Below are 144179 nucleotides of genomic sequence, written 5' to 3'. Positions count from 1 at the left end.
CTATACACGATACATAAAGCTTGGCCCCCTGCAGACGCACTTACCTGAATGCCCTCCTACCGTCTTTGTACGTTCTCCCCACCAATTAGATTGTAAGCTCTGCGGAGCAGGGACTCCTCTTCTACAATGTTACTTTTATGTCTGAAGTACTTATTCCCATGATCTGTTATTTGTACTATTTGTTATTTATATGATTGACACATGTATTACTGCTGTGAAGCGCTATGTACATTAATGGCGCTATATAAATAAATACATACATCTTACCATTATCTACTGCCTTCTTGGTGATTTTAGGGTATTTTTGAAATTTTATATAATAATAGCTTTCATATTCCATTAAAATGGTCTCGAGATCAATGTTGTCACAAACTTCGAAACGTCGCAGACCTAATTTGGTTTCTTGTTCCAGGGCGTTCGAAGAATCCACATACCTGGAATTGTTAGAGGGGAAACAAATCCAATAAAGAATCCATTGTCCGGGTAATCTCACACAAGCCTTCTAATATACTTCAACAGTTTAGGTAAATGCTGTTTCGGGGGTCACCACACATGCAAAAACTAACACAATTCCAACACATACAGCATTAAATCTTACACTTCAATTGTAACACTAACGGTTTCTAAATCTAAACCCTTGATACAGCACAATTTTTTTTAAATACTATTTTTTTTCTCGTTTTAATGTTTACATATTAGCCATATGCTTTGATGGGTTATCTTTATCTCTTTTGTGACAAGACTGTTTGTTGGTCATAAAATCTACAAGCAAATGATAATTTCTTTGACTGTAAACTCATTGGAGCAGTGACCTCCTGATCTATTGTGTTATCATGGTTATGTAGCGATTAATCTACTTCTTGTGGTCTTTCACCCCAGTTATACTGCGCTGCGAAACATTACACATAAATAGTACTTTCAAATTGTTTCACGGTTTGCAAAAAATGTTATTGCCATGATTAACCAGAACAGAAAAACGTTAGTATCTGTTTAAAAAAAAAAAATAAGGTATTCAATATTAAAAGAATACAAAGAACAGAACTTCAATGGTGATTTAATATTTCAAAGGAAGACAATAACATTTATAACTAGGGTTGGGCGATATACCAATATTCAATAATATCGCGATAATCTCCCAGTGTGCCGATATGGGAGATTACCTGTTATCGCGATACTACCGGATGCTGCTGGTCAGAGGTGCTGCTTTGAAGCTGCCACTGTCTTGTCTCTCTCATCTCCCCCCCCCCCCGAGTCCCCCCTCCTTTCCTGCTCCTGAATGCCGACAGAGGGAGGGGGGGGGGGTGAAAACGTGCTATGTAGAAATCCCTTTCTCGGCTTCCTACCCTCTTGTCAAATCTGGAGTCCAGTTTTATCATCAGTGACTAGTAACAATTAGGAATACAGCAGCCGAATAAAGAAAATTAGGGCTGTCAGATTGGCTGCATGGAAGACAAGGAAACTAGAGGGGGCTGTCCTTTTATAAGTGAACCACGTGTGATTTTAGTGAATTATTGTTCTTTATTTTTTCCCATACAAACCAGTCAATTCCAAGTGAATAAAACAGATGGTAAGGAAAGAGTTCACCGGAAGAGTTAAGTTGACCTCCATTAAGTTAAACATTTGAATAACATTAAAACGTCCCGCACACATTCAATCTATCCCATGCATGAGAGCCTTACGGACGTCACGTACCCTTCCTGCATTAAATAATGCATGATGAGAATGAGGAGATTTTTGCGACGTGCTTCTGTCCGCAACTCATCCTGCGAAGGAAAGAGGGTTTTTAGAATATCTGCAATACAATACTAATTACTAAAAGAAACAGCGGCAGTCTGTCCACGTTCTATTATAACCACCGTTTCGGAGGTTACAAAATGAAACCAGTGATATGTTTAGAAAAGTTTCATGAAACTTTTTATGCGCTACAAAAACATAAAATGGTATGAACTTGGTTTAACTCTTGAGTGCCAGTGTGGCCAGCAGTGCTTCTGCTGGATCTCTAGAGAACTCAATGAGTTAAATTGCATTTTGGAAGGAATTGCTTCTTTAAAAGACCATAGCTTATCCCAGCACAAAATGACTCATCGGTAGGTGACGGCCCAGTGACCTTCATTGAAATGCCTTACGTATTTTAAAGAACGTGTGGGCAGTTATCAAATACTTGTTTTTTTAAGCTGTATTTAATTGGCTATACATGGGACAAGACGGCAGCTACAGCCCAGTAGCCTGACATGAGATAGGCCCCTAAATTTGGGAATTAGAGGCGTTCCAGTAACAATTAACCTGTAGTGAGAATCCTCTATAATAGGACGCTGGGATTGTGCTGTTCTGAAGGATACACGGAGCCTATCCATTTTGAAACTCAATGAGGAGGCAGGTTCAGAGGTAGGGTTGCCAGGTGTCTTCTCCAGAAATACTGGACACAATAGGGAAAGGGACACACACACACGCACCTCTCTTCGCTCCATGCCGTTTTATCCTCTCCTTGGCCACCCCCACCTGACACCTCCTGATTGGCTGCTGCTGGGTAATGCAGCCAATCAGGATGGAGGAAACTGCCCAGCTCCAACAGCCCTGCACTCTCACTGCTCAGGGAAATCCCGTCCCCCAAATCACTATGTGCAGAGAGGTAATCCCGATACACACACACACACATCCAGTATTACCTCTCATTTTTTACTGGACAGTGTCCAAATACAGGACAGTCTGGTTCAATACTGGACACCTGGCAACCCTAGCCGAGGGCACATGAAAACCGCCAACTTGTGAATGTTCCTGTGAAACATGTATTAGCAAAATACTAACATTTGTGAGCATTTCAAAGAAGAGCATTTTGGTAAGTAATGGCTTCCTAGCAGTGTGTGTCACTCTGAGAAACCTTAACTCTTGGATTCAAAAGGAAGGGACTCTGGCTCCATTTTGTATTCAGAACGTTCACCGACTTCACGTTGATCATTGTGACTTCTACTAAAGCTTATCACCTGTGATACCAAAAGCAATGATTTCGCAGATTGATGATATATGTAGAAAGCAGAAGAGAGGAAAAAGCAGCCTGTGTTTTTACATCATTTGATATGCTGTGCTGGTTTTAGAGAGTTGCAATACAGTGAATGTACTTCACTATATGATACTTTCTCTACAGTGTTTATTATTACCGTATTTGTTTCATAACTCAACATGACCTGTAACCTCTATTTGAGGGACAACAGCTTTCACCCCACACACTAAGTATGCAACCATCTACAGTCAAGCCATACGATACAACCGGATATGTTCCGACACAGCAGACAGAGGACAGGATTTACAGCCTTGAGATCGGATTTCATAAACCGTGGATACAACCACAGAATAGTAGACCAGCAAATCCACCAGAATACCAAGAAGTGATTTCCTTGAATACAGAAAGAGACAAGCAACAGGGTATCTTTGGTGGTCACATATAACCCACACCTAGAAGCCCTACGCAAGATCGCCAGGGAACTGCAACCCATTCTCAAGGAAGATACAAGACTGACACAGGTCTTCCGTGAAACACCCTTATTATCATACAGACAACCTCATAATCTCAAGGAAATGATGGTGAGAAGTATTCAACAATACAACTGAATCAGGGACAAGACCATGCCAGGACGCCAAAATGTAAAACCTGCGCAATGCTCCATACAGCGGGCACAATACAAATTCCACACAGGAATCTGGAGTACAAAATCAAAGAAAGGTTTCACCTGTTCCTCCAGCAATTTTGTGTATCTTATCATGTGCATGAAATGCCCACGGGGCTGCTACTACATAGGTGAGATGGGACAGGGGCTAAACAAAAGTATGAATTTGCATCGCCACAGAATCACAAGCGGAACCAGAGATAGTCCTGTCGGCAAACATTTTTCTGACTCTTGCCATAAGATGAACGATCTGAAGGTGGCCATACTCAAAGGCAACCTCAGAACACCGAAAGAGAGACAGTTGCATAAATACAAATGTATGAAACTGTTGAGGACACTCACCGGTGGCCTAAACCAAGACCGCAGCTTCATGAGCCACTACCCTGACACAAGAGAACTCTTCCCACGAGTGCTTAGGCCCATGTCTATAAACACTGCACTATATGACCACACACACACCATGTAATTCTATCCCTATATACCAATTGGGACTACATAGTAGCCACACACAAACAGAAATGCAACACCCTCTTACATTTCAACACCTACCCACGCCATTGTTATACACTCCCCCTCAACACACACACACACCTTTTGTAAAGCGCTGTACACAATGTGTGGTCTTTATAAATTAAGATTTACACACATACACTACATCAGAAGCATTCAGGGACCATCTAACACTTTAAGTCATAAATCGCATACTGCACAGGGGGGAGGGATAGGCTTCACCCACAGATAACATTCCAAGCTGCCCTGTTTCAAAGTAAAATTTTTTGGGGGGGCTTAATCCATTGTAACATCGCCCGAAGAAAAGATCATTGTATCTTGAAAGCTTGTACAAATAAAAGCCTTTTGTTAGCCACAGAACGGTATCAACTATTTGTTTTTGATTATTAAGCTTGGCTAACACAGTACAGATACCCATACATGTACAGTATACACACACACACACGTTAGTTAGGGTGGATTACTCCATTAGGCCCAAAGGACTGACTCCAACCAGCACAATAAGAAAATGTTACAGAATATGTACTGCTTTGTTTATGGGGCAAGTAATATACAGTACTTATTATTCTTTGGCCCTGGAGAAATGTAGATTTGTTGAATGTTGTGATACGTTTTAATGGGTCCAAAATTAGAGTGCTTTATATATAACAGTATATCTCACAGTGCTTAGAAACTTCCCAGTACAGTTGAAGAAGAGACGCGAGGTTTTGCACACTCTGTTGTTCAACCTGATGAAGGACCCCGAGAGGTTCGAGAGCTTGTAACATATCAACGGCTTTTTGGTCCAATAAAAGCTATCATACCACCTACTCCCTCCCCCTCCTTTGTTACTACATGGTCTACTCAGGTGACATATGTTAAATATATTCTGCATTTACACTGACACTACCCTTTGGAAACTCAGCCATATTCTGTGTTATAATGGGGCGCGTGTTTTCTGGGGGATCGATGCCACAAGTTACATCTATAATTTCATCTATGAAAAACTCTTGTGTTGTTTCCATAAGAGGTATCCCTACCTACAGTACAACAAATCTATATGTTAATGAAATAATGCCGTAATCATGGATGAGTTAAATTAGAGAACAAATACAATCAGGAGATTAAATCATTAAAAAAACAAAAAACGGCCAAATACAAGAGATTGCAGCTTTAACATGGAGTATTTCTGGCACAAACCCATTGGAAGCCATTGACTGCTTATTACTAATAGGACTATTTTATTTTATAGAAAGTAACTTAACCGTGGTTCCAGACTCGGTTCTAGATCCGGTAACCTTGTTTTGGTGAGAATATATGGAAATGGTAAATATTTATTTAATTAACTTGGCTACAATGTGATGACAAATGTTTAATCATGTTAAGGTGCATGCTGGCAATGATTATTTTATTACTATGCAAATAGATGTTAAAAACTTTGAATGTTAAATAACATTAAAAAATAAATAAAAAGCCAATAACTGAAAACAAGCTGATTAAACTCTGCTACTCTGCGCCTTCTGCAAATAATTAGTTCAACCTAAAAAGAAACAAAAAGGATATCTAATTTAAAAAGCAATTAACACTGATGAGTGATGGAGTAATTGAGTAATATTTATTAATTAGATTTGTTTTTTTTTTGTTACAGGCATCAGCTTCTCTGCATAAATCCTGCTTACATTATTACAGCAGCCGTCCACGTTAAGGAAACAGTTTCTTCCCCAAACATAGAACATCGGGCAGTATGTGTGAAAAGTACAGCTCTGCATTTCCACCCCCAAGTATTAAAGAGAAATTGTAGAAGGAAACCAGGAGCTTTTGCCCAGTTGGTCAGCACATTTGTACCTTCCTCTCTACGGTGATTTGAAGCTACCACATGCTATGAGCTCCTTCAAGCAGTGGGAGTAATCCATCCTAGTGGTGCCAGAACAGAGGAACTTCTGGTACAGAGCAAATTCTATACACTGCAAAGTGGCCGTTCGGGCCGTATTCAGACGAAAATACGCAATGACTTTAGTGAAGATTTTCATCTGAAAAAGGCCACGTCGGAGTATATACAGAATTTCACATTTTAAAGGCCCCGTGTGTGGAAAGTCCCAACTTTTTACCTGACGAAGGGTTTTCCTGAAATGTTGTGCTTCGGTCACCGTAACCATCACATCAAATAAATCTATGTATGATCGAGTCAAGCGGTGTATAGTGGAATTCAGCAAAGTGCCACAGGGTTTGCTGCTTTTCTTCCAAGTATCTTGGTGTGGCCACGAATCCTCATCTAACCTGTACCCGCACCGGATCGTCATCTCACCTGTACCAGATCGTCATCTCACCTGTACCCGCAGATAGCCCTGCAATTGTAAACGTAACAAATAATTATCTGATCAGAAGTGTGCATGGATTTCTGCAGCTCTGGCATTTTGAGGTTGCATGACCATGTTCTCGGGTATTGTATACTTAAAGATTTACAGAAGTTTTTCACCAGCTTCATGTGAGGGCTTGGGAAAGCTAGTTGTTATTCACCGTGATTTTGCACCCATGGCAACAAGAACCTCTTACATAGTATCTCCTAAGTGACTGTGTACTAGTTTAAAGCCGCTGCTAATCATGGTAACTTACAGGTGTTGTCGCCATATGCAGACTCCTTCCATGATCCAAGGTGTGTTCACCAGCAGTCCGCCTGTTCTGCACAAAGACTATGGGGAATTTTGCACTAGCGGTATGTTTAAAAAAAATCTTATTGATAGTCATCAAAAAGATGAGCATAGACTGTGTCGGCATATGGTGTGTGCCTAAGTGACTAGATCCTAGACTTTCCCTAAAGTGTACCAGATTCGACACTGTCCTTGTAAGGAAATAGGACACCAGCAGTACAACTTCCTGACCCTTTTGGGGTTAATCCATACGGCAGATAATTTCTAGCAATGAAGTCTGGGTATGAACCTATTTATGTTACCAGGAACACATTCATCTCTATGACTGATGCAATCTTCTTTTGTAGGCCAGGATCATCACTAAATAGGTCACAGACACCATTACCTATAGAAGTATTAGGTCTTCCACATATGAGTGGGTGGGACAAAGTTACCCCAATACCTACAAGAAAATAGTAGCCCTGCAGGAGCAGCTCATTGAGGCCAAGTACTATTAAATGACAATCAGATAGGACTAGAGCTGCAGTCTCTGAACACAAGAAAAACTTTGGTAAGGTACAAAAGACTGGAAATGTAATAATAGCACAACGGTTAGCACCAAATCTACTTCTAGTCGACTAAACTACAAACAGTGTCCGTGAATGTAAATAAACCTTTATATAGTCCAGAGTCCTGCATCCTGGAAGACCTTTGGAATATCCACGAATCCTTTAAAGATGCTTGGAAGAAAGAAAGTCCTCCGTGGCGCTGGTTCTCCGGATACGTGCACACAATTATGTTAGCATGTGAAGAAAATGACAACTCAAATTGTTTCAGTGTGATGCATATGTAGCCAGGTCCCCCAGGTTTACCCTCACCTCCGCTGAAGTGGGAGAGTCAGGGAAGGTTGCAGAGCGTGCAGGGATCGCTCCGGTGCACGGGAGGCTCCGCGGCGGCCCGAGCGCTCAGGGCGTCGCCATTTTGGTACTCGCGCATGCACAGAGAGTCGCATAGGTGACGGCGCTGGAAGAGAGTTTGCGCACGCACAGGTAGTGGCTGCGGTAGAGCGCGAAGCCCAGACCAATAGAAGGGCTAGAGAAGGGAACTACATGTCCCATGAGCACCCACAAGATCAGGTGAGAGAGCCAAAGGACGACAGGGACTCTGCAGGAAGGAATTAGGAGGTTGCACAGGGGAGCACGTTGCTCAGAGAAGACCAGGAAGGGGAAGAGGTAGGAGCTCTATGTGTAGAGAGGCAAGTAGCCTCTACACTAGGCCAGCATACCCCTAGGCCCCAGATAGACCCCTGATTCCCAGTCAGCTTGTGGTCAATGCAGGGACAGGCCCTAGAAAAGGGAACCTGCCACATTAGTGCTATAAGTGAGGGATACAGAGGTCGCTGCAATTTGTCATCAGAGGTTTGGGACCAAACCTCTCCAGAGACATTAATACCTACCCGGGTGGTATCGCCCCGGAGGATCATCGTGGGAAGCATCGCGTCTGCGGATCCTTAGCGAAGAGTATTCTGCTTGTCCAAGTGCAGGAGCGCTCGGCAGGTAACTCTACACCAAAGTGCACCAACTGTAACACTCTCACTTTAAGGGCACCATACACTTGGGGTTGAGTTTGTGGGACATTGGACACAGGTGGGAGTATACGGTGGAGGGACGCGTCCTGCAAGACGCTTTGGTTAGTTGTGTCTCTAAGGGAAAGGAGTATTATGACAGTTATGCATATATATTGTTGACCCCTATAAGTAAAGGTATCAGTTCTTTTATACACTGTGTGAATATTATTGTGTTGAAGTCCTGCGAGGAACAACTCCCGCTCTGCTGGGAGCCGTCGCAGGTGGAGGCGCTGCATCTGGAAAGAGACAATATGTATATATATTGCCCCAGGCTCTCCGTGGCAGAGGCTCAGGCCCTGCGAGCCAACAGGTTACACAGCATTGGTAGTCATACTGTATCCTAGGGGAAACAGGGCTACACATACATTTACGTATTATTATAAATCACCTTATTGTGAAAACAGGACATCAATAAATAAATGTGACCAACTTATTCCCACACAGTTTAGTGATGCTAAGATAGTGGACAGTGTATTCTGGACTGTGCTGTTAGCCCGTGGGACAACTAATATGGAGTGTTCCCTTGGTGACACCAGTATTCATGCAAGTGAATATAATACTGGAATCCTTAACTCTCCTTTTCAGGAGTATGCTTGATGGTAATTCAATCAACCACACATGTAGAGAGAAAGATAACATACATAGTGCAATAACATAATAACTGCACAACAACACAGTCCAGAATACACTGTTCACTATCTTAGCATCACTAAACTGTGTGGGAATAAGTTGGTCACATTTATTGATGTCATGTTTTCACTATAAGGTGATTTATAATAACACGTAAATGTATGCATCACATCGAGACAATTTGTGTTGTCATTTTCCTCACATGCTCACATAATTGTGTGCATGTATCCGGAGAACCAGCGCCACGGGGGACTTTCTCTCTTTCAAACATCTTTAAAGGATTTGTGGATATTCCAAAGGTCTTCCTTGCTGCAGGACTCTGGACTATATAAAGGTTTATTTACATTCACGGACACTGTTTGTAGTTTAGTCGACTAGAAGTAGATTTGGCGCTAACCGTTGTGTTATAATTACATTTCCAGTCTTTTGTACCTTACCAAAGTTTTTCTTGTGTTCAGAGACTGCAGCTCTAGTCCTATCTGATTGGCATTTAATAGTACTTGGCCTCAATGAGCTGCTCCTGCCGGGGTACTATTTTGTTGTAGGTATTGGGGTAACTTTGTCCCACCCACTCATATGTGGAAGACCTAATACTTCTATAGGTAACGGTGTCTGTGACCTATTTAGTGATGATCCTGGCCTACAAAAGAAGATTGCATCAGTCATAGAGATGAATGTGTTCCTGGTAACATAAAATAGGTTCATACCCAGACTTCATTGCTAGAAATTATCTGCCATATGGATTAACCCCAAAAGGGTCAGGAAGTTGTACTGCTGGTGTCCTATTTCCTTACAAGGACAGTGTCGAATCTGGTACACTTTAGGGAAAGTCTAGGATCTAGTCACTTAGGCACACACCATATGCCGACACAGTCTATGCTCATCTTTTTGATGACTATCAATAAGATTTTTTTGTTAAACATACCGCTAGTGCAAAATTCCCCATAGTCTTTGTGCAGAACAGGCGGACTGCTGGTGAACACACCTTGGATCATGGAAGGAGTCTGCATATGGCGACAACACCTGTAAGTTACCATGATTAGCAGCGGCTTTAAACTAGTACACAGTCGCTTAGGAGACACTATGTAAGAGGTTCTTGTTGCCATGGGTGCAAAATCACGGTGAATAACAACTAGCTTTCCCAAGCCCTCACATGAAGCTGGTGAAAATCTTCTGTAAATCTTTAAGTATACAATACCCGAGAACATGGTCATGCAACCTCAAAATGCCAGAGCTGCAGAAATCCATGCGCACTTCTGATCAGATAATTATTTATTACGTTTACAATTGCAGTGCTATCTGAATAACATCTGTAGCGCACTTCCCCCCATCCTATGGAAGATATGGCGACTACGGTGTGTGGTGTGTTACCTGTGGCTCATAGGAGGCCTGAACCTCCGCCGCTGGGAGCCTGGGGTGTACCTGATTCTTATGGTGACAGCGCCTCCACCTGCAAGGGATCCCGACTTGGAGAGATGTACCCTTACAGGAACAATGATAATGATAAATGTATATGCTAACAACCTTTTACTGAACACAAATAATATTGGTACCCTGTACCCCACAGTAATAAAGCCCTCAACAGTGAGTGTCCCCCGAGTACATTGGGTGCCAGGCACCAATTCCCTGATGTCCCTTTTCCCAAAGTCAAGGCCCAACCAAAGTACTGGAGATAGCGCCATCCCGTGGAGTGTTAGTGCACTTGGTTAGGTACCTGCCCGGGGCTCCAGCACCCGGGTATTGCAGAATGACAAAGAGGATCCGTCTGATCCAACATTGGCGTCCGCGATGGTGTCCGCCTGCACGTGGGGGTGAATTCCGGCGTGGATAATATCACCCTACCGTGTTTACCGCGTATCTGGTCTGGTCCCAGACCACAGGCCGCAGTCACCACGTGGCGTCTCACCGGTGCTGTACCTGACTATAGGCAGCTACTGGGAAAGGTCCCTGACTATGGGCTTTCCCTATGGCAACCACAAGCCACAGTGAGTCGGGGCCGAACTGGGGCCTAAGGGGGAAGAGCTGGCCTAGTCCAAGGGAGCACTTCTCCCAGGACACTACCTACTCCTCAGAGGTCCCTCTTCCGACTGACTAGCGTGTGCCCAGTGCGCTAAATGTATCTATAGTTGAGCAGGGGATTCTCACAGCCCTATCGGCTGGTTCGCACCATGTGACTACTTGCTCCTTTGCCCTATGGGACTTGTAGTCGCCGCGGAGCCCTATCTCTCCAATGGCCAACTCGCGCTACTGCACTGCGCATGCACCACTTGGTAATGGCCGCCGGCCTCCCTCTGCGTGAATCTCCGCGACTGCCCTGTCCCTCACAAGATGGCGGCGCCCTACAGCGAGCAGAGAGCCGGGGGTAAGCAGGGGAACCAGAGGACCATCAGGGACAGGGCTTCACAACAATAATAGTTTTTTCTTATATAATGCTGACGGTGTACAATTATATTTTCAGGTACGAGTCCTTACTATTTAATTTGGGAGATAATGTGACTTACCCAAGGTCACCAGGGGAGCTAACGGGGATGCAAAGCAAGATCTTCCCTTCAAGAACGGTGACATTGCTACTAAATTAAATGGCCTTTCCTATTTTCCAGCATTTAATACTGAATGGAAAATCTCAACAATTTTATAGAAGCTCATTCTGGACGAAAAGGGGTCAAGAAACTGATCTAAGCCTTCCTTGGCAACCAGGAGCAAGTATTCAAACTCATCTACAGCACACGCATACCATATGGTCAGGGAGATGTCTATAACACCATAATAATTACAGTCAGGATAAAGGTTTTAGATCTTACAGCACGCCGTTGTGATAATTACAGCGGGTGTCGTTTTTCTTTGTAAGGTGCAGGCAGTAAAGAGTGCCTGGGATCCCACTGTTGCCACGTAGTTAAACTTAGAGCTGGATGTCTTCTTGCCGCACTGTTCTAATAAAAAGTCTTACACCAGACATTATAAATCGTTTTATTCGCAGGTTGAAACGCACTTTGCGTTTGCAACCTGCAATATAAAACAGTTTATTATGTTATAATGTTTGGTGCGGCAAGAAGATATCCAGCTCCAAGTTTAACCATCATAATTACGAGAGAAAAAAAGTTCCTATATTTACTTAAAATCCCTATGTTCAGCGAAACCACTCACATTTTGATTATTATTGATCATTTTCTGGTGCATTTGTGGCATCAGCATTAACAGTCCTAACATTTCTATCCAAGATCAGCTCCTACAATGTCTAAATGCCCCTATGTATAACGGCAGGTAGCTACCACACTGGCTCCTCAAATATCGGCCCGCAGGCCAAATACAGCCTGTAAAGGGCATTGATGTTGCCTTGAACTCTCAGTATGAAATTAGCAGGAATAAAGTGCAGTTTTTCACACTAAAACTCACTTGTACGTTAAAGTTATGTGAATATATATGGTACAGATGTTACATATGGTAGCAAATTATTGAAATATTAAAAATGTTCAAGTTCATAATGTATATAAAATGAAATTATAAACTCGTGGCCCTTCTGCCTCTAAATGTTTTCTGATTTGGCCCCTTTTGGAGAACCCTGACCTACACCTTCCCCATTTCTTTATTTTACTACAACGGTGCAATTTAAAAAAAAAAAGGGGCAGAAACAAAAATGAAGCATTTTTAATTAATAAAAAAACAACACTGTCTTCATAAAGGCTGCATTGAACGTGTATGAGACAGTCACAAAATAAGACTGAAACCCATGGGAGTCAGACACTGAACGCATGTTCCAACAAGGACATCTCCTGACAAGTGACCAACCTCATCCCAGTGAGGCAGCAGCAGCCCCACGCGCATGCGCCCTCCACACACCGGGTTGGAACGATCAGCCGGCATGGCCAGTCCCCATGGCAACCAAGGGAAACTTTCCACTTCTTTAACCCTTTGCGCTGGCACAGCCCAGCGGGCACACACCACGCTGCAGGAGGCTCTGGCAGCGAAGGGGTTACAGAAAAAAAGGACGTGGGGAATGGGATGTGGGAGGGAAGTGGTTATATCATTGAATTACAGCAAGGGGAATCGGGGGGGCAACTATATACATATACACACTTATTTGTAAAGAAGAGAGCAGCTCCCTGCAATAGTTAGGACTGGGTAAGTGCAATTAAAAAAAACATGATTGTAGCAAAGCAAATGAAGAATGGTCCTGCAAAAGCACATCCCCCCCCACTCCCTCTATCTTATCTTACCGCCTCTCTGATCTGATAAGCCGTCTTCATTGTCTGGTAGGAGAGCTCCATGGTGAGGTGCGCGCTCCCGGTGAGGTGATCTCAGAGAGATAGTGTGTATACAGTATAGTATAGTATACATATATACAGTACACAGCGAGATACAGTGAGGAGCTCGAAGGTGAGTGGCAAGCAAAGCCAGCCAATAGAAGCACAGCTGGGCGGGGCGTCACTCATGCGCCATCCAATGAGAGGACTCTGAGATTCTGTGAGGAGCAACATCAACTTTCAATGACAGATCACACAGATATTTCATAGAATCAGACATTCAGTAAGGAGCATATACATTCAATAAGGAGCATATACAGTCAGTAAGGAGCATATACAGTCAGTAAGGGAGCATATACATTCAATAAGGAGCATATACAGTCAATAAGGAGCATATACAGTCAGTAAGGAGCATATACAGTCAGTAAGGGAGCATATACAGTCAGTAAGGGAGCATATACAGTCAGTAAGGAGCATATACAGTCAGTAAGAGAGCATATACATTCAATAAGGAGCATATACAGTCAGTGAGGAGCATATACAGTTAGTAAAGAGAATATACAGTTAGTAAGGAGCATATACAGTCAGTAAGGGAGCATATACAGTCAGTAAGGGAGCATATACAGTCCGTAAGGGAGCATATACAGTCCGTAAGGGAGCATATACATTCAATAAGGGAGCATACTGTATACATAAAGTAAGGAGCATATACATTCAGTAAGGGAGCATATACATTCAGTAAGGGAGCATATACATCCAATAAGGGAGCATATACATTCAGTAAGGGAGCATATACATCCAATAAGGGAGCATATACATTCAGTAAGGGAACATATACATTCAATAAGGGGGCATATACCTTGAATAAGGGAGCATATACATTCAGTAAGGGAGCGTATACATTCAGTAAGGTAGTATATACATTTAATAAGGGAGCATATACATTCAGAAAAGGAGCATATACATTCAGTAAGGGAGCATATACATCCAGTAAGGGAGCATATACATTCAGTAAGGGAACATATACATCCAATAAGGGAACATATACATTGAATAAAGGAGCATATACATTGAATAAGGGAGCATACACATTGAATAAGGGAGCATAAACATTCAGTAAGGGAGCATATACATTCAGTAAGGGAGCATATACATTCAGTAAGGGAACATATACATCCAATAAGGGAACATATACATCCAATAAGGGAACATATACATTGAATAAGGGAGCATATACATTGAATAAAGGAGCATATACATTGAATAAGGGAGCATATACATTGAATAAGGGAGCATATACATTCAGTAAGGGAACATATACATTCAGTAAGGGAGCATATACATCCAATAAGGAACAGGCACGTCATAAAAAAAAACAGAGATATAAAAACATGCAATATGACTATGTACATTCAATACAATAGCATTCACCGAGCACAGACATTCAATAACAGAACAGGGATTTTTCAATAAAAGCATATATATATACTGTATATATGTATATATATATATACAGTGTTCGACAAACCTATACATTTGCTCGCCCCGGGCGAGTGGATTTAACCCCTGGGCGAGTAAATATTGGCCCAAGCAGCACACGTTTGGTACTAGGTTCGCGAGTAGATTTTTTTGTGATTTGTCAACCACTGTATATATATATATATATATATATATACACACACACACACACACACACACACACACACACACACACACACACACACACACACACACACACACACACACACACACAAAAGAAGAGGGGTGTAAGTATCCAGTAAAAGAAGATATTAATTCAATGGGAGGAGGTGAACAATATGAGAACAGTAATCATGAATACAATACCATGTATGCAATAAAAGTTCAGTATGGGAGGTGTATCAAGGCAATTTTGGAAACGTTTTCATTTTTCATGTCTGCATCAATATATTAAGAGACTGCACCAATTTTACCTTTGAGTCCGTGCGCATCAGTTTGCAATTTGGGGAGTCACAGCAGGAGGCAGCCGGGCGCCCACATTGTAATGGGTTTTATTAGGTTCTCACCTATCCTGCCTCATATTTATTTGCGTCAATCAAATCCACTCTCTCTTAGGCCTCGGCCAAGCTCCCCGGGTGCTTTCCCTGGCCTTGCGGGTGCTTTCCCTGCGCGCCGTCAGGGGGCGGGCCAGTTACGTCACGGAGCTGTTTCGCCCTCATTGGGCGAAGCGCTCACGTGACCGGCCCTGCGCTCCGGCAAGCGCTTGATTTTTAAAATTACCTAAGACCTACGCTGCCGCGCGCTTGCGGAAGCATAGGCGAGCCCCTACTAAAGTCGCTCTAATTGCGGCTGTAGGGGCTCAGTGGCAAGCATGAGCGAGCATCAGCACGCTTCAGTGAGTAAGCGCTTACCATGGCCGAGGCCTTAGGTGGCATAGATTTGTTATCCTAAAGCAGCAACCACCCTCAGAAGCCTGTAGGAGTCTAACTCATATAATGTTAGTATATTGCCCCGTGAGCAAACTTTGCAAGCCAATTTCAATGAGAGAAAAACAGGGAGCAATTGTGCCAATTCATTTCTCATTGATACACCCATAGACTTTCAAAATAAGAACATTTAACAACAGAATATAGACTTTCGATGACATATCATAGGCTGGCATTCAATAAGAGACATCGACACTTAACAGACCTATTCAGTACTCAGATTTTGGAACCCAACGGAGTAATAGCTAAAGAGTTTAAACATTTATTTACAAAACTCATGACTATTAATCTATTAAATCCGGGCTCATTAAATAAGAGCAATCAATTAGTTGATTAGACTTCAATCAGAATTATAAATATAAATGTATCCATTTAAATGCATTTTTTTGGTGGTCCACGTCCCCCAAATCTCACGTATTTGTGACTTTAGATTGTGATACCAATCTTTGTATTAAATGACCCCAACATAACTCATTTGACCGACTGGTCTAGAGGGTGTAAATTGGGGTAAATCTACTAGCTATGCTATTGACATTCACCCCATGTACTGCTCTGCAGAACATTTTGTCTCATGATAAATAAATAAAGCAATAATAACATTTTATTTATTTATAAAATATTTTACCAGGAAGTAATACATTGAGAGTTACCTCTCGTTTTCAAGTAGGTCCCTGCATACAAAAATGACAGTCTAAGTACACGCTTATCCACATACATGTGTGCGAAAGGGTTGAACAACCACTGGCCACCCAGTTGTCCTACACACCTCCCATAAGACACTTCTATAAGACACCGTCCAGGCCAGGAGACATTATACAGCCCACTCACTCGCTGAGCCATGCTATAAGGTGTCTTATGGAGTACACCGACTTACTAAATATGGTCCATTGTGCTTTAGGGGCTATTAACGATTTCCACCAATAAAAATGTTTTTAAACATGAGTCATAAAGTATGATTTAGATTAAGAATGATGCATCTCAACATTGTACGTAATTAAGATCCTCAAGAACCTCCCAAATAGGTCAATTTTTAAGGATATCCCTGCTTCAGCACTGGTAGTTCAATCAAAATGATTGAGCCAACTGTGCTGAAGCGGGGATATCCTGAAAAACTGACCTGTTGGGGGTTCTTGAGGACTGGAGTTGAGAACCACTGACACAGGGCTCCTGTATGTCAGGGCTTTTCCATTAGCCGATTGTGGTCCACATTATATACATATGTGTGCACTCCTGTGTATTTATATAACAGGGTATACCGATATGATATATATATATATATATATAGATATATATATATATATATCTATATATATATATATATATATATTACCACCTGCACATACATACAGTATGTGTGCACTCCTGTGTCTTTATATAAGGGGGTGTACCTATATACTTGTCACAGGAGACCAGGCAGTTTACACCTTTTAACCAGGATCATTCATTGAGCAAAACAAGATAATGAGATAAATTGTAGTTTATTCACTTAAAATAGGCATACACATAGGGGAACACAAACTACAGGCAAAAAGGCACACTTACTTAGGGACTGGGGTAAAACAAACTAGACTCTCCTAGGTGCAGGGAATTCTAAATAAGTATTTTCCTCTGACAGGAACTTAGCCTGCAATGTCATCTCTCTTGCTGGAGACTGGAGTCTTGAAACTGGAGACTCAAATCTGATGGGTGCATGGATTCTTATAGTATTTCTGACTCTATTCGCAAAATACAACAGCCCCATCAGAAGCGTGAGAACTTTCTCAGCAGCCAATCAGAGACAAGCCGGTAGAAAAAACAGGGTAAGCTGGAAATCTGAATGAACCAAGGTGCATGTGTAACTTGGCACCTCTGCCCCTGGTTCCTTCAATGCCACCCGTGGTGACAGGCTCCTCCAAGTTTGACAGAACAACTGGCCGACAGGACTTGGGTGCTCAGCCTGTTCCTGCTGCCCATCTGCTTTTCACAACTCTGGCTGCTTTGAAGTCTGATATCTCCCAGTCTTATTGGCACCTAACTTGGTAGTCCTTGCAGTCTCTGGGACATCAATTCTGAAAGCCCACTAACTTACAGTGCATAACACTACACTTCATTACATTACATGTATTAATAAAATAAAACCTTTAATACATCGCTAAGCCTGGGTATAGGGAATAGAATAAAAAACTGCACTTTATTTTCTATTGGCCTATATTCCCCACACACTGTTTCCTGGACTTGGACTGAACTCTAAGAATCCCCTCACAACCTTATCTATGGTTGGAGCACCCATGAACCCCTATATAGGTTCTGGGTTACCTCGCACTAACTGGGGTACCCCTATGTTACCTAGGGACCCCCGCAGCTACAGGAACACTTTTCATCCCTGTGCCTCATTTTACCTTTCTGGCTGTGCTGAAGCAGGGAACCCTAGTGGTGAGACATGAAAGCGTTTTCAAAGGGAGATATTGCCGGGACAATGTGCCTACATATATCCAGGAATCAGACATGATTCCTGGGTTCATTTTTAGGGGAACCGACTTCAGACCCCAACTACCTAGGCACATTCTGACAACACTTTCTCCGCAAAACCCCCTTGAAACTCATACCCTAGCAATCCCTGCTTGCCGGCATTCCTGGAAAGGTAAAAACACATACATTCTTTATTAGCGCACATTACAGTTGATGCATTAAACAGCGAATACCCAGGATGTGGAAGACCGGTGCACCGCCGAGAAGCAAGAGCTGGACAATTGACCGTTTGAAAAATGTATTGGTAAAACAGCATCACAGTAGAGTCCTGGCGGATCCTCTAACGCGTTTCACGTCGAAGCGCTTTGTCACTCTAACTTTTTCTGAGCACCGGAATAGGTAACAGGTTTACCATACAAATATGCATTAAACAGTACTGGGCTCAAAAGCTGACACTTCTTGAACCCTTATTACGGATCAGGGGTAACCAAATGGGCTTAAACCTTTATTTGAGGGCCTGGTTACCCCCCTACCATCACGATACTATATACTGTATATATTGCATCTGCACATACAGCAGCTCCCGCTCTGTTGACGTTAGTGATGTACCGAGTACCCGGAATTACCCGGCGCATTTTCAGCTACCCGGAAATTACCCGGACCCGGCAACTGAGAAGTGGGCCCGGCGCCGGGTAATACCAGGTGCCGGGTAATGTCAAGGTAGCTGAAAAATACATCATTACTTACCTGCCGTCAGCGACGGAAGGCGAGGAAGACCCGTGAGGAAGCCCGCAGCGACAGTGTGTGTTAAGCCCACGCGGGAGCTGCAGGACTCCATAGCAGTGTGAGCTGGGGAACCATGTGACCGGAGCAGGAGCAGAAGCGTTCCTATTGGACAGCCGGCTGTCCAATAGGAACGCTTCTGCTCCTGCTCCGGTCACATGGTTCCCCAGCTCACACTGCTATGGAGTCCTGCAGCTCCTGCGCCGGTTGAACACAGACAGCTGATGCTGCCACAACCACAGGACCTCTGCTGACCTGCCTAGATGTCGCCGCCGTCTTCCTCCACCCCCAGGTAAGTGCCAACCGGGTACCCCGGCCGGGTAGATCACGTGATTTTGGCCGGGTACCCGTTACCCGTTTTTTTTTTTAAAAGTAGGACCCGGTCCAACACTAGTTGACGTGAGTGTCTGGAGGGGAGACAGGTCGGTCTGCAACTCGGGATGCCAAGGGACACTAGAACAAGGTCTTATTTTACTGAGTGTATTGTGCTATATGCAAGAACATTTTTCCATTTGTCCACATTGCGGCTGGTTTCTTAACATCCAGGTCCACAGAAATACCTGCTTGTCTAATTTGGACCGGATACATTATACAGTCTGGTCACCTACTTTGAAGTCCTTCCAGATATCTGATAAAGTCTGGTTTGCTGATGTCTTGTATATTCTATATCTACACCATCTTATTGGAATATTGGCATTTATATCTATGGTGTGTACACGAGACTGTCCTGGTCCGCACACCACCACAGTGTTATTTGTTTTTTATGTCCTGTTTTTTTATTGTTCACCTCCCTATTTTTGTGAGTGAATATTTGTCTTTGTTGTTCAATAAATTTCCCCCAGTTTTATGGACTTTCTATTTTTGGAGCGTGCGCATCTCTGTTTTGCTTTTTTGGATATATATATAAAAAAAAAATTGTGGCACCGGCACAAACATATGTGTGCACTCCTGTGTCTTTATATAAGGAGGTGTACCTATAACTACATATATGTATTGTACCTGCACATAGATATGTGCACGCTCCTGTGTCTTTATATAAGGGGTTATACCTATATACTTTATACTACATATATTTATTGCACCTGCGCATACATATCTCGCACTCCTGTCTCTTTATATAAAGGGGTGTACCTATTTACTATATACATTGCACACAGGATATGTTACTAAATCAGCACTTAGATCAAATGTACAAAATAACACTCTGTGATAAGTGCCGGTGAAATAGTATAAATAGTGATATAATAATCAAGATAATACTTCGCTGCTCAAACCCTTGGAGGATTGGATTCCCTCAATCCCACACGTACAGCAGTCCAGGAAAAATGGGGAGCGCAGCTGTATGTAAAATAAAAAGCATACAAAATATAGTGTGATATGTTAACACAGTGAACATGGGGTGAGTCTTGAATTCTGTGCAGTGCGAACTCACAAATTTCCAACCAATAATAGGCGTGTCCCAATAAAATTGGTAGTGTGCTGTCTTTCGGTCTCGGTCTCAACCTATGATGCACTTCTGGAGTCGGGTCACCGTCCTTAGGTAAGTAGACAAATACAACATAGTGTATACTGATAAAAAATGTTTATCCCTCACGCAAAAGTGAAAATACACTCACATGGTTAAAATGGTTTTCATGCCTTAGGAACAATCAAATGAGCTGTGGCTGATCACTGGGCGTTCTCTCTGCCCTCTGCACCGTCCTCACCGCTCCTCCCCGTCCCGCACTATCGCAGAGTGTTCCGGTCTGGTCTCGGGCAGGGTTGCGGATTACGTCACGTCTGACGCGCCTCTCGTCTCTCTACGCATTTCACCGGGCTTGCCGGTTTCATCAGGAGTGGTGCTTGTCTCCCTCAGCTGTGTATAAATACCGAGTCTCCCACACTCATTGGCTGAGCTCAACTAGATACATCTGTATTTAGTCTACCATAGATTACTATGTAGCCCATGATAAATGGCTACTTCTGCACTAACAGAGTTTATTTCGCCGTTATGTTGGATAAAATATCCTGCAACTATTAACCCTCTTAGCACAACATGCTTAAGAGGTCCAAATTTTTTTTTTAATAACAATTTATGATACCTATAAGACATATAAAAATACTAATATGTTTAAAATCTAAGAGACACTAACTATATATTCAATAAGGGACCAGCTGAAAAACAAAAATAAAGACAAATTTTAAATGGGATAGATTATCACAGAAAGACACTTTGTTCAAAATCACCATTTAAACGACGGGGAGTTAAGCATCCTAGTTCATGAATCCAAAAGGTTTCTCTTTTCAAAAGATCATGACCTCTATTTCCCCTTCTCCAATGTTGAGCTACCAATTCTATACCTTTACATTTTAGACCACTAGGGTCTGCATTATGAACTAGAGAGAAATGTTTGGAGGCACTATGTGTAATAAGTTGTTTCCTAATGTTCCCTAAGTGTTCTAAAACACGGACACGCAGGGGGCGGATGGTCTTGCTAATATATTGAAGCCCGCACGGGCATTCCAGAAGATAAACAATTTATTTAGTCCTACAGTTTATATGTTGATTGCTTCGATAAGTTCTCCCTGTCTTATTTGACTTAAAACTATCCGATATCTTGCAACTATGATGGCATGCAGTACAATTTTTTGCAACTAAAATGGCCTTTAGGTAGTTCTAGCCAACTAGAGATGGGTTTTTTCTTTTCTCTAAGAGCACTAGGAACAAGTTTATTTTTAATATTAGGAGCTCTTCTAAATATTACTTGTCAATTCTTTGACAAAGTCCCCTGTGGGATGAAACGCGTTAGAGGTTTCTAGCTTTGTGATATTTGTCCCCTTTTTCAATAAATAGTTGTTTTTGTTAGAGCTGCGTTTGGTTTACCTACTTACCTCAGTGAAAAAACGAGTGACGCCGCGGTCACGACTCCTCTAAACAGCCAAACGCATGTAGAAAAATAAAAAAACTTTATTGATCAAACAAGTGAACAGCCATAGTCATCCTCTGACGCGTTTCGTCCGGGTCACGGACTTTTTCAAAGAGTAACTCCCTATGCCTGTGATGATCTTTATATAGGGTGTACTGCACTATGATTGGTCATAATGACGTGGAGAGTAAAACCTCCCACCTGCAGAATAATGTGTATTAGCTAATTTTGTACACACCCATACCGAGACCATCACATATTAGACACAAAACAAAATGTGAAAATGCATAAATAATCCCCAAGAAAACGTTTTAAAAAATAATTAAAAACAAGAGTTAAAAACAAAGACTGCTGATTCATCACGGTAGAAATTACATAAGAAAAAATACATGTTAGGAAAGCGCATACAATATATATATATGAATTTCTGATATAGGCATATGATTATAAATATACTCCAACTCACTACATTGAATAATAGGTACCTCTTGAGAAGTAATAAGATAACATGATAATCGTTAAACTGTAACAACATATGAGGACTTAAATGTAGTCCAACTTTCCACATTAAATGGTAAGTAATTTTCATTTAGAATATTGAATGACATGATAATCAATAGACCATAATAACGAAATGTAAATATTATCACATGAATACCCTTACTAATAAAAAAGTATACAGAGGTATACAACATCAAAAGTTCGCTTAAGCCATCCCGCAGGATAAGACAGAGAGATATAAATATACCCTGGAGGATATTCACAGGGATATATATGGGATTGATGACTATGTCAGGAAATGTTTTAACTCCCATTCCTGATTTATACCTGATGGAAAAAGGGTACCCAAGGAGTAAATCCAGAACATTTCACGTTTGTTCAATATATTCTCTCTGTCTCCCCCTCTGATGTGGCTAGGGATATGTTCTAAAGCTGCATATGTAAAATTTGTGATTCCCCCTCTTGAACACGAGGAAAAATGTCTAGGTACAGGATGTACCAAATCCTTCTTTTTTATTAGTCTGACATGTTCTGCAATACGTACTTTCAAGGGTCTAATCGTACATTTTGTTCTGTGGATGTGACCAGCGGTATATCGGGCGTACGATTAGACCCTTGAAAGTACGTATTGCAGAACATGTCAGACTAATAAAAAAGAAGGATTTGGTACATCCTGTACCTAGACATTTTTCCTCGTGTTCAAGAGGGGGAATCACAAATTTTACATATGCAGCTTTAGAACATATCCCTAGCCACATCAGAGGGGGAGACAGAGAGAATATATTGAACAAACGTGAAATGTTCTGGATTTACTCCTTGGGTACCCTTTTTCCATCAGGTATAAATCAGGAATGGGAGTTAAAACATTTCCTGACATAGTCATCAATCCCATATATATCCCTGTGAATATCCTCCAGGGTATATTTATATCTCTCTGTCTTATCCTGCGGGATGGCTTAAGCGAACTTTTGATGTTGTATACCTCTGTATACTTTTTTATTAGTAAGGGTATTCATGTGATAATATTTACATTTCGTTATTATGGTCTATTGATTATCATGTCATTCAATATTCTAAATGAAAATTACTTACCATTTAATGTGGAAAGTTGGACTACATTTAAGTCCTCATATGTTGTTACAGTTTAACGATTATCATGTTATCTTATTACTTCTCAAGAGGTACCTATTATTCAATGTAGTGAGTTGGAGTATATTTATAATCATATGCCTATATCAGAAATTCATATATATATATTGTATGCGCTTTCCTAACATGTATTTTTTCTTATGTAATTTCTACCGTGATGAATCAGCAGTCTTTGTTTTTAACTCTTGTTTTTAATTATTTTTTAAAACGTTTTCTTGGGGATTATTTATGCATTTTCACATTTTGTTTTGTGTCTAATATGTGATGGTCTCGGTATGGGTGTGTACAAAATTAGCTAATACACATTATTCTGCAGGTGGGAGGTTTTACTCTCCACGTCATTATGACCAATCATAGTGCAGTACACCCTATATAAAGATCATCACAGGCATAGGGAGTTACTCTTTGAAAAAGTCCGTGACCCGGACGAAACGCGTCAGAGGATGACTATGGCTGTTCACTTGTTTGATCAATAAAGTTTTTTTATTTTTCTACATGCGTTTGGCTGTTTAGAGGAGTCGTGACCGCGGCGTCACTCGTTTTTTCACTTATTCCTTCTACTTCCGGCTGGAGCACACAAGGACACCACTACACAGCGGACCGCTGGGCAACCTCGTAACCAGCACTTCGGCAGATCACACAAGGAGTCGTGAGTACTGACCGCTGGGTCTATACCGGGACACAGGGCGTGGGTGAGGCGTCCTGCTACCGGTTAAAGGGATTTATTTACGGGCATTTCCCTGGACGTGCCCGCGGGTATTTCCCCCGGTCCAAAGCCCCCCGCCCTGTCTTAGTCTGCACGGCTATATCTTGGTTGCCTATTGTCTTTATTACTTAAAGGATGTCCACCTCTTGCTGCCATGGACTTGCATAATTAAAACCACCACGGTTTTGGTAGCCACGGTATCCCGAGGGGTCCGTTCCCCTATCTCTTGTCTACTTACCTCAGTGCACCGCTCCTTCCTCTCGTTGTACCTATATACTGTATATATTGCACCGGAACATACATATACATGCACACTCCTGTGTCTTTATATAACGGGGTGTACCTATATACTATATTCTACATATATTTATTGCACCTGCACATACAAATGTGCACACTCCTGTGTCTTTATTTAGGGGATGTACCTATATACATGGCACCTGCACATACATGTGTGCACACTCCTGTGTCTTTATTTAGGGGATGTACCTATATACATGGCACCTGCACATACATGTGTGCACTCCTGTGTTTATATAAGGGGGTGTACCTATATATTACATACTGTATATATTGCACCTGCACATACATACAGTATATGTGTCCACTCCTGTGTCTATATAAGGGGGTGTACCTATATACTGTACATATTGCACCTGCATATACATGCACACTCCTGTGTCTATATATAAGGGTGTGTGCCCATAAACTGTATATATTACACTTGCACATACATATGTGTGCACTCCTGTGTCTAAATAAGGGGGTGTACCTATATACTGTATATATTGCACCTGCACATACGTGCACACGCCTGTGTTTATACAGCTGAGGGTTCGCGTGCACGCGCGCTGCTCCCGGTCCCGTCACGTGACCCGCCGCCGGATCATGCTGCCTGGAGAAGATGGCGGACTGCGAGGAGCTGCGGGTGAGATAGGGGGTTGGGAGGTGTGAGACATGGAGGTCAGGAGGAAGGGGGTTGGGAAGTGTGAGGCATGGAGGTCAGGAGGAAGGGGGTTGGGAAGTGTGAGACATGGAGGTCAGGAGGAAGGGGGTTGGGAGGTGTGAGACATGGAGGTCAGGGGGAGGAGGGGGCGGGTGTGAGACATGGAGGTCGGGGGGAGGAGGGGGCGGGTGTGAGACATGGAGGTCGGGGGGAGGAGGGGGCGGGTGTGAGACATGGAGGTCGGGGGGAGGAGGGGGCGGGTGTGAGACATGGAGGTCGGGGGGAGGAGGGGGCGGGTGTGAGACATGGAGGTCGGGGGGAGGAGGGGGCGGGTGTGAGACATGGAGGTCGGGGGGAGGAGGGGGCGGGTGTGAGACATGGAGGTCGGGGGGAGGAGGGGGCGGGTGTGAGACATGGAGGTCGGGGGGAGGAGGGGGCGGGTGTGAGACATGGAGGTCGGGGGGAGGAGGGGGCGGGTGTGAGACATGGAGGTCGGGGGGAGGAGGGGGCGGGTGTGAGACATGGAGGTCGGGGGGAGGAGGGGGCGGGTGTGAGACATGGAGGTCGGGGGGAGGAGGGGGCGGGTGTGAGACATGGAGGTCGGGGGGAGGAGGGGGCGGGTGTGAGACATGGAGGTCGGGGGGAGGAGGGGGCGGGTGTGAGACATGGAGGTCGGGGGGAGGAGGGGGCGGGTGTGAGACATGGAGGTCGGGGGGAGGAGGGGGCGGGTGTGAGACATGGAGGTCGGGGGGAGGAGGGGGCGGGTGTGAGACATGGAGGTCGGGGGGAGGAGGGGGCGGGTGTGAGACATGGAGGTCGGGGGGAGGAGGGGGCGGGTGTGAGACATGGAGGTCGGGGGGAGGAGGGGGCGGGTGTGAGACATGGAGGTCGGGGGGAGGAGGGGGCGGGTGTGAGACATGGAGGTCGGGGGGAGGAGGGGGCGGGTGTGAGACATGGAGGTCGGGGGGAGGAGGGGGCGGGTGTGAGACATGGAGGTCGGGGGGAGGAGGGGGCGGGTGTGAGACATGGAGGTCGGGGGGAGGAGGGGGCGGGTGTGAGACATGGAGGTCGGGGGGGGGAGGAGGGGGCGGGTGTGAGACATGGAGGTCGGGGGGGGGAGGAGGGGGCGGGTGTGAGACATGGAGGTCGGGGGGAGGAGGGGGCGGGTGTGAGACATGGAGGTCGGGGGGAGGAGGGGGCGGGTGTGAGACATGGAGGTCGGGGGGAGGAGGGGGCGGGTGTGAGACATGGAGGTCCGGGGGAGGAGGGGGCGGGTGTGAGACATGGAGGTCCGTGGGAGGAGGGGGCGGGTGTGAGACATGGAGGTCGGGGGGAGGAGGGGGCGGGTGTGAGACATGGAGGTCGGGGGGAGGAGGGGGCGGGTGTGAGACATGGAGGTCGGGGGGAGGAGGGGGCGGGTGTGAGACATGGAGGTCCGGGGGAGGAGGGGGGGGGGTGTGAGACATGGAGGTCGGGGGGAGGAAGGGGGGGGTGTGAGACATGGAGGTCGGGGGGAGGAGGGGGCGGGTGTGAGACATGGAGGTCGGGGGGAGGAGGGGGCGGGAGTGAGACATGGAGGTCGGGGGGAGGAGGGGGCGGGTGTGAGACATGGAGGTCGGGGGGAGGAGGGGGCGGGTGTGAGACATGGAGGTCGGGGGGAGGAGGGGGCGGGTGTGAGACATGGAGGTCGGGGGGAGGAGGGGGCGGGTGTGAGACATGGAGGTCGGGGGGAGGAGGGGGCGGGTGTGAGACATGGAGGTCGGGGGGAGGAGGGGGCGGGTGTGAGACATGGAGGTCGGGGGGAGGAGGGGGCGGGTGTGAGACATGGAGGTCGGGGGGAGGAGGGGACGGGTGTGAGACATGGAGGTCGGGGGGAGGAGGGGACGGGTGTGAGACATGGAGGTCGGGGGGAGGAGGGGGCGGGTGTGAGACATGGAGGTCGGGGGGAGGAGGGGGCGGGTGTGAGACATGGAGGTCGGGGGGAGGAGGGGGCGGGTGTGAGACATGGAGGTCAGGGGGAGGAGGGGGCGGGTGTGAGACATGGAGGTCAGGGGGAGGAGGGGGGCGGGTGTGAGACATGGAGATCAGGGGCAGGAGGGGGCGGGTGTGAGACATGGAGGTCAAGGGGAGGAGGGGGCGGGTGTGAGACATGGAGGTCAAGGGGAGGAGGGGGCGGGTGTGAGACATGGAGGTCAAGGGGAGGAGGGGGCGGGTGTGAGACATGGAGGTCAAGGGGAGGAGGGGGCGGGTGTGAGACATGGAGGTCAAGGGGAGGAGGGGGCGGGTGTGAGACATGGAGGTCAAGGGGAGGAGGGGGCGGGTGTGAGACATGGAGGGGAGGGGGGGGGTGTGAGACATGGAGGTCAGGGGGAGGGGGGATGTGAGACATGGAGGTCAGGGGGAGGGGGGGATGTGAGACATGGAGGTCAGGGGGAGGGGGGGATGTGAGACATGGAGGTCAGGGGGAGGGGGGATGTGAGACATGGAGGTCAGGGGGAGGGGGGGATGTGAGACATGGAGGTCAGGGGGAGGGGGGGATGTGAGACATGGAGGTCAGGGGGAGGGGGGATGTGAGACATGGAGGTCAGGGGGAGGGGGAGGATGTGAGACATGGAGGTCAGGGGGGAGGGGGGATGTGAGACATGGAGGTCAGGGGGAGGGGGGGATGTGAGACATGGAGGTCAGGGGGAGGGGGGGATGTGAGACATGGAGGTCAGGGGGAGGGGGGGATGTGAGACATGGAGGTCAGGGGGAGGGGGGGAGTGTGAGACATGGAGGTTGGGGGGGGATGTGAGACATGGAGATCACGGGGAGGGGGGATGTGGGACATGGAGGTCAGGGGTGGGGGGGTGAGACATGGAGGTCAGGGGGAGGGGGTTGAGACATGGAGGTCAGGGGGAGGGGGCGATGTGAGACATGGAGGTCAGGGGGAGGGGGCGGGGTGAGACATGGAGGTCAGGAGGAGGGGGCGGGTGTGAGACATGGAGTTCAGGGGGAGGGGGTGTGTGAGACATGGAGGTCAGGGGGAGGGGGGGGTGAGACATGGAGGTCAGGGGGAGGGGGGTGAGACGTGGAGGTAACGGGAGTGAGACATGGAGGGGGTGTGACATGGAGGTCAGGGGAGGGGGTGTGACATGGAGGTCAGGGGAGGGGGGTGTGAGATATGGAGGTTAGGGAAGGGGGGGTTGAGACATGGACGACAGGGGGGGGCAGTAAGGTTGGGGACGTGATGGAGCGGCAGGTGGCAATAATACGTGTGTTGTGTAGGGCAATCTAGCAGCTCCTGTGTCAGAAGGACCTTCATCGCCATTAACATGTATCACCGGATGCTGACATCATGCATTATTTAGAGGGGTCTAAAATAACTGGCAATGCAAAATTACATGATGGACATGTACAGGTGAAAGGAGCTTACACTTCCAACAGATGGCTGTGATATAGGGCAGATGTGGAGTAGTGATCTATAGGAGTGCTGTATGACATCCATGTAGGCAAGGATGGGCAACTCAAGGGCCACCAAACAGGTCAGGTTTTCTGGATATCCCTGCACAGGTGGTGCAGTTGAAGACTGAGCCTGCTGATTGAGCCACCTGTGCTGAAGCAGGGAATCTCCTGGAAACCTGACAAGTTGGTGGCCCTTGAAGACTGTAGTTGCCCACCCCTGATGTTGGGCTGGGAGAGGGACCCCCATGTCCTTCAAATGTTGAACAAGAGCAAAAAGACATTGGACACTGTGCCATAGATGTGCCGAGGCTTAATAAATCATATCCATTTTATATTGGCTTCAGTAGGGGTAATTTGTCAAGGTCTGATGGTGCCGATCGGGGCCTTGTTGCATAGAAACTGCTGTTGACTTCAATGGCAGTTTATGTGCAAAAGTGCCATAATCTGCACAATTATAATATCATAACCCCCCCCTCCAGTGAGTTTACACCTGCTAGTAGGACTGATGAGTGATATTCTTGCTATGTAAATAAGCTGTTCGGCTTTATTTGTGTTTACCTGTCGCCTTCCTCCTGTTCCCCTCATAGCATCACTTCCTCCTCACCTACTGTATCGGAGTGAATGGCTGCATTCTTCGCCTGATATCCAAGGGCTAGGGAGCATTATACATGAGAGAGGCTGCCTGTGTTAATTCACATGTGGATTTGTTATTGTAATTATCTTCGGGGACCAACATTGAAGTTCTTCATGTGTGAAATATAGTGCACAGAGCTTTCTGAAACCAATGAGGGTCTTCTAAGGGAATGGCCACAGAAGGAAAAAAAAAACCCCATGAGGTTTTGAAAATGCTTGGTTAAGGGACCCGGTAATTATATAATAAATAACCCGCTCTAATAGCGCGTCTGAGGTCGTATGCAGTGTAAGGAACCCCAACCCTCTCTAATAGCGCGTCTGAGATCAGATCATTGTAAGGAACCCCAACCCTCTCTAATAGCACGCCTGAGATCAGATGCATTGTAAGGTACCCAAACCCTCTCTAATAGCACGCCTGAGATCAGATGCATTGTAAGGTACCCAAACCCTCTCTAATAGCGTGTCTGAGATCAGATGCATTGTAAATTCTTCTGTGTTTGGTACAATTTTCAAATGACCTGAAAGTTGCAGAGAACCCTTTAGGGATGTCTGGGGAACCCAAAGGGATCCTAGTTACCCCTGTTGAAAAATACTGTGCTAGACACTACAATTTCATCTATGAAGAATCCAAATGTTGGTCTTGTTTAGGAATTGTAACCTAAAACAAATTTGCATTCAAATTAGCGCATAAACAAGCCTTTACATGTACTGTGATGTCTGGCAGTTTAATACCAGGTGAAAGGTTGCAGGCAATCTACATTTCTCCAGGACCAATGTGGTTAATAGAAATGTTAATTTTCTGCAATTAAATAATCGGGATAGAGGTTCATTAGATGGCGGATTAAGAAAACGAAGCCAGATTTGAAGAACTAATGCTTGTCTTTACACATAAGGGGAGTCCATTTTTTATTTTAAAGAAAGTATTAAATATTTTTTCTAGAATTTATGTCCCTTTTCAGTAAAACAGTGCTATGATTGTAATGTTGTTCTTGGAACAATAACGACTCATTTTGATGTCTGGTCCCAGGTACATGAGGTAGAGTCTGTTCTTTTCATATATATACATCCACATCTATGTGTTATTTTATGATATAGAGGACGTATGAGCAATATGAGACAAGAGCACCAACAGAAAATCAAACACAGCAAACATTTCCTCCATGAAAGGTTGACCTTGAACAGAAATATCACCAGATGTTCTGCTATGAAAGGGTTGATATTAACATTTACTTGGCTGGTTCTGTTGCTCTAAACCTCTAATTGGTCAAAATAGCAATGTTGTGTAAAGTTTAACTGACAAAACATGACAAATCCTATGTTTGGTTTGAAAAATAAATCAGTTCTGTAGTATTAGAGATCATACTGTGCATTTTTAACCTAGTGTCATTTTTATTTTATTTTTTATGTACTGATCATCCATTGGTTGCTACAGCAGCCATTAGAAAGTCATATTCACTTCCTCATTCTGACACACACCCATTTGAGCACTTCCCTTTGGCAACAAAGTATCACACACTGATCTGTTGCTGTGTTCCAAACAGTAGACTGTCTATTACTCTGAAAGCTGTAACAATAATGTGTTACACTTCGTGATATAATGTTACATTAGCTGCAGCATAGTCAGAAGGCGGCCATTGTGTTAGGCACACAATCAGGATTTGTACAGATTTTATAACAGGAGCACCAAACGATTCCCATCTTAATAATGTAGCATTATACATTGTTGCAATATATATATATATATATCATTGCTTCTTTAAATGCATAGCGTGACTGTTATTTGCTGTGGTTCAAATGATATTTGAAAGGCTGAAAATGTTCCATAGTTGCTTTTGTCCCAGTGTAAGTACTGCACGGCAGCGGATATGGCTTGTGAAGGTATTGTATTGGTTTGCACGCAGTCAGCGCGGTACCTGCTTTACATGACTGGCAGCATTGTGCTGACTAAATCCTGTCAGCAGTTTGACGGCTGCATGTTGTACTAGAAGCCACCATGGGACAAAGTTTATGGACGGCCTTAGAAGTAGCATAGTGGAGTGGTGCCCTGTAAATGTAATATAAAAAGTAATCCTTGCCGCAAACTGCAATACTGTTTTTTCTTTGTCAGTGGTGGGTAACCTGTGTTCCCAGTATATTAGATCAGGTTGCCCAACACTGCTTCATACTCAAGACCCACAGGTCTTCCCGTTCTGGTAACAGTGTAACCCCTTCCCTGCCAGAGACCTGCACAGCGTCACCGCAGGAATTGGGGACTCGATTTCATACGTCTTCTTTATGAATCACTTCCAACGTTGTTCTCTGAAGGTGAAGTGTGTCGTGTGGGTGACGGTCAGTTTAGTAAGCATGGACTATGCGAGTTACTGGTTGCCATAAAGCAGTGATGCTGTGCTGAATCAATCTGTTTTTAAAATAACCTGGGAATAGCATAAAACATGGCAACTTCTAATTAGTCTCTGTTTGCACGTTGTGAATGATAAAACAAGAAAGCTGTATTTGATCAACTAAAGTAAAATGAGCTCTAGACAGCTGTACTGGGATGATGATAATTTGATGTGCAACCTGTCCGTTCTAGTGCTGACAGAAAAAGGGACATTTAGTGCAGGGCTGCTCAACTCCAGTCCCTCAAGCACCCGCAGCCAGGGTTGCTACCACTCCGGGTTTGACCTTGCCATGACAATGGGAATGCTATGTGATGTCGCAGTGCCACGTGACACCCGTTGTCATGACAATGGGACGCTTTGTGACCATGCGGCGCCACGTTGCCATGACAACGGGACTCCTCAGCGCCGTACTGTGTCCTGTTGTCATGGCAACGCAACACCATTTAACGCCGCACAGCCATATTGACAGGAGTTGTGGGGGGAGATGTCGGAAGGATGAAGGGAGACGCCGCCGAAGGTAGGTGCCAAATTGTAAAATGTTATCTCCGGGCTAGCCTTTAGTAGAAGGTGGCAACCCTGCCCGCAACAGGTCAGGTTTTCAGGATACAAAAAGAATGCACACAGCGCACCAGGGATTAGATCATTCAATAATTAATAAGATCACAATGAATCATCTGGTTAAAATACCAGTTACAATCTCAAACAGTGAATATAATAAAACACCAAATGTAATCGCCAATTGTGAGACAAGTGAATAATGAATACAACTGATTAAGATTGCATACAGTGAAACAGAACAGTGAATGAATAAAAAAACAGTATATCCTGACATGATGCAGTACACAATGTATGTAATGCAAATACACCTAAAGTGAAAAATGCTCTGGTGAGTGAATAGTGAACAACCCACAAAGATAAATCAATAAACCACTACAAAATAAATACACAGCAAAAGTGCATAAACAGTGCAATGATCAATATAAACGGTGCATGTAATGTGAACTATATCAAATGAACACAATGACACACAAAACAAAAAACACCCCAATGATTTCAAATAACAAACCATAAAGATAATCTAAAAAAAAAAAAGGCCATAATTGGGGAAAGGAACATTAACCATGGGGTCTCAGACGGGGCACCGAGGGAGCTGATGATATTAAAGGTCCGGACTGCAGCTGCACCTCGGTACACGAGTCACCGCTGGTACTTCCTGGTGGGTGCCTTCCTCCAATGGGCAAGCACGCTAGGACAGCCTCACGTGACCACAGGTTTTCAGAATATCCCAGCTTCAGCACAGGTGGCTCAATCAGTCCCTGCTTCATCACAGGTGACTCGATCAGAGCTCAGTACTTCTCAACTTATTTTTTTTTTTTTCGCATGGTGACACCACTGTCATATTTTTGAAGTATAGTTAACACGTTTTAATTTTATGCCATGTTTTCCATGTAAAAGTTATACTAAATCAGCATTTTAGAGGGTTTTTTTTTCTTCACATGAAATTCAATGTCTCCATTTTTAAAATTGTATTTACTAGTTTAAAACTGCATTTTGTGACTTCTACATTTTGTCTTACTCTCAACATTTTTGTGTCACACCTGGCTTGTGACATGCCAAGATGTCGCAACAGCCTTGTTGAGTATCACTGGTCTAGCTGGTACATTGGAGTGTATTGGTGCTGTTTTATGGATAAGCAAGGGGAGGATTTTGGCATTAGGTGATGGTCACTGAATGCTCGGGACAGGGTGGGGTAAACGATGTATTGATTTCAAGTAAAGCATCTTGTGTGCTTATGACTATTTCCTCTGCTTAGAGGCAGATGATGTGAAAAAAATTCTTAATGTACTGTGTTTTTTTTCTTTTCTTTCAGACTATGATATCAAGTTTTCGTGTTTCAGAACTACAAGTATTGTTGGGCTTCGCAGGCCGCAATAAAAGTGGTCGCAAACACGATCTCCTAGTGAGGGCCCTCCACTTAATAAAAAATGGCTGCAGCCCCGCCGTTCAGATAAAAATTAAAGATCTCTATCGACGGCGGTTCCCAAGGACACTGGAAGGGGTACCGGGCCTGTCATCTATCAGATCAAGCGTTTTCAATTTGGACAGCAGCTCTTCTGTGGAATCGGACCTTGCTGGGGCCGGTGTCCACTCGCTATCTTCCTCATCTGTTGGTCCTCACTCCCCTGCATCACCTCTTGGCTCTGTGCTCCTTCAGGACACCAAACCTCCGTTTGAGATTCAGCAGCTATCTCCCCCAATTCCGCCTGTGCACCCCGACGTCCATCTCCGAAGCCTTCCCTTTTATGATGTACTTGATGTTCTCATCAAACCGACTAGCCTAGGTAAGACAAGGTTGGTTTATATAGAGGCTAAGCATAAAGTAACGTCCTACCTCTATGCAGCGGTTAAACTCTGTGGAAATCTCCAATTGGTAGCAGAGCTGAGGTCCCAGTTACGGATTTCATTGGTCTCGAGCTGGTTTGTGGATCTCAAGTGGTTGGACAAGTTTCATTATTGCTTGAAAGGAACCTCAAAGAAATACGTTTATTTATCTGGTCTAAATTAAACAAGGGTATTAGAAATAAAAAAGCAATATGTGGGTAAGGCTGTCAAGTTATGTTCAGTAGTCATTCAAACAAGACCTCCTGACATCTAACAATGGTCAGGGATAACTAAGCAGCTTCCTCATTGCTTTGAGGTTATTTCACAAACGTCACAGTAGTGTCGGGCACACACACACACTAGTTAAAGTCAGCAGGAGATAATTTGGCATACATGTATTAGATGCACAATCATCACATGAACAGCGTGTAAAGGTTTAACTGGCAGCATCCCAGCATCGGCAAGCAGCTGCTAAGGAAGTGTTTCGTATGGAGTAATTTAATATAATAATATAATCATTTGTAGTAGTTATCCTCACATAGAACAATTTTTACTAGCAAAGACTTGATTTGGAAGCAAAATGTTTAGCATCTGTGTTTCAGAGGTGTAACAACAACAAAATGAATACAAATAAAATACTGTTACCTATTAAACCATACTATTCTCTGGGCGTGGGTTCTAAGGTGGTTAAATGTATAAGACGTTACCTGAAGGACAGCGGACAGCGCTGTGTTCACTATGAGAAAGTACATAATACTGATACGTACTGTGGCCTGTGCTTCGGAATAACTTTTTATTGGTGGTGTTGATGATGGATTAGACGGAGATGCAGATGACATAGTTGATGCTACAGAAGAGGTAAAAAATATTTTTATAAACAAGGTATTATCAAGTGTTTTTTGGCAAGTACAACTGAGTGCTAACCAGCGCAATGTTATTGGCAGAATACATGAGCAATGGTAAAATCAGTTCAACCACCAAAGAGCAAAGGAACCAAGGATTTATGTCTGGCGAATTAAAAGTAGATAAAAAGTGTAATAAAAATAGTGGGGAAATCCATCAGGGTGCTGGTTTGTATAGGGAAATATATTAGCAGCAGAAAGTCGGAGGTGGGATGCCACTTTTATAGAGCATTTGTAAGACCTCCCCAAAGTGTAGGTGGCCATATTTCCTGCAGGACACACATCCTTTTACAGGGGCAAAGAGCAGCAGCTAAAATGGCCAATGGTTTGGATCATAACACTAATTAGAGAAAACGAAATGGTTTTGGCACGAAAAGCCTGAAAAGTGGGAAAGCTGTTTAGTTATAATCGTAAACAATTGGAATACATAACCAAGTGCACTGTGTGTGAGAAAATGACTAATGTGCTTGTAGTATTATACTGTAAATGTATTGTGAATGGGGGGGGGGGGGCGGGTGCCTTAAAGAATCCGGTGGCAATCCTATAAAAACAAAATCCTTCCCCGCTACAAAACAAAAACATGCAGCTGGGATTGTTGCTTTAAAGAGATTCAGAATAAACCAGATATCTGTCAGCTTGCACCACTTTTAGTGGGGGCTACTAATTAATGTAAGCGGTTAACCAGATAGGATCACTCGGGTATTGCCCCTCCCCATGTAATGTAGGATGATTGCAGATGGGATTGTCTCTCCCTTGCAGTCCAAGTGATATCGGCATAGGGAGATAGAAGGGGATACCTCCCTCTGTCCCTCTCGAGATAGAGATAGATCTATCGAGAGAGACACACCGAGAAATAGATATCTATATATCGGTGTCTCTGTTTATATCGATATCTCCACCTAGGGTTCTAGATGCACGTTCTAGCAGAGGGCCTCACCGAGAGTCCTGTATACATGTGTTTAGGTGTACTGATATTTTCTGTCCATGTTTTATTAATTTCAGTTGAGGAACATGCCCAATATAGTTAGCGCCTATAGCAATGGCCCAAGATTCTTCTCATGCGGGAGGAGGAGTTCGCAGAGTAGTTACTTTGGACCATTATCGGACCCACCTGAATGTCCTTGCTAAACTCGTGATCCAATATGCATGGGCCAGGTATGCTGTGGAATGAAGGTAGTGCACGCACTCAAACAAAAAGGGTGAAAGTGGGGTACTTATCCGCCGGTGCGCTGGTTCTGGGGAGCTCCTGATGTCCCAAATAGATCCAGTGAAGAAGAAGAATCAGGCACACGGTCTTAATCATCAAATGAAAAGGGGTTTAATGTGCCAAGGAATCCAACGTTTCGGCAGTAATACTGCCTTTCTCAAGGTGTAGGCTATTAATTGCATATGAACAGCAAATATATATACACATACAGGTATGCTGTGCACAGTAATTTATAAAGTATATATGCCTTACTGTATATTTGAATGCATGTGAAGTTTCCAAACTAGCTCTATGATTTGAGAAGTTTTACACTTAGTTGAGCATTCATTTGTTTTCCTTTCCAGTGCAAAACAGTATTCAAAGATTTCAAGAGAAATTTTTTATCTTTGCACTGACCCCTCAGCAGGTTCGAGAAATCTGCATCTCCAGGTAAGGCAGACTGTGAGGGTTATGCATGGGACAGAAGTCCGTAGGAGTTTGTGTGATCGTGCCCTGGTTAGAAATGTTGAAGTTTAATAGCCCCCTATAATTCACTTCCGTCCCTTTATTCTTACTATGATCATTCTCAGAGTACTAGACAGATTAATGTGAAAGTGGGATCCCACTTCTCTTTGCCTGCCTCCTTCTTTTTTTATTTTTTATTTTTTTTTAATGCCCCAACACATGTACAGTAATGAGGCTTGGTCCCTAGTAAGAAAGACGTACCTCTGAAACGTCCCACAACACTGCTGCTAAGCCCCGAAGTTCTTTGGCGCTGCCTGTGTATGTGCAGCAGGAGTGGGTAGCACAGTGTCAAAATGTATTATTTCCGTTTTCCCAGATATGTGGGTTTCTGTATCTATTACTCTTCTATCTTTCCGACCCTTCTACTGTATATTCTTTCTTTCCACAGGGATTATATTCCTGGAGGAAGAAGAGATTATACAGTCCAAGTTCAACTAAGGTACTGTTCGTTTGATCTGTTAGGTGTTCTTTATTAAAACATAGTTGCAACAATCGTTGCTCTGATTATAACCCACACACAGTACAATTTAAGATGTGTATGTCTTTCCTGATCCCCCTTTACGGCAGTAGGCACGGTTTGGTAGCTTAGCCTCTTTTCAGATGCAGGATAGGAATTTCTTCTGCAGTTAGCCCATAAAAGGTGCCTCTGTAACTGCGGATAGTCTTTTCTGTCCTACAGGTGCTAAGTAGGTTGTTTGTTTTTTTTTTTTTTTTAATCGTCTTACATGGAGTCACCAGATTCAGCTACTGTAGGGCAGTTGAATCCAGTGTGTTTTTTTTTCACTAGTACGCTGGTCAGTGGACCCCCGGAAACATGGCGTCCTGCGGGAGCTTTCCAGAACACAAGTAGAAGCACAAACTTTGGTGTGCAACCTCCTCTTCCAAAGGGTAGCAGTGTCGCCTATTTTGACGCGTGCACGCTCTGTTTCCCAGACTGGGATTGGCGCAGTGATGTCAGACAGCGAGACGACACACACAAACCTAGAAGTAGAGCAGGGGATTTAAAAGTCACCGTTTGCTGTATTTCAGTTTTTCTGGGTATTGCCTTTTTCTGGATGCAGCGCGCTTTGTGTGTATCTTGAAGCAGTCCCTCTGGAACAGCCGCAAGAGGGATCTACAGCCTGTGGCAAGTCCGCATTGGAGTCTAAAAGATTGTATGAGGATTGACTCACTGCGGCAGTACTGGAGTCTACGGATCGTGTGGCTTGGATATTGTGGTGCAGTGTGGAATTGGGTCAACACGGCACGGCACGTTAAGTGAGCAAGAATCCTTATGAGGTCATAACAGGTGAACTTTCTAGAACAATGGAACGGATATCCAAAAGATCAGCAGCAGAAATATTCCTGAACTCAAGGACCAGAGAGCAATTAAAATGGTGTGGAGTTCAGCAAAACCTGGAAAGGGGAGTCCTCTTCACGGGACCGACTGGGTCAGGATCGCCACGGATGCCAGCATTTTTGTCAGGGGTGTGCAACTAGGAGATTGGGTGGCGCAAGGAAGTTGGCCAACATAATGGAGTAGATGGTCCTCAAATCTTTTACAATTAAAGGCGGTTCACATACAGTAGTAGTGTCACGCTGCGCTCACCACAAATAGGACTGAAGACCGCGGGGCTGAGGTGGGGATGGAAAGACACCGACCCACAACTGCGCAGTCCGGTCCGGAATGCGTAGTCCAAGTCGTACAGCGTAGTAGGGTTGGAGAGATCAGGGTACTTGCCGTAGTTCTTGGGTTGGAGAGTGGAGGATGGTAGATTTCCGTAGCCAAAGTCCAGGGTCAGAGAAGGTAGAATGGTCAAGGGATGAAGCCGGGGTCAAAAGCGTTGGAGAGTGTAGGAATCGGAAGAACAGCCAAAGGTCAGCACAGGAGAGAACAGACAGGTCAAGGGCAAGCAGGGATCAAGACACAACGAAACAGCAGCAGTGAGCACAATGCATAAATAGGAGTTTATGCTCAGCAAGGAATGACAGACAGGAGTAGGTATATATGGAGGAAGGATCCAATTACCTTGCAGGGGTGTGGTCAGGTCCTCCAATGGCGTCAGGGAGGTAAGTAGCTGAAACAGCCTACAGGTGAGGCTTCCCTGGTTACTACTAATTGGGTGCCGGGCGACCCACGCGCGTGCGCGATGCGCTGACGTCACGCGGATGTGCGGCTGAGATGCCTCCCTGTGGGAGGCGCCGACGGCACCCTTCAGAGCGTGCGCGCACCGGCTTGGCAGTGCGCGGGTGCGTGGCTCTGCCGTGTGACGCGTCAGCCGGGCGGGTTCCGGCAGGGGCTGTGGCGGCGGTTACAAGTAGGCAGAAACCGCACTGTGTTGAAATGACAATGAAAAGACAAAAAGGCTCCTGGGATTTATGTCAATCATGGCCTGTGCAGAGCTGCATCAATTAGAAATCACGGCTGTGCATATTCCAGGGCAACATCATTCCGTGGCAGACTTAGAGCCAACCGTAAACAAAGCAGCCCCAATGCACATCCAGTATGACATTTATTTAATTCATTTCTATGGGTTTTTTTCTTCTCATAAGTATGGGCCATTTAGTTCAATCTTTTGGCCAAAACAGGTTAAGCTGCAACCACGTAAAGATGGACCCTTTCAGCAGGTACCTATGCTACCAATTTTATACTGTGTCCTTTTGTATTTCCTCCACTGAGAAAAGCAGAAACAAAATGTGTGTGTGTGTGTGTGTGTGTGTGTGTTGGAAAAAAATGGTATGCATTTACCATGGTTATTGCTGCAGCATAGGTTATCGCAGTCTTTCTTCTGGGATAAGACTTCACTCAATGATTACGGCTAGTGCGTTCATGCATGTTAAACCTGCTGATTTAAATAGACTTTTTGAGCCACCAGGTAATTCACCCTGGAAAATGAACATTGGATGAAGCGGTGTTCAAACAAATAGCGGTGCGGGGGGCTGACCCAAAGATCTGATGATAACAGGTCTCAACAAAACTGGGACGATTTCTTCTAAAGAACATTCCACCCACCGGTGATGCAAGTTAATGCCTGGAGTTGCTGATTTGAAGTTTGGTCTCGCCTATATATTTCCACCCATTGCACTCATTCCAAAGGTCTTGAGTAAAATAGAGGTAGACAAAGCAGAGGTGGGGGCCATTCTTCCTTATTGGTCGACGAGAGCGTAGTTTGTCTAAGCGGTAGAAGATCCATGTCAGTTACCACTCTCTCAAAACCTTTTGATGCAATTTCCAGTTCAATATCCAGAGCTAAAGAGGCTAGCCTTGGCAGCTTGGAGATTAAGTGGTAACTTTTTTTCTTTTTCTTTGAAAGATTCTGAAAAAAACGAACTCTTCTATTACCTCAGCAAGTAGAATGTGTGAACTACAAGTATGATCTTGTAAGAACCGCTTTAAGTAGTGTACCAGTATAAAGTCATCCTGAGGCTGGTATGTAATTTTCTGCCAAAAGGGATGTCGATTCATTTGACTAAGTAAAGGTTCCCCATTCACTCATCAAACTGATTGACCAGATAAGGTTTTTCTGGTGCTCCAACGCAAACCGAACCTCCCTGAAGGACCCAATGGGGATATCGGCATATGAAGAGGAGGACATTTTTAGCGATTACATTTTTGTGCTTAAACCCATTTGTGCCCTCATCTTCATTACTCTGTCAATTACTTTGACCCAGGATAACCATTTGAACTATCATTCTGCCTTGAAGCCGTGGTATCAGAAAGAGAAGTTTCATAATCTGGATGCTGCCACGTAACGGAAGTATCACTTAGAAATGGTGCTCCCAGGAGGGCGTGGAAGAAGGAAAGCAGCATCTAAGACACAATCGCACATACATTCTGTATTAGCAGAGGTCATGAGCAGAGGAACCAACAGGTGCCAGACAAGGTGAAAGCTCATTCAACAAGGGCAGTTGCATGCCCAAGGCCAGTCCTGGGCTTTGAAGGCACAAGCATCACCAACCGGACTATGTACAGTAAAGCAGCATTATGGTCCTAATTCAATACCTTCATAAAACACTACAGATTAGATGTCCCATACTTCAGCTGACGCAAACTTTGGTTGCAAAGTTCTGAAAACAGTAGTGCAATAAAAAAAATTTTTTTTAGAAGGATAGGTTTTTCTTTGTATTTCTTTAGCCCTCCTTATTCAGCATTGCCTTATTATGTCCCAACGATGCTCACTGCCATGACTGAGGACCAGGAAAAGGGAAGATGTAATGTCCGGTCATTTTCGTTTCCTGGGCTTAATTCAATCCCTCCCTCTGGTTTTTGTTTGCATTAATCCTTTGCACAAGTTATATTTGTAACTAGGGGAAACCCGGGGGTCTGCCTGTAGTGGGAGAGTCCCTCTTATGGACTACCTGCAGCAGAATTTCCTGTCCTCATCCAGAGCATCGAGCTACCCAACGGTGGCCACTGCCATGACACGGTGCCTAGGAAAACTGTCAATCTGACTATTTTCTCCTTCCCTTTGTTTCCCCCTCTTTGTCAATAGGTTGTGTCTAGCAGAAACTAGCTGTCCTCAAGAGGATAACTATCCTAGCAATCTATGCATTAAAGTAAACGGGAAACTGTTTCCTTTGCCGGTGAGTTAACATTTATTCCATAAACCATATACAGAGCTTCACTATCCTTACCTTTCACATTTTAACCTAAAATGTCGTGGTATGGAAATGCACAAAGATTTTCACAAATCAGATTATTTTTTTTCCCCCTCTAGATTTATATATTCCTAGTTTTATTTTGTCTTATATTTGTTTCATTTCTGTGAAACCTGATATTGCTTTATATACAATATTCTTTGAACTGTTTGTTTTCCTTTACAGTTCTTTATGTATTTATATAGTGCCTTCTATGCACATAGCGCTTCACAGCTGTAATACAGGTGTCATAATATAACACAAAATGGCAATAAGCACTTCAGATATAAAAGTAACATTTAGGAAAAGGAGTCCCTGTGGCAAGTAGGAAGAATATACAGAGACAGTAGGAGGGTGTTCTGATAAGTGCGTCTGCAAGGGGCCACGGTTGATGTATGAAGTGTATTGTATCAACCACGGAACTACTCATATGCTTCGTTAAAGAGGTGTGTTTTATGAAATGTCCTAAAGGTGGATAGAGGGTGCTAGCCGGATGTTGAGGAAAAGGGCATTCCAGAGGTGTGGGGCAGTGAGAGGTTTTAGGCGGGAGAGGGCTTTGGATACAAAAGGGGTAGAGAGAAGACATCCTTGAGCAGAATGCAAGAGTCGGGACGATGTGTAGTGAGAAATTGGGCATGAGATGTAAGGAGGGGCAGAACAGTGTATTGCCTTAAATGTGAGGAGGAGAATGTTGTAAGTGATTCACAGTTTAACAGGAAGCCTGGAGAAGGATTTCAGCAGAAGAGACGCTAAGACAGATTTAGGAGGGAGTAAAGTAATTATAGCAGCAGCTTAGGATAGATTGAAGGGGATACAGGTGAGAGGCAAGGAGGCCAGACAGCAGAAGGTTATAATAGTTGAAAAGGGAGAGAATAATGGCCTGCTTTAAAGTTGTAGCCGTAGAGAAACAGAGGAAAGTGTGTATCTTTGCAATGTTGCGGAGGAAAAAACAACTGGTTTTAGCTACATTGTGAATGTGAGGGAGAAGTCAAATGTGACACCTAAGCTGGGTGTTTGTGATACTAGGTGTATGATAGTACTGCCAACAGTAATGTAGAAGGAGGCAGTAGGGCCAGGCTTGGGAGGAAGTATGAGGAGCTCCGTCATTGACATGTTACTGTAAGTTTGAGTCGGCCGTGGGCCATCCAGAATGATACATCGGAGAGACATTGGTCTGTACAGCAGGTATAAGGTCAGGTGTTGAAAAGTAAATTTGTGTCATCGGAACAGAGGTGATATTTGAACCCAAGGGATGTGATACGGTCACCTTGAGAGAGTGGGAAAAGAGGTCCCAGGACAGACCCCATGGGTACCCCCACAGAGATATCAACCAAGGAGGAGGTATTAGCAAATGAGATTCTGAAAGTACGATGGGAGAGGTAAAAGGAAATCTAGGGTAGAGCTCTGTTACGGATTCCAAAAGGATGGAGAATGTGAAGAAGAGGATGGTCCACAGTACCAATGGCTCCAGAGAGGTCAAGTAATATGAACAGAGTGGAATGACCTTTTGTCTTTGTCAGCATGGAGATTTTGAGTAATCTGTTCTCCTTATTTGCATATATTTTTTTTATTTTCTATCTTATGTCAATTAACTGCTATTGAAATTATAGCTCTGAAAAATGATTGAAATTCTCAAAGTGAATAAAAAAAACTTTACATTAAAAATTGCTTCCTCGTGATATATTCTTTTCCCCATCCACTTTTTAATGTTACCAGTCTTGTGTGTGTGTGTACACTTAAACCTAAGGAGCAGTTCCTTGTGTGGTTCCTCCACCCAATTATGTGAACTGGTTTGGGGTCCTTCTGATCAGTGGTTCCCAAGATATAGATACAACATTTTTGCACCGATTTTTTTTTTTTTTTTTTTTTTTTTGACAAATTACAGACTTGGTTGCCGGGTCACCAATAGAAAGTTTCAATGTCGCTCATGATCACGCTGCAATGATGTTGCAGATTTCTATTGACTGCCCTTGATCAAGCAACACAGGAAAGCTCTTTTCTACCGGGAGGAAATATTCTTCGTCCCCTGAACCAAAGGGTTGATATCTCATGAACTAGAGGCCGTAGAAAACGGATACGCTGCGATGAGCATCCACCCTGTTCAGGTGGTTCAGAATACCCCCTCTCCCCCAACCCCCTAAAAAAAACTGGGAGTGGACTTCTGCAATACAAATAACTTTGTTTCCATCATTCATGACACTAAAGCACTAAAGCTTGGTAATTTAATCAGACGTACTGCTAATTTTCTGCACTGCAGTTGAATACATTTTAGACAGGTTTTATATTTTATGTATTCGATAACGCCAAGGAGTTTTCCTGCCAATCATGCAGGGGGAAAAAATATCAGGTTTGGCTACATGGGTTTGACTAGTAATCGGTGCCAATCTGCTTACTTGGATAATTATCTTGTCAACTTACTGATCAAAAGCCTAAGTGTCGCCTGAAACAAAACATCTGAACTATCCCCCCTCACCCCATATTAAGTGTGTATGTTTAAAAAAAAAAAAAAAAAAAACCAATTCCCAAGTAGAATGAAAATAGTTTAATGTGGTTCGACTTTTTCTGTAGGGGTGGGACCTTTTTCAATTGGTCCTGTCGGGAACTGAAACATCAATCCATCGTAAATCAATTATCATTCTACTTAAAAGTGCCATATTCTGTGTCTGACATTGGCACCTCCACTGTATTCTCATGGAGTGCCTTACTACAACTTGGGGAGGAGTGGGGCTAGGTACATGTAGTTGTTGTTGACATCACAAGTAAGGGTTCAACCCGCGAATATGAAAGATACTGAAAAACAATGGCCCTTTATTCTCCATAGTCTGGATTGTCCCTGGTCTTAAAAAACGTTCAGGATGAAGGCCTCAAGGTAGAGGGTGCTGAAAATCACCGAAGCATAAACGCCAGCTTTCATTAAAACACCAATCTGGCTCCCGACAGCTTTCTGTCACCAGTGAAGCAGCTTGAAAAGGTTAAATGCGGTATTGATAGCCTTAGTGAAGTAAGAAGAAATTATTATTACATAGGTACAAAAAAAAATGGAGAATAAATGAAGTTAGTTTGTTTGAGATGGAGAAACAACATAGTCAATTATGAAAGCATATCTGAAAGAGCAGCCAGAATCATTCAGTTGACAGAGAGATGAGCATTTTCCAAGTGTACTGTATGCCCCAAGTCACACTGACAAGTGGAAGATGTCTGCCATTAATTCAACCATCGTCCAACAAAGGAAATTGCATTTTCAAGTTTAAAAGGAAACCGTCGCCTCGATCATTATGGAAGTTTTCAATGCAAAGATTGATGCCCATCAGAAAGACGAAACATACATTAGTAAGTATGATTACGGCCACAAGAATGAATGTGGGGGCAGAATTTACAGAATGTGACCACTTCTACATAATTCATTCTTCAAGATTAATCCAATTGGAAAAGGGACAGGAAATTGAGGAAGATGGAATAACTGAAATCTTTAAAGAAACTGTAAAAGTAAAGCATATTCGTGCAAAAATCTTTACATGCGGCTTGTAGAATTGAACATTCCAGCGCAATACAGCATTGCTGTAGTTATCTTCATCCATAAGAAAGGAGACAAAGATGATCTCAAACTCCATACCAAGCAGTCTACTTCTAATCTCTTACAAGATTTTTTTTTTTACAGAGGTATTCTCAGACCCTGGAGTTTGCCCAGTCTAGAGATCAAGCGGGACTTCGCAATAGATTTAACATAATAAAAACCACACGCAAGTTGTAAGCGAAGGGATTTCCCGAAGTAGTGACTACGAGCTACCACTTCGATATGGATTCTTTGATTACTAAAAAGCATTTGTTGTACAGTAGCATACATTAATATTATAAGGAATATTTAAGAGTGCGACATCAGCCGTTAGACTACATGAAGATACAAGCAAGATGAGGAGTAGCCAGGGTGTGCGACGGGCACACCATGTCAACAAAGCTTTTCACAGCAAAACCTGAATTGTCCAAGGCATGGAATTGGGGGGGGGGGGGGGCGGGGAATAAAAATAAAAGATTAATACTTTGAGTGACCTACGATTCCGAGAACTCACCAAAGCAAGTAAGAAGGTGGACCGCCATATAAATCTCAGCAAGAACAAAGTGATCAACAAATGTTTCAACTCTACAAAGATCGAAACTAAATGTAATTGAACTAGAAGTTGAAAATGGTCTACCTTAGCCAGCATGTATCAATGGATAGGGACCATTCAAATTAAATCAATAGGAGAATGAAGGGTTCTGGTTAACATATTAGAAAAAACAAGGCTATCTTTCAAGGGAACCTTCCACTGTAGCAAAGTGTTCAACCCGTGTATTCTGCCTGTGCTCACGCATGACACTTGGATCCTAAATGCGAAGATAGCACGAAGTATGGAGTGATGTATGCTGGGGAGACAGGAAAAAGAATGAATGTGCTCGTATGCAAACAAGTCTGACATCACAAGGGTGAAGAAATGAAAATGGCAGTGGGCCTTGCATATCGCAAGAAGAAATGGCCATCCTTGGACAAACATGGTGCCTGACTGGATTCCAAGGGATACATAAAAAAACAAGGTGACAACAACAAGTATGATGGGAGGATGACATGAGGAAAAGAGAGGCTTGCAACCGCAGTTCCTGGAAGATCATTGGGGAGGCCTTTATTTAGCAGTGGGTCGACAAGCGCTGGAGATGGAGACTTTTTTTTTTTTTTAACCACTGATTTACCATTTCATTGGTGGCGGAAGTCCTACTTTTTTAGGAAGTAAACAATTACGCAATGCCAATAAATGTGGGGAGCTCTGAGAGCCATGGCAATTTCCCCCTAATTCACTGGTTCACTGGCAGTATCATTTCCAGCTCCACTTGTAGTTTCTAAAAATACCAGAAGATTGGAGTTGAATGTCTGAACACGACCTTCCCGGTGGTAAGGGCAGTGTCGTTCTACACATGGTTCAACAAGGATAAAAAAAAAAGGAAAAAATGATTTATACAACTAGGTAGGAGGATTCCTTCTTTACGACAAATGTTGTAGTGTGTTCTCAGAGGGGAAACCACTGTCTGCTGGTCTGTGAGTGACATTAGGAATTTATAATATACTACAATTTCAATGCACAGTACAATGGGAAATTACGGGCAGTTACATACGATTTGTAAATTGGGATATAAATAGTTGAGGCCCATTGCATAAAGGATAATGTAAGTTTGTTTAGTTTTTAAGACTTAATGTGATACATACTTATAGTGTGGAAAGCGTGGTTAATATACTTGCTTCCGAAAGTGACACAATACCTACAAAGTGACAATGTTACTTTTAATTGTCTGTGCACATTTTATGATTGGTCTTCTACTGGATTCCAAAATTAGGGTTTTAAAATCCAAATGTCCAATATCAGTCTATATTTTAAAACCGATTCTCTTGCAGGGATCTACTCCACCCCCAAAAAATGGCATTGAACAGAAACGACCAGGGCGACCCCTCAATATTACATCATTAGCCAGGTTATCATCTGCTGTACCAAACCAGGTTTCAATTTCCTGGGCTTCAGAAATCGGGAAGGTGGGTGAGTTTCTGATGCCATTTTTATTTTGTATTACAGCAGTAACTCACTACTTAATGTTATAACAGAAAAACTGGAATCACAATGTTTTAGTATTGATACTTTGCATGTTATACCCCTGACCTAGGTAAGGGTTCCTCTGCTGACACTCTTGATCACCACTCCGCTTAAAGCCTCTATGCGATCTCAATTCTGACACTCGGCACAGTTTTTCATTGGAAATGGATATCATTTTAGTGCTGGAAGGGAAAATGCAGACAAATTCATGGCTTTTTGCTGTTCCAAGTGAGAAATAGTGGTGGATAAGTCAGTTGTCGACTCCTCTTTTCAATAGGCTTCAGGTAAAAAAAAATCCACAGCCAAGTACAACAATGGCTCTTTTTCCACTACGTTGGTGTCAGTTGGTAGATCATAGTTACATAATTACATGGTAGATGAGGTTGACCAAAGACGTATGTCCATCGAGTTCAACCTAATACTAAATTTAGACTACAGATACTTTATCTTGTATTTGTATTTATAGTATTTTTATTCTGTGGAAGGCAAACAAAAAAAAAACTCCTCTGAAATATCATCTGTCTCAGGGGAAAAATAAATTCCTTCCTGACTCCAAATAATGGAAATCGGATTAATCCCTGGATCAACATCCTTCCCATGTGTACTTATTTGGTATATCCCGGTATTCCTTCCCTTTCTACAAAGATGTTCAACATTTTTTTTTAGATATCTATTGTATCTGCCATCACAGTCTCCATGGGTAATGAATTCCACATTGTAACTGCCCTTACTGTAAAGAGCCCTTTCCTTTGTTGCTGGTGAAATCTCCTTTTCTCCAACCTTATGGGATGACTCTGTGCCATTTGTACTGCCCTTGGGATTAATATGTATTTTGAAAGCTCCTAGTATTGAGCCTGAATGTATTTGGATATAATTATCATATACCCTCTTAAACACTTTTTTTTTTTTTTTCCACAAATCTTTTTATTGGGTTCATTTTCAGTATACAGGCGGTCAGCTTGGCAACTTGTTTTGGTACATTCATTTTATGTCACCTGTTTTTCACATACATTGTTTACAATTTTTTTTTTTTTTTCATATATTAAACATATTTTCTCTTAACTTTGAACTTGAGCTTGGATTTATTTTCAACATACGGGCGGACCTTTTTGCTTTCTTCAGTTATGTTCGCCTTTTTTCACCATTGTGTTAAACATTATGATTACAATTTTCTCCCGCTCAATTCCTATCTATATAACCTTAAACTCTAACGTAACCTGTCGTGTTGGTCCTGTTCTCTCCTTTCCTGCGTTCCGTCTCCTGTCTCATAGTTTTATCCTAAACCGTCTCCCATCCTCAAGTCCCTGTCCTCAAGGAACCAGTCCCATCTTTGGCGAATGTCTTTCGTTGTTCTGTTCCTTTCTATGGATGTCTCCAGTCTGTCTATTGTCATTAATTTATAGTGTGTGTCATGTAGTTGTTCCATTGAGGGCTGTTGTGTTTGTATCCAGTTTATCATAATGGTCTTTCTTGCCGCTAGTAGTATAACCTCTGTGGGTCTGGTTACTGATCTACTGATTTGTTTACCCTCTGTCCAGTTCTCTATGTTCGCAAATATCATAGGTATTGGGTCCTTTGTCCATGAGACTTTTAGTTTTACTTTCATATATTCTAGGACTTGGTCCCAGTATCTGGATTTGTGCGTGCAGGTCCAAAGGCAGTGCTTAAGGTCTGCTTTTGGTGTCTTGCATTTAGGGCAGTACGTGGTAAACACCTTTTCTAATTTAAACAATCTATATTAACTAGTCTCTCCTCATAACACTTTAAAGGGAATGAGACCGCTCATCCTATTAATACACAATTAATACATAAATAAGCAGGTGCTCGAAAGGGACAAATGTATATATATAACAGTGTGATCCAAGAAGGATCAAAAAAGAATCCCCAAAGCACACAGCACTCAATGCTGGAAAGAAATATACTGGACAACAATGAACCGACAGGAAAAATTACCTGTATAGTCAGCTGTATAGGGAATTAATGACCCTTATAATACCAATAAGTCCAAAGAAAATAATAAAGTTTTATTAGTGTAAATACTCATTAAAAACACATACATATCATTCAAACCTATTAAAATACCCCATTCAGAGGTGGCTAGTATAGTCAGTAATTACTCAGTGGACTATCTACATTGATATGAACTCTGCTGATTATTATACATCTATGTCAGTGATTCATTTAAAACCGATACAATGTTATAATCCTATAGAGAGTGCCTGGTATGATAGGTTGATTAATATCACACTATATTCTTTCATCCATTCCCATTTAATGCAAGATAAGATCTTGTTTGCCTTTGCAGCTACTGCATCACATTGGGCACTATTGCTAAGCCTGCTGTCTACAAGCACTCCTAAATCCTTCTCCATTAAGGATTGACCTAATTTTGCCCCATTTCATTTGAAAGTTGCCCATTTATTCTTGTTTCCCAAATGCATAACCTTGCATTTATTTGTATGAAACCTCATCTGCCATTTACCTGACCACATTCCCAGTCTATCCAAGTCATTCCGAGGGGAAATTAAATCCTGCTCTGAGTTTACTGAACAGAGAATACTCGGGCGCAATTTAAAACTACAGCAGATGTTAATTCCAAAATTTTTTATACTACCTTCAGCAATGCCCCACTGTCCAAAACATGCCAGGGTTGAAGGCTCCTGCTGCTCAACCCCACCTAGGATCAATCTAGGATCCTTAGAAATACGTATAGGGGAGCACAGGATTAGAAAGAGGTTCAGAATGTGTGTGTGTGTGTGTGTGTGTGTGTGTGTGTGTATGCAATACGATACCGTGTTTAAAGACGAAATCAAAGGCAGCACTCTAGAAATGGTCAAAAAAAAGTATATTGTAGACAAGACACAATCGGTATTGTGTCTTGTCTACAATATACTTTTTGTTGACCATTTCTAGAGTGCTGCCTTTGATTTCGTCTTTAAACACGGTATCGTATGCTTATTAATTTATACAGGATTTGCACCCTCATTACATACTGTTACTACGGAGTGCCTGCTGTTTCTTTGTTTTGATATATATATATATATATATATATAATATATATATATATATAATATATATATATATATATATAAAATATATATATATATATAATATATATATATATATATATATATATATATATAAAATATATATATATATATATAAAATATATATATATATATATATATATATATATATATATATATATATATATATATATATATATTAGCTGAGAGACCCAGCGTTGCCCGTGAGTTAAATTTCCCGCTCCCTCTTCTCCCCCTATTTCTGTGCTCCCCCTCTTTCTCCGTTCCCCACCCCCCAGAGGGAGGGAGGGGACAGTGGACAGGAGGTGGAGGGGCAGTGGACAGGACAGGCACCCGGCGTTGGCACACACACGCACACACACACACACACACTCACACTCTCCCATACACACACACACAGTGGACAGGAGGAGGGGGGGTAGGGAGAGTGGAACGTCCGGCAATCCGAACAGGCGGCTCCCCACCTCCCGCCAGCAGTGACTGCGCACAACCACCCGCGCCCCCGCGCATATTTCCATCCCCACGCGGGCAAGCAGGCTCCCATGCATGCAGCCCTCAGCTCGCACTCCCTCAGGTGCAGGCTCCCGTGCACGCGGCCCCCAGCTTGTGCACCCTCAGGTGCAGGCTCCCGTGCACGCGGCCCTCAGCTCGCGCTCCCTCAGGCTGCCCCCTCCCCCTCCCGGCCGTCTGTTCCCCCGCTTGGTCCCGGCCGGTTGAGGCGGGAGGCGCCGGGGTGTGAGGCGGCGGGAGGCACCGGGGTGTGCGGCGGCAGCCCTGCGGCAGGGGTGTGAGCTGGGAGGCAAGGCGGGAACAGAGGCTGGAGGCGCAGGGGTTTGAGGCCCGGCAGCAGGGGTGTGAGCTGGGAGGGGAGGCGCAGGGCTTTGAGGCCCCGGCGGCAGGGGTGTGAGCTGGGAGGAGAGGCGCAGGGGTTTGAGGCGGCGGGCCGCCAGCAGGGGTGTGAGCTGGGAGGGGAGGCTGCAGGGGTGCGAGGCGGCGGTTTACTTACTTACCTGGGCGGGAGGTGGTGTGTGTGGTGGTGTGTGCGTGTGTGTGTGGCAGTTGGGTGAGGCGGCAGTTGGGTGACATCATAGAGCCACCAATCTGATTGGCCAGAGGCTGAGGAGCAATCAGATTCACCACATCTAGCACCAGACTCACAAATTTCAATTTTATATATTAAGATACATATATATATTATATTATATATTTTATATATATATATATATATATATATATATATATATTATATAAAACCAGGGGTGGGCTGCTGAATTGTAGCCGGCCCACTTGCGTCACACAGCAGTGCACAAGGATTCATAAACCACAGTCAATGCACTTACTGTGTGTTCCAATGACAGAGGGAATAATATCAGAAGTACTAAAAACACTTACACGGCTGTGTGTAAGTGGCACACACATCAAAGGTTTCTCTCCTTCTCCTCCTGACTTCTGATCCCAGTCGCCTGAGTGCTTTTTCCTGAGATCCTATTATTTACCAATACTTGGACCCCTTCGTCTTGGGGTACGCCCCCACCGACAGTATTGAGGCCAGAGATGTGTCAGATCGCAATAAAAACTTTTAATATATCATAAAAAATCAACACTCTCACATGCACAAAAGATCCAGGTGACAACCGCATAGTCCGTGCCGACTACGGCACTAGTGTCTGATTTTACTACCTCACACAATTTTTATGTCATCAGCAATGATGGAGACTTTGCGCTCTATGCCAACCTCAATGTCATTAATAAATCTGTTAAAAAGCAGAGGTCCCAGTACCGACTTTTGGGGTACTCCACTTACAACTTTAGCCCAACATGAAATGATTTGACAACTCTGTCTATCCAGGTGCAAATATTTTTACCGGGTCCAAATGCCTTAATTTTGTACAATACTGTAACCTCTTTTCTGGCACTCTATCAAAATGTTACTGAATTTTCTCTGATCTAAATTCCTACTTACTTCCTCAAAGAAACTAATAAGGTTAGTTTGGCATGATCTATCCTTCATAAATCCATGCAGACTATTACTAATAATTTTGTTTTCCATTAGGTATTCCTGAATATTATCCCATATAAAACCTTCAAGTAGCTTTCCCACTATTGAAGTCAGGCTCTCTGTTCTGTAATTCCCCGGTTGTGATCTAGCTCTATTTTTAAATATACAGTAGGCACCACATCTGGTTTACGTAATTCTTGTGGTACTGAGCCTGTGGAAATGAAGTCCTCTAATATTAAATGTAATGGTTTGGCTATTACTGAACTTAGCTCCTCGAGAACCATTGGGTGTATGCCATCGGGGCCAGGTGCCTTATTTACTTTAATTTTATCATGCTGCCTATGCACTTCCTCAGTGAACTAATTGTTTGTTAATATAGAGGTTGTGCTTTCTCTTGTGGCAATATTTTTGCAATTGATTCCTCCATGGTAAATACAGACAAAGAATTTATTTAATACCTCTGTTTATTCCTTATCTACAATGATTTGCCTGCCTATCTTACATTAAGATAGACAGGCAAATGTAATCTTCTTGTTATTAAGGTACTTGAAGAACTTGTTAGGGTTGATCCTACTTTCAATTGCAATCCTTTTTTTTTATTTATTTTTTTAATTTTCAATTTTTGCTAATTTGATTGCCCTTTTGCAATTTTTGTTACATTCCTTATAATTCTGATGCGATGCCTGCGACCCTTCTGACTTTCAGAATCTAAATGCCTGCCTCTTCTTTTCCATTTCCTCCCTACCAGTTTATTTAGCCACATTGGTTTAGACTTGTTTCATTTATTTATTTATTACCCAAGGGTTTACACTGATGAGTGTGCTTTTCTAACAATGTCTTAAAGACCAGTTATATTCCACTTTTTTTTTCTACCAAAATGTTATCCCAATTTATTCCTTGTAGATTATTCCTCAGTTTATTGCCTTTCTAAAATGTAAATTTGAAATGTTGAACTCGAACAATATGGGTTTTAATCATTTATTTCAGATGAGACCATGTTATGATCACTGTTGCTCAAATGATCCCAGACTTGAATATTTGATATGACATCTACGTTGTTTTGATATTACCAAATCCACTAATGCCCCTCTCCTGGTTGGTTCCTCAACAATTTGTGCCATGTATTTATCTTTAAGCACCCCCAAAAACATGTTCCTTTCATTGTAATGCTAATCTCATTGCCCCAGTCTATTTCTGGATAATTAAAATGACCCATTATATAAACATGACCTAGTTTTGATGCCTTCTCTATTTGCAAAAGTATTTTTTCTTCCTCAATCTCACAGATATTTGGTGGTTTATAGCATACACGTACAAATATTTTGTTTGTACTTGTACCTCCACTGCTAATTTCTATCTTCAAGGTCTCTACATGGTCATCATTCCCTTCATAAACATCTTCCCTTTATAATAAGTTTTAGATACGGTTTAACATGTAAACATACTCCACCTCCTCTTCTATTTGCTCAATCCCTCTGAAAAAGGGAATAACATATATCATACTGCTCCCTTGTCGCTATTAATTCAAGCTCCCCCGTTTTATCTGTCGGGCTTCTTGTATTAGCAAGATCAGTAGTACCAGTGATTTAAGGCTGTTCAAAGTAATGGAACTGTGCCTGATATTGTAGTGGACCGCAGCATTTCTTAACCCAGAAACGGAAGAGGTGGTTTCCTGCGTTACAGATTTGCGTCCGGCGCTCCATAGGATCTCCTCTGGAAAACGAGGGCTCCGCTGCGATGACGTAGCTACTACGTGATGGTGCCCCTAGAGTGCCAGACTCCATGACGCGGTGGCTACGTCTTGGGGCACCACCCAAAGGGTTAAGTGGGGGAAAGTTGAAACACTTCATTTTACACATGGGGTAATTGGACCTTACTGAGGCCCAGATTCACAACAGGGTGCTAAGCTTTAGCACATATTTATTCCCATTCATATGAAGCATGGCACCCTTATGTGGATTTAGGCTTAAAAAAGCTGATGGCATTAATAAGCTGTTTAGAAAAAAAGTTGTTGGGGTTGGCTTTTTATAGTACAGCTCAACCCCGTTATAATGCGATCTGTTACAACGCGATCCGCTTATAGCGCGATGTAATTCTTTGGACCCCAAGCACAGCGTTATAAGGGGGTTGAGCTGTACTTGTTTTTGCTCTTTTTACTTTTTTTTCCGTTCTAGACTAGATTTCTGGTCCTGAATATTTTATGCACCTCCATAAAAAAAATATGCTTCTGTCCTTACCTGCTTGCTTTGCCTTGTAGAATTACTCCATGTCGGTATACCTTGTTCGACAGCTGACCTCAGCAGTACTCCTACAGAAGCTTAAGATGAAAGGTATTCGGAATCCTGACCATTCCAGGGCACTGAGTAAGTACCCAGAATCGTTCTTAGCCTCCCGCCGTGCGATTCACATCTCTCAGGCACACACATGTACACTTGAGAATCAATAATATTACAAAATATTCATTAGATGCTGCTCTTGTGAAGCTCGTTAGTTCAGATCTCACGGAGGAAAGCATACAGCAAAGGATGCAGATACCAGTGATAAGAATTCAGAATTTATTTGTTAGTCCTAACAATAACCATCCTAAATCAGCCCTCAAAAACTACTTGATAATTTCACAGTGAAGCCTTTAGAAGCGTGAAAATGGGGAAAGTAAAAGGTCATTTTCACCAAAGGGTTTCTTAAAATAAATAAATACATTTTACACCATCTTTGCCAGTCTGGTCCTGACGAGACGATTTAGTACTGATTTTAGATTTTTTTTAGATGGTGCCACCTTCCGGAAAGATCTTAAAAGTTTTTGACTTACTAGAGTTTCTCTGGGTGTACATTTTGTTTTTGGATAGTGCTGCTGGTTTTCTGTTCTTCTAATAATGTATTGCTTATCAATTAGTTGTTTTGATGGTTAAAATCCAAGCTGGTTGATGAATTGTGGCGTACGTATGAAAGTGTTAGTCTTGGATGCATAAACCTTGTGGCTTTAATTCTAGCCTTAACCCCTCACACTTTTGTGTGATCTTCAACAAATGGCTGTAAACGAATCTGGGTAACAGTTATACTATCCTTGTTTCTTATTTTAGAAGCTGCTGAGCTTGAGCAATGTGCTGCCAGGGCAGGGCTAAAGTAGAGCTGTAACGTGCTCTGATCCGAAAGGACAAAATCTAAATGCAATATCTTTATATTATGGTTTAATCACTTCAATTACATTACTACTAGCGTAACAAAGGATGTTCAGCCACGTTTACAGCCTGTTCAATTTGGTATGCCCATACAAAAAAAAACGTAACCTTTTCCGCTGGCGGACGTCCGGCCATGCAACCAAACCTCCGGGATCGTGACCATGTAGTTGTTTCGGTAGTGAGCACATCGTGACCTTTACTCTAGTGACCTTTGAACACAAGTGAAGGGGGCTCCAGTAAACGAGCTCTACCCCTAGAAAACGAATACTTTTTTGTGTTATGGGCGCAGGGAAAAGTTTAATGTTTGCAGCACGTGAACGTAGTCTCACTTTTTTTGCAAATTGCTGAATTGTTCTTGTTTTATCAGTTAAAGAGAAACTCACAGCAGATCCAGACAGCGAAATTGCCACCACCAGCCTGCGTGTCTCGTTGATGTGCCCTGTAAGTAAAGCCTTGTAGTAAGTAAATTTATTTTTCTTTTGTCATAAAGCTGTTCTCCAAAAAACAAAAAAAACTGGTTTGAGGGATTGTCCTCACTTAGCGGTGCAGCAATACTCAAGCAGTCTTTAAAAATTAATATTGCGCATACAGTATAAGTGCATTGAACCGTAAACCATCCTATTTTCATTAAAGGTGCAATTTATCCAACACTGTTTTCTTAAGAAGAAAAGTTATTAAAACTAGAATTATGTATTTACCATCCAATTTTTGTCAAATTTCTATTTAGAAGTGGATTAATACGGTCTGTATTAAACATAAAAATAACAGAATAACCCATTGCTTCGTATCAAGAGAAAGGCATCAATGTCAGTGTATAGAAACGGAGTATAGCAACTGTAACATTTGGCTAGAAGTTTCAAATCAATAAAATGAAGATTGCCCCATGATTTGACTTATTTTAGGAAAGGCCGGGTGCCATGAGACACTTTATATTATATGGTGTTCACGTGAAAGTTTGTTCCATGATTACTGCTTCCATGATGAGAAAGAGTTGAAGGGACGAGTAGCACTGGGAAGGCTGCAGAAGAATCACATCGAAAGCTAAGTGGTCAATCACCGCTCTGCTTTATGAAGCCGCGCCCCACAATGCTTTGCATGGCGCTGTGCAACGTATCGCTGAACGTGACTTTGGGAAGCAAAGGGGCAACTGGCGACTCTGCTTTCAACGTGGATCTTAAGCAGCCACAGTATTTGCAGCGCTATGTACACAACAAAAACTGTAACGAGTGCAGCACAGGTAGCTTTTTACACATGGAGTATGTAGGAGACTGCTCTGAACATCGCTAAACAAGGTAGGGATCTGGTGTGCCGAGGGCATGTAGAGGGGGCAACATTTGTCAGGAAGGGTCACTCCTTCCCCTGACAACCAATCATATTCTCACCCTCCCCTCTCGCCACGATGTTAAATCCACTCGCCCGGGGCGTGCAAATGTATAGGTTTGTCGAACACTGTGTGTATATATATATATATATATATATATATATATATATATATATACAGTGGTTGACAAATCACCAAAAAATCTACTCGCCACACAAAAAAATCTACTCGCCACCTAGTACCAAACGTGTGCTGCTTGGGCCAATATTTACTCGCCCGGGGGTTAAATCCACTCGCCCGGGGCGAGCAAATGTATAGGTTTGTCGAACACTGTATATATATATATATTACACAAAAGGCAGACACCGCAATCAACACTATGAAATTAATAACATCTATAACCAACTCCTACACCTCCTGAATTAAATAAGGACAAAATATACAGATACAAAATAAAGAACAATGTAAGTCGGGCACAGTTACATTGTTCTTTATTTTGTATACGGAAATGTTGTCCTTATTTAATTCAGGAGGTGTAGGAGCAGTGTTGTGTGTTGGTTTCATAATTTTTTTTAATGGTTTGTGTCCTATGTAGATGTGTTCTAATTAAACATTATTTTTGATATTTTCTATCACATGTTTGCTTTATCATTATTAATATCTGAGTGCTTTTTCTGGGTTCTGTTTTCTTTATGTTATTTTATATATATATATTTTATTTAAAAACATTTTTTAATGGAAATAACTGATCACTTCTAATAATCTTGGTTATTTCTGCTTATGTGCACTTCCAGGAAGTGCAGATGAGCTGCTGTACCCGGTAGAGGCTAAATTTAAGCCTCTTCATCTGCACATAGGGGAAGAAGGTTTGTGATTTCTGGGAACGTCACAAGTGCCGCTGGAGTGCCAGTTCCTGTGACTTCCCCAGAGCATTACAAGAACACTGAAAGAGTTAAAAAATATTTACGCCAATGGTCACCCAAGTAATGAGATTGCAGCTTTAAATAAAAATGTGAGTGAAACGAACAGCTTGATGCAATGAAATACAATGCAAAATGCATTTTTAAATTGATTTTGATAGTTGTAATAGAGTTTGATATAGTTTCTTGTTTCTTTTAGTCTCGATTGCACATATCTAGTTCTCTATTTCAGGGGGTGCTCAACTCCACTCCTCAAATCCCCCCCCCCCCAAAAAAAAATTCAGGGTTTAAGTAAATCCCTGCCTCAGCACGTGGCTCAATCAGACCCTGCTTCAGCAGTTCTTTGACTGAGCCTCTGATTGAGCCACCTGTGCTGAAGCTGGGATATCCTGAAAACCTGACCTGATGGAGGGTCTTAACGACTGGAGTTGAGCCCCCCTGAACTAGTTGAAACTTCTCCCAATAATGGTATTTCACAAGTCGGCATAACTGGGCCAGTATCTTTCTTCTAGCACACCCCATCTTCATTGGTGTCTTCTAAAAATAATCCGCTGTATAAAAGTAAAATTAGACCCTTTAATGGAATGTATAGTGGTCTCTGAATTTGCTCAGTGCACAGATCAGTCCGTTAATGAATTAATCATTTTATTTATTGCCACTTTGACAAAAGTGTAGTATTTGACCATTTATTTTGATCTGTGACGAGGTTTGTGGGGGACGGGAAAATAAATGCTCTTTGCAATGACCCCCATCCTACCAAAGGAACTCCATAAAATGGTTTAATAGATGGTGATCCCAGTATGTTAATCCATGACACATCCACGTTTGTTTTCATTTGGCATTATCCTGCGTATAGTGAAGGTGTTTGCAGATGTACTGGGCAAATCCCACTTGAGGTTTGTATAAACCTAAAGTGCTGCTGCTGATAAAACGACTGTGCAAAGTCTTTGCCTTAAATTGATATAGCATTCTGGAAATATTACGCTCTTTAGCTGGGAAAAATGAGACTGACCATTCCCTGCCGAGCTGTGACCTGCACACACTTGCAATGCTTCGATGCGGCTCTCTATCTGCAAATGAACGAGAAGAAACCCTCATGGATTTGTCCTGTGTGCGACAAAAAGGCTACCTACGACAGTCTAATATTAGATGGGTAAGTAACAAATTTGTTAAAGAACTATGCGCGGTTTTATGGCTTTGTTTATACAATGTGGTCCACGATTAACGTCCACGTGCATGCTTCGGAGCCAGAAGGAATGAAAACGAGTTATAAAAAATGTTTAGGTTTTCAAGCAATGAAGCACTTGGGGACTCATGCATTGAGTGCTGGTCCGGGTAATTGTGCCCGTTCCAGCGTTCTTTCCCTGTGACTTGAATGGGAGGTAACGCCACTACTATATCACCCCCAATATCAGGGTGATCTTACCAGGTTTTGCTGCAGCTTGGTTGCTACATTGGTTTAATAAATTGACTAAAAACATGGCTTCACCAAATACTACATGGTGTTGTTCTAACTCGGAGTGGCCAACTCCAGTTATCAAGTGCCACCAACAGGTCAGGTTTTAAGGATATCTCTGCTTCAGCACTTGTGGCTTCAGCACAGCAAGACCAGCTAATAGCCGGCCTGTTGATGGCCCTGGCGTTGGCAGCCCCTGGTCTAGCCGCGTATTGCTTTTTGGTTAAACAAATGATTTGAAGATTTCACAAGCTCAGGGTAATACTGTATTACTTGATGGTAACTTTGCTTGTTAGTAAATAATAAGGCAGGGTTAGCTTTGAGGGGCTCATGTACAGAGCTGCTTCACTAAATCCATAGAAGTGACTGTGACTAGTGTACACATTTCCATGTTATGCATTTAACGAATGACGTCGTAATACAACATGTTGACGATTCCACGAATATGGACCGTATCCGCCTGTGTGGCACATTAACATTTTGTTAGCCGACTTGTGGTGGGGTTTTGGAGTGGGAAAGGAAGGTGTATAATACTGTCATCTTCTTTAGTAATTCATCAAGGTCCGGTGCTCTTAAGCCATCTTCCAGATGATCAGTCATTCTGCCATTCCGGTGACGAGGTCCATTTTAATGCAGAAGTGATGCAAATAGCGCCATCTTCATGTTGCACCTCTGTGCCTCAATCACTGGTCTGCGTTTTACTCCATACAAGTCTACTTGAGATTTGGGGAGTGTCAAATGGAGGAGTTACTTGATGCACAGACTGCAATGCATCACCATGTGCGCCTATGTCTCGCTCTTTCTTCCTTCATTCTGTGCCAAATCTGCCAAGTTTAAGGCAGTGTCCTTTTCTGGCATCTAATAATATGCTAGATAAATTTAACAAGCGCAAATATACGCTTTATCACATCCGTTGGTGCAATTCTAAATGTGTAATATTGAACACAGTAGTAAGTGACTAGATCAGGGGTAGCCAACGCCAGTCCTCAAGGGCCACCAACAAGGCAGGTTTTCAGGGTATCCCTGCTTCAGCACAGGTGGCTCAGGCTGCCCCTGGACTAGATCAAGTGAACTCTTAAAGCTGCAGTTCAAGCTGCCGTTATTAAAAAAAAATATATATATTTTTTTTTCCCATTCAATATGTGCATAAATACAATCTGCACACTGACAAGTAATTAGCTAAGCTGCAGATTGATCCATTCTCCTGTAATCAATCGCTTGCTCCGGGGTTATGTAATTCAGTTCTTGCACAGCATTCTGGGTAATGTAGTCCTGGAATATGATTGACTGGGCAGTTACAATTGGTGCACTACTTGAAAGAGGGCGGGGCTCAAGAGCCAGAGCCTATCAGAAGGGGAAGGGGGCTGTCACTTTGGAAATGCTTCCTACATTACACAGCTGTGCAATGCGTCAACTTTTACTTTGCTCCAAAATTGTTTGCTGCATTGCCGACGTGATTTTACCAGTGTTATAATTCATAATAATTACTATTGAAAACAAAATATGAGCTGCAAGTTACTGGCAAGAAATAAAAAAAGCAGTAGCTATATCTAAAGTTCAGTGACAGACTAAGAAACATCTGAATTTGCTGAAATATGTGTAGTGCAAGCTGAAAATACTGGAACACAGAGAGGGTTTGCATAATTCATGTGGAAGTTGAATCCACTTTCTGCAGCTTTTTACAACTATGTTATTCTCACTACTTTAAAAACGAAGTTAATCTCTCCAGCAATTAAAATGTTAAGTTCTTCAACAGGAAGCCTTGTGTTTTCACAGGCTCTTCATGGAAATCCTCAACCAGGGCTCAGATATAGAAGAGATCCAGTTCCAAGAGAATGGATCTTGGTGTCCCATGAGACCTAAAAAGGAGACCCTGGCAACATCAAGCACACAGTATCCGAACATTAAAGGTATGTTAATCAGAAGTGTTAAAAGGCACACACCTACCCAACATGCTCTCCTATTACAGGTTAAACCAGCAAGTTATGTACTGTCCTGTTACATCCCATTTATTGTTCCCTTCAGACCTGGAAAGGTCGACACTGCATTGCAGTCACTGCAGAGATTTGTGTTTCATTGCTTCCATCATTTTCAGATTGAAGCATTCACTGCAGGAAGTGTGTATACACACACTTACACACACATACACACTTACACACACACACATACACACACACATATACACACATACATATACACACATACAACCATACACACATACACACACACACACACACACACACACATACACATACACATACACACACATACACGCACACATGCACGCACACACACACACACACACACATATATACACATACATATACACACACACACACATACACTAAGTGTTTTGGTTTAACATTAATTCAACTGTAAAAAAATATTGTATATATGAAAAAGAAAACATAATTGGACTAAATACACATAGTCCCATGTATTAAATGACTAATGATTATCTGGTGGAGCATTACATACTCTCTATGAAAAATAGAATTGATGAATATATTCAGATCTTTGCCAATCATGTATAGTGTAAAAAAAACTTTACATACACAGAGCAGACCTGCTCATAAGTAAGGCTAGTGTGCTAATTGAAATATAATAAACCCTATTGTGTAAATATGTCAATAAATGGTCCATAATTAAAGACTGCGTGTCAATAATCGTAAATGGCTTACTGTGAATAGAACCTTTCTTCACATAGCATCAAGAAGACTACATTCATCAAAAAGATATTGAAATAAATAAAATGTAGCAAGGTACAGACATATCTGATAATTATTATTTAAAAAAAGGTGTAATATCGACAACATCAACAGGGTTATATACCCGTCTGAGACATGTGAATGTGCTCACAAATGATATTTTTATTTGCTGACAAAATCATTGAAAACTATTGAATGTTTGGTTTTTTTAATCTAAAAATCCCAAACTATTCTCTATGCAACAGCTATAGATCCTTATTGCCAGATCTAATCTTATCCACAACAGATTGACTAGTTAAGAACTGTAAAGCATGTGGGTCACTATTGTGCACACGCAAAGTGCTCGAGGAAATTAGTCAAAGGTTTGCCCTGATACACACAATTCTAATTGATCATTTTAATATTTCTAAAATGTTCAAATATTCTAATCTGCAAACTTCTAATTATTTCCCCCACATATTGCAATCCGCAATCACATTGCAATAGGTATCCAACAAGCTTGATATTGCAATTCATAAAGGAATCTATATCAAACGTATCCCCAGTGGCTCTTGATTGAAATGTATTAGAAGGTCTCATGGACTCGCAGGCTTAACATCTCAAACACTTCTACTGAGCTGTAGGCTTGGAAGACTGAATGAATGCAGATGTACTATACTATATTGACACTGCACTAGACTGGATGCCAAAATGCTCTTTAGCTCTCTGGCTTTACTAAAGACTATCTTTGGCGCTGAAGGCAATACTTCTCTCAAAATAGGATCGAATTTTAGGATATTCCAGTGACGGTTAAGGAAGGAAGAAGCACAAAAGTGTGCTTCCAAAATGAGATCCCTTTAATGGCGCACAGCAACCTGTGATGATGTTATGGTCGATGAAGTCTACTAACTTTATTAATCCAAAAATATAAATAAAATCGTGACAAGTGCAGGACAAACGCATTAATAAAATTGTATTGTAGGCTTCTATGCCACTAGACATCCATCTGTGTTTCTGGTACTGATCCGGCCTTTTTCAGGGCACAGCGCATACCTCCATACGTGAGCTGACAGTGCCTTCAGAAAGGTTTCATACCGGCACTGATCCGGCCAGATCCTTAGTTCAGTGCTGCTTTCTATATACATCTGTGTGTGTGCTCCGCTCCCCTCCTCTCCCGGTATATGCACACAAACCTCAGTCTAGCCGCCGCATGGAATTCAAGCTATTACTGGGGCTATGACAGTCTATACACTGGAAAGGTATATATATATATGTATGTATGTATGGTCCGGTTAACTGAAGATCCTTTAGCAACACACTATTGATTAAACAACTTAAGCCTCCAAATAAGTCTGTATATTTACACCCGGCATTGTACCGGGATCCAGCGCGGCTTCTTTTTGAAAAAACAGCGTTTCTTAACCACACGGGCTTCCGCGCCAGTTGCTACTAAGCAGCCGAGCTCCACAATCGGGATACATACTTAATCCCGTTTTTCAGTTTGAGTGAAAAAGCTAATACACCACTACAGCTGCAGTGGTCTTCTTCTTGATCTATATGCATTTATTTGCACTATCAGCTCTTTAATGCCACTCTAACCAACTAGGAGATTGCCACTTTAATGCCACTCTACAATACTAGGAGATTGCTCTGCTTTTTGCGCCCATAGTATATTATTCAAAAGCAAGCACAATTAGTTAAGCACGCTGCATATTTGTACTCTACTCTGACAAGGAAGGCAACGCGCCTATATTTCATATGGGGGCTTTCTCACCACAAAGGCGCCCCTTATGGTCGCACGATCAGCCACATAATCATGCCCTTACTAGAGTACTTACTAAAGCAAACCACAGATTGTCATCAACCTGCTACTAATTGGTTCTCAATATATATGAGACCAATATTATACCACTGGCAACATGCTGTAATATTATTGGTACACTATCAATCTAAAGAGTAATGTGTATCAAACCTTTAAACACAGTTGATTATAGTTTGTTACCAAATATCTCCACAGACTAGGAGATTGCTCTGCTTTTTGCGCCCATAGTGTAATCTACAGTAGGTACACATCAGTATATCTGCTCAGACTGCCTGTGATACCTAAGGGAGCAATACCAGGCACACTATCTAGAGTACTGTTTAGGGGCCACTAGCTAAATAAGTTAGTACTAGATAAACAGTATAGTACCCTTCCACTCTATACTAGTGTCATACAAATATGCATTTATACTGTGGAAGATCTGTTTAGCTACCTGGTAGTACTTATTAGGACTTGTATACCATACATGCACTATGTTATGATTTTATTTATATTTTTGGATTAATAAAGTTGGTAGACTTCATTGACCATAAAATCACCCCCTTCACTCATACATTGTAGGTTGTTGTGCGCCACTAAAGGGATTTCTTTTTGGAAGCACACTGTTTTTGTGCTTCTTCCTTCCCTAGTAGTCTGTCCACCCCCCCAGGCAGCACACAACCTCCTTTTCTATATACGATACAAGTTTGAGCGAGGTCACTCTCTATTGCTATATTCCAGTGATGATGGGATGTTTCTAATTTACCGAAGGGCTCCATTGAATTTAGTTCTCAATAAAGGAATATCTCCATTTGCCACTGTGAAGCTTATCTGTATTAATCTTAACTGTTTCCCATTCCCCCAATAATTATGCCTCTCCTTTTTAGAACGGATGTTGTTGTCATCTCCATATTTCCAATTGTTCTTTGTCTCGATTTCCTTTCTTGTGTTTGTGATCTCTTGAGGGCATTTTCTACAACCCCCATCAGTGCAGATTCTTTGAGGCTCCTCTGAACAGTTTATTTTTAAGCTTAGAAACTGACCGTAGGATATATTATGCATCCATTTAGTATCCTGATTACTAGTGGGATCTAATAAATATATATGTATACACAAATGTAAATACAACTGTATGCTCATCTGCATGTCTTAGGCAGGTCTGCAACCCCGCCTTTCACCATTATCACCCAGCACACAGCACTTCCACTGCAGCAAGGGATTCTGGGAAATGACATGCAAATGAGCACACAGTGCCACTTTTTGCTTCAAAAACCATTTTTAACATGGTTCCCTATAGGCTTAAGCTTACTGCATGGTCACAGCCAGGTTAAGGTGCATACCCAGAAAACCCACCCACAGACAGCTGTTCGACCTTAATGGGTCTCATCAGTGTGGGGCTGGTTAACTGGGTATGCAGAGAAGCTATATATATATATATATACACACAGTGTTCGACAAACCTATATATTTGCACGCCCCGGGCGAGTGGATTTAACATCGTGGCGAGCTCCTATTGGCCCAAGCAGCACAATTTTTTTGTTCTGCGAGTAGATTTTTTGGTGATTTGTCGACCACTCTGTGTGTGTGTGGGTGTGTGTGTGTGTGTGTGTGTGTGTATGTATATATATATATATATATATCTGTCTCTCTCTCTGTGTCATCTTTTATAGTTCTACATTGTCTCTATATTATATACCATACATTGGGTTTGAATTAACATTTTATGTATTGGATTTACTGAATGAGCGTTTACGTTTTTATAAAAAAACGTATATATAATCTGCAGCACTCTCTGGTAAGTTTCCAATGTAAAAAAAAGGGTTATTGCATCAATCTAACATCAGGAGTGAAGTACAGGAAAAAATGGAGCAACGTTTCGGACCTCCCGGTCCTTTGGATTTGTCCTTTGGGACCTCCCGGTCCTTTACGTTGCTCCATTTTTTCCTGTACTTCACTCCTGATGTTAGATTGATGCAATAACCCTTTTTTACATTGGAAACTTCCCAGAGAGTGCTGCAGATCTTTTTTTCCTGTCTATCGTTGTCGCTGGATGGTGATCCCAGCTACACTGCTAGCACCTTGCTCCTAAAGATAAGTTATTTGTCCTACTCTTGCCCAATTATAGTGCCCTGAACAGCTTTTCATTTTGTATGTGTGTATACATACATATATCTATGTATACATACATACACACACACACACACACACACACACACACACACACACACACACACACACACACCATTGTGATGTTGACCTCTCCAATTTGTTATTAAATTGTATATTATGTATATGAACATGTTAAATTGACCATAGGGCTTTTTGGTTCCAATTAGTTAATGACAACGCATGGGTATGTAAGGGAGGGAATACCAAAGTGACGTTCCACCCTGATTAAACACATTTACGTGCGAAACGCGTTGAGCTTTCGTCTGTGCTTGTCATTTAACAGACGCTTGGGCAAATGCTGTCTCCCGGATACGATCCAGGGACGCAGTGCACTTGGTCTCTGCTGTATACCACCTACGGACCATGAGATTCATTGTGCCACACAGAGTTCCATGTTATTTTATGAATTGTAACTTTTAGAAGTTACTTGTGATATTTCAGATAGATTTTGATAATACTTACCCCAGGTGTGCTTGGTTGTCGTCTTCTTCTCTTTGGAGATACGGCTGGCGAACGGAGCACCCACTCAAGATTCAAGTTGCAAAGGGCTATTGGCTGACACGTTTGGACATCCATATAGAGCTATATGAAGAGTCTGCACATTTGGGACTTTCCTGTTTATATATCGTGTGTGTGAATATAGAGAGACGCGCGCGCGCGCACACACACACACACTATCCAATGGCAATAAACAGTGAATGTGTCTTCAAGTGGAATAGTGGGAGGATTAGCTTAAATGGGCAAGAACAAGTTATGATCTGGTGTTAGGTTGGCACCTTAGAGATTGGGGGTAGGGGGGGGGGGCAGAATGTGCACTACATATTTCCAAAATAGGTATTTATTATCAGACAACACTTTTTCATCCAGAACTTAAATATGTAGCTTCTTTAGTATTACAAGTGGAAGTATTGCTATGATTTGACCAGACACTCAATGTCCATCCCTGTTTGTCTTGTAACTCTGAAATACGTATGGAAACTATTTGTTTATGTTCTCCACATAGGCCTGAACTTATTCACAAAAATGTAATTCATTCATCATTTCCCCCCCTCTTGTAGCATAACAAATCAGTACAGAATGTATATTTCTAGTTTTTATTCATTACTCAAATGTGCTTTCCGAGTATCAGCACCGCATACAGAAAGCACTTGTGTGCAGCCTTGGTATAAACTCAAGAGCCATATCTTCTCTTTGCAGGGCCTGGTGTTATAAGTAAAATGTGCTCCGTGATGGAGGCCAGTGAAACAACAACCAGGATAAAAGCCGAGGTCATCGACTTGACAATTGAAAGTTCATCTGATGAAGAGGCAGAGCCACCTGCCAAAAAATCATGTGTATATCAGCCGGAAGCACATGGGAGCCCTATGAAAGGGTTAGCTATTTTGACTTTAATGTCCTTTTGTAATAAGCTTCTCTCTTAACAGTCAGAGGATAATTATGGTGTTTAGAGAACAAGGACGTTTTTGTGTTTTTCTAGGTTTTTTTGTTTTGTGTTTTGTTCTTAATGGCCCTAGGAGACTACCTGGTAATTGTAGGCATATTTTAGGGTAACACATGTTGTAGTTATGTTTTTGCAAATTTAGTGGATTGTCCCCAAACCTGTTGTATTTGATAGTCAAATACATGTGTGTGTGTGTGTGTACAAAAATTGAAGCGCACATGACACAATATGAATTAATAGTGGTGAAATAAAGGGCTCACAGTGAAAAATATCTAATATAGCTAAATCTCTATGGTGCATCTCAAAGTCTGAGGTCCCACACTGCATCTTCTTGTTGTGTTCAATAAATAAACGCCAATGAAAAAATGGTGTGTGCTGGTGTGTGAAGATCTTTTACATCACGCGTGTGTGGCTGTAGCAGTGGTCTTGCTGTTTGCTCTGAGATCTCAGAAGTCCAGGAAATTAACCCGACGCGTTTCACTTCGCGAAGCTTCTTCAGGGGTGATAATTGGTGTCCCTCCCTCTTCTTATTCGGTTTATTTGATTAAACCATATATGTGAGATCTGTGAAACAAACGGTGACTATACTAAAACATGCACATCTGAACCGTAGTTGTCCTTAATAAAAATGTAAAGACAAACAATAAATATTTGTGTCCCAGATCACGCATATGGATCAATTGGACCGAATAAGGTATTTATTGGGAGAAGGAGGGACACAAAATATCACCCCTGAGAGCACAGAGCAAGCCGTAAAGACCAGTGCTACAGCTGCACAAGCGTGTAAACGTCGCCCTGCCCTTTTACGTCATCAGGTGGAGACAAGGAGGAAAAAGACCACAGACTGTGCAGGGGAGATCCCGATATACAAGTAACGCGACGTCCAGCATCTGTGTGCTGGGTTTGTCCCGGAAATGAGTGTTTTCACTGCCCCATTGTAAGCTTTTTATTATTTGAGAGAGATTATTTTTTTTTATAGAACTTTTATCCTTAAAAAAGACTTGGTGATTTTAAAAGATCTTCACACACCTGCGCACCCACCATTTTTTTTCATCTGAGTTTATTTTTGAACCCAAGAACAAAATCTATGAACTCCTCTTTTACATAGAATTGATTATCACCTAGATCAGGGGTGCGCAAACTGGGGGGCGTGAAACTTTTTTTGGGGGAGGGGGGGGGCCCAGCTCACTTACCCGGCTTTAGTCCCCGCGTTGCCATGGAATAATTTGACGCCTGTTGCCATGGAGACGCGGCGTCTTTTGACGCCACATTAAAGATATGGGGAGGGGGCACGACACGGGGAGAGCAGGCAGGGGTGGGGGGTGCAGCGCAGGAAGTGTGGGCATCCCTGACTTAGATTTATAACATTTAATGGCTTATTACATTTTTCCTTCCACTGGTAGCGCTTAGGGTGTTTTTTTGAAAAAAATGACACACGCCCCTCCCCTCCTCCCTGTACTTGAATCAGTTTTAAAAGTGGTGGCTATTAAATAGCTGTGAGTACTCCTCCTTTAGTTTGTGAATGGAAACATTTTTGCCCCAACATGTTGCCAGCTGTTTATTATTTTATACTTGAGACTCAAATGGATAGCAAGGGAAGAGGGTTGACTGTCTCCAGTGAATCTATATGTTACAGAATCCAGTCAATGTAAGTTTTTTAAGCTCTCCTTTTTATGTCCCCAAGCCAAAGGACAATATTTTCAGCTCTGGGGATCCCCTCTATACTTACCGGTGCAGTTACAGGGTTTAAATCTCCTTCGGGAAACAAAATAGCTGACAACAGTATTCTCCCTGGACTGGTCCACCCGGAGCAAGTTGGCTTTGTCTTGGGCAGACAAGCCCTTGACAACACAAGGAGGACGGTAAACTTAATACATGTGGCAAAACAAAAAACATGCCCGTCCCTTCTACTCTCACTAGACGCAAAAAAAGCGTTCGATAGATTGGATTGGCAGTTTGACGGACACACTCTCACAGATGGGATTTACCCCAAAAATTCTTTACAGTGTAACCAGTATAAACGGGTCTCAATCTTCTCCATATAACCCATTGATCATGGTTCTCTTTTTTTGCCTGAGGCAGGACTACCCCTTTAAATCTGTATATAAAAAAGTGGGATCCTGTGCACGCAGGTAATCAAAGTACATCTCCCGATCTGTTTGGTAACGTTTACACATCAGTATGTCCCCAACTCTATTTTTTATTAACAAACATTTCATCTACTTGGAAAAATATCTTGTGTCCCCGAATCTCTCACAAAGCTGTTTCTAAACAATAAACAGGCTGAAATAAAATAGACAATTTTGGCAGAGAGTGGTTCCCAAAGTCTTGGCATACTTGCCAACAATCCCAATTTTGCCTGGACAGTCTGCCGTCCGCAACAATATTTAGACAGAACAGAGAGGGTAGAATCCAGCTACTTCCTGCTGCAGTGCATCTTGTGATCAGCAGCGGGAGCTGGCGTGCAGCTCTGAAGCGTTCCCCCTGCAGCTCTTTAGCAGATAGAAAGTGGGGAGAGGAAGCCTTCACTGATTTAAGAGCAATTATACTGTATATCCCCACTCTGAATGCAGCTCACTAACCCCCACACTACCTAACTGCCACACATGCATCCTGATTGGCCTTGGGAACCACTTGACTGCCCTGCATGACAGCCACCTAAAACATTGTCCCTACCACAGTCACACACCTTGTGGCTTTTTCGTGCCCCCACAGATTCTGACTGCCTTTGTCACACATTTATGATCAATGCCCCTCGCCAACTTTATCGTTTCCAAAGGGGCAGTTTAACCCAGCTCATCTTAATATATAAAATTGAAATTTGTGGGGTTGTTGCTAGATGTGGTGAATCTGATTGGTCCATGGGTCTGTCATTCAGCCTCTGGTCAATCAGATTGGTCCGTATCCCTGCCCCGCCCCGCACGCCTCTCATTGGCCTGCGTGGCTCTATGACGTCACCCAACTGCCACTCCCTTCTCCTCACCCGCAGCTCACCTTCCCCTTCGGACTCACCGAACTGCCACAGACACGCACAACCACCCGGCCACTGTCCTCTTCACCCAGCGGCACGGACCGCCGGCTCCCACCCATCACCCCCCCTGCACACCTCCCCGCCGGCTCCCCCCATCACCCCCCTCACCCGCAGCTCACCTCCCCGCCGGCTCCCCCCCCATCACCACCCCCCCCACCCGCAGCTCACCTCCCTTGATTGTGTGTATGGCTGGCTGATTGTGTGTCTCTGATTGGCTTCCTCCCCCCTGGAACCGCACACACTGACTGACAGCCGCCGCCGGACTACATCCCCCAGCTTCCCCTGCGAGCGGGTGACGCGCTGGTCCCGTGACCCGTCCCGCCTGGCTGCTCCTCCCCTTCCCTCTGGTCCCCTTCCCCACGGCGCTCCCTTGCTTGCCCGCGTGAGGAGGGAGATGGGCGCGGGGGGGGGGGGGGTGTGACACTGTGTGTGTGTGTGTGTGTGACACTGTGTGCGCAGGGGGGGGGACCAGAGCTGCGCAGGGGGGGGCCAGAGCTGCGCAGAGGAGGGGGGGGCGCGAGACCGGAGTTGCACAGGTGGGGGGAGGGCGGGAGACCGGAGCTGCGCGGGGGGGAAGCGGAGAGAGGGGAAGCGGAGAAAGACTAGGGTAGCGGAGAAAGACGGGGAGTGGAATGAGGCGGGAAATTTTAATCACGGGCAACGCCGGGTCTCTTAGCTAGTCTACTATGTATGTGACTATATAACCCAAGTGAACTAATGGCAGTGATAGGTCTAGGGAGGCAGTTTTCAAAGCTGCAATCCCCCAACATAATATTTTTTAGATATCAATTTTATAATATAGACCTGCAGAATGACACTTGACTCACTGCTGGGAACACCACGGTTCCAGAGACCAGAGCTTGAAATATGAGGCCTGGCCAGCTACTGTAACCAGTAGAAATGGGCAATTTTCACAATCTTTAAGGCTCAATCATTTGGACGACAGCCGTGTGAAAAATAGAGCAGTTTTGGGTGTTTGTTTTTTTGGCAAATCTACATGGCACTTCCCACGAGACGGTCAGTACCCATGACTCATTTGGAAAATTGTTCCATGAAATGTTGGGAACTATGGCTTTGGGTAATCTTCTTAGCAAATCTGGTTGAAACTAATCGGGCCTGAGTAATGATAATAAACAATCCTGCAAAAATCAGGCAACTAAATGCTAGGAAGGAAGAGCACCCCTTTTCCTGTGCATCAATTGCGTTTGGCAGAGATTTGTTGAACCATTTCAGAGGTTTAGTGGAGGTCTCCGCTCTAATTCCAGACTTTTTAAGCAACGAAGAAAGAAACACAAGATATTAAGACTGGTTATTGCTTGATCCTAAGGTAGGGCTGGGCAATCTACCGGTATATAGTAATAACACGAAAATAAAATATGTAGATGTGGGAGATTATTATCACAGTATTACATCGTGTCGGCTTCTGTGGTCAGACGTGCAGCTTTTAAACTGCTGTGCTATGAAGTCTCGCTGCCTCTCTCTCCCCGAGTCCCCCCCTCTCTTCCTGCTTCTGAATGCAGGCTCAGAGGGGTGAGGAGCTTCGGGCAGCACATGAGAGCAGAGCAGCTGGCAGCAGTGAAAGGCAACTCCTCTCACTTTCCTTCTGTTAACCCCTCCAGCACCACCCACCCTCTGGGGGCACATAACCCCACCATCCCTACCTTCCCTCTGGGAGCACTTAACCCCTCCATCCCCACCATCCTCTCTAGGGTGCATAAACCCTCCATCTTATCCTTCCCCCCTGGGGCACTTAACCCCTCAGACTCAACTCCATGTTAAAAATGAACTAAAACAAATTTGCGACAATTCTTAACAAAACGTGTTATCAAAACAAAACACATTTTCTTAGGAATTATCGAAAAATATTTTTTATATTTCACATTTTGTAAACGAAATGTGTTTTTAAACGGAGGGAGCATTTAAGGCTGAGTGATGGGATGGTGGAAATACAGTGCAAATCTATTATTTCAACATCCAATTTAATGAGCATTCACCTTTACTTTAAAGCACTAGTCTTGCCCATCTTTTATTTTTACAGCCTGGGAACTGGAGGGTCCCCCGAAGCTGAATCGTGTTATTTTTTTAGCTCTGTAGACCCCCTCCTTTCCCAAGATATTTTCTGGTGCTACTTCCTATTCCTTTTTTTTTTTTTTTTTAAAGGGATGTAAATGGCCGTTGAATAAGAAGCCTTAACTGATGGCGTTGCGGCTTCCAGCTTTAATTAATTATTCTTTTTACAAAAGGGTGTTAACATATCAACCATCAACTATAGGAGTTGCACAAGTGACAGAGATGGAGCCGGATTCTATACTTCCCTCAGTGGAGGAGTACTCGGACCATTTCCACCACACATCCATAGCCAGTATGTCAGCAGGCTTGCCAGGTATGTTTCATTGCAGTCAAGTCACTGTCCATAGGCTGTGCTGTTGTGAAAGCACAACACAGATGTAAGCAGTCTTTATGGCTCCCTCTGGCACATTGGGATATTCTATGGAACCTCTGTGATATTCTGTGTTCTAACACTATTATTGCATGATCCAATAAAGTCTTCTACATCTGTATATTGCAGCAGAATTCTAAATATGACAAAAGGTTATGATGTTGGCTACACACATTACCAGAATAGCAAATGGCTTGGGTTGCATCTGTAATTTATATAGTGACATTCTAGTTTTTCATGGAAACTCATGGCTCTTTCATCTGTCATTTTTGCTAATAAAATCTGCAAAGAAACAGCATTAATGTAAATTACCATTCTCTCTAGGTCTGGATTTTCTCTCACTAATTCCAGTTGATTCCCAGGTAAGTACCACTTTTTTTTCTTCATTTTTTGGAGCCATTACCTCAATATTGTTCTGTATGTTTGGGAACAGGACAACTTCATATTCAAAGAATGAAATCCCAAACACCATCCATGTATATCTTTTATATTGTACAACCTCAAATTCAGTCTGCATTCACCCAGCCTTCGACAGTAAGCGCATTATTGGTTATCCAATGAAAGTCTATTCTGTTCTCACTGTTGCATTCTATGCTTCCATTAACATGGGACAATACTGTTATACATAACTCAGGTCATGCTTGTTGCAATGTGTTGTGTTCTTATGCGTACCATTCATTTCAAGTAGTACTATCCCCCTATGTTTTTGGATAGTCTCAACTTGGCATTACCCGAAAACAGAATACCTGGCAAGCCAAAAATCTTGAACAACCACCATGAAACGGCACACGTGATGCTACAGGCAGAAGTGAATGGAGCGTCTAAAGAGGAGCAGAAGCACCATTTTAGAATCTCAGTGGAAAACCTGTTCAAATGCTTCCGAATTCATGAAAAAGTTCATGAATGTTGCTATTTATTGATTCCTTTCCCAAATGTACAGAAAAGGCCTTTAAAAAAAAAAAAAGTAGATGTTATATTATTTTTGCCATTTTTAACTAAGCACGCAAAGTTTAAATGGCGCTAGGCCTGGGCATACTCTTGGGACAGTGTGTTTTGTTTGACGTCCTGCAAGCTGCACATGCAGTTTTATTATAACAATGTTGCACTGTATAGCAATACAATGTAAATATGTATTTTTATAAATAAATAACGTATTAACATGACAGACTGAATTGAATTTGTGACTACGTTTTTTTCTTTAAAGCATCAACTGAAAAAAAAAATGTACATTACATGGGCTTTAGAATTTTGAAACGTAAAATGGGATGATTGAGACTTCATCTCAACACAAAAGTAAGGATGCAACCATGGTTTGTGATGTTAATTAGAACAGTGGAAGTAGTAGGTGAGCTTAACATCTAATTTACTCATTCGTCTGGATTCTACTTAACCAAAAGATACCCTTTTATGAAACACTGGGTGAAGGAGGAGACAGTAGACTTGTTTGTGATGTGCTTGGAGGATCAGTATATTTGTTAATACACATCAGTGTCTAATTTACTGCCAGTGTCTTAAAGCAGTAATTCAAGCAATATCCTACAGTACATGTTTGTTTGTTTGTTTTTTTGAATCAGCTCTGTAGTAGTATTATTTTGTTTATTATTCATTCGACTCAATGCCATTTTTAATGGGTTTTAATATGCTGATAATCCTTTGATTTCTATAGCAGGATTTTTCTAACACTTTCCTGTTAGTGCTAATTTGTTGCCAATGTGCAGTTTGAGCTGCAAACTATAACAATAGACGTTACCTTAATATAAGAATACATAGTAGCTGCTGAGTTACACTGACTGGAGGATTGATATGAAACTGAAAGGCAGTGAAGAAGAGGTGGTGATGCAGCTCCGTAGGGGGTGCTGGTAGCCACTCCAGATCCCGGGCCCTGCAGGCCAATAGGAAGCCACAATGTTATCAGTGCGGCTTCCCATTGGCCCATGTGACCTGAGGCTTTAAATTGCAGCTTTTCGGCACTCCTTCGGAGGTAAGGATCTCTGGATGCAGGTCGTCTCCGGAACTGAAATGAATGCGGTTCAGATCTGGAGACCCCTGCTTTAAACCTGTATTAAAAAAAATGAACAAGTAAACTGCTTGGATTGCTCTTTTAACAACTGGGTCTGGGGAAGAAGGAATTGCAAATGCAAAGAGCCTATCAATCCTTATTGTGTGCCTAACATAATGGCCGCCTTTGAGTTGCAATCAATCCTTCAGTCAGTGTAACCTAGCAGATATAATGTATTCTTCTATTACTAAGGTAACATTACCTATTGTTACAGTTTGCAGCTCAAACTGCACATGATGACAAACAGGAAAGTGTTGCAAAAATATTGCACTGCTGGGGAGGTGGACTGAAGCCTGCTATAGAAATCAAAGGATGCTCAGTTTATAAAATAAAAACGTATAAAAAGAAAATGGCATTAACAGTTTAATTAAAAAAAAAAAAGCCACTACTGTATTATCCAATACTACAGAACTGAAAATTCACATTTTGCTGCTTTAACATTAAAAGGAAACTTATTCAGCTATGAATAATTAAGAAATTGAAAACCTTCTTTTAAACAAAACATTGCAATCTGACCCTAATAACCTGGCAGACAGATTTCCTGCTCCCGTTTGGGCTTTCGGTCCTTTGTTGGTCTTCCTGGTTATTTCCCTATATGTTTTCGGTAGGTCTGGGGTGGGTGTCCTCCCTAAGTTCCTACACACGTTCTAGTACCGAGTTTCTTGGTGATTTGCGCGTTTAGAATTGTTTTTGATTTATAAATAAATGAATCACAGCTGTTACAATAATGTTATTCATTCAGGAATTCCACATCATCTCTGACTAAAATGAGGCTTTGGAATATCTGTTTGACAATGTGAGTTTTGCCACCTTTAACATTTGGCAACTAATGGGTGAACTTTTGTGTTATTAGTGTTTCTAAATTCCATAGCATTCTTACATTCAATACTCATTTCTCATTTCTGATAACCAAACTCTGGCTCTATTGCTTGGATATGCCCAAGTAACATTAATGAAACCTTCCATCGTGAGCGTAAGAGGCCTGTATCATCATATGTATGATGAGATCTAAATGCACCATTTCCCCAACTTGTTTAGATACACCGTAGAAATAAGGACAAATACACTTGTTATTAAAATGTGACAGGATCTATATGTGAAAGAGAAAAAAACCAATACACACTAAGATTTACATCTTTTATTGTCATTTTTGGGAGTTTACATTTTTTCCCCCTTGAGTTTTTGCTTTTTTTGTTAGGCGATAATAATCCCGACTGGTTTCCTCCGCAAAGTGCCGCCTTTTGTCGTGTAATGAGAACTGACTTTGTTTTGCTCTGTGAGAAATGCAGTGTTGTGGTAAAGCAAGAGCACCAGAGAAGACAGTGGTATTATACAGGAGGATTACAATTTGTCTAGGTAGTTGTCCAGGAGCGGGATACCTTCCTTCAAGCCCTTACGTTTGCGGGTTTCCCCAACCACTTGGAAGGGACGGGTGGTGGCATCCATGGGATCTCCGGGCAAAATCTGCCAGTGGTCAAATATACACTGTGGGAATGCCTGGCCACCGGTGTTGGACCTTAAATCAGCAGTAAAACCTGTCAGAAAGAAGAGGGTGTGGGAGAAACCCAGCTCTATTACAATGTTCCTGAATAAGTGCACTCATCTGTGAAAAATATACACACAGGTAATTACTGAAGAGAGTGATACTATACACCAGGGTGGCCTACTCCAGTCCTCAAGGGCCACAAACCGATCAGGATATTCCATTTTCATCACCGGTGGCTGTCATTGACTGCACTGCCTGTGCTGAAGCAGGGATATCCTGAAAACCTGACTTCGTGGTGGCCCTTGAGCACTGGAATTGGCCACCCCTGCTATACACTCTTAACTAAAATATAATCTGTTATTGCAATTTTTTCACCTATTTTACTAAACAAACCTATATCAAAATAACACACAGCCGGCAGAACATGCAGTGTTTCTCTCTAGAATCAGTGTTAAACCACAAAGCAGCGGTGGGAAAGCACATGGGAGCCGTCGCAGACCACAAAGGGTTGGAGGCTTACCCACAATGCAGCACAGGTGTAGCAAATGGAGACAGCTGGTCTGCCTCCCAAAAATAAGCAAAGTGCAACACAGAGGTTACTCTCTCGGTCTTATTTTGACATGTGGGTACTTGACTTTGCATGTGCTCAAAACCACTTTGTGGTCTTGACATAAAACCCAGCCATGCATTGTATTAGTGATCACGTGTATGTGGCAGGTAACGTGTGTATTGAGTATAGTATGCTATCCACATCCTTCAAGTTTGCCAAGGAAAACAATCTCCAAGCAAAATACAATATGGCTGTGAGGTTAAGACACTGGCCTCAGAGATTCATTATTAAGAACACCTTAAACTATCTGTGGCTCAAAGCGCACAATATTTTGGCAATGGCGGGATTGCATAAACGTAGGATAAAAGAGGGATGGAAATGCCAGAGTCCATCATTGGCCTATCTCAGAGCTGCGACTGTTTCTTCACAAGGGCCAAGAGCATACGTCTCGTACTGGTTTCCCTAGGCTGTTGCAGTCTTTAAAACTGGAACATTACGTTTAGATTGTGACTTGAACATGCAAACCAGCACGCCATGTCTCTTTCCACTTCCTAATTCCTTCAGGATGGCGAGTTCCAGAAACCTTCAGCGAAGCCTGAGTTAAGGAAGTACAGAGCCATCAACCGACTCAGGCAGATGTTTCCCAAGCTTGGCTCTCTCTCTGGATGCTGTTGATCCATAGTTACAGGTGGAGCCGAAAATAATACTTTCTTTAAAATATAAACTAATCTCCTTCAGCACTGAAAGTATCTACAATACATTGGGCAGCGCTTAAGTGGTTACAGTGTCTTACCTAATTTCCACTGAGATTATCGTGTGTGAATGCAGGTAAAGCTTAGTGCAGTAAAATACAAGGTATTAAATCAAACGTGTCATTCATTACAGATGTATCCTATATAACTGTCCCCGGGGAGTGCTGGGGGAAACGGAGCGCACCTATCCGCGGTCACGAGAAAGCTGCCGAAAGAGTAAAACACTGAAGCCGCGGCTGCCACCTTCCCGCAGTTGTGGATATGCTTTCCCCACACCCCTGCAGCTTTAGGGACCTTGACTCAGGCTTCATCTGTATATAAACTAGCAACTATGTCGTTTTGCTTCTTTCTTTTTAGTTGAAATTGAAGCTTAGCACTGTCAGACACGCACACCAACTGAGCTTCGATCTTTGAAGGTAATCTCTTGTTTTACATCTGTATGGAAAGCTCAGCGTACCTTATAGCATCGACATTGAAATACATTCTGTGTTGAAGTAAATCAGGTCTACTATATATGAATCATACAGGACACCTACAAGCTCATATTGAACCCCCAAAATAACCACAACATATATATAAGCATATGAGTGTCACAGAGGGAGTGCTACTGAGCATGGCAATATATATATTTAAAACCAGAGACATAACATAAAACACAGACAAAGCTCAGTGCACATCCAGTAAAACTTATACACGGTACAGTGCCTAAATATACATGTATAGATAACTATTAAATAAAATGGTCTTTTAGTTTAACATTTTGGCCAAATTGTTGTAAGCCCCAGAGCCACTGCACGGCAGACAACATCTCAAGGGTCCCTAACACTAATATAAATTCTTAATAACCTGTGCATTACCAGGAAGAATGATTTATAATAAATCTGTCAAAATTAGTTGCAAAGTTCTAAGTCTGATTGAAGCTTTTATTAACCTGTACATTACCAGGAAAAGCACTCTGTATTAGATTTGTCACAATCACACTGCAAGCAAGCAAGTTCCCCTGAGAGTGGGAGATGCTATGGAGTGAGCTTTTAACCATTTAAATGTGGGAGGGAGTGAACTTCAATTAGGTAGGAGGTTGCCACCCTCCAATCAGCTAAGACTAGCTGCACAAGAATTATAAAACATACAGAACACCTACAAGCTCATATTGAACAATTCCTGTTCAGTTAGTCTTAGCTGATTGGAGGGTGGCAACCTCCTACCTAATTGAAGTTCACTCCCTCCCACATTTAAATGGTTAAAAGCTCACTCCATAGCATCTCCCACTCTCAGGGGAACTTGCTTGCTTGCAGTGTGATTGTGACAAATCTAATACAGAGTGCTTTTCCTGGTAATGTACAGGTTAATAAAAGCTTCAAATCAGACTTAGAATTATGCAACTAATTTTGACAGATTTATTATAAATCATTCTTCCTGGTAATGCACAGGTTATTAAGAATTTATATTAGTGTTAGGGACCCTTGAGATGTGGTCTGCCGTGTAGTGGCTCAGGGGCTTACAACAATTTGGCCAAAATGTTAAACTGAAAGACCATTTTATTTAATAGTTATCTATACATGTATATTTAGGCACTGTACCGTGTATGAGTTTTACTGGATGTGCACTGAGCTCTGTCTGTTTTATGTTATGTCTCTGGTTTTAAACTACTATATATGAATACTAGAGCTTAAAGAAAGTCACTCATGGTAGCCTTCATTTTATAACAAGAGTGGTCTCCTGATAGACTACAGCAATGCATATAAAACACATGTACACACTTAAAGTACAGATACGCATGCATATGTACAAACAATTTTAAGGTTTGGTAATGTAAATGATACGTAATCTAAAAAAATAAATATATCCATCTTCTTAAAAAAAAAATATATAACTGCCTACAATTCTTTGGAAAAAAAACCTAGCCCTGGAAATACATACCGAATGACTCATTTACGGGAAGATAAGCCTTCACAACAAACATCGGTGTTCCTGCAATTTGCGACTCTTCAAAGACATGGCCTCGCTTCCTGTTCAGCACTCCATAGATACCGCCCACCACTTGCTCTGGGCACTGTAAGAAGTAATCAGAGGGTATATACGTCATCAGGCTGCACCTGGATAAGCTGCTTACTGAGCCTTCTCAAAATCTTTGCGCAGCAGTAGTAAGACTTTGTCAAGATTAGTGTATGCACACAAAAATACCTACTGACAAGCTTTTCTACGCGACAGACTTTAAGCTTCCCACTGAAAGCTCAAGGCGTGATATTGATTTGTGTTGGTCATCTACAACTTTTCGAAATATATTTTGTTTTTGCAAAAAAAGGGCAATTCCTCCTAGGACCCAAGTAAACTAATTCCACTAACACGTTTAAGGGGTCTACTCGGGTTATTTACCCAAATCTGACCCCTAAAAGTATTTTTCTTTTTAAAAAAGTGAGACTTGGGAGAGGTTTGATTTCCTCGGGCTGCTCCCTTTTGTGGGATGTCACTGTGTCATCAGTAAGCGCTTGTACAGCCAGAGCCCCCCCCCCGCCCTACATCTTTATTGGCTCTCTGATAAGGGGAAAGAAAAAACAGTCAAATTAAAGTAGAAAACCATTTGCTATGTATTAGCATTGTCACATTTATTTAGGGAAGCCAGTTTAAATTTTTTTTGTTTTTTTTTTTAACAAAAGTCTGTTTTCTTGCTGGGTATGTGGGATTACATATTTAAAGCGCTTGATTAAACAGACATACAAAACATACAGGACCCCTATAAGCTCATATTGAACCCCCAAAATAACCACAACATATATATATGCGTATAAGTGTATTTAGGCACTACCGTGTATTAGTGTCATTTGGATGTAGCACTGAGCTCTGTCTGTGTTTCATGTTCTGTCTCTGGTTTTAAATATATATTGCCATGCTCAGTAGCACTCCTCTTTGACACTTATATATATGCGTATATGTGGTGGTTATTTTGGGGGTTCAATATGAGCTTATAGGGGTCCTGTATGTTTTGCAATTCTTGTTCAGCTGGACCTAGCTGATTTGGAGGGTGGCTCCTCCTTCCCTAGTTTGAAGCTCACCCCCTACCACTTTTAAATGGTTAAAGCTCATTCCATTGCACCTTCCACACCCATGGGAACTTGCATGCAGTTTGATTGCGACAAATCTAATACAGAGTGCGTTTCCTGGTATTATACAGGTTAATAAGAGCTACAATCAGAGACTTAGAACTATGCAACTAATTTTGACAGATTTATGATAAATCATTCTTCCTGGTAATGTACAGGTTATTAAGAATCTATTTTAGTGTTAGGACCCTTGAGACGTGGTCTGCCTTGGAGGGGCTCAAGGGCATACAACACTTTGGCCAAAGAGTTAAACTAAAAGACCATTTTATTCAAAAGACATCTATATATATATATATATATTTAGGCACTGTACCGTGTATTAGTGTCATTTGGATGTAGCACTGAGCTGTCTGTGTTTCATGTTCTGTCTCTGGTTTTAAACAGACATACAGAAGAAAATAACTTTCTTCGATCTTTAAGCATTCTGTTGTGGGGATTGATCCCTTTGATTGCATTTTTTTTTTCCAGAAATGACTTCAGACTATAAGGAACACTTATGGGACCTGTTTTGGGGATTGAAGTTACCCCCTGCTCTCATAACATTGTTATTATTTTCTAGGAGTAGTCAGTTAAATATAGAATAGGACAGTCCCGGACTTGAATGCCTTCCCTCAGGTTAGGGCAGTTCTCTGGTAAATACATGGCCGGTTCGAACATGATGCAATAGTTTTTATTGTAGAATCGACGTTTAGGTCCAACACCGAGACCTCTATCAGGGTGGAACGAAACATTGATTCTACAATAAAAACTCTGCCTCATATCCATGTTAGTGCTCATTTTTCAAACCAATATTTTTTTCCCCTATAAAAACAGCCAGTAACCAGTCTCACACTGAGACCCAAAAGTTTGCGACTGCTGTCTGTGAGTAGGGTTACTGGCTCTGCACTTCTTTAACCCAGGCTGTGCTGAAAAGCTGTGTAATGGGGCAGGCATACGCTTATAGGTTTCCTTGTTGAAATGGAGAAGCAAAAAGTGACAGCGCGAGTGCTCATTTGCATTTCATTACCCAGAATCCCTAGCTGCAGTGGAAGCTAAGATAATAGGGAAAGACAGGGTTGCAGACCTGTCTGAAACATGTGAATGTGCTCACAAGTGGTATTTTTATTTGCTTTTCTATAAAACAATTTCAGAAATTCATTATTAAGAACACCTTAAACTATCTGTGGCTCAAAGCGCATAATAGGTTGGCAATGGCGGGATTGCATAAACGTAGGTAAAAGAGGGATGGAAATGCCAGAGTCCATCATTGGCCTATCTCAGAGCTGCGACTGTTTCTTCACAAGGGCCAAGAGCATACGTCTCATACTGGTTTCCCTAGGCTGTTGCAGTCTTTAAAACTGGAACATTACTTTTAGATTCTGACTTGGACATGCAAACCAGCACGCCATGTCTCTTTCCACTTCCTAATTCCTTCAGGATGGCGAGTTCCAGAAACCTTCAGCCAAGCCTGAGTTAAGGAAGTACAGAGCCATCAACCGACTCAGGCAGATGTTTCCCGAGCTTGGCTCTCTCTGGATGCTGTTGATCCATAGTTACAGGTGGAGGCGAAAATAATACTTTCTTTAAAATATAAACAAACAATCTCCTTCAGCACTGAAAGTATCTACAATACATTGGGCAGCGCTTAAGGGGTTACAGTGTCTTACCTGAATTTCCACGAGGTAGATGGGCTCCATCATCCTGGGTTGTGCTGTTAGAGCCGAGGCATAGAAAACTCTCCTAGCAGTAGGTATTATTTGCCCGCCACCGCGATGGATGGCATCAGCATGCAGGGTTACATCATGAATGTCAAATCGCACTCCTCTCATGTTCTCTTCACACAACACACCCTGCAAAGTTACAAACCAAAGACATGATAAATATACAAGTTAATGAACAAAAATCACTGCAGACCAACCACTAATTCTTCAATTAAAGGTGTTCATGTTATACTGTGCATTAAATGTATGCAGCATAGTAGTATTTAGCAAAATAATGGTCAAAGCAATTAAGTATCCAACTACTGTACTTCACTGCTAGAGGAACCTGCAGTCCCAGTGTTAGCAACAGAGGTAAATCTCTGGATATGTCAGGCTCAGTACTTTAGTGAACTGTGGCTGATATTTTCTCTAATCTTAAGATGATTCAGCAAGTTTAAAGGTTCACAAGTCTGTCTCAGTGGTTTTTTAAATGTGAGAAAATCAAAGCATTATTACCTTTTCCTTAAATTCTATAACAAGCAATCATCCTGGCTGTAATGATTTAGGAGACAAAATGGCCAAGTAATTTCTTAGATATAAAACATGACATGATATTAGGAGTTTTTTTATGTATGTATAGATCCAAGAAAAAATCGTAATATAACTGAGTACACAAAGTACAGCAACAAATAAAACAAATTCAACGCCATGAAAAAACAGTGCCTTGAACTAGAAGGTGGACGCCCCAAAACACCAGTAATTGTAAAGACGAGAAAAAAAATGTATCTTTACTAAATCACATAATACCGACGTTTCGGTCCAGCATGGACTTTCATCAGGGCCAAAAATATAAGACCATGTCGTATCTTAAGGATTGGGGTGAAACACATTAGTGTAGTGAGTCTCAACTAAGACGCATCTGGCTAATCTAAAGGGATCCAAGTGGAGAAACACATTATGATGTAAGATTAGTGTACTGTTCTTAAAAGAGGTTTGCATTACTTTTCAAATACTACCCCCAAAAAAAAGATTTACATGATTACACTGTAAATGTAAAAATAACGTAGTATACAATAGGCATTTGACTTTTACAGTCCCCTAATGACTAACCAGGTCATCTGTTCTAGAGGGCGATTGGGCTGATCACACAAGGCGAAGCAGCCAGCCCGACTGAAATAGAAGGGGAGCCCTCTCTACTGCCATTTCCAGCATCTGGGGCCTGGTTGAGTCATGTGATTGCTCCTGGGGCGATCACGTGACCAGGAAGTGCCAGAGATCTATTGGAACCCCTGGCACTCTAAAGGTTAATTTCCATTTGTAACGATACACTTAAGTACTGATACACAGAAGAGGTGTTGCAGCAATGACAGGACATCGTTGGGACTTCCTTGTGGGCAAAAAAAGTTTCAAAACGTTGCGTTAGTTGGAATGTGCTTTATTTAGTTAGTCACTTTAACTCTATGCTTCAAACAGCATACATTCAGACTGTTTGATCTTTGAAAGACTAGGATTTATACTACCCGTTGTATTCTATTATGTTTAGCCCTGCATTTAGACATGCTGCTACAAGCGTTTTCATATTTGGGAGAAGGCGTGGCGGTTTTCTGTATGTATTTTTTCTCTCCATTTATTATATGCGTCTGCACCATACACAAAATTGTGCAAATAATAATAATAATAATATGTTCTTGTACAGCGCTGCTAGTTTTACGCAGCGCTTTACAGAGACATTTTGCAGGCACAGGTCCCTGCCCCGTGGAGTTTACAATCTATGTTTTTGGTGCCTGAGGCACAGGGAGATAAAGTGACTTGCCCAAGGTCACAAGGAGCCGACACCAGGAAATTCAATGCCAGAGTCAGTGTCTCCTTCTCCCAAAGCTTTAATACATTAACAGCACTAAACTTGGCACACATTTGTTGGACTGCAGTGGGGGCACCGGGTCTAATTTAATCCACAATAATGCTTATTGAGCCTCCATTCTTAATAATATGGTTAAAAGTGGTAAAATCTCCAAATAAACAGAGAAGTTGGGGAGAAGGGGGTAAGGGCACAAAAATCACAGAATAAAATCTCATGGAGAACATAACCAGTTTTTTTTTTTTTTTTAAACATCTTACATAAGCCCCATAAATTGTGGTACAAGTGTGTTATTTAAATGATGTACAATGTGAAACATTTTAAAGTAGGTTACTTGCCATACCTCTAACATCTTACTCCTCTCCAACCCCTTTGGGACCAGCTGTGTGGCTGGACCAATCTCCACCCTATGTAACATACCCCACTCCCCTTCCCCCCAAACCTTAATGGCTTCAGCTGTCAGACTGGGCCATATTCTAACCTGAGCCACACTTTATCCTACAATAAGCAGCCACCTTACCTTCTTGTTTCAATATTGTCCCTCATTCCCTCGAGTGTAATCGCTCACGAGCCGGGACCTCATTACCTCTTTGTATCTGTTTGTCCTCACCTGTGTGTCGTGTAACTGTTTATGTTTTTGTAATATACATAACTGTAGCCCATTGTACCTCGCAGTGGAATATGTTGGCAGTTCACAAGTAAACGATAATAATAAGCACTACTTTAAATATAACAAGCTTAACTGCTGAGGTGGACGATAACTATTGGTTTGCTTTGCATTGTAGGCTAATTTGACATGGTGTAATACTTGCCTCTTTGCTGGCCCACTGGAATCCTGCAACAACACTGTCCTTTATCTCATTGAGATACTGGACACCTTTGGTGACATCAACCAACATGTTGGGTCCTGTTCCATCAGGGCCAAAGCACCAAATTTTACGGGCCTCTGTGACGTCCCACTCATACTTCTCTGTCAGGTAGCGGGCACGTAGCTTCAAGTCTTGCCGGGAACTCACGTCTCCCTTGTCAATGTCTTCTGCCAGCCCATCTGGAAAGGGTCTGGCTTTCATGTACAGCCGATTGTGCTTGTTTGGGGATTTAGACAAGCAGAGATGGATGGACTCCTCACTTACTGTCTCGCGGTATGAAACAACAGGGTCTGATTTCTATAGGGTTGAAACACATTGTTGCAATTTGAACATGTATTATATTGGGAAATTATGTAACATATTTCCAAAAGTATATATGTTTTCGTGGAGAAACCATTACATCTGCATCCGAGATCTACAGGAATTAGCTGTAGTATTTTTTTTATGGCATTGTTGTGATTTTTTTAGGTTAGTGAATTCTCTAAAAACTTTCCCATTTGGGGAATTTCCCTGTTAAACATAATTATAAGCAAAATTTTAACATGAACACCCAAACTGTTTCCCTAACTGAACACTAGCCCATTACACCACCAATACTTTTATCTCACAGCATAGTTATTACAATAGAAGATCGAAAGGCAGCAAAACAGATGATGAAATAACAATGTAATTATATACTACAACATCATAACAAGTTATGGATGTAATACAAAGATTTATTTCCAGTCCATTGAATTGGTATTAAGTGCTCCATCGTCTTATTCTACTCAACATACATATACACAACCTGAACGCCAATTTCTATCATTTTTATGTATTTTAAGAACAAAAAGTGTTTCGCCCTTAGGCCCAGATCCACAAATGGATGCTAGGCTTTAGCACACCTTTACTCCCATTTATATGAATGGGAGCCGAGACGTGCTAAAGCTTAGCACCCTTTTGTGGCTCTGGGCCTTAGTGTTTGACATACTCGAGGAACCCTTAATCTAAGGCCGTGTCCATACTTCTGCCTCTAGGGCTGAGGCGCGCTCACGCTGTGCCTGGCCAGCGCAAGCAGGAGCTTTTGCCTGACCTGGCCGGCGAGGCAGTGAGCGCGCTTGCGAGGTGGGAGGCGGGGGAGCATCAACTCACCCACCCCGCTGGCAGCCAGTCTCTCCCCCGTCCCCTTGGGACCCTCCTCTAAAAACTCACCCCGCGAGCAACAACTCACCCCGCTGCCAAGCAGTCTCTCCCCGTCCACATCTCTCCCCCTGCTCCACTCACCTCTTTTTCATTGGCTGCTTTGGAGTCACGTGAGCGAACTCAGCGCTCAAACTAAAATCCGACTGTCGGGTGAAAGTCAGCACACTTCCGCACGCCTGCGGAAGCGTGCGCGAGTCCCTGCCAAAGCCGCTCTCATTGCGGCTGCAGGGGCTCACTGCCGAGCGTCAGCGCCTATGCGCTGACCATGTCCGCGGCCTAAGACTCTATGGAGCACAGGGGCGCCATGGGTACTTTGTGCTGTGACTTCAGCGTCTTCAAAACAAACTCAAATAAAAAGGGACAAAGAATAAGCTAAAGATGCAGAGCACTAATCCCACTGGAATTTCTAAAACAGATTTGGTAATAAGGGATTTGTGTGAAGCTTTATACCTTGATGGGAATACAGGCATGATCTTCTTCAAGATCTTTTAGGCAGATCTCAAGGTGCAGCTCCCCAGCGCCGGCAATGATGTGTTCTCCTGATTCTTCAATAATACACTATACGAATAATAATAATAAAAAAAAGGGGGTTTCAAAAATAGAATTCTCTCTCAGTTAGTAAAGCCGGTTTCTTGCTACCTTCATATACACTTGCTTCAACATATATCTTATAAAAGCAGTTTGTATTGCAATTGTATGGATTTTTTTCTTGCATGACAAAATAAGTGCCCTCCAACAGAGAAGTTAGCAAACAAGCCCCAATCTCTTAATGATCCACACATGCCAGCATTACAAGTTAGGGCTGTGACATTATTCACAGGATGCTCCAATTAGAAACCTTATTTCAAACCAGCTGCTGCCTCGTGCACACCTGATTAGTTCAGATCCTCATTATAGATGCTCTGAACATGTCACATTTTCATTTCAAACACATGATTTTTGTGTTCAGTCTGAGACCTTACTTATAATAAAGCGATAGGTTAGCAACATTTAACTAGCATGCAAAGAAAATAACAAAACGTGCCATACTCAGGAGATTCTGGGAAGGTTATTTGGCTTACATTGTACATTGTCTCACATTACTCAATTTCAGGAATAACGTGTGACATTTCTTTATCTCAAAAAGGTAATAATCATTATACATAATAAAGAAACAGCATTCCCCAAACCCTATCAATGCCAGATATATGTGGGGGCATTGCTGATCTACGGAGACCTGCAGCAATCTTATTCGCTCTTACAGCTATGGCCTACCTGAACCATAGGATCAGACTTAGCCAGGCGCTTCAAGCCCTCCACCAGTTTAGGGAGGTCAGCGGGGTTCTTTGCTTCCACAGCTATGCGCACAACTGGACTGACGCTGAACTTCATAACTCTCATGTTGTGGGCATGTTCAAAAGTGGTAATGGTGCCAGTCTTCACTAAGAACTGGTCAACGCCAACAAGGCCAACTATGTTGCCACAAGGAACATCTTCAATGGGCTCAACATAACGACCCATCATCAGTATGGTTCTGTTAAAATAAAAGGCATGAAATGTGAGGATGAACTTAGAAATTGATGGCACATTGACACTTGGTATTGGTCATTCCACATCAGAAACACTTGTCCCACTTACTCTAGTCTTAAATCATCCCACATGGCTGATACTATACACCTCATACGTCAACCTTGGCCCCTTGCAGATACACTTACCAGAACACCTACCTACTTACCACGTCGATTGGAAGCTCTTCGGGGCAGGGACTCCTTTTCCTAATGTTACTTTTATGTCTGAAGCGCTTATTCCCATTATGTGTTATATTATTATGTAACGTGTGTTACGGCTGTGAAGCGCTACCTACATAAATGCCGCTATATAAATAAAGACATACATAAAAACCACTTACGTCTTAGTCGGACCCAATTAGACCATTTCATTTTTTTAATTCCTACTTCGGATATTCTTGTGTCTATCCCAAGCGGATCTGAATTCTTTTACTGCATTAGCCTAAACCCCCTCTGCCTGGAGGCAATGCCATGAAACTGCCAGCGTACCTTCTTGCTGACACACACGATAATAAGACAGTACTATCATTCTGCTCATTTACACAATTTAGTATATCCAATAACCCTATTAAGCGTTGTTATATTTAATGTGACCCTTGCAACTATATAAGTTCCTATTTTATTACAATTTGTATGAGCATAGGTATTTTGTCGCTGGCTTTATTTTAAGCTAACACAATGCTGCAGATTTGAACAGAGGGAAGATTTAACTTACCTTTGAATAGGTTTCAGGTACAGGTCTTCCTTCTTTCCAGGGGTGTAGTTTGGGCCCATAATACGCACTTTCTGTCCTGTAGATACAATGCCAGAGAAGACACGCCCGAAAGCATAGAAACGCCCCTTGTCTGTTGTGGGTACCATCTTAGAGATGTACATTATCAGAGGTGCTTTAGGGTCACAGTTTTTCACACCTATACAAGAAAAGATTGTTAAAACGTAATTAAGGTAGGTCATCGACTCCATAACTTTGTAGCAAAGATTTTATTTATAGCCACTGTGTTGGTCCCACTGAGTATTTTGTAATATTTTAATGTTAGTGTACCAAAGTCTTCACAACCCAAAAATGGCAGACTAGTGCTGGAGGTCCCAAAACAGTAGTCTACGTTAAATTGATATCATAATGAAATCTGCAATTGAATTGAAATTGGCTAATTTATTCAACAGTACTACACAACTACAATAAATGATTCAGAGAAACCTTAGGTGACATTGCACCCTGGCTGAGAAACACTGACTTTATTGCTATTTTTTATGCCATGTGATTGGAGTCACCATAACTTTTGAGTGCCAGAATGTTTGAAAACACAAAAGGCTATTGAATATTATAGGCTAAAGCTGGTAAATTCCGAGCATTATTGAAATCCCTGCATTATCCTGTATTATTAAAATTCCGGGCATTATCTACTCAGTAATGGCACGGAATTGTTGGCACCCTGTCAAGTTTTTCAGCCAATCAGCTTTCAGTTCTCATTCACACAGAGGGAGAGCAGCTCTCAGACGGAAGGTGATTGGACAGTAGGCATCAGCAAGGCACTGACTCCTCCCCCATACTGCCTGCAGAGAGCTCCGCACAGGAGACTGACAAGAAAGGTGTGTGTGTCTGCTGTGTGTAAAGGGGGGCAGGAGAGTCTGTTTTGTTGGTGTGTGTGTGTGTGTGTGTGTGTGAAGTGTGTTTTGTGGGTGTAGAGGGGGGAGGAGGGCTGCAGAGTGTTTTGTTGGTGTGTGTGTGTGTCTAAAGTGTGGGTTTATCAGGGGGCTCCAGTGTGTGTGTGTGTGTGTGTGTGTGTGTGTGTGTGTGTGTGTGTGTGTAGGGGAAGGGCTGCCGGTCTGTGTGTTTTGTGGGTGTAGAGAGGGGCAGCAGTGTGTTTTGTTAGTGTAGAAGGGTCCTGCAGTGTGTGTCTTCAGTGGGTGTAGAGGGTGGAGGAGGGCTGCAGATTGTTTTGTTAGTGTGTGTCTGCAGTTTTGTGGGTTTACAGGGGGGCTGCAGTGTGTGTTTGTGGGTGTAGAGGTGGGGGGCTGCAGTGTGTGTTGTGTGTCTTCTGTGTGTTTTGTGAGTAGATGGTGGAGGGGGGCTGCAGTGTATTTTGTAGGTGTAGGGGAGGGGGGATGCAGAGGGCGTAGGGGGGCTGAAGAGTGTGTGTGTATAGAGGGGGGCTGCAGAGTGTGTGTGTATATAAAGGGGGGGCTGCAGAGTGTGTGTGTTTATATAGAGGGGGGTTGCAGAGTGTGTGTATGTATATAGAGGGGGGAACTGCAGTGTGTGTGTGTGTGTGTGTGTGTGTGTGTATACAGAGTGGGGCTGTGTGTATGTACAATTGCATTTTAATAAACACCTGCAGTAAAAGCAAAAGAATGTAGATGATCATGCTGATAAAAATCAATATGACTACAAAAACGTGTCTATTTTTTTAATGAAAAATTATTAAAAAAAATAAAATAAGCCTACATTTAGCCTATAATAGTAATAATCCCAGAAGAACAAGGTTAAAGTCCCTCAGCTTCGCCTCGGGCCTTCAACTCTTCCAGCCAAGGCATTATTGGCTGCCCTGTTCTTCGGGGATTATTACTTAATTATAGGCTAAATTGTTAGAAAGTCTGGGCATCATTGAAATCCCTGCTCTCTGATTGGTCAACATCACGGGCATTATTCAATCAGTAATGGGCCGGAATATTTGGCACCTTGCCAAGTTTTCAATTCCAGCCAATCAACTAAGAGGGGTTAGTGTTACACTTTTTTCTAAAACATGTTAGGTGTATGAGGGTCTGCCACAGCCAAATCCTGGAGAACAGAATGTTGCCATCTATGCCAAGGATATATATTTGTTTATTTAAAAGAACAATCCAAGCAGCCTTTTTTAAATTGATTTTTACATCAGATTAAAGCAGGGGCTTTCCAGAGCTGAACCCCATTAATTTCAGCTCCGAGAGCCCACTGCTTCCCGACACACCTCCAAAGCACTGCCGGTACCTCGGCAAAGTTTAAAGCTCCCGCGTCACGTGGGCCAATAGGAAAACGCACCGGATGACGTCACACATTCCTATTGGTCCGCAGGACGCGGGAGCTATGAAAATCTGCCATTACATGAACCCTTCTAGCAAGTTGGACCGGCTACCGGCACCCTCTACGGAGGTAAATATCTTGGGAAGCAGGGCGTCCAGGGAGCTGAAATTAATGAGGTTCAGGTCCGGAGACCCCCTTCTTCAATCTAATGTGAAAAAAATAAAACCGAAGAGAAGAAAAACGGCTGCTTGGATTGCCGCTTTAAGAACATACGGGTCAGAAACTTAAGGCAGGACAGTCAACCCATTAACTAGTACATATTGTACAAAATACTCCAAATGGTGCAAACAAATATTGACAACTCTTTTTTTGGGGAGGCTCCAAGGTAGGTGAGACTAATCTAGACACACACACACACACACACACACACACACACACACACACACACACACACACACACACTGGAATAATGACCTCTGTGTTATGGCAAGATAAGCATTTAAGGGCTGTAGGACCATTCTGATTCTGATTTACGATTATACATGAGACTACCTAAAACTACAACAGCTGCAGAATTTGTGTAAACCCTGTCATAGCTCATAAGAATGAAGACGTTAAAGTGATTTTACGTAACCAGCCTTGAGACAATCCTCTTTATCAATGACAACGATAGTGGTGAGCATACCCATAGCAACCTCATCGTCAGGGGGCCCTTCATACAGCAGTTCACAGCGGTACCTCTGTGCAGTCACAGGAGAAGGCAGGTGGATAGTGATCATTTGAAGCAAGGCCTCTCCCGCTGGAAGCCAACGGCGCATTACAGCCTGTGCAACATAAATACAATTACATATGGAAATATATGCAGGGCCGGAGTCAGCTGGGCTGCTATAGTGCCAAAAAAAAGATAGAAACGGAGAAGATACAAAAAGAAATTCGCCTGTAGTTTACAACATGCTCTTATATTCCCTATAATATAAATAAAAAGAATAAATGTAAAAATCGAAGGGTTGGCCTAGGCAGTGGTCACAATGAAGTTTCTTTTTAGCGTGCTCTTAATATTCTGCCCATTAAGAACAATCCCCTCTAATATCACACCTGTATAGTGCATGACTGTACTACAATCATGTAACACCAGAGTGATTGCTTGGAACCAGTTGAGATCTGTGAATATCAAAGTTTGACAGCCACAAATTCTGACAAACCTGATCAAAAAGTAAAGATGTATCCAAAGAGGAAAGTGTTTCTAAGGGCCGTATTCTCAAAGTTATTCACAGCGTTTTCAGATATGGTTGAATTTAGAAATATTTTAACTTATTTTATATTCTCTTTTCAATTGAAGGGAAAAAAAAGGGGAAAAAATAATTTGCTTTGGTGATTAGTAAAGTTATAAACCAACTTTACAAAACGATAATGCTTTTCTGAGTTCTTTTTTGGCACGGCGCATTGTAGTGATTGTTAACATATGGCTTTATTCCCATGATAACCTGGTTGTAACAGTCTAGGATTAATCCGTTTATACTCTTTATGCATTTCAGGTTCTCTCTGGCAGTGAATGGGTGACAGGTACAGTACAACATAGGACCAAATTGATCTAATGACATTCAGATGTATAATATTAAAACTATGTGATTGATTACTTTTATATTAAGTGTGTGTGTGTGATATATATATATATATATATATATATATATATATATATATATATATATATATATATATATATATATATACATACATATATACACACACACACACACACACACACACACTTTTTTGAGAGGGGTTGCAATCTGAAACCTTGATCTGATGGTGCGTTTCCATTGTGTTTGCTGTCCCTTAAAGGTCAGGTAATCAAATGTATTCACACCCCTTGTATAGCAAATAACTAACTTAACGACAGGGCACTGGGCACGGGAGAAATAAGGAAGGAGTTAGCAAGGTCAATCTGTACTTCAGTTTATGGTGTTAAACAAGGCAGCAGTCATCTAGTGTTAACCAAACAACATATCACTGACATCAGTTCAATTTGGTCCTACAGTACAGCATCTTTACACAGCAAGCGGAAATCATTTGTTCTGCTAGGTGCTGAAACACAGGAAGTTTTTGCACTGTATCATTTGGTTGGGTAGCTCTGAAACGTTATATTCCAGGTTGGAGCTTTCTTGCACAAAGGAAGAATGAACACTTGGTGCAAGAATCTCCACAAAAGTAAGTGCTGCAACACTTTCTCCAGCCGTAGCAACATTTAATGCATGCTGTGTGTAACTGTTCTGAGAACACGACCCTCCTGCCACTGCACCCCACTTATTGAATAAGGTCACACCTTGGAGATTTGGGATCCTGAATACCAAGCTGTGGGAGTGGGCGTCTGCTTACGTCGTGGCTTGTACGGCTTTAAACAACTGGGATGGCAAACCAAGTACCGTGATCACAACTGTAAGAAAACCTGCAATAAAATGGCTTCCTGTCTGCCACTAACAGACTTATTACTGCTGCCTTCCTAGATGAGGGAAGAGAAACAAACATGGAAGAAATTAAATGTTCAAATAAAAAAGATGGAAAGAAAGCAGCTGTAACTATTATCAGTGGTTGAAACAAACGAGCGGAGTTCTCATATTCACTATGCATCAAATGGCAGGTAAAGCTCAATTATCCAAAGTGCCTGACTTTTTCCAAAGAGAAAATGAGACAAATAAAAGGTCATTAAAGAAGCAGAACTTATATATAAAAAAAAACACACAGGTTTTCTAGGTGACCTTAAACTATTTTGTGGACAATAAACAGACGAGTCTTGCTTTGGAGTGGGGCCATGACATTGCACAACGAGGTCTTGGTGACTTCACAGCCATGTTTGTTCTTCACCGCGAGTACTGGCACAAGTAAATAATAAAGATCTTGGCAATCGGGGGCCCCTACTGTTCAGTGTTGCAGTTAACCCTCTGGGTGTCCTATGACGCCGTCACTACGTCATGGGGATAGGCACGCCAGAGGAACATGACAGTGACTACGTCATGCCCAGGGAGGGCGATTTTGAGCTTAGATCGCGTCCTGCATTCGCATGAACTGGTGAGGAAACGGAGAAGGATCCCTCACTCTTCTGTTTCCTCAAAAATGGCTGCCACGGTCACATGACTGACCTGCGCCGGAGGGGCCGCAGCACTCATGCACCATGACCGATTCGGTAGTTGAAGGGTTAAATAAGGCATAAAACCAAAAAAATAACTTTATTTTAGGGGGAATGCTGCTTTAAGAAGATTTATACAAATGTTTTCACATAAAAACGGAATTCATAGAATTATGGTAATAGGGTATTGCTGCTTAAAATAAAAAATAAAACAAACAAAAAAAATGTTATGACATTTTCTAAATGCCTTCCATGGAATTAGAAGACCCAGTTCCCCCCTTAGATTATCTAGAATAACAATGACTGTTCAGCAAACCATCCATATCACGTATGAAACTGCATCTTCTTTGGGAGAAAGACAAAGTATTCATATTAGCCAACCTTTTTCATTCAATATTTCAGTAACATCGTTCTCCCAACGCATCAAATGTAGACACGTGTTAAAAGTGCACATGTACACATATAGCAGACATTACTGCTGGAGCGTTATGGAACAGCAGCACTATTGAAAACAAGGATAAGGCGGGAATGTGTGTTATTTTGTCCGTTCTTTCACGTTGAGAGGGGTAATAACGCCTCCTACATCTGTATGGGACGCTCAAATGGCCTGTTCTTGGTTTTCTAGCTTTTAGACAATCTGGATTCCAGACGTTTGGTGAACCTTAGCAAATACAAAGTACACTTCTGTGGTGCCTGATCTTATTCACTCGATGCCACGTTTTGCATTCTGTCCCATTCCCGTGGCTTCTGGTTACGTTTTACTGTACCTTAAGAAGTTGTTTCCCCTCCTTCTCCCTGTCCTCTGCATCAAGCTTGATATCCAGTTTTTCAACCAGTTTGGCAGTTTCTTCCTTCTTAAAGTTCATAATGGCATCAAATACCTATAAATTAAAGACACATTGATGAAGGAGTGTGGTGTTTTTTCCCCCCGATGAAATGCTAAGATGTTAAGAAGCCTTAAAGAAAAGAAAATAACATTCAATGTGTTGTACAATTTTATTGTTAGAAAAAAAAAAAATGGACTATTAAACACTCCTAAAATGAAGAGGATAGTGTCATCAAGTAATACAGCATCTTAGTAAAATAGATGCTATATCAGTAGGGATCTTGAGAAAGAACAGTGTATGTGGGGGAGAGAAAGGCAAGGAAAGAGGGTAAGAAACAAAAGCACAATGGCAGTACAGGGAAGAAAAAGGTACAAGACAAGTGAGTTCTCATTGCACTTTGCACCATGGACATGTTTAAGGGACAGTCACACGTAGAACCCAAGTAAACGAATGACCACCCCATTAGTTATACATTGGGTACATATTGGTGATTGACACCATTAATCACACATATATTGTAATGCATATAGCCGGTTTTGGTGGACACGGATAGTTCATACTGCACCCAATTCCCTGCAGCTAAGATTGCTATATTTTTCTGCTTTTCTTTTGTAAAGGGAGTTCATTAGTTATTTTTCTTTACTGTGTGTATACACACACACACACACACACACACACACACACACACACGGAAACTCTTGATGTGAGGATGGGATATGTGAAATAATATACACACATTTATTCACATTTCAAAAACATTTACAACCTATATTATTATTTTTGCAAATAATTATTACATTCTAATTGTTTTATTATACATATTAAAACTTTTTTTTAGATTATCAAAAAGTGTGTGTGTGTGTATGTGTGTATGTGTGTATGTATGTATATATGTATATATGTATATATGTATATATGTATATATGTATATATATATATATATATATATATATATATATATATATATAAAGAAAGTACACCTTCTTTGCATTCTATGGTTTTACATATCAGGACACAATAACAATCATCTGTTCCTTAGGTCTTAAAATTAGGTAAATACAAACTCAGATGAACAACAACACATGACATATTGTACTACACTGTCATGATTTATTTAAAAAAAAATAGAGCCAAAATGGAGAAGCCATGTGTGAAAAACTAAGTACACCCTTACTGCTTCCATAAGAATTAAGATGCTAAGTAGCAGACAGGTGCTGCTAATCAAATGCCCTTGATTAATTGATCATCAGCAAGTGTGACCACCTCTATAAAAGCCGAAGTTTTAGCAGTTTGCTGGTCTGGAGCATTCAGGTGTTTGGTAATTTTAGTGCATAAGATGGTCCTGTAAAATACGTGCTGTATGTGAACAACCACTGGTCTGCCATTTATAAATCGTACATCCTTTTTCCTTTCTTTCAAGCTGTTGTGTGCCGTGCAGCAGAAGTTACAGCAAGAAACAGGCACTTCCTTACCTTAAAGATGGGATCCAGAACAAGTTGGCTAAATGTTCGGGGGAGCTTCTTTCCATCGGCGCTGGTGGCAGATTTGCTGAATTTGCCTGCGGCTGGGTCAAAGTACCTAAAACATAGATGTTGCTATTCTTGTTGAGTACTACACAGATGAAATGATACCCCTTCAGTGCCTGTGGGTTGTGCCACGGTTTTGGCACTACCTGATCACGTGACCGCTTTTCGGAGCAATCACATGATGCCCCCTTTGACGGGGAAGTGACGCCCCCCTCCCCTTCAGTGTGGTACATGATCAGAGCTCCATTGTGTGCAGGCCATAGAAAATAAGCAAGGGGCAATGACGTTCAGTACACTAGAAGGGCCCCTAGGGTGGCATATTTCTTGACGTACACTGAACGTCATTAGGGCAGTGAAGGTGTTAAGAAGGGGCCTGTGAGGTTTTGTAAAGTCTGTAAGATAAAATGTCATCTGTGAAGAACTCTCCTGTTGGTCTCCTAAAAAGTATTACACAACATTTCTACACGTCCCCAGGACTAATACAGCTTTGAACTCCTTCTACATGAGTGGTTAATTATGTTATAGCAGACATATCTATGCATATGAGAAGTGTGCAAGGAACACACAGTCTTAAATATTGACGTATGCAACACACCTCTAAAGAGAGAAGAAACATTAAACAGAAACGCCTATACCTGTATTTCGAGATTTATATGGGGCTAGCTGGTAACAGGAATATTTGAAAGGCGTTTCAAACAAAACAAAGAAGATTGCACACTCCAATATATCTTTTATCATATGGTGTGGGCATGTTAGAATGTCATGACACTGACGTCTTAGAGTCAGGGCTTAGAGAGCGAGTGGGATTGAGAACGAGTTAATTCAGTGCAGTGGGGGACAATACAAATCAATTCTCAGCCCAGGATGACTACCATTTGCTACATTTTCTATTTTTGCTGCCTGTAATATCTTTTAGATAGGCTAAATGTCACTACAATTGTAGCTGAACTAATCATCTAGGCTAATAAGATTGATCAAAGGATTCATCCAATGGCTACAGTATTACTAGGTTGACTTCACCCATAACGGTTATAAGGATTATAATAAGCAGGTTCTAGATACTATATCGATAGCTATACTTTGACTGGGTGTGAACCTATCCTCCACCAATTAGCTCTTTGATTAGATACTTATAAAAACCATCCCTGCACTGAATTATTCATTGCCAAGATTTGAAATATATTTAATGCTAATTTATCAGTAATAATAACCATTTTGTATTATCTCATCTCAGCCCCATCTTTAGTGTTGCTGTTAAACTTTATTTCTCCTAGAAAGTGGAATCTATATATTAGATTGTAATAGTTGTAAATAAATGTTATGCTTTATTAAAATAATGTTGTGCTTCAAAGGGCACTTTTTTCTGAGCACATTTCTGCTAAACAGAAACGCCTATACCTGGTTATGAAGACATTTATATGGGGCACGCTGGTACCTGCAATATGTGGGAGGCGTTTCAAACAAAACAAAGGAGATTGCACACTCCAATATATGTTTTATGGTATGGTGGTAAAAATGCTTACATTTCCCTGCACACTGCAACCTTCCTCAGGGTAAGCAATGTGTTTAATAGCCCTACACAATAGCCTGCTTTTATCTTCAGATGCTTTATGATAATGAACTTTAGTAGGCAGGTGTAAAGGTAGGTGAGATGTAAAGGGGAACTACGGATGTAGCCAGATTTACTGTCCATGGGGGCCTCAAAATGAGAAGCAAAGCGCAGCGGCTCCGGAGACGGTAAAAGCCGCGGCTGCCTGGGGGGGGGGCCTTCAGTGTATGGTGAATCCTGACACTATGGTGAAAATTCCTACTTACCCACATAATAGCACTGTACCGTTCCGAAATCAAACATTTTCTTTCTGGCCTTTGATTTCATATTATACGTTAATCCTACAAATGACTAAATCAGGAAACCTGGGTTTACAGCTGGCTGCGTGACACAATGATGCCCATGCAGTTTGGGGAGCGCAAAAACATGTAACAGAAGAGCACACAAACCAATTGTGCAATATGTCTTGACACGTGATTCTAAGGACATTTTCAGTTGTGCAATAAAATGTGTACTCACAGATTTCTCTGTATTGTGGTGTATATTAAAGGTTTCTTTGTACTACGATTTTGTGGGGTTGTCACGTCTAGGAACAGCATATAGCGGAATCCTCGTGGCAGGTAATAAGAAAAGCGGACATAGTATTGACTGCTAAAAAACTTTTATCTGCAGTAGAAATGATAAATTTACACTCACACGGTGTCCGAATTGTATGCGCAATTAGATCGAATGATCAACGCCAACAGTAGAAGTTGCAGAGCGGTCTCTCTGCTCGATACACTGAGGCACTCGCGTCATCTGCCTCCCACACTTCCGGGCTGGATCCCCGGATGGAAGACCCGAGGACGGCTGTAGACCAGGATACCAGCGAGTGCCTCAGTGTATCGAGCAGAGAGACCGCTCTGCAACTTCTAATGTTGGCGTTGATCATTCGATCTAATTGCGCATACAATTCGGACACCGTGTGAGTGTAAATTTATCATTTCTACTGCAGATAAAAGTTTTTTAGCAGTCAATACTATGTCCGCTTTTCTTATTACCTGCCATGAGGATTCCGCTATATGCTGTTCCTAGACGTGACAACCCCACAAAATCGTAGTACAAAGAAACCTTTAATATACACCACAATACAGAGAAATCTGTGAGTACACATTTTATTGGACAACTGAAAATGTCCTTAGAATCACGTGTCAAGACATATTGCACAATTGGTTTGTGTGTTCTTCTGTTACATGTTTTTGCACTCCCCGAACTGTTTGGACATCTAAGAATTACGTGGATTGGGAAAGCAATCCTCATTGAGCAGCATCCTACAAGGGTTGAGCAGCATCCTACAAAGTTGTTTGTATCGAAATGTATTTATTTTTTCACTAAATCACTATTACGTTTACTATGCACTATTAAGCATTAGAAAGCTATTTTGCATATCACTTGGATGTCACTTTATGCTAAGTAATACTGGCTATATCCTTATTTAAAGGACTATCACTTCATTAGATTTAAGCGCTATTTGATAACTCGTTTTTGGTTTTCACTAAGTGACACAATGAAAAGTGTATATTATGTACATTTGGATAAAATAGCCACTTTCGTGCACACACACTTCTACCTCCAGTTTTCCCATCGAATGTCCGCATTAAAAAGCCTTACCATTCCTGCTATCACAGTTTGCAGCAAAGTAACGCTTTAATCACTGTATAGAAACACATTACGTACTTGTCTCCCCACAATTTCTTCATCATCTCTTCTACTTTCTTGGCACGTTCATCTGAAGAGAGTTGCACCTTTTCACCTTTGCCAGCAAATTTGGCAACATACATCTCTGCAAATTGTTTCAGGGTAAAAGCCCAACCGTGCAGACCAGAACCAAACCCGACAGTACCAATCACAGGGTCAATCTACAATGTAAGAGAGAAAAAAAACATCGGAATCAGGGTGACTGCTTAACCCTTCTGAGTGTCTGAGGGGTCGCGACACCAGTGTCTCACAGCCCCTCCGAGACATGACCGGAAATAGAGTCCTCTACATCATCGGGTCCCTTGAGAGCCAGATCCCGTGGTGGCTACGTCATGGGGAACCCAAATAGTTGATGCAGCAGTCTGTGCTAAACACGTTTTTTTTCTGATCATATTGTGGTTTTGTTCTATAAATACCTGAAACGATCTTGTCCTGCTCTTTCAGGGGAGCTTTTTTATTTTTTACAATCCGCTATTTCATTCAAGAAATATGAGCAGCTGAAATATTAAGTGTTCGAAGGTCAACATGGATGTCTCTCCAGAGCCCAGTGCGGTCTGAGGTTACCACGGTAACGGCAGACGCTAGAGATTAACAGTGATTTCTAACAAATATACAAAATGAGAATAATACAGAGCAGGACATACTCTGGGAACAAGATACTACATTGTATGTGTTAAACTGATATAGGCTTCTGGAGCCGGGGGTTTGCTGCTTTTACCCAACGTAGCATGACAGCCATCTTTTACTTTTATTTCTCATTCCTTATCACTTAGAATTATGACGTTAGATAACACATCAGCTAATTATAAGAAGCAACAGCAAGGGCCATTATTTTGCATTTATTAATGAGATTTTTTTTTCTTAGCTAGCACCAACAGTGCTGTACATTGAAATGTGCAGGGACGGCAAATCCCTGCTGACGCGAGTAGATGATTCGTGGCTCTCTGCTTTTAGTTACAACTTGAACCTTACCATAGATAGCCCCAAAGTATTTCCCCTCCCGCATCTTCTCTCACCATGATATTGCCCATGGGCCCTGCCTCTCCCTCTCCGTAGGTGGAAATGATGACGTTGACATTCTCCACGATGCGCTGGAAGGTCAGGTACAGCGCTTCTGGTTCTAGCTGCAGCTCCAGCAGGGCACGGTCCATCTTGTTCATCATAAGGACGGGTTTGATCCGTTCAGCAATGGCTTGACGTAAAACGGTCTCCGTTTGGACGCACACACCTTACAACCAAGTATACAAAGAAGATAAACGGTGAACCTTTCTTCATTATATCACTTACAGTATCATCCCTTATTTACAGTAAGTTGCATTTGAAATTAGGGTTTTACTGTAGATGTGGGATACTAGAAAGACAAAACAAAATGCATTGAAAGAGCTGGGGGGAAGAAAAACTTGTACAGTACAATATTATAGGGTTTAACAAAGATGAATAGAATGAACAATGTAAAAAAAAACTGAAATAAAAAGTCAGCAGTTGTTCAGAAGTATAAAAATATACAGGTTTATTTTTGGAAGTAGCATTTAACTTGGTGAAATGCTGGCAAGATTATCTGGTGGTGTTTGATAAATTGGGCCGATATATCAAGCTATTCACACACGAGGAAGATTTAGCTATAGCTTCCTTATAGGACACACTAAAGTGTTATTACAAACTATTTTTATACTGCTCGTGTTAGAATGATTATAACACTTGACATGTGCTTGCAAAAGAACTCAATCTAAGATTTCATATCCCAGTGAAAGCTCAACTCCGCTGTTATTTCCTCAGGTCATGTCATAAAGTAGCATTTTTAAAAGGTTTTTTTATTTTCTCTCTTTAAAAGAGGCAATCCAAGCCAGCGATTTTTTTTAAGAGAGGCTTAAAGCAGGGGGTCTCTCTAGCGGAACTCCATTAATTTCAGCTCCGAGACCCCCTGCTTCCAGAGATACTTACTACCGTAGTAGGTGCCGGTAGTAGGTGCCAGTAGCCGCTCTGCTCGACTAGCAGGGTTCACTTAATGGCCGCTTTTCAAAGCTCCTGCGCCCAATAGGAAGCTGTGACGTCATCGGTGCGGCTTCCTATTCACCTATGTGACGTGGGAGCCTTAAAAAGCAGGGAGATGCCTGCACCCCATTCGGAGGTAAGAATCTCTGGAAGCAGGGGGTCCCCGGAGCGGAAATGAATGGGGTTCAGCTCAGGAGACCTCCTGCAAATAAATATTTGAAAAAAAACAAAATAAAAATCACTGGCTAGAATTGTGTCTTTAAACTGAACTGGCGATGCCTGGGATCCCGAGCAGTGAAGGGCCTTGTACCCGGTGGGCACAAAATGGCCGCAGGGTCAGAGCACCCTCCGGGGACCAATAGAAAGCCAGAACATCATCAGGGTTTGACAGCATTCTATTGGTGACATGGCTAGGTTTGTAAAATTGGTTGCTAAGAGATAATGGGGAAGGACAGGGTTGCAGAGCTGTGTGAAACATGCAAATGTACCACAAGTGGGATTTGTATTTGCCATCGTTTTTTAAAAATGGGAACTACTGTACAAACATTTGAAAGTCCAATTTACTGGCAACCAGGGGTTTAAAAATAAATAAACAGTATGTACACAATGGTATCCCGGACTCAATGGAAATCAGGAAAAGAATAAAATCACTCAAAGATGTTTAAGAAAATATGAAATGTACTCAAAATATTATCACATACACAGTGTTGATTATATAGAACAGTAGTTTTTCTATTTCAATTTTTTTTTTTAAATAACAAAAGAAAACAAGTTTACAAATACAAAAAAAATGAGCGTGGCAGTACTGATCCACTAATAATATATACAGGGAAAAATGAGAGCAGCAATACTTATCTCCCAATCTGGTAGGAGCTTGATAAGAAAACTGGTATGCTGAGAGAAACAGTAATATGCAGCCAAAAATACACAAAAAAGGAGATTTATAATGGTGAAACAAATAGAAAAAAAACAAGGGGAGGGTTTTATATTTTTTTTTAATGAAGGTGAGGGGCGCAAAAGGTAATAGGGGACATATATGCATTAAAGGTAAGGGGGGGGGGCTATGTGTCAGGAATTTGCCCCTTTCTCTTTCCCAGTCCCCATTTAGGAGATGAGGTTGAAAAAACACATGCGTCCATCAAGTTCAACATATGCTAAATTTAGATGACAGATACTTTATCCTATATCCATACTTACAGTATATTTATCCAGAGGAAAGCAAAAAAAAAAAAACCCCTGTGACATATCATCCAATAATATCTCATAAGGAGAAAAATAAATTCCTTCCTGACTCCAAGAATTGGCAATCAAATTACTCCCTGGATCAACATCCTTCCCATGTTTACTTATTTTGTATATCCTTGTATACCTTTCCTTTCTAAAAAAGATGTCCAACCTTTTTTTGAACAAATCTATTGCATCTGCCATCACAGTCTCCATGGGCAATGATTAAATTAATCTCTGTACGTCCCTTATTGCCCCATGGCTTGAAAAAGCTAAGTGCTGCAAGAGACGCTGTTATAATCTGTCATCCAGAAACTCTCGTTCGTTGGTAATAATAAAGATCGCAAATGCATTTAAACATTTTTAGCTCATTTGAAGTGCTGAATCTTCAGTCACTGGTTTAATTGCTGAACGTACGCATATATAAATGTATATATTACTATATAGAACCGTACAGAAATAATGCAAAGCAGAGTGGCAATGGGGGGGGAAAAATATAGGGCAGACAAAGAACGGTTTGGTGCCTAATTTCTCAAATGTTTTATTTCATATATCAGACATTTCAGTTACATTATTCATAGGGTGATAAAGACCTGCAAAGATCCTTTTTAGCACGGATTTCCCATCGTTTTTGCAGACACATTGTATTTTCATTCAGAGGATGCACTCACCTGATACACAATCAACAACTACAAGAGCACCGTCTGTTACACGGAGAGCAGCGGTAACTTCAGAGGAGAAATCTACGTGTCCTGGGGAGTCGATCAAGTTAATAAGGAAACCTGAGCCATCCTTGCACTGTTTGATGAAGGACAAGTCATTCTCTGAGAGCTCATAGTACATGGAAATAGCCCTACATAAGAAGAAGACAATGTTTTACATGGTCATGGGTAGCTCAAGTTGCATTTATCCTTAATAAAAAACATTATATGTAAAGTTGTGGTCAATTGTATTGACTGAACGACAAAATCAAACAAGTCCTTCATAGATATCGTAATACTGAGCTTTAATAAATAGCTATTTTCAGACGATAGATATATATATATATATATATATATATATTATATATATATAATATGTAAAACAACATAGTATAATTGGTCATTGGTAAATACATTTCCTTTTCTCGGCCAATAATGCTGAATTATTATAACTTGGAGTAAAGCACAATTACAAAGTGCAAAAACTCCATAACTTAACGTATTTTCTTTCCAGAGATACTACAGTACTTTAGAAAGGAATGTAAGGAAAATGGTGGACATGATGTATTTTAATCAATCTGGTGCTTCAGGGGTTAAAGTGGTTACAGTTTGTTTTAAAAAAACAATACAATACATTAGGTTTAATGTAGGTCAAGACTCTTCCTGGATCTGTCCAGAGCTTCAAAAGGTCCTTATTTGGTGGGTTATCACTGATGGCCCACTAAAAGTACAAGATGTGTTGTATGGGGCTGATGGAAACACGAGATAAGGGCTTTTCTTTTGCCAGAGATGAGATTTTTTGAAATATGTCTCTCTTGACCTCTTTATTAACAAGACCCTCTTAAAGTTACTTTCATAGGCATTCTCTGGAGGGTTCTGCAAAGTTCAGGGGGCGTGGCTAAGAAAGTATTCCACAAGAGAGTCAATTTACAAAAAATGAGGATATTCGGTGATAACCTCTACTCTATATAGAGTATAACATTCAGATATCTGTAATCGTGGCAAGGAGACGCATGCAATAAGCCCACACACTACATGGGTAAGGGGTGCCAAGGACAGATATCCATTTGTCACTCAAATTTAGGAGCACATCGGTCATAATTAATTAGTCTTGATACATCCATCATACTGGCCTGAATCTATTGATATGACTCACGTGTCCAAGTATTAGAGAAAGGAAGTTATGAGTGCGGTTATATATTGAGGCAAGAAATTAAACATTTTTTTTCCTTTAAGGAGTTTTTTTCCCCTTGGTCGTAAAACCATCAACCTAGCAGCTGATTTACGACAGGGGTGGGCTTATGTTGTTTCAATGGGGAAAAAATAGCACATAAGTCTTAGCAAGGTAATATGAAAATCAGAATACAACACAGGTGTGTTTGGGATCAAGTATTTGAATTTTCATATTTCTACACCAGTGACCTCTATGGGGGGATACCTATGACATATGGTAAAGTACTGTACAGGGATTTCTGTTTTATGCTGTTAGTTTAAGAAACTGTTCTGCATTTACTGTAATTGTATGTTCTTGTAATCCCTTTTCTATAATCTAAGCACCGTATTTTTGCTAGAACAGATGTGTGTGTCTGTGTCTCTGTGTGTGTGTGTGTGTGTGTGTGTGTGTGTGTGTGTGTGTGTGTGTGTGTGTGTGTGTGTGTGTGTATGTGTGTGTGTGTGTAAACTCTCAAGGAAGCAGAGCCATTTTATAAAAAATGTTTCGCTCCAAAATATTCCGAGAGCCGCAACACATGCATTAATATTACACCACCACACACACACATACATATACTGTACACACTCTAATAGGTATATACTGTACAAGCATTAACAAATGACAAACTATGTGGGGGAATAAAATGCATCTCAATATTAAGTCCCTTTATTTAGGTTTTTTTTCATTGTTTTTCTTTACAAAACAGTGTCATTTACAAATGCACAATATATACAGTTACACGACTCCCCCAAATACACACATTATATACACACACACACACACACACACACACACACGTATATGTATGCATACATTGGACCTCTCTCCCTCATTGTCCAGGCGGTGGCTGTGGGGGGGGGGGGGGGGTCGCGCTGGCTGGGCCTCTTGTTGCCGCTGGTTCCCCAGCTGCTTGCCTGCCTCTATCCTGTACTGTCCCACTTCGGGCTCTGTGACGTCGGCTCGCACCGGAAGTTGCAACACGCATTTCCGGCGCGCACCGGCATGTGAGACAGTACAGGAGAGAGGCAGCTGGGGAGACCCTGGGTCAGGCGTCAACAAGAGGCCCGAACAGCGCCGGCCGGGTCCTCCCACAGCCACCTCCAGGATAGTGAGGGAAAGAGGCAGTAGCTGGGGGTCGGCAACCTGCAGAGAGCCGCAAGCAGGTTGCCTACCCCTCGCATAGTGCATAGTTTTTCTATAATAATCATGGACCTGAGACCCTGGCAGATATATATTAATGATGTATTTTGCATTCTTCTCGTCTGGTGGAATATGATTGCAATTGAGTAAGGAGCTAATATTAACTAATTGCAAGTACCTTGCACAGGAGAAGGGTGACTTGGCGAGAGTATCCGTGTGTATTAACCCTGATTGCATATCTAAGTCACATGCTCACTTGTGTGCTGTTCGTGACAGATGGTATATGGGGACGGATTTAAGGGAGATATTTGTTCATTTGAGGGACCTTTACAAAGGTGAAAAGTGGGCCAGCTAGAGAGCTGTGTATTAACCTTGTCCGGTATGCAGGTCACGTGCTCACAGGTGTGCACGTGTAACTACTGTGTGTGGGTGTAACTAATGGAAAATTAGGTCTTAAAATTCCCTCAATAATGTAGGCCACCTAGTGTCATAACTTCAAAAGTACACTTTGTTTTTTGTTTTTTTTTTAAATACCTCAGGCACTTTACTTAAGAGGCGTCAGCACTTTTAATAATAAATGATCACTCCACTTCGATTTATGTCAAAGCGTAGATATGTCTGCTTCTACAATCAGGTGTGTTCCATGAATGGACGCTGTGGTAAATATAGGGGACAGTTCTGCTCTCTAATGCTCAATTCAAATGAAGGAACATTGCTTATGTAACCAAGGGCAGGCTAAAAACAGCACAAGGTGCTGGAGATCGAAATCCATCCTGTTTAAAAAGAGATGCAGATATTTTTGCTGAAATTCGAAGGGGGAGGGGGAAGGGCAAAGAGAGAAGTCCCAAGGGCTATATATAATCCCCCCAAACCAACCGTGAAATAATTTGTGGAGAGACACCTGTGCACACCTGGGGAATGTGCAATGTATGGTTAAAGGACTCACACCCCATCCCTCCTAAAATATTTCCACAAGGCCTATTCTAACAAGCAAGATCATAAAGGCACTTTGTGAACAACGGGGTACTGCCAGGCCCAACGGGATCAGAAGCCACAACCTCTGCTATTCAGGGCAGCAGCTTTAGCAATGAGGCAAACAAGCTGCTGGCACCTGTAGCTAATTATACTTGTGGACACCCCCTGGCTTCCTTTAAAAGCAGACCACTTCCTGGTTGCCAGTTCAATGTGCCTTGTGCACACCTGAGACATGCCAATAGGATATGCAAAGTGTAGAAAGAAAGCTAGGAGAAATACAGTCCATGAGTACGATTCGCTACAGGTGTCAGCAGTAGACACCTGTATGCTGCAGCAGTGGAGCTATGCAACTGCTGGTTTAGCTATTCAACAGCACAGTTAGTTGTGGGTTCTGATACTGTTGGGTCTGACAGTACCATTCTCCCAACGTGCCTTAGGAACTGGCTTGTCAGGGTAGGCCCTGTGGAAATCTTTTAGGTGGTGTGGGGTGCGATCATTCAAATATACTTTGCATATCCCCCAGATGTGCTGCTTTTTGTGCACAGGTTGCACTCCACAGGTTATTTCAAGGTGGGTTTGAGGAGATATATATAGCACTCTCTTTCTCGCCTACAAATTTCCATCTGCAGATCGAAGTTTGTTAAGAAACCTGCGGATAATTCGCGGCTTCAACTTTGACTAATTCGTCCATCTCTACTCATCGGTTCTCAGTGCCTAACAGGACAGTAATGTGAGCGATCACTATTGTGCAGCTTTCCACACTGACCGTGAAGCGGGATTACCATATAAACGCTCATATTGACTTGTGCTCGGGACATACATTAGCTTTCTAAGGGTTATTTCAGCTCAGAGGAATGGTTTAGAATACGGCCTCTATTATACAACTATCACATATACACATTAATATTTCCATATATGCAAAGTTATGCATTATATTACATGTGTTAACTCAAAGTCAGAGCATAGAATAATAACAAGTGTGGGAGATCATGTGAGCAATGTCAAGGTGAAAAACATGCGCAAGGGGACTGCTAAAAGCATAGGAAAGAAATGCTGGATGGAGAACTATTATGCTACACGACTGCTAACCCCTACAAGAACTGTCAACTGCAATGTCTATTATTACTCCTATGTTGATCAAATAAAAAGCACTGCAGCCTGTAACAATAAGAAGTAAAATGTGTTTGCTGCTTCACCCATGAAGAGATTAGGGCCCCTGCAGCAGAGGATAACAATACCACAGTGAAAGTTGAAACAAGTTGGCAGTACTTACGTAGATTTGATAGTAATACATCGCTCTTGTTCATCCTTACGTGTGTCTGTAAACCGCGTTTCACCTGCTCTAGAATTTGCAATAATACCCGCTTTGCATACCAAGGAGTCCGTCAGTGTAGATTTCCCATGGTCAACATGAGCAATCACAGACATGTTCCTAATATTGGACTTTTTGTCCATGATCGCTCGGATCTGGTCTATGGTGAAGTTCACCTGTGTGGAGAAACAAACACACTTAGATTGTGAACGACGACATTTTTTTATTAGCGATTTAATGCAGCATACTGTGTATATAACCCAAGGCAGGCTGCACACAGCAGACCCCATGGAGTCCTTAGGACAGCAAACACTCTCATACGGGTTTGTGTGGCAGAAGATTTGTATATATAGTATTTCAGTAATCACCGATTCACTCTTAGGCTACGGCCCCAGTCACTGCGCGCCGCTGGGGTCGGAGTGGCTGGTAGCGCGATCTGTGGTTGCACGTCAGGGGGAAAGACAAGATCGCGACCAAGGGGTAGCGGCCATGACATCACGCGGCTGGTTAGCCCTCATTGGCTGAACCACCGCTGTGACATGGCCAGCGCTCCGTCACCACAAGAAAAGACAAAAATCATGTCTTTAGAAAATGTGGCCGCGCATCGCGATTGCTACAAGTGCGAGCAGGCAGCAAGTGGGCCCGGGCCCATTAAGGGGCGGATCTTATTCCCGCCACACACGCCATAAAGCACGCAGTTCACACTGGGGACTTAGCCTTATAATGCATTGCAAGCTGGTGGGAACATCAGAACGCGAGATCCTAGGGTAATGTCCCGGTGTCTGTGGTGATGCTCCAATGCAGGCGTGCCTCTGAACGGTGTCTGAATGCAATGGTAAACCAGCGCCCGCTTTCTTAAAGGGGCAGGCCCTCACTGGTATTAAACAGGGCCAGGTAGTGTTTCAGTTAGAAAGTCACAATTCAAGACTGATAGAGAGGAAAGAGAATAGACTGTAAAGATCTGACAGGAGACTAGATAAGGAAAGATAAAAAGAGAATTGTGTAGGAATAAGTGAAGGAAAGGGGTATTAATGGTACACCCTATAAGGATAGAAATAATAAAGAGGGAATGGCAGCATAGATCAGGTGGTAGGGTCCTATAGAGAACCAATAGTTATAACCTGTTAATAGTATACTGGAGCAAAGCCAGGACATGCTTCAGCGCTACAGCGGTGGACAAGCAACAAAATAGACTGGAATAGGACTCTGAAGGAGCAGCAAACCACCCTAAACAGCATCAGCAGTCGTAAGTAGTGAGCACTACACCTCCCATGTACTGTAAATGCTGTCACCAACCTTTACAATACACTGTCCTCTCTCACACGAGCCTCATATTCATATTGATACCTGTCGGGACTCAATTACTTGTGTCTACTTCATTGTCTGCAGCTCTTAGCAGACAGCTGTGCCAACCTGCTCACATGACCTCCGATGGCCTATAAGAGGGCACTTCCTCTGCACTCAGGTCTTGTCAACTACCTTGCTGGCTGGACCCTGTTTGAAGCCCTGCTGTTTGTTCCTGTCCCGACTTCGGATCCACTCTGCTGTTGCCGCCTGCCATGTCTACGGATTCCCCCCTGCTGTTTGTTCCTAACTGGTCTACCTTTCTGCAGACCCGTCCCGGAGCACTCAGCTGCCCATCGCCCCGCAGATCCTGGCTCCAACTACCTCCCATGTTAATTGGACTTCAGACTATCCCCGTGGATTCCCCCACTTCAGCCCTGAGAAAACCTGCATTTGTACAGGGGAAGTTATTGCAGGGATTGCCCCAAAAGAAAGAGCACAACCCTTTTAAACAAATAAAACCGGACCAGATATGATGTTGTAAAACTTACTGTTAACTAGTAGCTGTAAAAAGAGCTTTTATGAGACATTTCGTAACAGGGAAGGTCAGTGCGTTATTTTAAATATTGTAAGGTAATGTGTGCACACTATTTCATGTAAGAGTCCATGGAAACCCTGTTTTCATTTTACTGCTTTACACTGTTAATGTCTTATCCCAGTACAGTGGGGTTCCTGAGGCGTCTCCAAAGTGCTAGCCAAAATGAATATGTACAGTAATGGCAGATCCTAGGCAGTGTAGTTAGTTCCTGAGCTCGCGTGAGTGCCAATTTAGTAAGGTCCAAACTGCACCTTAGCATGGGAGGTAGAGAGGTCAATTGCAGCAGGAGCTGGTGGTGTGACTTTGCAAGCTCCTGCAGTAATTCATAGCTACACCAATTTGCAGTTTGGTTCTTGCACAAGGACACTATACTGCCTGGGATCAGTCACACGGTTTTGTTAGTAATAGTTTTGAAGAGTAGGCATTAAGATGTATTAATTAGCGGAACAAATTTTTAATCTGGTCTGTAACTGTTTCATACGCTCATAATATATATTTTCTTTAACTGTGCACGCAATGTCTTGTATATAATGTATACCCTGTTCATTGATGTAACTGTACTTGTAACCATGTATTATTTGTTTTACTTTGTGCCCAGGACATACTTGAAAACGAGAGGTAACTCTCAATGTATTACTTCCTGGTAAAATATTTTATAAATAAATAAATAAAATATTTTCTATCAAGGGGTGCAATGTAAAAAAGGCTGGGGTTTTAGTCCATTGCTTGCCCTTTCCCTTGGTCACCCTTCCAGGTGACAGCACCTAATTGCCCTTGATCCTATCTGATCATTTCCTTCCGGCAGGCCCTTATCCCATATACAGTACATGGTAGGGCCTTATCCCATACACACGGTGGGGCCTATACCCACACCTACACACAGGAAGGGGCCTTATCCCATACACATAGGGAAGGGCCTTATCCCATATACACACAGGGAAGGGCCTTATCCCGTATACACACAGGGAAGGGCCTTATTCCATATACACACAGGGAAGGGCCTTATCCCATATACACACAGGGAAGGGCCTTATCCCATATACACACACACACAGGGATGGGCCTTATCCCATACACACACACAGGGATGGGCCTTATCCCATACACACACAGGGATGGGCCTTATCCCATACACACACACACACACAGGGATGGGCCTTATCCCATACACACACACACAGGGATGGGCCTTATCCCATACACACACACACACACAGGGATGGGCCTTATTCCATACACACAGACACAGGGATGGGCCTTATCCCATACACACACACACAGGGATGGGCCTTATCCCATACACACAACACACACACACACACGGATGGGCCTTATCCCATACACACACACACACACACACAGGGATGGGCCTTATCCCATACACACACACACACACACACACGGATGGGCCTTATCCCATACACACACACACACACACACACACACAGGGATGGGCCTTATCCCATACACACACACACACACACACACAGGGATGGGCCTTATCCCATACACACACACACAGGGATGGGCCTTATTCCATACACACAGACACAGGGATGGGCCTTATCCCATACACACACACACAGGGATGGGCCTTATCCCATACACACAACACACACACACACACACACACACACGGATGGGCCTTATCCCATACACACACACACACACACACACACAGGGATGGGCCTTATCCCATACACACACACACACACACACACACAGGGATGGGCCTTATCCCATACACACACACACGGGCCTTATCCCATACACACACACACACAGGGAGGGGCCTTATCCCATACACACACACACACAGGGAGGGGCCTTATCCCATACACACACACAGGGAGGGGCCTTATCCCATACACACACACAGGGAGGGGCCTTATCCCATACACACACACACACACACACACACAGGGATGGGCCTTATCCCATACACACACACACACAGGGATGGGCCTTATCCCATACACACACACACAGGGATGGGCCTTATCCCCTACACACACACACACACACAGAGGGATGAGCCTTATCCCATACACACACACAGGGAGGGGCCTTAGAACACGCACACACACACGCACACACAAGGAGGGGCCTTATCCCATACTCCCATACTCCCATACACACACACACGCACGCACGCACGCCTACACACAGGGACGAGTGGCCTACACCCACACAGGGAGGAGGGGCCTTATCCAATATACACACACGCGCGCGCGCGCCTACACCCACACCTACACAAAAGGAGGAGGGGCCTAATCCCATATACACACACAGGGAGGAGGGGCCTTATCCCATATACACACACAGGGAGGAGGGGCCTTATCCCATATACACACACAGGGAGGAGGGGCCTTATCCCATATACACACACAGGGAGGAGGGGCCTTATCCCATATACACACACAGGGAGGAGGGGCCTTATCCCATATACACACACAGGGAGGAGGGGCCTTATCCCATATACACACACAGGGAGGAGGGGCCTTATCATATATATATATATATATATACACACACACACACACACACACACACGGGCCTTATCCCATATACACACAGGGAGGAGGGGCCTTATCCTATACACACACACACAGGAAGGGGCCTTATCCCATATACATATATATATATACACACACACACACACACACACGCGGGGGCCTTATCCCATACACACACACACACACACACACACACACACACACATACATATATACACACACACACACACACACACGGGGGGGGGGGGGGGGCTTATCCCATATATACACACACCAAGGGGCCTTATCCCATATACATATAAGGGGCCTTAACACACGCACACGGGCCTTATGACTCGGCGCTTATTGAGGCCATGGGGTGCATATATGTAAGTAAGGGGCCTCCTTGAGTTAAATGATCTGACAGCCAAGGGGTTACATAACAAGCCCTCCCCCCTATCACGCAGCGGGGCAGTTACTGCGCAATGCCCCCTCAGCTGTGATTACTACGCAGGTGATATAGTTAATGTGACGTCATATGGCCAGTGACTCGGTTCAATAAGCGGACGCGCCGATCCCGCACCGCGCGTCACACCCTGCCGGTGTGCCGCGCTCTCTCCCGGTGTCTGCCCTCCCCCCCTCTGACAGCTCGGGCGCCGCCGCGGCCGGGTACAGCGCCGGCACTCACCATGGTGACGTCTCTCCGGATTCCCTCCGCAGCCCGGTAACTGAGAGCAGTGAGTGACGACACGGGGGAATCACGTGGTGACTACTGGAGGGAGGGACGTGGTGAGCGCGAGCGTGTCAGCGCCTACGCGGTTACCATGGAGACCTGAAACCCAGCCAGACAATCCAGCCTGGGCCGCTTCAGAGGCCTGTGCCATGCATGCCCATCACATGGTCATTAATATCATTACCTAATAACAGCTGTTCACGAGTCTGACCTAGTCCTTTATACAAAAGCAAATGCACAGAGACACCTTTATAATATCAGAAAAAGGGAAGGGAAACACAAAATGGATGTGCACCCTAAAAGAATTCACTTATATGCACACCAACCTAATATAAAAATTAACTTTTAATAAGTGTCTTAAAACATATATTATCAAAGTAATGTGCAATGTGGATTAAAAATGTATTAAATCTGAAATATCTGGCATCCGTGTCTTTAATTATTAAGTCGTGCTGTCCCAGATATCCACTTCATATTAATGGGGTACTGAAGACAGAGGATGCTAGGAGTCAGGGTGTTAACCCCTCTGGAGCAACGATGAGACCCAGTGGTAATAATATATAATTTTTCACAGACAGAGCTACCTTTCTAGTTAGACCAGTGCTACGCACTGCAATAAGGGCCCTGGTGTAATGACGTGCAAGTGCCTGGATAGTGAGGTTAACCAATATAGTGTAATAATAATGCAGACACTGCAACATACAACCACCAGACTCAGCAGTGCTAGGATAAGTAGCACAAAAATAGTGTGAAGGCACCTCGCATAGAGTGCAAGGAAAGCAAGCACACAAACGGTGAAATTAGATAGATAAATAAACAACTATCTACTAGGGTCTGCAAAGTTAGAACCAGGAGACTACAGACACTGCATTAAAACAGCTCCAAGTAGGAGACTGACAACATTGCGCGTCCAAAGCGCGTTTCCCTCCAGCAAAGGAGCTTCTTCAGGGACACCTTTATAATATGTTGCAGCCTTGGGCTGCGTCCAGGTGCAACCTGACACCGGGCGCTCAGGTTGCCCGGGCGATTCCAGGCCGAACTAGTTCAACGTGTGGGGGCACGGCTATGACGTCATGGAGCTGGTTCTCCTTCTTGACCGCTCACGTGACGCGCCAGCGTGTGGCAAAATCAAATTGATTTGTCTCGCCAAGCAACTGAGCGCCGTGTGCACGCTGGTCAAACACATTGTCGCCAAAGACATTGATATTTTTCATGCAACTTGCATTGTGTGGTTCTCTGGCTGCCATTTTTGTGTTGAAATACTCAGGAGTTGTGTGTCTGTATGTATGTGTAGCCCTGGGTAGTTTTGGGCTATTATTCTGTCCTGGCAGTAAAGCCTAGTAAGGGTAAGTTTTGCCAGGAGTAATCATGGGTTTTCCCCACACATGCGTGAGTCAGAAGGTGGACAATCGGGCCTGCTGCCCAATCAGAGTAAAGTGTTTGTCAGAGCTAAAAAATAGCCCCCACAAAAAAGTCGGAGCTCAATGAGAAAGCATATGTTAAGTAATCTTTGTAGCTGGTGTTCCATTGTAGGTATCAATGAATAATATCAATAACACATATGAGTGTTAACACTCCTCAATCCCCTGTGAAAATATAGACATAAACACTGTATCACAGCGTAGAGAGCAACTGGCTAATCCCAATAAGCACAATCTTGTTGCGTGTTTACTCACAGTTAGTCACTGAAGAAAAGCAACCAAGGGGAGGAGGAGGGAGAGAGCAATGTCAGCCCCGCGACGCCAGACCGCGTTCACAGCTGTTTGGAGGATAGCAGGTAAGCAGTGATTCCTCTTCAATGAGATCCCAGTGGTCACAGGTACAGCTCCGGTTGGTGTTCCGTCTGCGTCCGCTGTCGCGTTATGATGCTCGTGATGACTGGAACCTCCGGGGAGAACCGCGGTGCGCCGCATAGCCTTGCTCAAACTTGAGATCCCTGCTCCATTAGCAAGGAAGCAAGGACAGGAACAGGAAATGAAGACTTCAGGTGATCTCCAGCTCAGTGTGCATCCAGGTGTATGCTCAGTGGATGAAGGGACAGTGAAAAAAAGCCCGAAGCACAACTTGCCAAAAAGCTGGTATAGACAAGAACCAAAATTAAAGATTTATTGAATTAAAACAAAACACAAACGATCCTGGCAGATCCTCTGACGCGTTTCACGCACAAGGCGCATCAGTGGATCTGCCAGGATCGTTTGTGTTTTGTTTTCATTCAATAAATCTTTAATTTTGGTTCTTGTCTATACCAGCTTTTTGGCAAGTTGTGCTTAAGGCTTTTTTTCACTGTCCCTTCACCTGCTGCCCAATCAGTGACAGAGGGCTGGTTCTCACTGGAACTGTTTTAGTGAGTTGCACTTCCTGATTTAGCCAGTTGGTCTCTACCTTTGAGAGAGACAGGTTCACCCGTACTAAGCTGTCAGGGCTCTGGCAGGCTTGAGGCCCTCCCTCTGGGGAGAGGAGGGGAACCATACCTCCTATTCCACAAGGGGATAGGGGAAGAGTACGGGCCGCTCTCTGTGCCCTTTGGCTGGGAGTGAGCCCAGGGACATCCTGAGGGTGAATACCCTAACAACTGACTGCTGTTATCTATCAACTGCTGCTGAATACAGAAGACCAAATAAAGATCCTGTGTTTTTACCTATACCTTCCTGGCCTAAGACTGAAGTCTATTAGGAGGAGGGGGGCCGAGAATTCTTTTGCAGAGACTTCACCCCATACAGCTGGGGCTGCACGAGATGGAGGTGCTGCACCTGTGGGTAGAATTTGGGCAAGACCCCAGAAACCTGTCCTGTTATTCCCCTTTTCCACCATGCGGGAGACCCAGGGCCCCCTGTTACCAGCAGGTATGCACCACACAGAGCCATGTAACCAGAGAAGCATTTCACCTAGGAGACCCTATGTGAGATTGGGTGGGGGAAACAGGGTTACATATGTATATATATATGTAGCCCCGGTCCCCCTTGGGGTTCCTAGTAATCCCCTTACCTCTGCGCCTGTTGCAGGGTGCGCGCCACTTCGGGAGTGCTGGGCTAGTCAGGTTGCCAAGAAGTGCAGTGAGTGCTCCGGAGGCTCCATGCCGGCCCCCACGCTCAGGGCACGCCATTTTGGTATGTTGCGCATGCGCAATGGATGTGACTAGCGCGGTGGCCATTACAGAGTTTGCGCATGCGCAGAAACACAGGAACAAGGCTCCACAGGGGAACTACGGCTCCCAGAAGGCATAGGAGCAAGAGGTCACATGGCGCGCATCAGCCAATAGGGCTGCAGGGATTTCCTGCAAGGAGATAGATACATTTGGCGTGCTTGGGAAGCCAGGCATCCGGAGCTGGGACAAGGAAGGTGTAGATTGTAGGTGCAGGTGTCTGTGGCTCCTGCACTAGGCCAGATACCCCCTATTAGGCCCGACTCATCTCCGTTTGTGGCTGCTATAGAGACAGGCCCCCTAGATAGGGACACTGCCCCGCTGTAAGGAATCCGCTCCGCAGTTTACTGGTTGCCTTACCTTGCAGAACTGTGCAGTCCTGGAGCACCTCTCCTGATGTTTGCTGCAGCCTGGATTCACTCACCAAAGCTATACACACTCCCTCTGGTATCTACTGCAGCTGTGCAGCCTATCACTGCAACCTAGACTTGCATTCACTCATTGGAGCAGTACCTTCACACCCCCCTCCGGGGATTGGCCCGCTGGCCTTTAAGTATTGTCTTCCCATAATGCTCCCTGCCGAGCATAGTCCTTCCTGGATGTCACTATCTGTTCTGCCACAAGCCCTCGCTTGTTCCTGTCTCTCATGCTGAAGCGGAGTATTCTCCTTGTTGTCTGCAGCTCCAGGTTTCCTAAGGCCGGCTGCTATATTCACGCAGCGGTCTGCTCCAGTCTCCTGTGTTGTAGCTGAGTACTCTTCTTGTTCACTTCAGCTCCTTGTTTCCTGTGACCGGCTGCTATATTCACGCAGCGGTCCACTCCTGTTCTCCTGTGCTGAAGCAGAGGTTTTCGTCCCTGCGTCCCTCAGCCTCCTGGATTCCTGCACTGAAGCGGATGTTTCGTCCCTGCGTTCTTCAGTCTCCTGGATTCCTGCACTGAAGCGGAGGTTTCCCTGTGTATCTTCAGCTTCCTGGTTCCTGGGGCCTACTCTTTCCCTAATCTAGAGAGGCCGTGTCCTGGTTCCTGCGCTGAGACAGAGGATTCCCTAGCCCGCTCAGGACTCTTGCGCTGTAGCACTGGTGCACCCGTGCAGCAAAGCGGTGTGCTACTCTGGTCTGCCTACCATCTCCTGTGACCAGTACCATGGGCCATGGTCGTCGCTCGCGCAGAGGCCAACCCCGCGCTCCTAAGCTGAAGCGGGGCTCTCCTGACTACCTGTTGCCGAACTCTTGCCTGAACAATGTTTATCCTGATGTCTCCTGTCCTGACCCTGGCTTCTACAACGACGACGCTGTCTTCTCCAATCCTGATCCTGCGACATATGACTACGAACTGCGCAATCCGGATCAGCCTGCGCGGTCTCAGGTCGGTGCTTTTACAACCCCACCTCAGCCTCGCGGTCCGGTCCTGGTTTGTGGCGAGCAGAACCCTGACAGTATGCTCGGCCGCACAAACTCGGACCGCCCTGTGGTGAGGGTTGGTAAGTTTCTGTCTGAAAGCCTGTCCCAGCCTGTAAACCAGTCCCAGTGTGAATACCAATTTCTATGTGAGATAATACCCCTGATTGAAGATCTGATTGTGTTTGTAGGTTTAACCCCTTTGCAAAACAAATGCCGTAATGATCTCATGATGAAGGTTTACCGCCTCCGGGACTTAAAACAATCGCTGGCCGCTTGTATTTGCTTTCCTGGTTACCCTTTAACTTGGGAAAATGTGTACCCTTTAGAATTGGACGACGCCCAAAAGGAACTCTCTTCCCTGGCCTTGTCTTTAGACATTTATATAGCAAAAGAGGACCCTCTCCTCATGTTGGCTGATGCCCAAAAAACACTCCATATCCTTTCCATGACATTGGACATTTGCATAAAGGAACAGGATCCTCCCCTCGCCAGCTTCGCTGCCGCTTGGCTGTATCCCTGGTCTACCACGGATCCTTGCCCTGAGTGTATGCCCGGGTTCCCTGACACCAATGATATGTTTTCGTTAACCCCTGCCGATCAGTCCTGTGAGGTCCCCCTGGAGAATACATATGTTGCTCTACCCAGCACTAATGTTCTTGTATCAGAGAATAAGTTCATTAGGTCTCCTATTTCTAGCTCAGAAGTCCTTTCTCTAGGTCTTGAGGGTTTTCCAGCTTTAACCCCTGCCGAGCAGTCCTGTGAGGTTCCCCTGGAGAATACATATGTTTCACTAGTACACTAAGGACTAACCACGAGTCTCTGGACCACGACTCTAACCCCAATCCTAGACGGTTCAGCAACAATTCCCGGTCCCCCAACTCTAGGTGTGCTCATGTTCGCCCGGAGGTCTCGCGTGAAGGGGGGGGGTACTGTAAGGAATCCGCTCCGCAGTTTACTGGTTGCCTTACCTTGCAGAACTGTGCAGTCCTGGAGCACCTCTCCTGATGTTTGCTGCAGCCTGGATTCACTCACCAAAGCTATACACACTCCCTCTGGTATCTACTGCAGCTGTGCAGCCTATCACTGCAACCTAGACTTGCATTCATTCATTGGAGCAGTACCTTCACACACCCCTCCGGGGATTGGCCCGCTGGCCTTTAAGTATTGTCTTCCCATAATGCTCCCTGCCGAGCATAGTCCTTCCTGGATGTCACTATCTGTTCTGCCACAAGCCCTCGCTTGTTCCTGTCTCTCATGCTGAAGCGGAGTATTCTCCTTGTTGTCTGCAGCTCCAGGTTTCCTAAGGCCGGCTGCTATATTCACGCAGCGGTCTGCTCCAGTCTCCTGTGTTGTAGCTGAGTACTCTTCTTGTTCACTTCAGCTCCTTGTTTCCTGTGACCGGCTGCTATATTCACGCAGCGGTCCACTCCTGTTCTCCTGTGCTGAAGCAGAGGTTTTCGTCCCTGCGTCCCTCAGCCTCCTGGATTCCTGCACTGAAGCGGATGTTTCGTCCCTGCGTTCTTCAGTCTCCTGGATTCCTGCACTGAAGCGGAGGTTTCCCTGTGTATCTTCAGCTTCCTGGTTCCTGGGGCCTACTCTTTCCCTAATCTAGAGAGGCCGTGTCCTGGTTCCTGCGCTGAGACAGAGGATTCCCTAGCCCGCTCAGGACTCTTGCGCTGTAGCACTGGTGCACCCGTGCAGCAAAGCGGTGTGCTACTCTGGTCTGCCTACCATCTCCTGTGACCAGTACCATGGGCCATGGTCGTCGCTCGCGCAGAGGCCAACCCCGCGCTCCTAAGCTGAAGCGGGGCTCTCCTGACTACCTGTTGCCGAACTCTTGCCTGAACAATGTTTATCCTGATGTCTCCTGTCCTGACCCTGGCTTCTACAACGACGACGCTGTCTTCTCCAATCCTGATCCTGCGACATATGACTACGAACTGCGCAATCCGGATCAGCCTGCGCGGTCTCAGGTCGGTGCTTTTACAACCCCACCTCAGCCTCGCGGTCCGGTCCTGGTTTGTGGCGAGCAGAACCCTGACAGTATGCTCGGCCGCACAAACTCGGACCGCCCTGTGGTGAGGGTTGGTAAGTTTCTGTCTGAAAGCCTGTCCCAGCCTGTAAACCAGTCCCAGTGTGAATACCAATTTCTATGTGAGATAATACCCCTGATTGAAGATCTGATTGTGTTTGTAGGTTTAACCCCTTTGCAAAACAAATGCCGTAATGATCTCATGATGAAGGTTTACCGCCTCCGGGACTTAAAACAATCGCTGGCCGCTTGTATTTGCTTTCCTGGTTACCCTTTAACTTGGGAAAATGTGTACCCTTTAGAATTGGACGACGCCCAAAAGGAACTCTCTTCCCTGGCCTTGTCTTTAGACATTTATATAGCAAAAGAGGACCCTCTCCTCATGTTGGCTGATGCCCAAAAAACACTCCATATCCTTTCCATGACATTGGACATTTGCATAAAGGAACAGGATCCTCCCCTCGCCAGCTTCGCTGCCGCTTGGCTGTATCCCTGGTCTACCACGGATCCTTGCCCTGAGTGTATGCCCGGGTTCCCTGACACCAATGATATGTTTTCGTTAACCCCTGCCGATCAGTCCTGTGAGGTCCCCCTGGAGAATACATATGTTGCTCTACCCAGCACTAATGTTCTTGTATCAGAGAATAAGTTCATTAGGTCTCCTATTTCTAGCTCAGAAGTCCTTTCTCTAGGTCTTGAGGGTTTTCCAGCTTTAACCCCTGCCGAGCAGTCCTGTGAGGTTCCCCTGGAGAATACATATGTTTCACTAGTACACTAAGGACTAACCACGAGTCTCTGGACCACGACTCTAACCCCAATCCTAGACGGTTCAGCAACAATTCCCGGTCCCCCAACTCTAGGTGTGCTCATGTTCGCCCGGAGGTCTCGCGTGAAGGGGGGGGTACTGTAAGGAATCCGCTCCGCAGTTTACTGGTTGCCTTACCTTGCAGAACTGTGCAGTCCTGGAGCACCTCTCCTGATGTTTGCTGCAGCCTGGATTCACTCACCAAAGCTATACACACTCCCTCTGGTATCTACTGCAGCTGTGCAGCCTATCACTGCAACCTAGACTTGCATTCATTCATTGGAGCAGTACCTTCACACACCCCTCCGGGGATTGGCCCGCTGGCCTTTAAGTATTGTCTTCCCATAATGCTCCCTGCCGAGCATAGTCCTTCCTGGATGTCACTATCTGTTCTGCCACAAGCCCTCACTTGTTCCTGTCTCTCATGCTGAAGCGGAGTATTCTCCTTGTTGTCTGCAGCTCCAGGTTTCCTAAGGCCGGCTGCTATATTCACGCAGCGGTCTGCTCCAGTCTCCTGTGTTGTAGCTGAGTACTCTTCTTGTTCACTTCAGCTCCTTGTTTCCTGTGACCGGCTGCTATATTCACGCAGCGGTCCACTCCTGTTCTCCTGTGCTGAAGCAGAGGTTTTCGTCCCTGCGTCCCTCAGCCTCCTGGATTCCTGCACTGAAGCGGATGTTTCGTCCCTGCGTTCTTCAGTCTCCTGGATTCCTGCACTGAAACGGAGGTTTCCCTGTGTATCTTCAGCTTCCTGGTTCCTGGGGCCTACTCTTTCCCTAATCTAGAGAGGCCGTGTACTGGTTCCTGCGCTGAGACAGAGGATTCCCTAGCCCGCTCAGGACTCTTGCGCTGTAGCACTGGTGCACCCGTGCAGCAAAGCGGTGTGCTACTCTGGTCTGCCTACCATCTCCTGTGACCAGTACCATGGGCCATGGTCGTCGCTCGCGCAGAGGCCAACCCCGCGCTCCTAAGCTGAAGCGGGGCTCTCCTGACTACCTGTTGCCGAACTCTTGCCTGAACAATGTTTATCCTGATGTCTCCTGTCCTGACCCTGGCTTCTACAACGACGACGCTGTCTTCTCCAATCCTGATCCTGCGACATATGACTACGAACTGCGCAATCCGGATCAGCCTGCGCGGTCTCAGGTCGGTGCTTTTACAACCCCACCTCAGCCTCGCGGTCCGGTCCTGGTTTGTGGCGAGCAGAACCTTGACACCCGCTTAGCGTCCATAGTGTCCGGGACACAGCAAAAGCTGTGCAGCAGTTGCGGCCTGTGGTCTGGGACCAGACCATCACTCAAAGACACAGAGGCTATCTTCATGGTGGGACACTCCTACCGGATACCACCCCACGCGGAGGCGTACTCGTTGTGGACGACGCCATCACTGGATCAGCGGATCCTGTCTGTCTCTCTGTCGGCGTGTCCTGGTGCTGGAGCACCCGGCAGGTACCTCACCTTACACGTGCACCAACTATACATCCACTATAGTGTGAGGGGTTATATCCTTGTGGACAGTAGAGTGGTTGGGTGCCCGAGGGCCCCGTCAGGTACTGTGGAAACTGTAAACAAGTGTGTGGGACACTGGGCGGGTGGTTACGGCCGTGCAAGGCTTGGCGGGTAGATGTACCCTATTAGTGTTCACTAGAAGTGTTGATAATATAAGTGTGGTTCATGTATACATCAGTTTGTGCTTATAGTAAAGTATTCTTGTTTTACCATATTATTGTGTATTGTTCATATAGGGTCCTGCATGGGGTTATCCCACATAGTTAGGATCCCCCGCAGGTGGAGGCGCTGTCCCCTATTCAATCAGGTACACCCCAGGCTCCCAGCGGCGGAGATTCAGACCTCCTGTGAGCCACAGGTAATGCACCACACACACCGTAGTCGCCTGATCTCCCAGGGGGTTGGGGAAAGTGCGCTATATATATATGTATGTATGTATATATGTATGTATGTATGTATGTATGTGTGTATATATGTGTGTGTGTGTGTGTATATAGCCAATAAAGAATATCACTTGTGAGCACATTCACATGTCTTAGACAGGTCTGCAACCCTGCCTTTCAACCATTATCACCTCGCATACAGTGCTCCCACTGCAGCAAAGGATTCTGGGAGATGACATGCAAATGAGCACACAATGTGTCACCTTTTGCCTGGAATATCCATTCACATGGAGCCCATTTAAGCTGATGTATTGCCGTTCACACAGCTTTTAACCACAGCATGGGACTAGCAAATTGTGCCTAGAGACTTTATTTCTAAAGATTTCATTTTGGGAATAGAAATTTTCGTTTTACCCCATCCCAGTAAGTGTATTTCAAGTGTTTTTTGTAAACAAATGTGTGTGTGTTCATTCTGTAAATAAATCACAATTTATTTTATCTCTTGCTTTGCTCTCTCCCCAACCCACTCCCCTCAACCCCCTTTACCCCGGGAACCCTGGGAATACCCAAGCGACGTCCCAACTGGACAACCGACCGGAGGGGGGGGGGTTGCAAGCTCAACCGTTCCCGAACCCTCTGAGAAACAACAGAAGGCGGCGCAGATGGACCGGCAACTCAAAAGAAGTCGGCTTCCTCAGAATTGTTGCTGCTTCATCCTCAATAGTTGAGTAGTGCTCTCTGAATCCTCTGAGGTTATTTGGGTTGCTGAGTCAGGGGGAGGCCCAGAGATTCCAGGAAGTGCTCGCTCTCCTCTGGGTATCTGATGCTGTGATGCTTGCCATTTCTTATGACAATGAGTTTAAATGGAAAACCCCATCTGTACGGAATATTAGTCTCCTTTAGTATGAGGGTTAAGGGTCTGAGTTCCCATCTGTGTGTTATGGTCACCTTTGACAAGTCATTGAATACTTGCAGTGACTCATTTTCGAATAGTATGTCACCTTTTTCTCTGCATGCCGTTATAATCTTCTCTTTGGTGCCATAACTGTGAAGCCTCTGGATGATGTCTCTTCTGCGTTTGGGATCTTCGGATCTTGGGCCTAAAGCCTGGTGGGCACGATCGATTTCAAGGTTCCTTTCCTGGAGTTCAGGGCTAATTGTGGTTAGAAGCTTGTGTAGATAAGGCCTTATGGCCTCAGTGGTGACTTATCTGCAGGTTTTGTTTCCTGTCCCTGTTCTCCTGGTCCTCAAGGCTATCTTTAATGTAACTTATTTCTTGACAAAACACAAAAACCCAGCAAGCTCTTTTTGGGAACCCCTGAGCCCCCACAAAATATATATATGTATATAAGTGTCAAAAAGGAGTGCTATTGAGCGTGGCATATGTATTAAACAGACGACAGAGAAGCCCAATGCTACATCTAACATGACAAAAATACACAGTAAAATACTTCTATATTCTCTTGAACTAAACTAAATGACCCTTTTTCAAGAGAATATATAAGTATTTTACTATGTATTTTTATCATGTTGGATGTAGCATTGGGCTTCTCTGTCATCTGTTGTATACATATGCCATGCTCAATAGCACTCCTTTTTGACACACATATATATATATATATATATATATATATATATATATATATATAGTGGGGGCTCAGGGGTTCCCAAAAGAGCTTGCTGGGGTTTTCTGTTTTGTTAACCTATTCTCAGCTGTTTCAGCTGTTGGAGGTTAGTGGCTCCTCCTTCCCAGGTTTTAAGCCCGCCCCTCCCCACTTCCCAAGTTAGTAGGTCCTTTCATTCTACTGGATATAGATCCGATGTGGTCTTTCTCCCTCCTAATAGAGGTAAATGAGAATTGTAATCCTAATAGAGGTATATTAGTATTTTATCTGGTAGTGTTAGGCCTTGTGAACAGGTGTCTGTCTTGTCGTGGCTCGCAAGCTTACAACGCTTTGGCCAAAGGGTTAAACTAAATGACCCTATTTCAAGAGAATATATAAGTATTTTACTGTGTATTTTTGTCATGTTGGATGTAGCATTGGGCTTCTCTGTCGTCTGTTGTATATATAAACTTATTTCTTGACCCAGTCTTAGGATTTCATCGTCTGCCGTACTGTGTAGCTGGCGCGCTTCATCCATTTTTCTTTCCAACTCGGATGTTCTGTGAGCAAGGTAATTGATCTTGGCTTTTAGCTCGGTCACTGCACCTTTTAAATCATCTTGAAATAACTGGTGCATTTTATCGCACATCTTAGAAACCAGAACCTCCAAGTATGATCGGGTTATTTCTTCACCTTCCAGGGCACTGGCGTCCTTCCGTCTCTGCTCTTTGCCGGGAGGGGCTCCATGTGCTGTGCCGGCGCCATCTTGGGCTCCAACGCCCTGGCCTGACGTGCGTTGTTGCTTTCCAAAATACTGGGACACATCTTGTGTCCGGGGCTTCCTTAGTTTTCCAGCCATGCTGGGGAGGGTTTAAGGGTTCTGCCGGATGTTTTTTGTCCTCATCGGAGGGGAATGAGTCCCATTTCAGATGCTTATGTATGAGGGTCTCGGGAGCTCTCTCCCTAACCGTCCATCCCCAGTGACATTACTGGATGTCTCCTATCTAGACATTATTAATGAAGTAAAGTCATAGGTTTAGTCTGATTTCATCATTGGTGGTTAAGGATTTTCATTTTTTTTCCGTTTTATATATATACTAGCTGAGAGACCCGGCGTTGCCCGGGATGTAAATGCGTAATAGGTAGTATTATTTATAAATTGTGGAACAATAGGTGACTGTTTGTTGTAAAGGTTGGATAATAATATTGAAAAGAAAGATGGAAGAAAATGTAATACGATGTTGTATAAAAATGGTTTATTGTAACCACACCACAGTACAATGTATATTTTGGTGCCATAAGTGATGTAAAAATGTGAGGCGTGTGTCCTGCTAGGGTGTGAGGCGGCGGGTGGCGCGTGGGTTGTGAGTGCTGTCTGCGAGTGGGGGTCCTGCTAGGGTGTGAGGCGGCGGGTGGTGCGTGGGTTGTGAGTGCTGTCTGTGAGTGTGGGTCCTGCTAGGGTGTGAGGCGGCGGGTGGCGCGTGGGTTGTGAGTGCTGTCTGTGAGTGGGGGTCCTGCTAGGGTGTGAGGCGGCGGGTGGCGCGTGGGTTGTGAGTGCTGTCTGTGAGTGGGGGTCCTGCTAGGGTGTGAGGCGGCGGGTGGCGCGTGGGTTGTGAGTGCTGTCTGTGCGTGGGGGTCCTGCTAGGGTGTGAGGCGGTGGGACAGTGATGTCGGTGCGTAGGGGCGGGAGGCAGCAGGTGTGTGTGGCGGCAGGTATGTGTCGAGTGTGGCGGGTGTCTGTTGAGTGCGTGCAGCGGCTGTGAGGCGGTGGGTGAAAGGCAGAGGCGGCCGGAGTAAGGGCGGGTGAAAGGCAGAGGCGGGGGTGGGGAGGCGGTAAGGCGGGCAGGAAGGCGAAGGGCGGCGGGAAGGGGGGGGGCGGTGGGAAGGGGCGGTGGGAAGGGGGGGGGGGCGGTGGGAAGGGGGGGGGGGCGGTGGGAAGGGGGGGGGCGGTGGGAAGGAGGGGGGAGGCGGTGGTAAGGGGGGGGGAGGCGGTGGGGGGGGAAAGGGGAGCGGAGGGGGGGAAAGGGGAGCGGAGGGGGGGGAAAGGGGAGCGGAGGGGGGGGAAAGGGGAGCGGAGGGGGAAGGGGGGGGGAGGCGGTGGGAAGGGGGGGGGGCGGTGGGAAGGAGGGGGGAGGCGGTGGGAAGGGGGGGGGAGGCGGTGGGAAGGGGGTGGGGAGGCGGTGGGAAGGGGGTGGGGAGGCGGTGGGAAGGGAGGCGGTGGGAAGGGAGGCGGTGGGAAGGGGGGGGGCGGTGGGAAGGGGGGGGGGCGGTGGGGGGGGGCGGTGGGAAGGGGGGGGGGGCAGTGGGAAGGGGGGAGGGGAGGCGGTGGGAGGCGGTGGGAAGGGGGGAGGGGAGGCGGTGGGAAGGGGGAGGGGAGGCGGTGGGAAGGGGGAGGGGAGGCGGTGGGAAGGGGGGAGGGGGGCAGTGGACAGGAAGGGGGGGCAGTGGACAGGAAGGGGGGGCAGTGGACAGGAGGGGGGGGGCAGTGGACAGGAGGGGGATGCAGTGGACAGGAGGGGGGGGCAGTGGACAGGAGGGGGGGGCAGTGGACAAAAAATAAATAGATGATACCGTTTTATTTTTTGATTATTGAAGCTCGGCTAACACGGTACTGATACCTCTACACATATATATATAGTTGTAAGGGTATATGTTTACTCTTTGCCCCTTATTCTCTCTCATTCAGGGTCCTTATGATGGTGCTTGTACAACCAAGGGCCACTCTTGTGTTCTGGCCCCACGTTTCCGTAATGGGGAAATTTGACTGAGAGTTTGCAGTCTGTAAGGAGACTGCTAGTTTGCAGATTGTGCGTTTGCCGGCTGTGCGTTTGCAGGTTGTTAGTTTACAGACTGTGAGTTTGTGGATTGTGCCTTTGGGGGATATACACCTGACTGCAACCTTCAGTTGCAACAATTTATTTTGGGGAGGGGGGGGGCGAAACCAGCCCGCGTAATCCGGTCACCCGCAGAGTGCCTAGCAAAGATGGCCACTCTCTCGCAACCTCCTTTTTATAACCACGGGGATACACTCCCTCCCGCCTTTCTAGGCCCTGGGGGTCTCTCTCGCCTGCTTCAGCCGGTCCCTCTGTTCCTCACCCCGATTCTGTGAATTAGTGATTTAGTGAATAAAGCAATATTTATGAGTTAAAATGCACTTTTTTTTTAACAGGGTGTGATACTGTATTCATTCATTATTGCAGGTTAGTGAATCGAGGCCTATGATCCATACTTACTATTTTGCTAAGCAGTGCTGTTATTCTGACTCCTGCACACTGTGGCAAGTGATAGAGGCAGGTAGTTCACTCACTCCCCGTAGATGCACACTGAGTCCTTTCTTTCTGTTCTTTTATTGTAAAGGCAAAACAATAACAACAAATGAGGGGAACTGTGGGTAATATGTGGGGGAGAGGTGAATTAAGATGCTTCCTACCAGGAGATGGGAATAACAACTGCTTCTAATGGCTGCTGGCTCCAACAGAAATCACACTTTCCTGTCCAGACAGGAAGAAGCACTGGGGTATGCCAATTAATCAAACATATCAGGGGGAGCCAGGAACAGCCCAACTAGCTGAGAGAAAGAGGCGTTGCCCAGGCAATTGGCGAAGGCTATGGGAAAGCTACATTTGTAGCAACAATTTTGCAACTTACACTGGGGAGTGCTGGTAGCATGAGAGCAGAGAAAATACACAATCCTGTTCCAGGACAGCTGTTTATTGCATTATAACATATACAGAATTTGGCTGTAGAACAGGTGTGTTAGAAAGTAAATGAGGAACACAGCGTTTGTTTTGCATTTATTTTTAGACAAAGTGATTAGTACAGATGGTACAAATTGACAGGTACAGAAGTGTGTGGTAACTACTGTATCTATAATCAGGACTGGAGCATAGAAAATAAATGTAACTAAATCTGACGTTTGCTCCAGATGGCTTTCTGCCATCAGCTGATAAAGAATGGGATTGCCAATCATCTCAGTGGGAAAGTTAATACCACCCCCATATAGGTCTCTGAAACGGCATAACTTTACAAGAATCTAATGGAAGTGAACCCACAGAATACAGCTGTCTGCTGTGATACCTTGGGCCTCATGCAGTAAGCGGCGCAAAGTCACTTTTCGCCCCTTTTGCGAAAAGGCACTTTGCGCCGCAACTAGCCATGTTTTGAAACCCGCTCAATTCTAGTAGTGGCGAGTAGCTTTGTGCCGCTACTCGCCACTCTAGAATTGAGATTTTCACGGCAATCCGTCTAGCCCCAAAAAGTAGGCAAGTTGCTGGGGAGAGGCTGCGGATGAGCGGCGGAACGGCACTTAGAAAAATTCTGGCCTTTTTCCTGGCTGGGATTGATGCCGGGGGTCTCCGGCGCTGATACCCAGCACCGGAGCCCCCCGGCATGCATCCGAGGCAGGAAAAATGCATTTAAAGCCCTCTAAGGCAATGAAGGGGTTAACCAGCCGTGCCAGGTTTATTGTGGGTAGCGGGGGTTGGTGAAGGGGGTATTTGGCCCTTGGTGGTTGTTTAGGGATTGCGGGGGGGTTGCGGGTGGACTTAACCCCTTCATCACCTTAGCGATAAATACCGCTACGGTCATGAAGGGGTTAAGGCCTCCCGCTACCCATCCACAAGCCCTAAACAACCATCTTTGGGGCTAATACCCACTTCGGCCACCCCCGCTACCCACAATAAAAAAAATACACACACAACAGCCCCACACTAAATAAATAAATATATATATATATTACACCAACAACCCCTATACCCCCCTAACATACACATACAGTATACAGTATGCACAGCAATGATACTATAGGCCGGCGGGGGCCCTCGGGTGTTACCCGCGGGCCTGCAGTACCAATTCTGTGTTCCCCCAAATTAATTTAAAAACACATACATACTTATAAAGAAATAACCCCCCCCCCTAACACATACAGTATAGTAATGGGCACAATTACTATTATCCACAAATGGATAATAGTGCATTTGCCCATTTAAAATACATAAAGAACAATAAATACATTAAATACATATTGCACTCACCCTTGTCCGGCTGCCACGATGAAGGCCATCCTCATCTTCATCACCGTCCATGCCCCCTCCGATGCTGCGAAACATAAACAAGAATAAAAACAGCCAATGTAATGTCCCCTAACCCCTTAATCACCATAGCGGTTATTAACCGCTACAGTCATTAAGGGGTTAACCCACCCTCACCTACCACTCGGGAGGCCTACATACCCTCCCCCACTACTCCCCCCACCCCGCGGTGGCTCCCGGCATAGAATAACGCTGGCCGCCACTGTACAGTAGCCCAGCACCATATTTCAAACTAAAACAATTTATGACATGTTCTACTAATTATGTTATATACAAACTCAATTGTGCCTGTGGTATGACCTATATTGGGAGGACAATCAGACCTCTAAAAGTGAGAATCTCAGAGCACTTAAGATCAATAAAAAAAGAAGATCCTAACCTACCAGTGTCTAAACACTTCTCAAATTGTCCAAAAGGCTCCAGTGAAACTTTCTCATTCAGTGCATTAGAACATATTCCTAGACACATAAGAGGAGGTAATAGGGAAACTGTACTGAACCAGAGAGAAATGTTCTGGATTTATACCCTCGGGTCTTTGGCACCCGGGGGTATAAATACTGACTGGGAACTCAAGCACTTCTTGTGAAATGTATGTTCATTATTTTTCCAACAACCAATTATTTTATATTGAAAGAAGAACTAGCCTGTTGTATTTAATGTTATGCATATCAAAAACAATGTATATATTCACAACATATCACAAGATTACTTAAAACATCATGGTGTGTATACATTGTTCTTCTCATATTGCCTTTATATCTTCAAAAATAATAGAATGTAATTATAACTAGATGTATAACATATGCTTTATCCATTGTTTAGATATAGCCATCAGTTTTTCACTAATCACCTCGAGTAAATCTGTGCAACTGTTCCAAATGTATACTTTCATGCAAAGAATTGGCACAATATATTTTTTATTGATATATCAACCCATTATGTATGATTGCAATATAGCCTATACAACCTGAATGAAAGATTCAAAGTTTGTCATTATAAACAATTTACATATGTCACCAGGCACTTAAAAACGTTTAAACATACGATTGCAACCATACATTATGGATAATATCAAACTGTTTACTAAAGAGTCCTTCAGTTTATGCATAGTCTATATGCTTTAGATGTTGTTTTTAAAAACCACCACCTTTGATTATGTATGTTTTTTGTATGGTGGGGTGATAATGCTGGGTCCCGTTTGTAAACAAGATTTCCCCATTGCTACGGAGTGATGACGCTGCGATCTCCATGACTACAAGCATGGCTTGTAAACAACCATCCATAGCATGGAGCCCGTCGCGTCACATCCGGTTCCTGACTTCCAGTATCCTCACTTCCGGCCAATCGAGCCGCGGCTGTGATCAATTTGAAACGCAATGAGAGGCACTATATCAAGGGGGTCCCAGCATTACTTTTTCACTCTCTGACGAAGCGCCAACGAGGCGTGAAACGCGTAAGAGCTCCCTCCATTTCCCTGACTGCACCATGATGTCCGAATAAAGAATATCTTTTAACCACAAGCTGCTTTCCTGATCATTTATGGCTGTGCTCTGACACACTGCCTCCAGCAGAATACCCACCTATCTACTACTTTTCCGGATGCACGCCACCAACAAGAAGAAAACAGGCTTTTTTCATGTGAGTTTATCCTTTATTCTATTTTGGAGGTATACACTAGGGTGGTTGCAAGCGTGTGTGACATTGTCCTCATTAGGAGTGATGTGATGGAGCTTAACACTCTTCATTCACAACACCTCTAGGACTTTAATATATATGTCCTCTACACAGCGCTCACCTACATACCCAATACTCACCTGTATATCAATAGCCTGCATTAAGCCATCTTCTATCAAGAATATTCGAATTGACATTGTTATTTCCATTATCCATAGTCATTTAGAGCACTATTGATGAACTCTGTTCTTCTACTGCTGTATATTTCAAACAGGGTCTGGAGGCCTACGGGTGGTCCCCGCCAGGCGCCGTGGTCCACCAGGTGGTCTCCGCGGGTCACCGTGGGCCACAATAGGGTGCATGGGCTGTGTTTATGTCCCTGTGAGTTCATGGAATAAATACCCTCAGTTTTTAGTCTGGAGTTGTGCCCATTATTTTTTCCTTCAGGATTTTTTTCCTCAGGATCTTCTTGTCAGCAGTGCTCCTTTGCTCTTCTTGTCTATGCTGTAACTCGGGAAGCAAGGGGTCCCTGATCCACAAATCAATGCGGTTCAGCTCAGGGGACCCCCTTCTCACAGTACACTATTATTAAAAATACATTCATGCTGCTTCGTTACCATAGCAGATAGCCGCAAAGGTAAGGAATGATTGTTTATTGATATGGGCGTTTTATTCATAGTGTAGATGTGCAGAGGGTCTCCGGAGCTGAACCGCTTTGGTTTTAGGTCCGGGGACCCCCTGCTTCCCGAGATACAGGCCCCTTTTTGGGGTGCCGGTATCCCTCTGCTTTGTTTACATTCCGCGATCACATGATCGGGACATTTAAATGCAGAGGTATACCGGCACCTCATAACGGGGCCTGTATCTCGGGAAGCAGGGGGTCCCCGGACCTGAAACCAGTGCGGTTCAGCTCCGGAGACCCCCTGCACATGTACACTATGAATAAAATTGTATTTAAAAGATTTTTTAATCTTTTAATGTGCCGATGTTTGCGCCGAGAGGGCGGCGGATCTCTCTCTGCTGCAGACACATCTCGGCGGGGGACGGCTTATCGGCATCTTCTCGCCAGGCAGAATGTTAAACCGCCATGTTTGGCAATGTTGCTCTCGCTGTGATTCGCCAGGGATTCGGCCCTTCCTGCATACAGCGAGGGCAACAAGCCAAAAACATGGCGAATACAAACCCCTGGCGAATGTAATTTTCCACCACTCACTGCATGACCCCCCTTGTTTGTTAAAAGAGGCTATTTGAAACATAGGTTCTATTGGCCTTAATCTCTTTTGTTGAATGTATCACAGACACAGCAGGGTTTACATGAGCATTGCAATGGAGCTCAGGCTAAGGAAGTCAAATAAACTATATGTTACAACACTGCTTGCGACTTACACGTGAGCTGACTGTTAAGGATGATAAACTCTGCAAATGGCACTCAAACCACCACCTGTGGAGGCTAATGAAAGTCAGTCTTTTTGTTGCACTATTTAGAGCAAAAGTTGGAACTAGTACCACACGAATGTAAGCCCAAATTAGTAGGTCCAGCGTTTGGTTCATATATACAGCACTGCTCTAATAATATGCAGAAAGTTCAGGAAGCAAAACATGAATACATCCAAGTGGGTGTAGATAAATATGTTTCCTTTCAGTGGTGGAACTACTTCCTTTCAGTGGTGGAACTGCTACTACAGCTACTACTACAAATACAATAACAACTACTACTACTACTACTACTACTACTTCTGCAATCACCACCTGGTGGGCTCCCTCCATTGCTCCGCCACCGCATAAGGACCCGCTCTAACGAGGGTTAAAAGGGGCTTTTTAAAATTTTACTTGCAGTGACTGGTTCCGCCCCTGCTTCCTTTCTAAAATGTTGTTGGGCATTGAAAGAGAGACCTATTTGGTCTCAAACACTACAGAAAACTAAAGCAAAAGGATTGCTTTGATACACCGCAGTTTTTAGTGACTGCTCAAATGTAGCTACAGTAGGGAGGCTTTTGTCATCTCAGACCCGATAGAGTTGCTGTATCTGGGGGAAACATGGCAGTTAGGAAGCTGTAGAATGAGACTTCCCAGGGCCGTCGACACGGGGGGAGAGCCGGGGACAAGTGTCCCGGGCATGGTGGCTGGGGGGTGGGGGGGCCCGGGTGGGGGGGGCCCGGCAGCCGGACAAAGCAGTTGGGCCTGACATCTGGCCGGGCGCAACTTCTTTGCCTGACTGCCGGGCCTCTCGTTGCCGCCGGGCCCGGCTCTCACCCAGCTGCAGGCCTCCCTCATTGACTCCCACGCCAAGATTCTGATGCTGGCGTGTGCCGGGCGTGTGCCGAGGCCCTTATTACCACGGGGACCATAAGTGGGCAGAGCAGGCAGGAAGTGCCCCCCCCCCCCTGAGTTATCAAGAATTCCTCCTTCAACCCAAAGGAAGAAGGATCTGCACTGGATGAGGTGTATTGAATCAAAGGATTCACTGATGTGCCTGTACTCACACGGGCCCGTGTGAGTATTACTTTATATACTTTACCCCATATCTCTGGCTTAGGTAACATCAGGGGACACCCTTTGTGCAGCATTTACTGCGGTGAGTTAACCCCTGTGCTGCACCCGGGTGGAGAGTCAATCCGGCTAGTCTATCAGCTAGGCTGTACTTTAACCCCACAAGTTGGTTACATACTGTAAACTGCATTCTCACTATCTCCACTCTCCCTGTCCTTGTGAGGTGAATTTTGACTGAAACTAGAGGAAGGTGATCCATCAAAAGGAACCTAACTACTACGATCACAACGGGTAAGGAGAAGGTTGACCCAGTGACCTGAGAAGAATTGTAGACCCCAGGGGTACGTTTCGGGCTGAGGAGGAGCGACTCTCCCCAGACACCAGGACATGAATCAAGACCCCCTGATGCGCATGTACTCACATAAGCCCGTGTGAGTATCTACATTTATTATTACTTTTATTACACATCAACACCATCCCCGTTACAAGTTTCTCCCATGTGCATTGACTGTGGTTCGGGCTGAACCCTTGTGCACTGGAGAGAAGCTTTATCAGTCTGGCTGTACTTTAAACCAGCCCACCTCATTCTACATACAATTTACTATTCATTCATCCGCGCTTCCCTTGTCTTTATTTTTCTGCCTTCTGATTGGGGATAAGGAAATATCCCCTATAGGGTCCGAGCAGCGGACAGGGGTCCTCTAAGACGATCACGGAAATAGTGATTCACATGGGGTCCTCTGCATGGTAATATTTTCTATTACATTATTATGAGAGAGAGAGAGAGAGAGACTGAGAGAGAGACTGAGAGAGAGACTGAGAGAGAGACTGAGAGAGAGACGGAGAGAGAGACTGACAGAGACTGACTTTTTTGTTTGTATACTGAGCAGTGTGGAAGCCAGATTGTAGAGGGTCTAGGAGAGAATAGGTGTTGAGAAAATGGAGCAAGCGTGAGAATACAAGACGTTCAAGGTGTTTAGAGACAAAAGGCAGGAGGGAGACAGGCCGATAGTTAGAAAGACAGGTAGGGGCAAGCTTGCTGTTTTTGAGTAATATACCTAATGGGAAAGATGGGGGAGGGGGAGGGAAGGTGATTGCCCTGCTCAGCTTGTTCCGCATAGGATATAGTGGCGCGGTAGGTATGGTGCTTGGCTGAGATATGTAAATTAACAATCTACTGAAGAAAAAGAACCCAACTTGGAAAGCACTCGGTTACCATAAGGTGAGTATATGCAACTGCACAATAAGGTCACAAGAACTATTTTTACCACCTTGAGTAATCTGCGACTCTATTATCCACTGCGTCAGCATTGGCTTACTAACTCTGACATCTATGTCAGTTGTTCTCTTATTGTGCAGAATTCTGCAATTTATATAGTCTCAGTCGTCTCGATAAACCCTTAATTAGGCAATTTCTCTACTCTTGTGTTGTCATGAGTTTGTCTTTTGGTACACTTTATTTTAACTTGAATCTTATTAAAAATAATTTTTAATTATAATTCATATACTCACCTTATGGTAACCGAGTGCTTTCCAAGCTGGGTTCTTTTTCTTCGCTAGATTGTTTTTGAGTAATGGTATAACTGTTGCATGTTTGAAGGAAGAGGGAAAGTTACCAGAGTAGAGGAAGGAGTTAAAAATCTGTGTGAGTGTAGGGATTATAGTAGGAGTCTAACATTGATTTATCACTGTTTGAGAGAAACTACCTCTAAGTCCAGCAGTGTGCTGGTTAATTGCACACAGGCAATCAACCAGATTCCACCTGGCTGATTAGGACTCTTAGAAAAAGCCTGATGTGAGAAACAGGAGAGAGATTCCTTAGCTCACATTTGGGCTGACATAAGGAGAAGGAAGACCAGAGATTTCCTTAGCCCACAACTGGGCTGACCTGAGGAAAGGATTATGTCTTGATGCACACAGAAGGACTGTATACTGACAGCGAGACAAGGGGACAAGACATCTATATTAACACAAAAAGGGGCGCAAAAAGAGAGAAAACAAAGACTGAATGAATAACAAAATTATACTTTATATGTCAAATAATAATAACATATAGCACTCACATTAAAAGAAAGAGATCTAATAGATCTAGTGGTCTGAGTACACATGGAGGGTCGGGCTCTGTGATCAGAGACCCCGCGATCCAAGAGTGTCCTTAAAATAGGAAAAGAAAAATAGTCCAGCTGCAAAGATGGAAAATAGCTACCAGTCGTAACTTTCAGTCGGCGTCCTCGTGGTGTACTGTGCTAGCAGCTTCCGGATGTCAGTCGTCACGGGTGTCCCGTCGCTGCATTGACCTCACCACACAACGCGTTTCGTGTCGCCTTGGGACTTCTTCAGGGGATTGTCTCTGCGTCGCAGCACAGCTTTACAGCTTGAGTCAGAGAAGCAGAAACACTTTCAGCGAGAGGCTGCCACCACCCCAAGACATCTATACCTGGACACAGAGAGTGCCATAGCCCACAAGGATGCTGACCCAGGAGAACAAAGAGGCCTTCCCTTACAGCAACAACTACAGATAAGAGACTTTCTTTTTGGACTGTATATATTTGTTTGGGGTGCTTATCAGCCTAGCTACCCACCCAGTTACAAAGAGTAAAGATTTAGTTATTCTCCAAAGTGGATTAGGCCTTTATTGTGTTTGTTTTTGTATGTTTTGCCTTGTTAAATGAACAGGCGCAATAAAGCCAGGATTTAATTTCACCCTAATCGATCTCCATTAAATGTACCTCTGCACACATCTCTTACAAGGAGCAAGATGTTTTAGGAGATGGGAGGGAATGGGGTCAAGAGGGCAGGTGGTAGAGGAAAAGAGGAGACCAGCAATGACACCTCCTCCTCTGTGACAGCGGAAAAAGAGTCAAGGAAGGTAGGAGGAGATTTAGGAAGAGGTGTAGGATGGGAGGAGGATACAGAGGGGATGTCCTGACGAATGGATTCCACCTTTTACTTGAAATAGTCGGCAACGTCCTGAGGTGAGAAGGAAGAAGAAGAACAGGCAGCAGAGGGTGCTCTGAGTAGGGAGTCAAAGACAGTGAAGAGTCGGAGAGGGTTAGACTTGAGCGTGTTGATTAGTGAAGAAAAGTAGGTTTGTATAGCTTGAGAGTGGGCAGAGTTGAAACATGATAGCCTAAATTTGTAGTGAAGGAATTCTGCGAGAGTGTGAGATTTCCTCCAGAGGCGTTCAGAGGAACGAGTGCAGGCACACAGCAATGAGTGCAGGAACACAACATGCGCGTGTGGGACTTTAGCCAGGGTCTGGGGTCAGAAGGGCGAGAACGGCAGAGAGAAGGCGGGGAATGTAGATCAAGAGAAGAGGACAGGTGACTTCCGGTTATGGCGCCAGGGCGGTAAGGACGCACTGCACTGAGCTCCGCTGGTCCGTGGGGAGAATGGAGGTAACTGCAGCATAACCGGACTAAAAATCTCAAAACAAAATAAAAAAACCCAAATGCCTGGATCCCTGTAACAAGCGGCAACCGATACATGGAACAATACCTCTCCAAGTCCCGTCGAATGGCGCCGAAAGTACAGCAGCAGCAGCGGCAGAACAAAGCAGAGAGGAGAGAGGAATCCAATATGGCCGATGGCCATGAGGCAGTCCCTGAAGAATCAGACCGGAGCAAGAGAGCTGACAGGCAGCAGCATACAAGGTCAGACCATGACATTATAGCAAAAGCTGTGGCCAGAGAACTGCTGCCACCGCTGGAACAAAGTAATGATAAAATCAGAAAGTCTATAGACTAATTGAAAAACGATCTGACTGCACATACCTCCAGCGTAGGGGAGGCAGAAACAAGAATAAGCAATATAGAAGACGAACTCTCTGAAACTCAACAATCAGTTGAGGAACTGCGGAAGAAAACCATCTTGCTGGAAGAAAAGCTAGATGACCTGGTGAATAGGTCTAGACGCAATAATATAAGAATCATTGGAGTACCAGAGACTGTAAAACAGAACCAACTGGCAGATTTCTGCAAAAAATGGCTACCAAAGCAACTAGGATTTGCCGCCGAACACAAGAGAAGAGGACAGAGCAAAGTTGTAGTTCTTGACCATGTTCTCAGGGTCTGGAGCAGAGCTGAGAGACGAGGGGGAGGAGCGTAAAGTGGAATCAAAAGTTGGTAAGTTATTAGAGCACACGTCTCTACGGGGGGTAGATGGAGGTGGAGAAGGGGAGAAGCGAGAGAGAGAAAATTAGATAAATTATTTTGTACTGTATTTTTTTTGTTTACCACCAGCCAGTGTATGCAACACATTAAGATACACAGTGGGCACGTCGCTACACCACACAAACACACATAAAGTATAAGGGTAGACTACCTGGTGCAAGGGAGAACGCAGAGCAAAAACACACAAATAATCAGATGATTACATAAAGCTCCCTGTAATTGCACTCTAGGTAGGTGACATTATAGGAACAATGTCACCTATTAGGAGGCCACTAAATAGCCTATTCCCTAAATAGGGTAAGCCGCAAAGGTCACACTCAAATGAAAATAAAAAACTTTTAATCACTAATGTTAAAAACGACGAGACACCATAAAAATGCATACACAATGCATGATAAAATCCCCAAATGTGTATAGGCACGAGAACAGGTAGGGAACTAACAATGTCCAAAGCCACAGAGTAAGCTGACGCAACGCTGTGTGAATCCACACAGTATGTGTGTGGTTGCGTTCCAAAATATTTAAATAATAAATGGTCCGCTGCAGCAAAGTAATGGAGTATAAGAAGACCCTCCGTGAGGTAGTATACAACCTGATTTGACTCACTAGCGTGCCGACAGCTGAAGTTCGAGGAAGTGACCGGAGCTGATCATGCCTACTCCCACAAGCTGCGTGGACGTCAGCGTAATGACGTCATGCATACCCCGATGTACGTTTCCTGGAGGGAGGGGCGGACAACGGATGCGAGAAAGTCATGTACTCGCATCATAGGGAACACATAAGCCCTGACATAATAGTAAAGGAATCAATGGGAGGGAGGGAAAGGGGGGAGGCGGGGTGGGAGGGGGCAAGGGAAGGGGAGGGATAGGACAAGGACACACAAATGATTACCATAATGGCTCTATTAGAAGCATGCGCACATTGGTGACTGACATATAGCAGTAAGTCAGTTTAAGAAATACCAGAATAGAAGTGATATATTCGTATAGACCAATAAAGTACATCAGCTCAGGCACACATAAATGACCTGAGTATGGTAGACACAAGGCAAAAAAGGCACAATAAGCAAGAATGCTCATTAGAGATATATATATATATGTATAGTGTAGGATTGGGCTACTCTAGGCGAAGCGCCTAAAAAGTCAAAACGGCTCCTACTAAGCTGATGTTACTAAATCCTATATACCTGGATCCCTCTAACCCCATTTACAGAAACGAGGCAACTGGGACATAAAACTACGCCAATGCGAATGCCAATGGATACATGCACTAAAGACACTGGCACCACATGGTCTTACTGAAGGCTTTATTTTTCCCTTGTTTCTGTAAATGGGTGATCCACCCCATCACTGAATCACTGCGTATGGGATGGGCAGGGCAAAAAGCAGAGATCGAAACCTCCCTAGTAAAGAGTGGAAAGAGTAGCCTTTTGAGCTTGGTGGGCCCAGCAGAGAGGGGGTCAGGTTCAATCCGGGACACTGTGTTTGACTTCCCATCAGGCCTAACTCCTGGGTTCAGCTGGCTGAATCCCCTTTACCGCCAGACCTGAGACAGGAAAAACGGGTAGACATTTACAGTACCAGTATTACTACGTGATTCAGATGTAGTCGGAGAGAAACACGCATGTACATTAGATAATTACGTTTCACAAGGGCCACAACTAAAATTCCTTCCTGGCCTCCAGTAAATTTCAATCAATTCTCTTCCTGGATCAATATTCTACTATCATCCTCTCTGCGTGGCCTAGTCCGTATACCTTTTCTTTCCTAGAAAACATCCAGTCTTTTCTTAGTGTAACCCTGGTCCCCAGCAGCTCCTGGAGACCCCCCTTCCCTGGTGCAGCTCGATCGCGGGTACTGAAAAACCCGACGGCTGCTTCCAAGGGTGGGGGCTGGAGCAGGGAGCAGCACGGCTTCTCCTGCCTGCGGCCGGTTGCCGGGGACGCGATCGGGCCGTTGCTAAGGCCGCGATCGCGTCTCTAAGGTCCCGGCGGCCGCAGAGCAGGGCGCCGCCATTGCGCTTCAAGTCGCGCATGCGCAGTGATCGCGCGAGGGCAGGAGAGCCCCAGATAGGTCGCGCATGCGCAGATAGGGTTAGGGAGCTAAGGCAGCTCTTAGGAGGTCGCGCGAGAGTAGGGAAGCATAGGGAGTGCTTGAGGCGGCCATTAGGAGTTAGTGTAGGCAGAGGGGAGGACCGCACGCGGCCCCAATGTTATAGTAAGGGCCTCGGGACTACAATTCCCATGAGGCATAGCGAGGCAGGCACCAGGTGCTTGATAGGAGCCAATAGGGCTGTAGGACTGCCCTGGAGGAAAGAGATACATTTCCCGGGCTTTTGCATGAGTCACGTCAGTTGGAGCAGCGGAGCTGAAGGGGAAGGAAGGATGCAGGGAGTGAGTGCAGCTCCTGCATCCAGATAGGTACCCTCACCCTCCAGGTAGGCCCCAACTCCCCACCAGGTTAGTGGGTAACTGATAAGGGACGGCCCTAGATAGGGAGGTCGCCCTTAGTGTGTGTAAGGTGCAGGTTTGGCAGTGCCACAGCGGGTAGTGCTGTGTGCACTGGCAAATAGGCACAGCGTGTGTGCAGTGGATGATTTGCTGCGGGATCCAGGTGGCTGTGTACGATTGCCAGCTGTGTGTGTGTCGCTGCATGTGCTGGGCGCAGTGTGTGCAGCGTGTGTGAATGTCTGCAGGCTGACAGTGTGAGCTGAGTGTTGGCTGCAGGTGCGTTAGGCTGTTAGGATTAGCAGTTACAGTTGAGACTGGGTAGCTAGGGGAAGGGGGGCAGGTTAATGTTCCACAGGCCCTAGGAGTTTTCCCCAAGCCATCCCAGGTTGCGGTTCTTCAGGTACAGGCCCTAGGTTAGGGTTGCTGTCACTCTAGAAGTAGTTAGGCAGAAAGCTGATAACGGCGGTTGCTGTTCCCATGCGGTTGGTGTTGCCGTGATCGGTTGCAGTTCCCGTGGAGCGGTGGGACCCTCGTTGGGGTCCACCGGCAGAGTACCTGGAAAGGATCAGACGGACGTCTGACCCTTTGAGAAGAGTGTTGCAGGCCCGAGCATCGGAGTGCTCGGAAGGTATCAATATTATATGTGCACCAACAGGCCTAGAGGTTTTAGTGACTGCGCAGTCACCCAGTGACTATCTCTGTAGGAGTACGGGACATTGGGTGGGGTTCTTGGGACACTGGGTGGGATCACCTGGTGTCGGGGAATCGTCCTGCGAGACGTCACCACGGGTAGTGTCTCCTCGTGAGAGGGACACAGGTTATGATGTTATGTAATGGATTATGATATCCTCTATGTTCGTAGTAAAGCCCTTAGTTATATATAATCACTGTGTGTGTAGTTTCTTATTGGGTTCCTATGTAGGGTCATTCTACACTTCCTTAGAATCCTACATAGGTGGAGGCGCTGTAAACGAAGATCCGTGCCAGAGGATTCACCCCAGGCTCTCATTAGCGGAGGCTCAGACCTCCTGTGAGCCTACAGGTATACGCACCACACCGGTAACACTACATGTTCTACTCACCCACACTACATATGAGATTGGGTGGGGTGGAATACCCGTTACATTTGGAGGCGCTGCTGAGATACACCTGGGGTGCCCTGTCCATTTTTTCTAAATTGTCCCGTCCCTATTTTTGTCGCCATGTTTGTGAAGTCCAGAGACGAGGTCCTTGCCTGGGCTTTGCGGCAGTATATGGAACCTGGCCAGGTAGTGGCGGTAGGAGGCATTCCCGCTAGTATACCCGCAATGAAGGTCCGGGAGGGTATGTGTAAAATTCCTGGGTGGCCGTGGGCATGTGTCTTAGAGGAGGAACAAGATCCCACGTCCACATGGAAAACCATACTTTTTGTTGTAACTCACACTGAGGATATATGCCTGGCAGAGGCACCGTCCACACTGTTCATGCCCGGGGGCCCCTCAGAAGGGTACCCCCTAGTCTATGCCGACCCAGCAAAATGGCGTCTCCCGCCAAATCAGGAGAGCGCACGTGCTGCTGACTGCAAGCCTGCACAAAAAGATGTTGCAACATTCTGTCCGGGTTTGGCGCGAAAGTCAGAGCCCCTCCCCTGTGATGTGAGTGACTCAGTGCAGAGCGAAAACCAATCCCTTGTAAAAAGTGCCCTTCCTTTAGATTCCACCAGGGGGAGCAAGCACGGTTATCTTCAACCATACGTGGACGCTGTGATAGACACTCTGATCTTTGAGGATGAGATGATCTCTGAGGAGGAGATAGACTGTCAGGGGATACATCCTAATGTGTATGTGCCCTGGCGAGTGCCAGGAATAGATCTCCTTATGCTCCTGTGCCCCTGCTTGCAAGAAGCCTATGACGAGGGAGCCGTTATGTCCCAAGTGCCACTAGACTTCAGGATCACCGAGGTAGATGGGGAGCCGTGTACACAGTGCTTTAGCCCCACCTGTGACTGTTCTAGGGGAGCACTGGCGTGGGAGCCCAGATGTGATTGTTGCGGTGCAATTTTCTTGATACCTATTGTACCCCAGCCTACAGAGCCAGCTAAGGAGCTAAGTGAACCCTTGGCGGAGGAGAGCGCTAATGCAGTGGAGGTACCGGAGCACGCCAGCTTCGTACCCACAACCACTGGCTGTATTTCAGAAGAATCTGGTGACTACCTTGCGGAGGATACTGTCATGATATCTTCCGGGGAAAAGGTGGAAGTCCCATCGGTGGCGATGCGCCTACCGGCGAACCACCCCAGCGGTAATGCAGAGGATACAGAGTCTGCTGTGGTTCCGTGTACCCTGGAAGAGGTGTCTTCCGATGTTGCGGACCCTGCTGTGGGCCCGTGTGCCCTACAATGGTCAGTCCGACCTACTACAGAGGTACCATCGGTCCTAGAATGGGGACCAGTACCTAACGCCGACAAAGGTGAGTCGACTGCCCCAGGGGTGTCGGGGGTGAGCCTCCAGGTGACCGCGGAGCACGATGGCTCCTTAAGTCTGGTCTCCTGGGCGAAGGGCTCCCCTCTGCATCGCGTCCTGGCGGAGGTGTCCTCCTTGGGAGAATCCATCCCAAGCCAGTGGAGTGGTAAGGAACTCCCTAACTCCCCACAAGCTCCGATGGAGGTGGCCGTGGAGAAGGCCAGAGTTGCGGCTTCTGAACGGAGTATGAGCCCGTGTGCTCCGACACAAGTGGTCCCAGGACTGGGATCCAACGCTCCCGAGTTTTCAGCGCGTAAGTGGACTGCCCCAGAAGTGCCGGGGGCAGGTCCCGATACCACCAAGGTGGGAACTGACAGCGTCCCCGAGGACCTGTTGGCCACCATGAATCACTGCAGGGGTAAGGTGTCTACTTTTTCCCCCCTGCCAGGTGAAACCGAGACATTTCCCAGTGCTTGCTTCTCAGTGGAAGCCTCGCAAGTCCGTAGGGACAAGGACTGTGTAAGGGACGATCTAGGGAGACTGGCCTCCTTTACGCCCAAAAAGGAGCGTGCCATTCGCCAGGTGGTGGACCGCGGGAAAGGTCCTGGCCTCCTGGTCTACCGCATCCCTGCCGCGGATGACCGGGTAAAGGCCCAATTAAGAGACACTGTGCTACTCCTTCCACCAGGGGGAGGAAGTAGCGAAGAGCCAGTAGCTGTCGCCTTAGAGTGTGCTCTCCAGGAAAATTTTCTGGGGGAGGCTCACGGACGCAAAAGTGAGGTACCCCCATCTGATCTGGTAGGGGCACCCCACACATGGTCTCAGCCAGTCTCGGGTATTATTGAGTGTGATGTACCATGTAATCTGAGATGTAAGTTCGACTTGTGTTGTATATTCTGTGTACTGCATTTTCGTTATATAATGTTTGTGCCTGATTATACTTGCTATCCAAGCGAGGACGTTGGAGTTCCACCAGGGGGAGAGTGTAACCCTTGTCCCAAGCAGCTCCTGGAGACCCCCCTTCCCTGGTGCAGCTCGATCGCGGGTACTGAAAAACCCGACGGCTGCTTCCAAGGGTGGGGGCTGGAGCAGGGAGCAGCGCGGCTTCTCCTGCCTGCGGCCGGTTGCCGGGGACGCGATCGGGCCGTTGCTAAGGCCGCGATCGCGTCTCTAAGGTCCCGGCGGCCGCAGAGCAGGGCGCCGCCACTGCGCTTCAAGTCGCGCATGCGCAGTGATCGCGCGAGGGCAGGAGAGCCCCAGATAGGTCGCGCATGCGCAGATAGGGTTAGGGAGCTAAGGCAGCTCTTAGGAGGTCGCCCGAGAGTAGGGAAGCATAGGGAGAGCTTGAGACGGCCATTAGGAGTTAGTGTAGGCAGAGGGGAGGACCGCACGCGGCCCCAATGTTATAGTAAGGGCCTCGGGACTACAATTCCCATGAGGCATAGCGAGGCAGGCACCAGGTGCTTGATAGGAGTCAATAGGGCTGTAGGACTGCCCTGGAGGAAAGAGATACATTTCCCGGGCTTTTGCATGAGTCACGTCAGTTGGAGCAGCGGAGCTGAAGGGGAAGGAAGGATGCAGGGAGTGAGTGCAGCTCCTGCATCCAGATAGGTACCCTCACCCTCCAGGTAGGCCCCAACTCCCCACCAGGTTAGTGGGTAACTGATAAGGGACGGCCCTAGATAGGGAGGTCGCCCTTAGTGTGTGTAAGGTGCAGGTTTGGCAGTGCCACAGCGGGTAGTGCTGTGCGCACTGGCAAATAGGCACAGCGTGTGTGCAGTGGATGATTTGCTGCGGGATCCAGGTGGCTGTGTACGATTGCCAGCTGTGTGTGTGTCGCTGCATGTGCTGGGCGCAGTGTGTGCAGCGTGTGTGAATGTCTGCAGGCTGACAGTGTGAGCTGAGTGTTGGCTGCAGGTGCGTTAGGCTGTTAGGATTAGCAGTTACAGTTGAGACTGGGTAGCTAGGGGAAGGGGGGCAGGTTAATGTTCCACAGGCCCTAGGAGTTTTCCCCAAGCCATCCCAGGTTGCGGTTCCTCAGGGACAGGCCCTAGGTTAGGGTTGCTGTCACTCTAGAAGAAGTTAGGCAGAAAGCTGATAACGGCGGTTGCTGTTCCCATGCGGT

The 144179-nt window shown here is 44.1% G+C and overlaps 3 protein-coding genes and 1 long non-coding RNA gene across 10 annotated transcripts in view; 2 read left to right on the top strand and 2 right to left on the bottom strand.

Annotated features, from left to right (window-relative positions):
• Positions 1-6087, top strand: part of LOC142487100 (uncharacterized) — an 11313-nt gene extending 5226 nt beyond the window's left edge. The window contains exons 2-4 of the long non-coding RNA XR_012799142.1: positions 413-524; positions 5404-5477; positions 5800-6087. This is a non-coding gene — a long non-coding RNA (uncharacterized LOC142487100). The remainder of the gene's footprint in view (positions 1-412; positions 525-5403; positions 5478-5799) is intronic.
• The window catches only part of KATNAL2 (katanin catalytic subunit A1 like 2), a 53499-nt gene extending 40082 nt beyond the window's left edge, over positions 1-13417 (bottom strand). Inside the window, exons 1-3 of one of the 3 annotated variants that reach the window (XM_075585808.1) lie at positions 13250-13417; positions 1693-1763; positions 268-434 (exon numbers count right to left, since the gene is read on the bottom strand). In XM_075585808.1, the coding sequence (XP_075441923.1) occupies positions 268-434; positions 1693-1763; positions 13250-13300 (289 nt within the window). In that variant the 5' untranslated portion in view covers positions 13301-13417. Of the gene's footprint in view, positions 1-267; positions 435-1692; positions 1764-6259; positions 6278-13249 lie in introns of those variants that run through there. The other 2 variants (XM_075585793.1, XM_075585801.1) reach the window with 2 other exon arrangements.
• Positions 13418-25061: 11644 nt separating this feature from the next.
• Positions 25062-73518, top strand: PIAS2 (protein inhibitor of activated STAT 2). Of its 5 annotated transcripts, none has more exons than XM_075585781.1 (14): positions 25062-25162; positions 33509-33980; positions 36474-36558; positions 37022-37072; positions 41106-41196; positions 46670-46804; positions 54166-54271; positions 55455-55528; positions 58321-58481; positions 60561-60694; positions 66639-66813; positions 72157-72296; positions 72678-72715; positions 73042-73518. In XM_075585781.1, exons 1-14 carry the CDS (start codon positions 25139-25141, stop codon positions 73375-73377), a joined length of 2022 nt encoding a protein of 673 aa, XP_075441896.1. In that variant the 5' UTR covers positions 25062-25138; the 3' UTR covers positions 73378-73518. The 5 variants fall into 5 exon arrangements, with proteins under 5 accessions (XP_075441896.1, XP_075441880.1, XP_075441865.1 ...); XM_075585765.1 differs by having other exon boundaries at positions 73068-73353; XM_075585750.1 differs by having other exon boundaries at positions 55455-55545; positions 58295-58481; positions 60541-60694; positions 73068-73353.
• Positions 73519-75535: 2017 nt separating this feature from the next.
• On the bottom strand, positions 75536-112956 carry LOC142487051 (elongation factor 2-like). Its single transcript, XM_075585737.1, has 15 exons — positions 112823-112956; positions 107719-107933; positions 103088-103269; positions 100217-100428; positions 99180-99361; positions 95861-95966; positions 94329-94442; positions 91123-91261; positions 88152-88347; positions 87144-87402; positions 86340-86447; positions 84651-85004; positions 81948-82130; positions 79121-79253; positions 75536-75947 (listed from the first exon to the last, which is right to left on the bottom strand). The coding sequence occupies exons 1-15, from the start codon at positions 112823-112825 to the stop codon at positions 75754-75756; spliced, it is 2580 nt and encodes an 859-aa protein (XP_075441852.1). The 5' UTR covers positions 112826-112956; the 3' UTR covers positions 75536-75753.
• Positions 112957-144179: the final 31223 nt, after the last annotated feature.

This window comes from Ascaphus truei, chromosome 1, assembly GCF_040206685.1.
Source record: "Ascaphus truei isolate aAscTru1 chromosome 1, aAscTru1.hap1, whole genome shotgun sequence".
Classification (NCBI taxonomy): Eukaryota; Metazoa; Chordata; class Amphibia; order Anura; family Ascaphidae; genus Ascaphus; species Ascaphus truei.
This window is presented reverse-complemented; position numbering and strand designations above follow the sequence as displayed.

Coding starts and splice junctions, on each gene's coding strand:
- PIAS2 (XM_075585781.1), top strand. CDS start 25,139: ATGGCGGACTGCGAGGAGCTGCGG. Junction 60,695..66,638: donor ACAGTATCCGAACATTAAAG/GTATGTTAATCA, acceptor TTCTCTTTGCAG/GGCCTGGTGTTATAAGTAAA. Junction 66,814..72,156: donor CATGGGAGCCCTATGAAAGG/GTTAGCTATTTT, acceptor TTTTTACAAAAG/GGTGTTAACATATCAACCAT.
- LOC142487051 (XM_075585737.1), bottom strand. Junction 99,362..100,216: donor GGCCCATGGGCAATATCATG/GTGAGAGAAGAT, acceptor CTTACATTGTAG/ATTGACCCTGTGATTGGTAC. Junction 75,948..79,120: donor TCCCGTAAATGAGTCATTCG/GTATGTATTTCC, acceptor TCTTTCTGACAG/GTTTTACTGCTGATTTAAGG.